This window comes from Phacochoerus africanus, chromosome 1, assembly GCF_016906955.1.
Source record: "Phacochoerus africanus isolate WHEZ1 chromosome 1, ROS_Pafr_v1, whole genome shotgun sequence".
Classification (NCBI taxonomy): Eukaryota; Metazoa; Chordata; class Mammalia; order Artiodactyla; family Suidae; genus Phacochoerus; species Phacochoerus africanus.
In genome coordinates, this window is record NC_062544.1 from 47,028,436 (window position 1) to 47,172,614 (window position 144,179).

Genomic DNA, 144,179 nt, shown 5'->3' on the forward strand with positions numbered 1-144,179 from the left:
TTGTTTATTGAGCTTTCCCATGAGTGAGACTTTGTAGAAGACATTGAGAAAGAAATTACAATATTTACACTTCTAGTCATTGCAATCTGGCTGGGAGATAAGAGCTATATATGTGTGTGTGTGTGTGTGTGTGTGTGTACACACACGTTTTTTTTGGCTGAGCCTGTGGCATGCAAAAGTCCTGGACCAGGGATGGAATCCGAGCCATGACACACACGTTCTTTTTTTTGGCTGAGCCTGTGGCATGCAAAAGTCCTGGACCAGGGATGGAATCCGAGCCATGACAGTGGCACAAGTCCTTAATGGATAGACCACAGGGAACTCCAAGAGTTATATATTTTTAAATATAAGAGAAAAAGCTGGAAAAATCAAAATGTTGAAAAACAGAAGTTTAAATTGTCTATTGCATGCCACATTATAGAAAAATGCCATAGGAAAACATGATATAGTCAGCAGAAAAAAGTATTTGATACCAATGCATTTTTAAAAAAATGTACAGTGTTATTGCAATTTTGTCTTATAAAAGCAACATGTGTGTATGAAGGGAATAGAAAAAATATCAAAAACACAAACACTAATTGCATAACAATAGCTATTCTGGAGTGGTGGAATTTGTGATTATAGTCTTCATGATTTCTATATCAAATATTTTTCAAAACATTTATGATAAAAGCACAAATATTTTAAGGAAATAATTGAAAGACATCATTAATAATAGAAAACAGTTGGAATTCCTTTGTGGCACAGTGGGTTAAGGATCTGGCATTGTCACTGCATGTTGCTGCTGTGGCATGGGGTTGATCCCTGGCCTGGGAACTTCCACATGCTGTGGACATGGCCAAAAAAAAAAAAAAAAAACCCCGAAAAACCCAAAGCAGTATGCATTTCAAGCACCAAACTGTCTATCCTTAAAAATAGTTCTGCAACACCAATTTCCTAGGGCTGTAGTGCTCCAGGGTATCCTCCTGGATAGAATACCCACACAATGTGTAACACAGTGCCCTGTGCATGACAGAGTATGTGCTTAAAAAGTAACTCTATAATAAAGTCATTATATCATTTAATTTTCACCTACCCCATTAGGTAGATACCCTCATTTTGGAGATGAGGAAACTGAGACTCAGAGCAATTTATAAATCACTGAACTAGTAAAAGACTGAATCATAATTCAAGTAGGTTAACTCAATCTTTATTCATACTAATAACTAGCAATTGCTGGCAAAATGTAAGCTCCCCCTGTAGGTTATAACGTAAGAGCAGGGACTTATATCTTGTCACTGTAGTAATAAGTAACTGGATAACTTTAACCTGGGGTTCACAGTCAATAAGGCAATAACTTGATATCTACAATCAAAATGGTAGCACTAAAAAATTTAAAGTAGTGTGAAAGAGTAAGATAAATGACGCTAAAAATCATTAAAACATGTTTTTACTGACACTCTATTTCAAGGCTATTGGCAAAGTACTTGTTTTCTAACTTAGAAAATTTAGGAGTTCCCATCTTGGTGCAGTGGTTAACGAATCCGACTAGGAACTGTGAGGTTGTGGGTTCAGTCCCTGCCCTTGCTCAGTGGGTTAACGATCCGGCGTTGCCGTGAGCTCTGGTGTAGGTCGCAGACGTGACTCTGGCATAGGCCAGTGGCTACAGCTCCGATTGGACCCCTAGCCTGGGAACCTCCATATGCCGCAGGAGCAGCCTAAGAAACGGCAAAAAAAAAAAAAAGAAAATTTATATCACATAATCCTTTAGCACAAGACAGACTATAAAAATCGGAGCTGTCTAGGTTATTCTTTCTTTTTGAATACATCATACTTACCCCAAAAGACAAAAACTATTAAAAAAACAACAAATAGTATCTCCTTTATGCTAATCTTATAGGAATAAATTATAAATTATACTAAATATGAACATAACAGTCACTGCATTGGCAGCTCCTAGAGTAATGAGAGATGGGGAAAAAAACCCAGCAAGTTAGGCATTGACTTATGATGTAAATAAGGACCAGATATTACAAAAGAAAATAACACTGACTTTTCATCCAGTGGGGTGGCCTATTAAAGTTCTACTAGAGTAACAACAGAAATAAAAAGTGTTGTATTTAATGTTAAAAACCAAAGATGGAATACTAAATCATTTTTTGAAGAAAATTTGCTCGAAGTGCCTTATTGTACAGGATATGATGTTTTTGGTTTTTTTTTTGTCTTTTGTTGTTGTTATTGTTGTTGTTGTTGCTATTTCTTGGGCCGCTCCTGCGGCATATGGAGGTTCCCAGGCTAGGGGTCGAATCGGAGCTGTAGCCACCGGCCTACACCAGAGCCACAGCAACGCTGGATCCGAGCCGCGTCTGCAACCTACACCACAGCTCACGGCAACGCCGGATCGTTAACCCACTGAGCAAGGGCAGGGACCGAACCCGCAACCTCATGGTTCCTAGTCGGATTCGTTAACCACTGCGCCACGACGGGAACTCCCAAGGATATGATGATTTTTACCTGAAATTTAAACTCACACTCACTGAAATATCTATGAAACTTTTTTTTTTTTTGCTTTTTAGGGCCGCACCTGTGGCATATGGAGGTTCCCAAGGCAAGGGGTCCAATCAGAGCTATAGCTGCCGGCCTACACCACAGCCACAGCAATGCCAGATCTTAGCCACGTCTGTGACTTACACCACAGTTCATGGCAACGCTGAATCCTTAACCCACTGAGCGAGGTCAGGGATCGAGCCTGGAACCTCATGGTTACTAGTTGGATTGTTTCTACTGTGCCACAATGGGAACTCTGCCTATAGAACGTCTTTTTTTTTTTTTTTTGGCCATGACCATGGCATGTGGAAATTCCCAGGCCAAGGATTGAACCCATACCACTACAGTAACCCAAGCTATAGCAGTGACTATGCGGGATCCTTAACCCACTACATCTATGGGACTTTTTAACAGCTATATTTTGTCATTTTGTATTTTATAGTTTATTTAAAATTTTTAAATAGTAGTAATTAAAATTTATAATTTCTCAGGCAAAGCTTAAGATGGCAAGATATGACTTGTAGTGTATAAGGATGTCTATAATTTCAAATAGATGAATTTTTTTGCTTTTTAGGGCCACATCTGCAGCATATGCAATTTCCCAGGCTAGGGGTTGAATGGGAGTTGCAGCTGCTGGCCTACACCACAGCCACAGCAATGCAGGATCTGAGCTGCATCTGTGACCTACACCGAAGTTCATGGCAATGCCGGATCCTTAACCCACTGAGTGGGGTCAGGAACTGAACACACATCCTCATGGATCCTAATTGGGTTTGTAACCCACTGAGCCACATCAGGAATATATATCTTATAGTGATATATATTTAATTATACAAATACGTCCATATAGTATGTTACATCCAAAGAACATATTAAAATAGATGTAAAGACCCAAGACTCCCTTCTTCCACAACCAATGGTAACCAGTAAAATCATGTTAGTAGTTTCTTATGTTTTTCCTGAAATATTCTAGGTGCATAACTGTTAGCTTCTGCTGCTCCACCTCATCTAGGTATGTTTTTTTTCACTTAGCACTGTATCTTTAACATCACTCTAAACAACTTATACAGATTATTTCTTGTTCTTTATAATAGCTATACAACATTCAACTTCATTCCCCTTTTAATAGACAGTTTCAACTTATTAGCTATTAGAAACAATTCTGCAATATCTTTGTACATTCACTGCTGTGCACATCCATAGGTTATTTGTCTAGAAGAGGATTTTTTAAATTAAATGGAATGTGCAGTTGACATTTTGAAAAGCGACTGCCAGCAGGTTCTCCAAAACATTATCATACAATATGGTATATCATACTCTGATGAGTTTTCTTTGTTGGCCTAGGTCAATGTGCTAATAGTGTTTTTATGAAATGTGACTGTGAGAGAATGTTTATTTAGTTTATGATTTTTTAAACACCAAAGAAGATGTTAGTGATCCAAAGAAATCACCTGCCATTAATCAATCCTATTTCTTTGTAACTAAAGTAATTAAAAGAGTATGGGCTTTGAAGAGAGACATGGGTTCGAGTGCCACCTTTGGCATTTAGGACTTAGGTGATTTTGAGAATGTTATTTAGTCCCTTTGAGCCTTGATTTATGTCTTTGCAAACTGGGGGAGTGATTATGAAGATTAATTTACAATGTTTATGGAGGTGCCTGACAAGAGTGTCCTTGATAACTCATAGTGTATGATCTAAATGATTAACACATAACAAAAGCATTTATCTACCTATATTTTCTAAAAATAACACTGAACACTAATCGTCTCTACCAAAGAACTGGTTTTATTTTCTCTGAGTCTTTTAATTCATAAGAATATAAAATCTTCACCTGAACCCTCACAATCATGAAGTGTGGATTTCTGGACAGAGTTTAGTGTGGAACACAATTCATTCAGGCTCAAAGAAGCTTAGAGAATATTTCTAATTAAAGAAGAGAATTTCAATAATAAGGAGATTGGGTTTTAGGTTTATCAGCTTGCAATGTAATCATGAATTTCATTCCCTACAATAAAAGGAAAATTTCTGAAACAGCATTTTAATAATGGTGGCTGGTAGTTTATCAACACTATTAACTTGAGAATGGCCATAAAAAGCAAGCGTAAAACTTCAATATTGCAGCAGATTTCAAGCATGCCTTTTAACAAGTTTTTTAAAGTGCTGAAATTTCCTAGAGGTATGATCACTTGAAAACTCCTCTCTATATAGGAAATTACATATCTAATTTGAGACTTCAAAAAACATTTAAAATAGACACCACAAAATTTATCTGTAGTTTAAAGGTCAAATTTATTAGGAGATTAAGAGATGTATTATACACAGACTATAAATACTGCACAGCTGACTTCATTCACAGTCAAGCACAGGGATATAGTCAGTGCCAACCTATTTTGTGGATACTCTTGTTCTTTTGTTCCAAGAAAAGTTTGCACCATAAGACTTGGACTTGGGTTTTGGAACCTTTCTCTCTTCAACATCAAAGCTCCATCCTAGAAAACAAAAACAAAAATAAACCCACAAGAACAGAATTAAAGAGGTTACTTGAAGAAGACAGCAAACAGAGGCTAACTTTTAGAAATTTAACATTCATTTATCAGGAGTACATGTCAACACATCTGAAATATAAATACTTATTTAGCAAAGTGTTCCCTTATAATCCTGTGTAACAACAGGTCCAAAGTATTGCCTGAAGATATTTTACCATATCTAAAAGGTGTTAGCCATGATTCAACTTCTCCTTGCTGAATATTACTTTTTTAAATATCAATGGTTATATATTATATAAACATTTCCATTCCTCTCTGTGGTTTAATGTGTGACTTCTTGAGTAACTGTAATGAGCGGCAATGAACAATATAACCCATCTCACTGTTTACTAAGAGTTGGTTTTTCAACATTTGTTTCTACTTAGAATCCCACTGTAGTATCTGATAGCAATGGAAATTCTAGGGCCTAACTAGAGGTCCACTGGATCAGAATCTCTGTTGGGGACCTGGGAATCTGCACTTAATTGATCCCTGGGGATTTTTATGCATAGAAATTTCAGTCTCACTGGTCTAAACTGTCTGTCATCTTCTGAATTTATATCTTCTCTCCAAAGCCCTTCTCAGTATTTATAATTTTGAAAACTAGATATATTTATATCTTCTGCATTAAGTACAGTTTTTCTAAGATATGGAGAATAACCAAATAAACATACTCCTCCCTGAAAATATAATTAAGTTGTCCTACTATTCCCTAGTCCAAGAAGCCCATCTATATATCTCGCTTCTCTTCATAAGATCCATTTTCCATCCCTGCAATTTTCATTCTTCTCTTCTAGAATTTTTTTTAAATAACTCATCTTGAAACAAGATTCATGGCCGAATCACGCAGACATATATTACGTAGTCTAATTAAATCAGTAAGCTCCTTGATCTTGTGAGTTGTCATGAATTCTAGTGCCTCTAGGTGAGTATAGTATTTGCTATTACAAAGTTTATGTTTCAACCTTATGTTTCAAGCCTCTTAATTAGTATTCAATTTTGCCATAAAAGTAAAGCCTATGAAACTCAAATCATCAAAGTATACTACTAGGGCTGTTTCAGTGTCCGAAAAATGGGAAATAATTAATAACTCCACTCCTAGAACTCCATCTTCAAAGAAAAGTCCATTCGCTATAAGGAAATGGATAAGCAAGAAAGCAAATGAAACAAATGGTTTAAAGACACAAATGAAGAACAATGTGGTGGCGCAGTGTGTTAAAGATCTGGTGGTGTCGCTGCTATGTTGTGGGGTGCTGCTGTGGAAGGGATTTTGATCCCTGGCCTGGAGACTTCTGCATGCTGCGAGTGTGGCCAAAAAAAAAAAAAAAAAAAGAATACAGGAGGAAAATGTTTTGAGTACTTTACTACCCATTAAAACAAACAAATAAAAATCACAAGGCAGCATCTTTAGTAGAAACTGAACTTATTATAAAACAAGTTTATTAACAAGTGGTTATTTGCATTTCAAAAAATTTACTAAAAAAGCATAAGAATAGTAACTACTTTAATAGGTAGTCACGAAGATAAACCAAGCTAATTCATGTATAGTGCTCAGAAAGCACCTGACATTAAGTTCTACGAGAAAGGTTTTTCTAAAATATTAGTATTATTAATATCAAACCTGAATTAGTATCATTTCCCATGTATAGCTGAGGAAACTGAGGCGCAGAATGGTTAGGTAACTAAATAGCACAGGGTCACTAAGCTAAGAAAGGGCAGAATCAGAATCAGGCAGCCTGATTCTGGAACCTGTGCTTTTAACTATTCTCTACTGTTCCTTGTGATTTTATAGTAAGCACTTGATAAATGTTGAGCTATTATTTCTCCCTTAAATTTGATTTGCAACTTCCTAGCAACTTATCTTCTATATGAAGTAAAGTATAAGTGTAAATAAAATTTATATCACATTGGAACCCATTAATTTTGATTTAATGATGCTCTGAATCTAGTTAGGTAAAATCTGGCTTAGTTATTAACTATAGAAAGAGGTTATGGTAGGCAGGTTAATACTCAAATGAACTAAGCATCACTTTAACATTATAAATTTCTCAAGCATTTCCTACATTAATTAGCAAATAATTCACTAAAGCAGGCATAACAAAATTTCCTAAGCATTTGTTATACATTTAATAAATATTATCAATTGCTTTCTCTGTGTCTGGGACTGTTTAGACATCAGAGGTAAAGCAGTGAACAAAAAATTCCCATGCTACTTCAAGTTAGTAAGGGAGGAGAGGTTAATAAGTAAATGCATGGTATATTAGGTGCTAATATAGTAAAACAAACAATTAAAAATATATTTTATACAATGAGTACTGAAGAGGAAACAGAGAGCAGACAGGGACACCTTCTGTCCCTGAGAAGCACACATTTGAGTGAAGATGTAAAGGAGGTCAGGGAGTCAGTACTGTGGATGTCTGGAAAGAGAGCTTGCAAGCAAAGACCTTCAATCAGAAGTGTGCCTGGTAGTCTATGTTCTAGGTCCTATGCTAGGTGCTTTAAATGTATTTTACTGACTTTTAATACTGAGGGCATAGGTTGCTTGGCTTATTAAATAGGTGTTATACATACCCCAATTTTGTATTTATTATGAGAAGAGTATAGAGAAGATAAACAAGCAGCCTAAAGCCACTTGGCTAATAAGCTGGCAAAGCCTCAATATAAAATGGCCTTTTTTTTTTTTTGTCTTTTTGTCTTTTCTGGGGCTGCTGCCGCGGTATATGGAGGTTCCCAGGCTAGGGGTCTAATCAGAGCTGTAGCCACCAGCCACAGCCACAGCAACGCGGGATCCCAGCCGCGTCTGCAAACTGCACCACAGCTCAAGGCAACGCCGGATCCTTAACCCACTGAGCAAGGCCAGGGATCGAACCCGAAACCTCATGGTTCCTAGTTGGATTCGTTAACCACTGCGCCATGACGGGAACTCCCCTAAAATGGCCTTTCTTTAAAAATACCCTTATAATTGCAATTTTAATCTACTTCATCCATCTCCTTTTAACCTGTGTAATTTTCTAACTTTTTTTGGTTTATTTTTGTGAGTTGAAAAGACTGTTTTAAGAATTCCTGGAAAATAAGTCTGTGTTCCCTGTGTGTTCCCTCTGCAGTTGTGAAGGAAATAATTTCTACTGTAGATTCTATATCTGGTTATGACTGTTTGCAAGTTACCCCAAGACCTCTTGATGTTTTTTTTTTCTTGCCAGATGATGGGTGAGGGTACCTAAATCCCCCCTCAACACACAACTCTCCACTCCAATAAAGACTTTACCAGAGGAACTGAAAAAATGAGAAAGCACTTGGAAATATTTAGGAACCGCTATTATATACAAGCACATACCTGATAGTCACTCTCTCATTTACACAGTTAATCTTTTAACCACCAGGGAGAAAAAGACTTCTTTTTTACTGTATCAGAAGCAGACATAGATCTATTATCTGTTCTGTTCATGAAGTCTCAAAATGATGTCAGGGTCACTGCAATGTGAGAAGACTGGGGTTCTGTACACATAAAAGAACAACTGGTTTGGGTTTTCTCCTGGTAACCAAGGAGTGAGCTGACTCTTGGGAATTGCAAGCCAGATTATAGTTGCTGTTGATGGTGATAACAACAATAAATAGAAGTATCATTATAGGGACTGGAATGTGGATGGGCAAAGCACTCCGTGAAAACAAACAAAAACACATGGAAGAAACCTGCATTTGCTAATAGTATCCATCTCTATATTATTACTCTACCACATCCACTGTGATTACAAGGATGTAGAGGGGGGGAAACATTCCCTTACATTTTTCTGTGGAAAACAACTCTGTTCCCAAAGCTGCAGAAGCAACTGTGTTTCTCTAAGGAAAAGAAAAGAAGGGTAAGAGGAAGGCTAAGGACAATTCACAAGACTAAAACTCAAATCAGAGTTTATAGAAATCTCCCTTTGGATTTTTTAGCAAACTTTTCTACTAAGTGGGGCTGATGTTATTTTGAAAATTTGCTCTTTTTGGGAACTCTGTTAAGAATCTGATCACATTTCCAAGCATTCTTCTCCAAAGTGTTTACCTTGCAGTGCCTTTATAAAGAGATTTACTGGTCCCACTAAAAACTTCATACCACAATCTTTCCCAAATTATTTTTTGTAATAGTGTGGCAATATAAAGGCTACTGGAGCAAGCTGTGAGCCTTAGCTAAAAGGACATAATAACTACAAGAATAACAGCACTTGAAAGGACATCAAACATTTGTACTTAATGGGTATGTTACAGGAATTGTACTCATCTTTTCTATTTGTTTGAAACTTGTTCTTAGAAAGAACATAATATAACTTGCAGGAAATAAAAGACATTTAAGAATGAAATCTTATTTGTAAAATGTTTAAATTTCCATAAGAATTTCTTTTTCAACCTTAAAAAAAAGCTTTTTTTTTTTTTTTTAAGGAAATAACTCAAACTTGAGTTTGTGAATGGGATTATGAAAGTGAAAATGCTTAGACTCTCTGAAAAATGCTTGTCTAAATCAAGGTGTAGTCTATGACAATGGTTTCATGTGTTGTTCTATTGGGACACTGAAAACCAGCCCTTGCTCTTCCCAGCTGTGCAACAGAAGAAGATCAAAGCAACTGAGTCCAAGGCAGCTGCCCTGGGGATGGGGTAAAGCTCCTAGGGCTGCCGTCACTTCCCACTGAGGAGAGCAGCCATATGGCATGGATTAACCACAAATCCAACCACCAGCACCTAAATGATGAGAAGCGGACTCCCTTTTCAGTTTCACACACTGGAATGCTTTCACAAAGATATTTTGAAGTTTAAGCCCTAGTATCAGAGAAATACCTCTGGCAAATGTGCCAATAAACTTAAAATGTAACCTGTAATATCCAGTGCTCAATGTCTTCTTCAGAAATATGCCCATTTATTTCGTTGATTTCTAGATGATGGTTAAGATATTCTACCTCTATGACATGAATGTTTGGTGTAATCTTTTCAAATGCTACCAAAACAAAAACAAACAAACAAAAAACAACAGTAAAGGATCTGAACAATACTAGACCCCAATAATTAACAATTCTAGGTACAAGAAAAAAGAAAATCCCATTCATTTTTATTTACAGAACCACTTTATCTGTGGTTCAGTAATGCAAAAATACAGAAAAACATTCAGTAATGTTTCTACTGCTTGTGAAATATGTTACCTCTTGTAATCTTGGTTCAAGTACTGTTAAAGGTCTTTCTCCACCAATAACTTAACTGAAAACTCTGACATTATTTGGAAGAGAACGTTTAATGATTTTTCCTACTGTCCATTTGTGTACAAAGCAAGAATTTGGCACAAACTAACATAACTGGTAATTACTGCTAACAGAGGCATGGGACCAGAATAGCAAAAGACTTTGGGAGGCCAAAGTGGGTTATGTTGGTATGTGGAAAGTTTCAAGATTCCTCACCAGGCTATGTATCCATATTACCCATTTTGTATTTACGAAAACAAAGCATAAACTTTAAAGAGGGAGGAGAAGTAGCTTTAAAGGAATTTCATTTTAAAAATACTTCTATTTGAAATTCCCACACATCTAATATTTTGGGCAAGAGGAAGAGAAGTACAGAATAATTTAAAAATACCTTAGGTTGTCTTTTAGAAAATACTATGGAGGAGAAATTTATTATGGATACATTGGCAAAGCAATTCTTTCCACGAAAATTATATAAAATGGATTAGTAACACCTTACACCTGCTACAGCTGCAATGCCTAGGAAGAAAAGGAATGTTTGATGTGACAGTTAATGCTCCCTTAAAATTTATCTGTTTAGGAGTTCCCGTCGTGGTGCAGTGGTTAACGAATCCGACTAGGAACCATGAGGTTGCGGGTTCGGTCCCTGCCCTTGCTCAGTGGGGTAACGATCCGGCGTTGCTGTGAGCTGTGGTGTAGGTTGCAGACACGGCTCGGATCCCGCGTTGCTGTGGCTCTGGCGTAGGCCGGTGGCTACAGCTCCGATTCAACCCCTAGCCTGGGAACCTCCACATGCCGCGGGAGCGGCCCAAGAAATAGCAACAACAACAACAAAAAAGACAAAAAAAAATTATCTGTTTAAATAATATAGTTGCTATACAGTATTAATATTTTGGAGCCATATTATTCAGAATTTGCCATGAAACAAACTGGTTTGTGTTCCAAAAAAGCACATTCGAAAACAAGATGCTTAATAGGTTCACCGACCAAAGCCAGGCAAACTTCTTCACCAGAAGTGGCGCACTTTATTTTAAGCCCAGGAGTGTCTTTTCTTGGCTTCTGAATAAAGGGAACATTGCTGATTTTATTTATCTAATTTTAATTTTGTTCTCTACTAATTTTGGGAATTGATTTTAAGGTCTAAATGATTCCTTTAAATGGATTAATGGTTTCAGAAATCCATTCTCTGTTGAATGACAAAAGACAGAAAATCTGGTTTGTTAGTCTTTTCTATTTGAGTACAAATGAAGAAGCTGTACTTGCTCAGAACAGCTTTTTAGTATGGGTCAGTACATATTATAATTATGTGTTTACTGCTAACCCATGGCTAAAATTTTAGAATTATAAGTTCTTTGTGTGACTGTGTGTCTATCTACCTATTAATTCAGAAAGGCCGTTATATCCCATTATGTGTATAGGTAATGTTTTTCTACTTCCAGATGGAATTAATGAATTAGAATATAAAAGACTTTCAGTTTCACACACTGAAAGTCTGATTGGCTTATAGAGAAAACATGTGCTCGTACAAGTGGCATATTCCTAAAATGAGGAAAGTGAACCTTAATATTTTGCTAATATTCTGAATGTTAGGTTCAAAAAATATTCTTATAGGAATTAACAAACATTTGAGAATTCAAGTACTGATAATATAGGTAAAAATTTGGCAAATGTCAAATTTAATAACTTTCATTTAATACAGACGGATGTTTTCTTTATCAGTGTTAAATATAACACAAGTTTAGATTTTTATTCTACTTGATTATGTTCTTTCTAAACTTATAGAAATTTTCTCATCAAATAAGCTAATGATATTAATTCTTCCAATCCAAGAGCATGGAATATCTTTTCATTTCTTTGAAACCTCTTTAATTCCCTTGATTGCTTTATAGTTCTCAGCATATAAGTCTTTCACCTCCTTGGTCAGGTTTGTTTCTAGGTATTTAATTTTGGGGAGTGTGGTTTTAAAAAGTATTGTATTTTTATATTCCATTTCTAATATTTCATTGTTTGTATACAGAACTGCAACTGATTTCTGAATGTTAATCTTGTATCCTGCTACTTTGCTGAATTTGTTGATCAGTTTGAGTAGTTTTTGTGCGGGGTCCTTAGAGTTTTCTATATATAGTATCATGTCATATGTGTGGAGTGACAATTTTACCTCTTCTCTTCCAATTTGGATACCTTTTATTTCTTTTGTCTGACTGTTGTAGCTAGGACTTCCAATATTACCTTGAATAAAAGAGGTGAAAGTGGACATCCTTGTCTTGTTCCAGATTTTAGTGGAAAGGCTTTCAGCTTTTCTCCAGTATTGCATTTGCTGTGGGCTTGTCATAAATGGCTTTAATTATGTTAAGGAATGTTCCCTCTATACCCACTTTGGTAAGAATTTTTATCATGAATGGATGTTGGATTTTATCAAATGCTTTTTCTCCATCTAGCAAGATGATCATGTGGTTTTTGACCATTCTTTTGTTAATGTGGTGTATGACGTTGAATGATTTGTGTATGTTGAACCTTTCTTGTGAACTCAGGATGAATCCCACTTGGTTGTGGTGTATGATCTTTTTTGTACTGTTGTCTAAAATTTTGTTGAGAATTTTGTGTCCTTATTTATCAAAGATATTGGCGTATTGCTTTTCAGTATTATCTTTGTCTGCTTTTGGTATTAGAGTGATGGTGGCTGCATAGAACATCTTTGGGAGAATGTACCTGTGAAGCCATCTGGTCCTGGACTTTTGTTTGCAGGGAGTGTTTTTATGACATTCAATTTCATTTCTAGTGACCAGTCAGTTCAGTTGATCTATTTCTTCTTGATTTAGTTTTGGTGGGTTATATGTATGTCTAGAAAGTTGTCCATTTCTTATAGATTGTCAAATTTGATAGCATATAATTGCTCATAGTATTCTCTCTTTTTTTGTGTGTGTGTGTATTTCTGCATTATCCATTGGGATTTCTCTTTTTTCATTTCTTATTTTGAGTTCTTTCTTCTTGGAGAGTCTGGCCAGAGGTTTGTTTACCCTTTCAAAGAACTAGCTCTTGGTTTTACTGATTTTTTTTCTCTGCTTTTTGAATCCCTATTTTACTGATTTCCTCGCCAATCTTTATGATTTCCTTCCTTGTGCTGACTAGCTTTGTTTCTTCTTTTTCTAATTCTTTTAGATGCTAGGTTAGGTTGTTGACTTGAGATTTTTTCTTCTGTTTTGAGGAAGGGCTAAAAACATCTAAGGATTGCTTTTGTGGCATCCCCATAGACTTTGAATGGCTATGTTTTCATAATCATTTCTCTCAAGGTATATTTTTAAATTCTTGTGATTTTCTTGTTGACCCATTGGTTTCTTAGTAGCTAGCATGTTGTTTAGTCTCCACGTAGTCAATTTTTTCTCATTTCTTTTCCTGTGGTTATTTCTAGTTTCATGCCATTGTGGTCAGAGAAGATACCTGAAATAATTTCTATACTCTTAAATTTGTTGAGGTGAGTTTTGTGCCCAAGTATGTGGTCAATCCTTGTAATGTTCCATGTGAACTTGAGGAGAATGTTTATTCTGTTTTTTTTTTTTTTTGGATGTAATGTCCTGAAAATATCTATTAAGTCTGACTGTTCTAGTGTGTCATTTAGGATCTCTGTTGCTTTACTGATTTTTCTCTCTAGAGGATCTGTCCATTAATGTGAGGAGGTGATACAATCTCCTATTGTTATTGTATTCCTCAATTTCTGCTTTTTTGTGTCTGTTAGGAATTGCTGTATTTATCTGGGTGCTCCTATATTAGGGGCATATATATTGATGACTGTAATATCCTCTTCCTAAATGGATCCTTTTATCATTAAATAGTGTTCTTTTTTGTCTTTTTTTATGGCCTTCGTTTTAAAGTCCATTTTGCCTAATATGACTATTGCAACTTCTGCGTTCCTGTCTTTTCCATTCACATGAACTATCTTTTTCCATTCCCTCACTTTAAATTTATATGTGCATTGCTGTGGCTGTGGCATAGGATGGCTACAGCTCTGATTAGACCCCTAGCCTGGGAACCTCTACATGCGATGGGAGCAGCCCTAAAAAAGGCGAAAAAAAAAAATTTTATATGTGTCCTTTGCCCTAAGATGAGTCTCTTATAGGCAGCATATTGTAGGCTCTTGTTTTCTATCCAGTCTGCCACTTTATGTCTTTTCCTTGGAGCATTCAGTCCACTGACACTTATGTTAATTATTGACAAATATCTACTTATTGTCATTTTCACCCTTGTTTTCCAGTTGATTCTGCTTCTCCCTTGTTCCTTTCTTTTTTTGGTTGGGTGATTTCCTTTTATTTTATGCTTTTTTAAAAATTTTATGCTCTTTTTAGTTTTGCTGAATGTATTGTTTGGTTTTGATTTGTGGCTGCCCTGTTTTTCAAGTACATTAATCCCTTGGTATATCTATTTACTTTAATCTAATGGTCATATAGGCTCAAACACAGTCTTAAAAAAAAAAAGTGTCAAGATTTTCTTACTTTCCTTCCCCACATTTTATGATTTTGATGTCCCTTTTTTACATTTTCATGCTTATCCTTTTGCTGTTCCCTGTGTTTATCATCACTTTTACAAATAGACTTTTTTTTTTTCCTTTTTGATCTGTATACTGGCTTATTTAAGTGATTACTTTCCAACCATGATTTCCTCTATCCTGTATCTTCTTACTTTCCCGTTTAGAGGAGACCTTTAAGTATTTCTTTTAGAATGAGTTTAGTATTCCTATATTCTTTTTGTTGGAGAAATTATTTCTCTTTCTATTTTAAATGATATCCTTGCTGGGTAGAGTATTCTAGGCTATAAATTTTTCCCTTTTAGAACTCTGAACATATCTTATGGCCTGTAGTATTTCCATAAGGAAATCAGCTGATAGCTGTATGGAGGTGCCCTTGTAATTAACACTTTGTTTTTCTGTTGCTGCCTTTAGAATCTGCTCCTTATCTTTAATTTTTGCTGTTTTTATTGTATCTTGGTGTGGGTCCATTTGGGTTGAACATGTTTGTGGCCCTCTCTGCTTCCTGTATCTTGACAGCTGTTTCCTTTAGATTTGGAAAGTTTTCAGACATAATTTCTTCAAATATATTCCAATCCCCTTTTCCTTTTCTTCTCCTTCTGGAATCCCTATTATGTGTAATTGGCCTTCTATATATTATCCCATTGATCTCTTACATTGCTTTCATGTACTTTCATCTGGTTTTCTGTCTCCTGTCCTGATTGGGTGATTTCCATTATTCTATCTTCCAAATCACTAATTCATTCCTCTGTATTATGCATTCTGCTCTTCAGTGCCTTTAATTCAGCTTGTGTCTCTGCAAATGAATCCTCTAGTTTTTCTTGGCTCCTCCTTATATTTTCTAGTTCCTTTCTAAAGTAATCTGCATTACTGTTCATAGCTGCTCTTAATTCCTATAGTATTTTCACTATCTCCTTTTTGAACTTAGTGTCTATTAGACTGCAGAGGCCTGTTTCATTGTTTGCTCCTTCAGGTGAATTCTCCTGTTCTTGTGAGAATGATTCCTGAACTTCATTTTGCCTTTAATTTTCTTATTCTGTGAGTTTAGGGGAAAAGAACTACTTTAGTCTTAGAGGGCTATTTATATGCAAGAGTACCCCTTGGTAGTTTGTGAGGGCTTTCTTTTTTTCTTTTCTTCTTTTGAGGCTGTTGTTGGTTTGGATGCTTGCTATTTCTTTCCTCAGTGTGTGCAGACTGTTATCCCCTTGATGGGGGGTGTGCTAGTGTATGGCTTGTACATGCTTCCACAGAGATGGAGGCAGTAGGCAAGGCAAGTAGCCAGTGCCTGCTTTCTGGGCTCTTGACAATGGTGAGGACCCATGGGGAGGTGGCATAGGCTGCTCCTGGTTGCAGGGCCCTGGGAAGTAGCAGTGACCCTCAGGAAGTGTAGGTGGTGATGACAGCATATGGCAATGGCAACAGCAATGTGTGGGAGTTCCCAGGGGAATGAAAACAACAATAGGTGGCGCCAGTCTACGGACTGCTAGGGGTAGCTGGTCATACCCACCTCTGGAGTCTGAGAGATGGCTGCAGCAGCTTACCCCCACCGCCTGTAGCCTGTGCAAGAGGCACCCTGCCACCCAAGAACAAACACATGTGGAAAGAAAGATATTCCTATGGCAGTCCTGCTCCTCCACCTCTCGCCTTCCATGGCAGTGGCACCTTGCTTCTCCTGTAGGCTCAGGCCTCCTCCGCTTCCCTTGGCTGTGGTGCTTCCTCCCTAAGCCCCTCACTGTCTCAATATAGGCAACCCCAGTCCTCTTCCTGGAAATGACCACCAGAGCCTTAGTCTTAGTCCTCAGCCCCCATCAGAGCATCTCAGGCTGTGGTGTCCAGAGGCAGTGGACTGATAGTTTGTGTGGTTCTCTCTGTCTGCTTTGCCCTCCTTGGTCCGGCTGCTGCACTTTTCTCCAAGGCTTTGAAGTCCCTCTGTCCTGGCTGATTCCCCCCCATTAGCTAGGTGAACTTCCAGGGTGCGGGTTCCTTTCCTCTTTTACAGCTCCCTCTCAGGAGTGCTGGTCCTGTCCTGATTCCTTTTCCCCTTTTCTTCTCTCTTTTTTTCTTCTGTTCTACCCAGTTATGTGGAGGGTTTTTTGCCCTTTGGGGAGGTTTAAGGTCTTCTGCCAGCGATCAATAGATATTCTGTGCAAATCATTCTACACGTAGTTGGTTTTTTTGATGTTCTGTGGGAGAAGGTGAGAGCCACATCTTACTCCTCTGCCATCTTGATCCTGCTCCTCTCAAATCTACTGAAAATACTTTATTTTTGCCTCCTTCGAGTCAAATCCTATGACTTTGAAGTGTCAATAGAAAGGAAAGGTACCTTAATGAGAAAAGCTAGCAATATGGGGAGATGGTGGACTCGTGTCCAGAGACAAACTCCAAAGATTCTGCTCAGCCATAACAATTTTCAAAGGGAAAAAGATGGGGCGGGGGGGGGGGGCGGATTTCAGTGAATCATCCAGGTGGGAGATTGGGTTCTGCATCATCTTCCATTGAGTGCACACTGGATGACTCTTTCTTCATACAGTATCTTGCCTGTGTGATTGCTAATGGGGCTGAGGGTTGTAGAGAGCTAGCCATTTTCCAACTGCTTAATTCTTCATTCCTATGTCTTTTTAGTTAAGAAAAAAATGAACAGGTTAAAGCATGGTGTGCATTCAAGAAAGCATTGGTTGGGAGTTAGTTTTAATGGCTTAGTGATCTTATGCCTAAATTAGATTCTTTTAAGGTTGGAGGGAAACAGAAATGGGAACATGGAGAAGGGGCATAAGAGCTGCTTTCACTCCTATCATATATCTCACTTTGCAAATTTATCAATAATGTTAGCTATATCCATTTGGAGTCTTATCATTTATGAATATATACATATTTTTTTTACTCTACTGCTTTCCTAAGAGTTCTTGCTAATACTACAGGCAAAGAGTTTTGTTTTCAACCAAAAAAGAGGCCATTTCAAGCTCTGTGAAAAAGGACTATGTTAGGTATTTTGGGGTATAAGCTTATTAATGGCAATACTTAAACAGTAATAAGACCATATCAGTGGATTGAGAGTTTCCAGAACACTAGCTGAGAAGCAGATACATTTATGGTCCAGTGAAACAAGAATTAGTTATATAGGACTAAAAAAATGGATGAGAGATAATTCTAGTTTTGGGGAGGGAATATTTCTGATATTTTTTGGCTGCTCCCAAGGCAGGCAGAAGTTCCCAGGCCAGAGATGGAATCTGTGCCACAGCAGTGACAACTCTGAATCCTTAACCCACTGAGCCACCAGGGAATTCCTGACGTTGTTTTAATACTCTACTTCCTAGATATATAAGGAATTTCTTTCACTTTCCTCATAAGGTATTTATCACTCATTACAATTTAATAGATTCAACTTTGTAAACTAAAATTTGTATTATTTGTAAATATCATCTTATACTTCCTACATGATTCCTACAGAACTCAAGAACTCTGATTGAATATTTTTATTTTCATGGTAATAGTTATACGTACATTTTCAATAACACTGTGTCCTTCTTTCTATTAGAACATAATTGGAAATAACAGTTATGCAACCAAGGCCTTACCTGTAATGACATATTTGATAATGGTGCTCATTTAATCAGGTATGACCATACATTTCTGAGGAATTAAGTTGACTTTATGGAGCCAATGCTTCCAAAGTCCTTACAGGAAAAGGCCTGGTATGAGGGCTTACAAAGTTCTGTAAGGTAGCAAGGAAGCTTAGAATATTTGGGGGACTTTGAGATGGAGAAACTTGCCCAATTTAATAGGTTCCACAGGAGAAATTTTGTTTTATTATCTTGGCCTCCAGGTCTCATGAGGTTTTGAAAAATCCAATTTGAGATTCTTTTGAAATTTTCAGCAAGTTAAACTTAAGAAAGCACATGCGGTAAAGAGAAGCAGAATAAGCCACCCTCAAATATGCCTCTTTGGCAATAAGAATTATCAAGTACTGATTATTCATAAGAAACAGTAAACAGGAAAAAAAATCTCTGAAAACAGAGAAGTTGCCCTTTTGTGAAGGACATTTACATTCATAAGGGAAATTTCCATTTGTAAGGGTGTCTCCTGCCCTGCAACAGGAGCAGAAGGGACGACTAAAACTCTAGAAACTTATCAATGGAGAAGGCTTGAACTTAAATCTGCATAACAACCATACCCTTGTTTATACTTTGCCCGATAACCTCCAGTAACTCACTCCTGGACCACAAAGTCATCTTTAACTGGCGAAGGTATTTAAGCACTAAGAATTAAAATGACAAGAGAGAGATGAATGGGAGAAAAATCAACAAAAGTTTAGTAACATAAATACATGGGAGAGACCCAGGAGAACAGAGTAATTCACCAAAATTGCCAAAGCCCTTACCTTAAATACAATCCTCAGTTAAAGACAAAAGAGAACTCTTGAGAGTAGGGAGAATCAATTCTAATGAGAATTACCAGGAAAAGAACAGTAAACAAGGGTAAGGTTGTGATACAGAGTTAAAACAAGGGCATCTCCATTAAGAGTTTCTAGATAAAGCCATTCACCTCTTTCAAGTACAGCCAGGGAGACAGCCTTACAGATGGAGATTTTCCTTAAAAAATATAAATGTGACTTACAAAAGGATAACTCCTGCTCTGTTTTCAGAGATTCACCCCAGTCTGTAGTTTCTTAGAAAATAGCCAGCTTAAAATAATATACCAAAGAGACATATTTTGAGGTGGCAAATTCTGCTTCCCTACAGAGTAAAATAAATTCTTTGACAAGCGTTTTATATATAAGTAGTAATTCTTACTTTTGTTTTGAAAGTTGTCTTTTAATAGATGATTGTGAGGTTGAAACCCTCCTTAGAATGTTGAAGTTAGGTGGATTCCAGACCTTGCTGTAGTATCCACTTCTGGGATAATTCTAAATTCTAAGTTGTTACTCTAATTATCTCTTTACTTTCCTGATTCCAAGGCCCAACCTGCTTCTTTCTCTGCTTCTAACTTCTACTACTTTAGAGGTAGGTTTTATTCCCCACTAGACCCACTACTGCAGTGTCACAGCTTATTCTCTGCCATCCTATTCCAGAAAGAAACCCTCCTTTTATTTTGAGAATTTCAAAGCATTTTAACAGCTAACACAAGGAGAAAAACACAGGGGGTAAAATGACATTCCAGAGGACTGTCACAAAGTTTCAAATCAGATCAAATGGGGGGGGGGATTTCTAGTTTCATTAGCATGTAAATGGTAGTAGATCTAGGCTTCTATGGAACTCTTCCACAGCTTCTGCCACTTCTCTCTGGGATGCAGCTTCCTTCTCCTCCCCCACCCTTTAACCCCAACAAGAAACAAGAAAAAAAGCCACAGGGGTGAGAAAGGTTGGTCTTTTCAGTACACAAAGAACTAAAATGAGGTTCATCTACATTTCAGAGGAAATTTAGATAACCATTCTTTGTAAAAAGAAAGTATCTCTGAAGAGTTCCTCTGGAACACAAGCTAAGCTCAAAAGGAGACCTTTAGAATGAGGGCTCTGAGGTTAAAGCCAAAAGATACAGGGGGATTTATATTTATTTTATACTTTATATACTTTATATTTTACTTTATATGTTCTGGGAAAGGGAGAAGTAACAGGTGGGGAGCAGAGGGGGAAAGAAGCCATGGGAGAGCATTCAGACTTCTATCCCACTCCCCAGTTCACAGAACCAGCCTTCCACAGGAAGCAAGGTATGGTGAGAAAAGGGAGACCTAGGGCAAAAAAGGAGAGTAGTTGCAGGAATTATCAACAGCAGGAAGAAGAAAAATTTTAGGCTCAGAAATGAGAGCATTCTTATGTAAAAAGATACCTACACAATACTTTATTTGATTAAGAAACTGAAATCAGGTGATGAATAGGGGCTTTGTGATATAATACAGGTCTCATTTAGCTATTTTGTTTCACTATTATATGTAATATAGAAGTTTACATTTACCTTTGTTTCATACTGGGTAAGAGTCGCTGAAGAACACAACTGCACTTCTTAACAAAATACGAACTTTTCAAAGTTAGGTAAGGCTTTCCTCTTTCTCCTATTGTCTAAAGAATGTAATTAATGAAATATTTGGAATATGTATATAATATGTAGTATAGCTTAAAGTATTCTATTGGAAGTATACTTTAAGCTATACTATATATCTATATTATATACATATAGAAAAATCATATAAACCATATCTATAACTACATAGAAAACATCATATAGACCATATCTATAACTTTATCTAGAAGCCACATTTTTTTAAAATTACCAAAAAACAGGTACAACTTCATTTATTTTCCTAGCGTAGTACATATCTGAAATATTATCATTTTAAAATGGAATCAATATAACAACTATTAGAGATATTAATGCTTTATTTATATGAACGTATTTCCCTAATAGTTAAGGATACTGAGATGCAGTGTCTGTTATGTCTTTTGCCTATTTTTAACTTGGTCCTTTATTTTCTTATTGTTGAGCTTTGACAGTTCTTAAGATTTTGTGAATTTGCCCTTTGTTAGAAATGTAATTTGCAAATATTTTCTCTCATCTGCAGCTTTTCTTTCTATTCTTTCTTTTTTGCTTTATAGGGCTGCACCCAGGGCATACAGATCCCGAGTTGCTGTGGAACTGGCATAGGCCGGTGGCTACAGCTCCAATTAGACCCCTAGCCTGGGAACCTCCATATGCCGTGGGTACAGCCCTAAAAGGACAAAAAGACAAAAAAAACCCAGAAAAGTGCTTAGCATAGTGAAGAGCTCATGACTTAGTTTTATGAGTATTAGCTGTTTGATGATATACCCATTACTTGAGTCTGAAATATAATTAGGAAGCATTAAAAATGTTTTCTAGGGAATTCCTGGTGGCCCAGCAATTAAGGACTCAGCATTCTCACTGCTGTGACTTGGGTTCAATCCCTGGCCAGGGAATTTCCACATGCTGTAGATGTGGCCAAAAAAAAAAAAAGGTTTTCTAGAAAGCGACTGAATCTGTAAATCTTATTCTTCATTTTACTGATTTTCTACAGTACAATCTAATGTGCCAAGGTAACTGATCATCATGAATTTAAAAAAAAAAAAACACATTTTAAAGTAAGGGAAATGAAAAAACTAAAATGAAAGGTAGGTTACTTATTTTCAGAATAGTCCCTTAGTGTACAAATTATCTATAAGGTAATATCTTGTAAGCTTTTTCAAATTATATTGTCTACTAACTTTGATAATGCTCCTCAATTTTCATGTGTGGGGAAGTAGAAATCAGATTGGAAAGGCACTTGATTTCAACAGTGGCAATGGTTACTTCACACCTGCAATTCGCATGGCAACTATGCTCATGCAGTCCTTGTGCCCACTCAGAGACTAGCCAGGGATTTAACAGTTTAAGTAGATTTCCTGTTATTAAACTCACATTACAGACATTTTCAAGGTGTCAGACATGAAAGATGTAGGCTGCAAAGATGAAAAACATTAAAAGAACTGTTTAAGCTATATTATAGTTTAATTTTAAAAAGAGCAATGTAAATGTTAAATCAAAATAATATTTTAGAGACTGATCACTTTGAGAACAATTTATGTAATTTAGAATTTGGAAATTACAAAGAAAGTATTAAGGAACTGTACTGATGACATCTCTTTTTTAAATTTTAAAAGTCTACTACTAACAAAATCAGATAAATTGATATACTACTAAAAACTTACTTAACTATGTTCTAAGCAACATACTTTTATTAACTCATTCAATCGTCACAACAATTCCCATTTCCTCCTGTACAAAGTCATACAAATTGTTAAGAGATCTGACAGGGAAATCAAACCCAGACAGTTTGGCTTCAGACTCTTAATCATAAGCTATATAATAGGAACTTGGGATGAAAAGCAAATATTTCAGGTAATAATAATCTTTACAGTGCTTTCACATTTTTATGTCAAATAGATAACACTAATAATCTTTTATGTGTATATATTTCCTTATAGCAATAGTATATTTAAATGCATTATTATCTCATTCAAATAGGTAAGTTATATTCAAATTCAATTTGACTAATTTGATGAACTAGAACAACAGAATGCTTTAGGTACAAATGCACAGTAGTCTACTTAAACCCAAGAGAGAAACAGCAGAAATGACAGATGGAGGGAGGTAAGGGAATAGTTACCAAGTATCTATTATGTATCAAGTACTGGACTAAGTACACCTTGAGATGAGCATGGTTATTTGAACAATGAAGAAACATTAAGTCTCTGATGAAATTAATCCAAACTCATGTAGCTTCAAGTTGCACAATAAGGATTAGAATTCAGACTAGTCTGCCTCCAAAGCCTCTTTTCACTGCTGTGTTGCATGACTTAACAGCAGAAAATGAGAAAAAAAAAAAAAGACATTCTGCATTTTTGTTGAGAGCAAGACCAACATAGGCCAATAGTTTTAGCTGACTACCTCAAAAGCTAATATACTCTTAGGCTGTATTAATATAACTGTAGAGGTGAGATTATGCTTGGTACTAGACCCAACATATCTATAAAAGTGGCAAAAGACATTTAGGCTCACTTGAAATTTTAGAGGAAATGTGACAATGATAACTATTTTCAAATAATTGAAAAGCTATTAGGTGCAGTAACAGACATGAGATTTTGGCTCAAAGTAAGAAAATAATAAACAGAGATGTGAAAACTGGAATAGGCTGCCTTATGAGATGCTTAATTAGAATAATTTAAAAACCAAATATTAGCGAGTTTGTAGAGGGATTCATAAACAAGGTAGGAATTAAACAAGTAGTTTTATTCTCTGCCTCCACTTCAAATTTAGAATAGTTCTATTTTTCTATGTTTGATTTGTATTTCTGTTTAGATTTGGGGGGGTTCTGATGTTAAAAAAAGATCTAAAAACCACTGGATTATATACATTGAAATATTTCATTCAGTCAAGGGATACTGAATCTGATTCAGGTTAAGAACATAAAATCCTATCTTGATTTCATTTGTAAAAGTAAAACAAAAACAAACCAAACTTACCATTTTTTTCTGCAAAGGCAACTGCATCTTCTTTAGTGCTGAAAGTTAGAACCAAGTTGGACAAGGGATCAGCCCTGCAAGAAACAATTTTTTTCCAGGATTTAACTGGCTGGAAGAAAAAAAATCAACTTAAAATAGACTGTTTGGAAAACAAACTGTCACTATAGTATCAAATAAATACACTACTGATGAAATTACTTATATTTTGAATATAACTTCTTTAAAATTTCCTTAAAACCGTTAACTGTTTAAATATGGTCTTCTGGTTAAATCTGGAAGATTTTCTAATATATAATTTCAAATTTAAAAATTTCTAATTGCAGGGAGTTCCCTTCATGGCTCAGTGGTTAACAAACCCTACTAGGAACCAAGAGGATGCAGATTTGATCCCTGGCCTCCCTCAATGGGTAAGCTGTGGTGTAGGCTGGGCTCAGATCCTGTGTTGCTGTGGCTGCAGTGTAGGTCAGCAGCTAAAGCTCCGATTTGACTGCTGGCCTGGGAACTTTCATATGCTGCAGGTGCAGCCCTAAAAAAACAAAAACAAAAAAAATTAAATAAAAATTTATAATTGCAAAGATATTCAGCAATCTTTAGTCACTAATAAAATAATTTATCCAACTTTTTAAAAAGAGTAGGACTGTTTTTCTGTCTTTTTAGGGGTGCACCCATGGCACATGGTGGTTTCCAGGCTAGGGGTTGATTGGAGCTGTAGCTACCCGCCTAACAGCACAGCCACAGCCACAGCCACGTGGGATCTGAGCCACATATGTAACCTAAGAGTAGAGTTTTTAAAAAGGATTCTCAAACTAACTTTATAAATTTACTATCAAAATTGGAGCTCAGCCAGGATGGTAGACTAGGAATATCCTGAGCTCACCTATTCTAGCAGACACACCGAAATTACAACTATTTACAGAGCAACTACTGAGAAAATCTGAAAACTAGAAGATCATTTCTGCTATAACTAAAGATATAAAGAAGGAACCACAACAAGACAGGTAGGAGGGAGGAGACCTGTGAAGAGGAGTATTACAAGTGTGGAGGTCCTCCCCAAGGAGCAATGGGTCTAAGCTCCCCATCAGGCTCCCAAACCTGGGGGTCCAGCACTGGGAAGACAAGCCCCTAGAACATTTGGCTTTGAAGACCAATAGGGCTTACTACCACAAGACCCAGAGGGCTGTGGGAAATAGAGACTACCTCTTAAAAAATTCACACAATCTCACTCACACTCTGGGACCCAGGGCAGAAGCAGTAATTTGAAGGGAATCTGAGTTAAACCCATCTACTGAGTTTTGAGAATCTCCTGAGAGACAAGTGAAGCCCACCCTGGGAAAGGAGAGCACTGGCAGCAGCCACTTTGGGGAGCTCGTTCTTCCACGAGGAGGGTGGTAGTGGTAAGTGGCATTTTGGAATCCTCCCTCTAGCTGGAACCCACTGGCATGTAGGCACTGCTCAGATGAAGCAATTAGCACCCATCAGCAGGCAGGCTGCCTGAAGACTTCCTGAGCCTACAGCCACCCAGACACAGCACTGTCCAGCAGAGGGCCCTGTAGCCAAATTCCTGGACGACTGCAGACCCTCAGCCTGCCAAACAGGACACAGTTCACCTACCAACAGGGTAACACCAGCCCTGGGACCCCATGGGCCCAGGTCTTACCAGCAAGCAGGTTAACACCAGCTCTTAGACACCTTGGGCCCATCAACCAGCTGTCCTACTTGCTTTTTCTTTTTTGACCACCCTATGGCATATGCAGTTTCTAGTCCAGGGATCAGATCCAAGCCACAATTGTGACCTATACAGCAGCTACAGCAATGCTGGATCTTTAACCCACTGTGCTGGGCTGGGGATCAAAATGCTGCAGAGACACTACCAATTCTGTGGCAGAAACTCCCCTCCTGCTATCTTGTACCACCCAAAAGTGGGCCAACACCAGCTAAAGGACACCAAAGAGCCTATAGCCAGAGGTCCTGGGACCCAGCTCTGCCTACCAGTGAGTTGGCACTAGTTCCAGAACCACCTCAGCCTTGGACCACCTGCTATGAGTCTGACACCAGCTTTGAGACCTCTGGGCCCTGTAGAGAGAGACCACAGGATTCAGCTTCACGCACCAGTGAGACATCTTAGACTACTAAGCCAGTTGACTTACCAGTCACCAGGGGGCCAGCACTAGTGTTGGGACACCACAGAACCCATAGCCAGCCACATCAGGAACCAACCCCACCTACCAGTAAGCTGACACTAGACCCCAGAACCCAGCTCTGCTAACCAGTGAGCCAGCACAGGCCTTGAGACACCCTAGGGTTCCACAGTCAACCACCTCCACACAAGGCAAGGCCTGGCAAACAAAAGGACTATTGGCCAGCCATACCTACCAGACTGCTCACAGTAGCCAGCCTGTCATAAAAGAAGGACCCATGAAGTCCAAATAAGAGGCACCCCTAGTGCATATAGCTTTGATGAGAAGTGAGGGAGTGTGCTGCTGATATGCATAGGGCATCTACAAAAGGCCAGGTCTTCAAGGTTAGGGAACATAAACAACCTACCAGATGCACTGAAATAAAAACAGCAAATCAGGCAAAATGAGGAAGAGAGATCATAATCCAAACAAAGAACAAGATAAAACCCAAGAACTAAGTAAACTGGAGATAAGCAATCTACCTGATAAAGAGTTCAAAATAATGATTGTGAAGATGATTAAACAAGAATGGGAGAAGTTGAACAAAGATTTAGAAAATATAAAGAAGAACCAAACAGAGCTGAAGATTACCATAACTGAAATAAAACACACAGGAATCAAAAGATGATGCAGAGAAATGGATCAGTGAGTTGGAAGAAAGACAAATGGAAATTGCTAAAGCTAAAAAGAAAAATAATAAAAAGCTTAAGAGACCTCTGGGACATCAAGCATACCAACATTTCCATTTTAGGGGTCTGAGAAGGAGGAGAGAGAAAATATTTGAAAACATAATAGATGAAAACTTCCCTAACCTGGGAATGGAAACAGACATCCAGGTCCAAGAAGCACAGAGAGTCCCAAATAAAATCACTCCAAAGAGGACCACACCAAGACACACTGCAATTAAAATGGCAAAAATTAAAGATAAAAGAGCTAATATTAAAAACAGAAAGGGAAACACAACAAGTTACTTACAAAGGAACTCCCATAATGCCATCAGCTGACTTCAGCACTAACAAACTTGGCAGGCCAGAGGGAATGGCATATGTATATATAAAAAAACAAAACTAAAAATACTCTATCTAGCAAGGCTTCATTAAGATTTGATGTACTGTAAATTAACTATACTTTAATAATAAAAAAAATTACACCCTCATTGTGAACAATTTAGAACCTCTATACCCACAAATAACAAATGTTATCAAGGATGTCAAGGGAAGGGAACCCTTGTGAACTGATGGTGAGATTCTGAATTGGTGCAGTCATTGTGGCTAACAGTATGGAGGTTCCTCAAAAACACTAAAAATACCTTACAACACAGCAATTCCACCACTGGACATGTATCCAGAAAAAATGAAAACACTAATTTGAAAAGAAACATGCACCCTAATGTCCATAGCAGAATTATTTACAATAGCCATGGTATGGAAACAATGTAAGTATCCATAAATAAATGAATGGATAGAGATGACATAAAATATACACACACACACACACACACAATGGAATACCACTTGGTCACAAAAAAGAATGAAATTTTGCTATTTGCAACAATATAGATGGACCCGGAAGGTATTACGCTTAGAGAAATAAATCAGACAGAGAAAGACAAATGCTGTATGTTATCATTTCTATGTGGAATACAAAAAATAAAACAAATGAATAAATAAAACAGAAACAGACTAAGAGATATAAAGAACAAACTGGTGGTTACCAGTAGGGAGAGGGAAGGGGCAAGATGTGATAAAGCATGAAGAGGCACAAACTACATACAACATAAATAAGCTATAAGAACATTTGTATGGCACAAGGAATATAGCCAGTATTTTATAATAACTTCAAATGGAGTATTGTCTATACAAATTTTGACTATGTTATATACCTGAAACTAATAAAATATTGTACATCAACTATATCTCAGTTTAAAAATTTCAGTATCAAGAAAACTGATAATCAGTACAACTGTCATTACTATCTTTACAGTCCCTCACTCCAAATAGATGGAAACAACATCTAATCTTCTATTTTTTTTTTTTTTTTTGCCATTTCTTGGGCCGCTCCCACGGCATATGGAGGTTCCCAGGCTAGGGGTCGAATCGGAGCTGTAGCCACCGGCCTACACCAGAGCCACAGCAACACGGGATCCGAGCTGCGTCTGCGACCTACACCACAGCTCACGGCAACGCCGGACCCTTAACCCACTGAGCAAGGGCAGGGACCGAACCCGCAACCTCTTGGTTCCTAGTCGGATTCGTTAACCACTGCGCCACGATGGGAACTCCAACATCTAATCTTCTTAATGAGCCTTCATCATTATGGAGAATAAATTTCAGAATTCATCATATTAACAACACTTATTTTCACCATTTGGTCACTTGAAAAATAAAGCTCTAAGATCTGATATCTAATTGAGTTGTTCAAACTAGGACAGTGGTGATGTTTATAAATCTGCATAGACTGTACAAAATAACCATGTAACTTCAAAATTGTCACTTTCATTAGTATGTTTATAAAAAGGTATAGCACTGTTTGCTACAAGTGTTTATTATAAATCTCTAAGGCAAATATAGCATTATGTGAAACATCATTTAGATATGTATAATAAGTAATACAGAAAAGTTTCAGGAAGTAATTTGAATAGTGTGAAGATATATACCCAGAAGAGAACATGAGAAGCAGCTCTCACTGAAGTAACTTCCACAAATTGCTGCTGCTGAAGTTCTGGTCAAACAAAATGGTTACTATTCTGGGACTCCCATAAGATCCCCATATGTCAGATCAATCTTCCTAAAGTCCAACTCCGAAACTCGCTGCCCAACTCAAAAACTTTGAAGAAAGGGAACTATAGCGGATTAGACTGAAGTTTATACAGTTTTTCTCCTAAAGGTACTCTCTAGTTCAGAATGCTATAAGCATCAAGAACTCAAGCAGAAAGGCATAGTCTTAGCCAGCACAAGAAGTCTGGAAATGTAGTTTAGGATTGTCAGAGAAGCTGGAAATTTAGAGGCAAAAACAGTGAAGGAGGAACCCACAGAGGCGAGAACTCTTGAATTGCATATGAATGGGTTCATATGGGCTTTACTACAATAGCTGAGAAGGCTGAGAGATTTCTGCAGAGGAGATTGAGTTTGGAGTTCCATAGAGTTAGAAGGAATTAGTAAACACCTTGTGCTATCCATCAAAATCTCAGGAAATCAGTGCTTTTTTCCACACTATGTTCCAGGACTAAGAGGGGTAAAACTGCAACAGACCTACTACAATAAATCATAAAATATATCCTCTACAACTTCAGCATTTTCTATCAGTAATTTAACTATCTGCTAGAACAAAATCCATCACATTGCCACTGTCATTAACTAGATAGAGAATTAATAGATTATTGATACTTCTTAACATAAATTGGTTTGATTAACTGATAACGTGTTTCAGGGATTAATTAGCATATTAATAAGAAGCATTGGAAGTTCCCCTCATGGAGCAGTGGTTAATGAATCCGACTAGGAACCATGAGGTTGAGGGTTCGATCCCTGGCCTTGCTCAGTGGGTTGGGGATCCGGCATTGCCGTGAGCTGTGGTGTAGGTTGCAGATGCGGCTCGGATCCCTCCTTGCTGTGGCTCTGGCGTAGGTTCGTGGCTGCAGCTTTGATTAGGCCCCTAGCCTGGGAAACTCCATATGCCTTGGGAGCGGCCCTAGAAAAGGCAAAAAGACCAAAAAAAAAAAAAAAAAAGAAGCAGCAGCAGCATACATTCACCAAAAGATATGTTCAAGAGACTCTTCATTTCAGTATTATGCATAATAACCTCAACTGAAAAATATCCAAATGCTGTCAATAAATTGTTCAATGGATAAACCCTATGTATAGATGAACACATTAAAATCTCATGCAATTTAAAAAAGTAATCACATTTCAACCACTGGGTACAGATAAAGTTATTCCTTATAAATTTCTTTAGACTCCATGACTATGTGATTTACAACACTCCATCTATTACATGAAACATAAAAACCTAAAGAATATTAGAACACCTAAAAAAACTCAAAAACCAAAAACTGTGCCTATATCATTTTGCCAAATAAAATATAATTCTATTTAAACTGAAACATGGCAGATATTTTTAATGAAAATCCTTCCAGGTACATTGCCAGGAAAGATGTTAAGTTTCATACTTTTCTAAAATGAGACATAGGAGTTCCCATCGTGGCGTAGTGGTTAACGAATCCGACTAGGAACCATGAGGTTTTGGGTTCGATCCCTGGCCTTGCTCAGTGGGTTAAGGGTCCGTGAGCTGTGGTGTAGGTTGCAGACACGGCTCGGATCCCGCGTTGCTGTGGCTCTGGTGTGGGCCGGTGGCTACAGCTCTGATTGGACCCCTAGCCTGGGAATCTCCATATGCCACGGGAGCGGCCCAAGAAATGGCAAAAAGACAAAAAAAAAAAAAGTAAATAAATAATAAATAAATAAATAAAAATAAAATGAGACATAATTTAAGCTGATAACTACCTTCAACTGGAGAACATATAATGTTCTGGGAATCTCAGTAACAAAGATAACTTTCTTGAATATCTAGTTATTTTCTCTAGAAGCAGCGCCTTTCATTCAACTAGAGGCAGTCCTGCTATTTAACATTTGGGCCTTTTCCGCAAGAGATTTAGGTTACTGACTTCATTAGTGCCACAGAATTTATGACTATTTTATTCCAATGGCTATAAATTTATTAATCACAAGATCTCAGGAACTTACAAGTTTCCCTTGAAATAGCCAATTTTTAATCTCATCTCCTCCTCTTATAAACAATAAAAAATACAAAGAAGTTTTATTTTAAAAATAAGTAGAAGTGTCACTAAATTATTAACACTATTCATATAGTATATTTTAATATAAATAACTTGGAGACCATGCTAAGAGAACGCACAATGTCGGCCATTCTTATCCAATAAACAGTATCCTGAAAAAGACTATTCTTATGGCTTATTGTGGTGGGCCACATTTATATGAATGTTGACATTATATAAAAGAATGTAATACATACATCTGTATCACTGAACATAGTAATATCTACACAAGTGGTCTCAAAAACTATTGTCATAAAGCATTCAGTACACGTGTCTAAAAAAATCAATATATTTAAAAAGGAAATTTTACATAGAAAAAGAGAGTTGAGGAGTTCCCATTGTGGCTCAGCAGGTTAAGAATCTGATGTAGTGTCTGTGAGGATGCAGGTTCAATCCCTCGTCTCGCTCAGTGGGTTAAGGACCAGCTCAGATCTGGTGTGGCTGTGGCTATGGCTGTGACCAGCAGCTGCAGCTTCAATTTGACCGCTAGATTGGGAAACCTCCATATGCCACAGGTATGCCCTAACAGGAAAAAAGGAAAAAAAAGAGTTGAAAAATAATATTCAAATTAAAGCAAAGTACTCACGTTGATGACCAACCCATCAGAGGATTTTCCCATCTTTCTCTGGTATCGAACTCCATCTTCCACTTCTTCGTGTTGTTTACTCCAGACTGCATGTTATTGCGAGCAGGAACAAAGATCCTGACTTTTCTAGTTTTGATATGCTCTTCTGGAACACCAGTTAAAGTGGTAATATCCTACAGAAAAAGAAAGCAAATGTGATTCTAACAGCCAACATACACGCTGATGTACTTTGGCGGCTTTCTTTGTTTTACAATTCTATTCACGTTTATTCATTAATTTATTTTAAAGCTTTCTGGCTTATTACTTGCTTATTTTACCATGTAAATTTCTATTTTGATATTTGGAAGATACATACTGGAGGAATGTGAGAGTACAGTGGGAAAAGGTTCACTGAAAAAATTTAGGTCTCTTTTGTTCAACAAAACATTAGTAATTTCTAAAGATTTTGCTGGTAGAAAAGCCTATATATAGTAGACTCTTATTTAATGGGCAGGTATAATTAGGAGCGAAAGAATGTAAAGGGATATCAAAAGTAAAGGAATATTTACAATGACTAAATTTTACATAGAAAAAAATGTATAACCAATGAATTCTGTGTCAAACTGCTTACGACAAGGCATTCCTTCAGAGCAAGGGCCTAAACCTTAATTAAATTTAGTTAGTTAGTATTTTGATTTGTCTCCCTTTGGTGAAACCTACTGAACAAAAAATATGACAAATCTATTCTGCAAAGGTAAGTCAAAAATTTGCACAATTTTTGAAAAAATGTTAGATGAAAACAATGGTAACTTTCTTGACACTCTTTTCCTGTAATTCTATCTAGTTAACAAATGCTCAGATGATGAGTGAGTACAATTGTGATGCCCCAGATTAGATATAGTTATCAAATTATAGTATCGATCAGGGCACAAAATAATTCAGAATTTGTCTCTGTTTAGTATTGGGTAAAATGCTTTATTTATTGGTTGGTTCTTATAAATGAAGTATTTTAAAATCATAGTTCACTTACTGAGATAAATTTTAAATAACTGGTTAAAAACAACAGGTTTAACATAGAAATGGTTATACTAAACCTAAGAATTGATAAAGTATTTAGTGCTGCAATATGTACTGGGAGAAAAAGCCAAGTGTATTTATGACTCAACTAGTCTCTCTACCATCAGATTAAAAAAACAATTCTTTAAAGTTATTTTACCTGGCAACCAACCCTCTATTTAACACAATCCCTCTCCACCTGTACCAATAATTAGGCGTGGCTACTTTGTCATAGCTTGTCCGTTTGGAGAAACTATTAAAATGATCCATATAAATATTTATACAAATATGTACTTCTAATACACATCTACATTTTTTTAAAAAGTGTCTGTGTATATGGTAAAATAAAAACGAAATGAGTACAGGAGTTCCCGTCCTGGCTCAGTGATTAAGGAATCCGACTAGGAACCATGAGGTTGCGGGTTCAATCGGTAACCTTGCTCAGTAGGTTGAGGATCCGGCGTTGCTGTGAGCTGTGGTGTAGGTCGAGGACGCGGCTTGGATCCTAGGTTGATGTGGTTGTGGTGTAGGCTGGTGGCTGCAGCTTGGATTGGACCGCTAGCCTGGGAACCTCCATATGCTGCAGGTGTGGCCCTAGGTAAGACTAAAAAAAGAAATAAAACTGCTGAAGCTTTTAAAAAACAAAACAAAACAAAAAACGAGTACAACTGGTATGTAATTTTTAAAGGAACGAATGTAGGTTTTAATTAGTGAACTCTAATTGCCAAGTTCAACTTCACAGAAAAGTAATTTCAGGTATTATTATATTTAATGACTTTCTAAAGCACATTCTCCTCCTCAAGAACTTAAATTAAAAAGAGCTCCTGGAAAGGCCTTAATGCTTATTCCTTCTTTGAATTTACTACTGTACTTGTAATCTGTCATATTAACTTATTTAATATTATATATCTTCATATCAGTGTATCCTATTTCTTCAGCTACATTTGAAGCGAGGTAAAAATGATATAAACATGTTAAAAAATTATGGGGTGAGGTATCCTTGCCAAATTCCATAGCACCCCCTCCATGCAGAGTTAAGGTCATATAAACTGGAGCTCTAAATTGGCTATTTTTTAAGACATAGAAAAGGCAATATATTAATCTCTTAATACCAGTTACCTTAGAAAGATGAGATCATAGGAAACCAACTTACATCTTCTTAACAAAAAGTGTACATATGCCAAACTAATTAAAAAAAAAACAGTAAGGCATTAATAAAATGGATAAAGAACATTTCTTGATTTGTACTATCAAAGTAGAACGGGATTGAATGATTTTTTTTGGATGGAAAACCTCTCTAAAATCAGTGGCTACAAAATGTTGCAAAGCTCCAAGCTATCAGTATTTACATGTCTTTTCAAATTGTGGCAATTATTTACTGATATTCCCCCAATACAGCTGGCATTCAAACAAATGAGTTTCTGAATTTTGAAGCCCAAGTTGTCCTGACATAAAATCTCCATCTTTGCCTACAGAAGACATGTAAGGTACTGTAGCTGAGTTGAACTGCTGCCAATTCAGAATAAAAAGGCTTGGCATCTCTCACATACTTGACACCTAAAGGGCACAGAAGCTCTACAATTCCTAGTCCCCGTAGGCACACTCTCAGTCTAGACAAACTGATTTCTCACACTTTTAAAATGCATCACAACACTCCATTGTTATCATTTCATCCACACAGCTTCAGCTAGTGACAGAAGAACATGTCCTTTAAGCGACACTTCAATGGGCTAAAGCTCCCATTCCAAGATTCCATTAAAACAATGTAATACTTGAAAAGAACTATGAGGCACTACGTTGAACTCTTTACTTGTGTCTTCACTGCTTTGCTTTCCCTCAAAGTTCTCACTGACCTACCTATGACTCAACTTTTGAAAAGAAATAAATAAACCATCTGCAAATGACTTAAACTATATTGAACTAATGATATTCTCTCTAGATGTCTAGTTTTCTATTGCAGTATGGATATCTGTTAATTTAAAAAATTTATAAAAGACAGAAATACTTCGAAGAGTCAGTGTTGCCTTTTAGAGATTTCTAATTTGATTGGTAAAAGATATAATTTATAAATAATAATTCATAAATTTTGATTACAAAAAGTTATAACTATATAAGATACAAGAAGCCTTCAAGTTGGTGCCTGAAGAAACCTCAAGATTCACCAGCTAATAATTATCTATAAATTCTAATTAAACAAGTAACCCTATAGATAACGTATACAGATCTACTAAATTTTAAAACTTTTTAAACAGCTGGGTCAAGCATGAAAACTATTTAATAAATACACAATCTTCTGTATAATATGCTCTTTTAAGAAATAGTGCCTAATTAGCTAATCATAGGTTAAAGAGCATTCAAGCAAAAATTTGCTACTGAAGAGAAGCATATCATAATTCCAAAGTTCTACTCTTTCAGTACCATCATTTCCACAATTTTAAATTCTAGAAGAGTTGATACTGATAGCTCACCTTCCATTTCACAAATCTAGTTAAATGGAAGAGGAATTTAAAAGTCATTAAGAAAGTATATGCTAGTATATGTAAATGAGCCTTATTCTTTCAAATACCAATTTCCATTATAAAATATTAGTTTTCCATACAAAAACTGTATGATTCGGTTATCAACTGTCCCCATTTATCTTGTGTGAATTCAACTTTTTTTTTTTAAACAAAGGAAGCAGGGAACAAGCAATGGGAAGTTGGTGTCAAAATGCAGAAAAACCTCCCAGCAAGCTTCTTGCAGCCACCCAGGATTTAGAGTCTTGCTGGCCGCTCTCTTTTCAATACCAGAATTTCACACATTTCAATGACTATTATGACTTCAAAGAATCAAATTTTCATCATTGTCCGTCATCTGCCGGTTGATTTGTATAAAGGAGTTCTTCTGCATGCACTCTAAACAAAAGCCTCCTTACTTTTGTGGCTATATATCAAGTTTAAAAGTTTTGTTTGTGACAGTTGTGTCTTTGGTAAATTAGGGTAACACTGAAGGAGTGCAGCTGCTCTGCAGGAACCTCCTTTTTGGCACCATTTCACTTAAATAAAAACTGAATAATTAGCTTCTGCCTTTATTAAACCACAAAAATGCCACTGGCCTTAGTAATTACTTCCGGTTGCCCCACCCACTTAACCTTAATAGCTTATACTTGTCATAAAGGGAAATAAATGAAAAAGGTTTTTACTACTCTGGATCAATTTTTGATAGATCTCGCAGTACACCCAGAAGAGCCAAAATTTTTACCAAGCTTTTTGATAACAGGTTCACTAAATTGCATGTTATTATGGATCAGGGTTGAAAAGTTTTAACAGAGTACATATTGGAACATTAAGTATGAATACTGCTTATAGAAACTTGTTCTACTTCAGGCTATTAGTTACCAATTCTTTATTTTAAATTTATTTTAGGGCTAAAAGCTATCTAAATTTGATGATTGTGTTTATATTCTACTTCAACCATGAAAGATGTTAAAAGGTAAACAATCTTAGATCTGTAATAAAAACTTCCTTTCAAGTACCTACAGATACTTAGCACAAGAAACTCATTAAATGGTCTCATAAATAATGAAGGACACTTTATAAAATAAATTTTACAATTTGAAAAATAATAGAGTGGCAGATAGCATAACCATATGTATTTACTTACCATAGAAGAACTTTAAACACTCAAAAAGTTAGTGGCCAAAGCCATTCAACATACAATGAAAATTGTAAAAATTCATTATTAGTGTGCTAGTGGAACCAGTTTTTGTATTTTAAAGCAGCACATTAATTTGGAAGTCCAATCAGGTAATGAAATGTGTTGAAATACAACATCCGTTAAATCTTGTATATTGGCCAAAAATTAAGTTTTAAATGGAACATTAAGACAGAAACAGATCAGGCAAATGATGCAGCTAATCATACAATGAGTAAAAAACTAAGAATCAGAAACACGTATCTCAAACTGTTTTCATTACTTCTAGATCTTTTTTGGTAGGACAGAGTAGAACAATGGCTAAAAAGCAAAGAGCTGAGTCAAGACTGGGTTAGAATTCCAACTTATAATGTTGGACAAATTAATAGACTTCTCCTAATTCACCATCTATAAAATAAATTAAATGAGGTAAAGTGAAAACTAAATAATAGGGAAGGATCAGGATGGCAGAGAAGTAAGATGTCGTGTTCATCTTCTCCCATAAACACATCAAATAAACATATCTACATGTAGAACAATTTGCACAGAACATCTACTGAACAATGGCAGAAGAACTTGAACCTCCAAAAAGGGCAAGAAACCCTCCACATAACTGGGTAGAACAGAAGAAAAAACTAAATAGTATATGTAAAGTGCTAGGGCAATAAAAAGAATGACCTATTTGTTCAAAATATTTTTCAGTGCCTGCTATGGGTTACACACTGGACACAATGTTCAACAGTATAGACATAATCTTTAGTCTCAGAAAAATTCATGTTTAACTTTTTATAAGGGTCAGAGTGAACAAGTAATGGGAGATTGTTGTCAAGATGCAAAAAGTTCCCATCTTCTTTGAAGAATATGAGTTAGTAACTAAAATACAACAAAAGGTTTTGTAATTAGAGTCCATAAATTGCTTCAACCCTGAAGGAGAAAAAACCTAACATTTTGTTTTATTTTTTTCTTTTTATGGCCACACCTGTGGCACATGGAAGTTCCCAAGCCAGGGTCGAATCTGAGATGCATCTACAACCCATGCTACAGCTTAGGTAATGCTGGATCCTTAACTCACTGAGTGAGGCCAAGGATAGAACATGCATCCTCAGAGACAGTCCTTAACGCACTGAGCCACAACAGGAACTCCTAGCATTTCTTTTTAAATAATGGAATATTCCTTTTTTTGTATGTGTCAAAAACTTGAGTGCAATACATGTTAAGTATATAACCATATATACTAAAAACCCTATTACATGCATGAAAGTGAAAGGTAAGGCATAATTTACCTTTGTTTCAACTGAAAGGGAAAGATCCTATTGTAACAAGTTGTCTTTGCCAAGAGAATATAAAAGCAAGACCTCATTTCGTTTTTTTCTTTTTGTCTTTTTAGGGCTGCACCCCCAGCATATGGAAGTTCCCGGGCCAGGGGTTAAATCAGAGCTGCAGATTCCAGAACAGCCCACAGCCACAGCAACAGGGGATCTGAGCTGCATCTGTCACCTATACCACAGCACACAGCAACTCCGTATACTTACCCCACTTAGTGAGGATCCTGCATCCTCATGGATACTAGTCAAGCTTGTTATTCCTGGGCCACCATGGGAACTCTAAGATTTGATTTCTGAATTTAAAAAGTCTATATGCATTTTTAAAGTCTCTGTACCCATAAGGAGAGGGGGATAACTAAATAATCATTACTGTAAAATACAAAGTTGGTTAAGATAAATCTTGAGGAACCCAAGCTCCACTATGCGGTATTGACAAGTTGCTTAAAACTCTCTGTCAGTTTCCTCCTTTTAAAAATGCACAGTAAAACTTAACTCATAGCACTGTTTGGAAGGATTAAGTCAGGATATGAAGTAAAATGTGATAAATGCCATGGGAGGTCAAATAAGAGATTGCTTTTAGTTTTAAAGGGGCAAAAGTATTAGGAAATACTTTTTCTGACTGAAGAGGGAGTCAGAAAGTGATTGTTTCTCATACAATTTTAAAAAGATACTGTTAAAACATTATAACAATATTGAAGAAAAAAGTAAAAAATATATCCATATGTTTGGGAGTTTCCATTGTGGCTCAGTGGTAATGAACCCAACTAGTATCCATGAGGATGTACGTTCACTTCCTGGCCTCACTCAGTTGGTAAAGGATCCACTGTTACCTTGAGCTGTGGTGTAGATTACAGACACGGCTCAAATCTGGCGTTGCTGTGGCTGTGGCAAAGTCCAGCAGCTGCAGCTCCAATTCAACCCCAGCCTGGGCCCTAAAACAAAACAAAACAAAAAATCCATATGCTTAAAACCCTAGTGGCTGCTTTTCTTATGTATATTACTTACCAATAATTATCTATATACATATCCAATTTATATAAGTTATTTTGCATTATTTTCAAGTATCACATCACTTTTTTTCCAATTACCCAGTTTTCATATTTCTTGTTTTAATAGCCTCAATAATCTATTAAGTTGATATGCCACAATTTCTTAGCCAATTCCTTATTATTGAAACATCAAGATTTATTATTTCTTTTAAAGTACAGATTACTGCAATGAAATTCTCAGCAGTTTAATTCTTTAATGTTAGTCACTGAGGATATCAACTAAGTCAAAGATTATAATAATTTCCATGGTTCCTGACATGTTATAAAATCACTTCCAAAAAGGTTAAGGAGTTCCCATCGTGGCGCAGTGGTTAACGAATCCAACTAGGAACCATGAGGTTGCCGGTTCGGTCCCTGCCCTTGCTCAGTGGGTTAACGATCCAGCATTGCCGTGAGCTGTGGTGTAGGTTGCAGATGCGCGTTGCTGTGGCTCTGGTGTAGGCCAGTGGCTACAGCTCCGATTCGACCCCTAGCCTGGGAACCTCCGTATGCCGCAGGAGCGGCCCAAAGAAATAGCAAAAAGACAAAAAAAAAAAAAGACAAAAAGGTGATAAAATTTCATATTGCCATGCATAACATAGGCCAATTCCCATTTATGCTTTGAAGGCACAGAGAAACAGGTATATAATTAATTGGATTATTTATTGTGTATTTTTGCATACAAAACTACAAAGGAGAAGATGAGTTTGATTTTTGACTTCTAAAAACTTTTTTTTAAGGCCGCACTCACAGCATATGGAGGTTCTCAGGCCAGAGGTCAAGTCAGAGCTGTAGCCGATGGCTTATGCCACAGCCACAGCAACACCAGATCAAAGCCAGCTCTGCAAACTACACCCCAGCTCACTGCAACACTGTATGTATCCTTAACCCAGTGAGCAAGGTCAGGGATTGAACCCACGTCCTCATGGATATTAGTTGGGTTCATTAACCACTGAGCCATCACCATGATTCCCAAAACATTTCTTTCTTTTTTTTTGCTTTTTAGCGCCAAACTCACGGCATAAGAAGGTTCCCAGGCTAGGGGTCCAATCGAAGCTGTAGCTGCCAGCCTACACCACAGCCACAGCAACACAGGATCTGAGCCACAACTGCAACCTACACCACAGCTCAATGCCAGATCCTTAACCCACTGAGGAAGGCCAGGGATCAAACTTGGGTCCTCATGGATGCTAGTCAGATTTGTTGACCACTGAGTCATGCCAGGAACTCCCCAAAACATTTTTTAAAATTACCAAAATTTCCTCAAAATTGATCCAAATTTACTTCATAGGGGCTGCTACCAAAAGAAACAGGCACAAAAATGTAACACTCACCTAAATATCTAATTAACTGATCAAAATATAACTCTGGAACATCATACAAATGTACCAAATCTCTTTGTAATAGTATAAATTACAAATGAATTTTTTTTTTGTTTTTTGCTTTTTAGGGCTGCATCCGCGGCATATGGAGGTTCCCAGACTAGGGGTCAAATCAGAGCTACAGCTCCTGGCCTGTGTGACGGCCACAGCAAGGCAGGATCCGGGGCTCATGTGTGACTTCACCAGAGCCCATGGCAATGCCAAGATCCTTAACCCACTGAGTGAGGCCAGGGATCAAACCCGCAACCTCATGGTTCCCAGTCAGATTCGTTTCTGCTGCACCACGACGGGAACTCCAAGATGGTGGATATTTTAATTCTTACTGAACATAGTTCTTTTTTTTAGCACATGATTTGACATAGGGCATAGCCAAATCAAATCTACTGAACAGCTATTTTAAGATAGAATGCTATAATTTTTTTTAAAATGATATACAAACACAAGTCAGGAAACACCTGAAAGAATATTTGTTTTTCTACCAGCTCTGAAATAACTGAAAGTTACCTCACTGAAGCATTCTGAAAATTATTAAGCTAGCAATTTTTTTTAAACTTATAAGAAGACAAGTATAACATATTAATAATGATCAACTTTTCAACACCTAAACTGGCCCTTTTTTTGCTTTTTAATCCAATGCTCCAAAATGTTTTGCATTATTTTTTTTTGTCTTTTGTCTTTTTGTTGTTGTTGTTGTTGCTATTTCTTGGGCCGCTCCTGCGGCATATGGAGGTTCCCAGGCTAGAGGTTGAATCGGAGCTGTAGCCACCGGCCTACGCCAGAGCCACAGCAACGCGGGATCCGAGCCGCGTCTGCAACCTACACCACAGCTCACGGCAACGCCGGATCGTTAACCCACTGAGCAAGGGCAGGGACTGAACCCGCAACCTCATGGTTCCTAGTCGGATTCGTTAACCACTGCGCCACAACGGGAACTCCTGTTTTGCATTATTAAATCACTAATTCATGTAGGTACATTAGGTCACGCAATAGCTTTCTTAGAAGCTAAATTAAAGAGGAAAAAAAGGATTTGGCCACAAAGCACTTGGAAATTATATAGCATATTACATTTTAAAAAGATCCAGGAGTTCCCATCCTGGTGCAGTGGAAATGAATCTGACTGGGAACCATGAGGTTGTGGGTTCGATCCCTGGGTTTGCTCAGTGGGTTAAGGACATGGCGTTGCCAGGAGCTGAGGTGTAGGACGAAGACACGGATGCGATCCTGCGTTGCTGTGGCTGTGGTGTAAGCCAGCAGGTATAGCTCCGATTGGACCCCTAGCCTGGGAACCTCCACATGCCTTGGGTGCGGCACTAAAGAGCAAAAAAATAAATAAATAAAAACAAAATGATCCAATCTGTCATTTCTTAAATAATCCTCCTCATACACTGGTAACAAATTAAAAGGCTGACATAAAGACAACATAAATTAAGAATTATGGGAACAAAAGCTACAGCAGCAAATAAATATGAAATAATTGTTGAATACATATCAGGGCAAAGGAACAGAAGGTAAATAAACATCCTAAAATCAAGGGGTGGATTAAGCAATAAATGAAATCAGTTAAATATATAAAGGAAGATGAAAATAACAGATTTAAAGCTGACTGCTTAACGTTTAATAAAGCAATATTCAAGAGGAAATGGTGTCAGTCAAACTAGATCTCAAGGAGACAGGTAAATAAGTGTAAAACAATCCCTCGTTAATTTAGCATAAGAATACAAGTTAAGCTATGCAAGAGAAGTTCCCCTTCTAATTTAGAAACTGATAGTCTTCACCAATATTTTCAGTTAAGTGAACAACAGAAGATCATTAAATAAGTACATACACACATGCACACATACACTGCCATACTTTAAACACTGTATTAGAACTCAAAAAAGCATAATTTACATTCTTTCAATAGTTTTGATACAGAGCCAGTATATCTGAGTGTTGGTCAAGTGATTAGATTACTTCCATAAACTACCAAGAAAATGCAAAATCTACAATTTATAGTTTTGGGTTTTTTTAAATGTTAAGTGAGAATGCAAAGACATTTGTGAAACAGAAGTCCTTATCTGTCTAGATTTCCTTTTAAATCACGTCTATTATAATTGTTTCACCTCCATCTAATTCAACAAAAACTGCATTAGAAATTCACCTTTATTATTTTTTCAAAGTATTCAACAGAACTGTCATAGAAAGAACTCATTGTCCCCCATATAGCAGCATTCAGACTGTAAAACCCAATTAAATTATGTAATTACAATGGCAAGTAAAACTGGCATAGAAAGGTGTGGAAACAAGCACAGCTGAGTCTTGGTAAACAGATGACTCATTACTGAGAGCTGAAGTCTGGCGGTATACTAAAATGAAAGCTACAGGGTGTTGGTAAAGGGTTTTATAGAAAGAACTGAGACCATAAATAAGTGAGAAAATTATTAAAGACTGGTTTAAAAATTAAAAGATTCAGAAGTTCCCACTGTGGCACAATGGATTGAGAACCACTGCAGAGGTGTGGGTTCAATCCCTGGCCCAGCACAGTAGGTTAAAAGATCTGGCATTGCCACAGCTGTGGCTAGGATTCAATCCCTGGCCCAGGAACTTCCATATGCCATGGATGCAGCCATAAAATAATAATTTTAGAAAAGATTAAAGATTCATTAAGGCCATTATTGTCAAAGACTGTCACAATGTAGTTCACAGACTTTCACTGTGACCCATGATAGAATAACAGGTACCAGACTACCACTACTGCTATAATGGCAAGCTATAAAACTGGAAAAGTTATTTTAAGCAACTTTTTTCAGATAGTAGACAAGTGAGTAACAGGAAACCTCATAATGGCAATGCTGAAAAAAGAAAGATTCATGATGTTCTACAAGTGCCCACCTTTATGCTTGGAGGCACATTTCAGACCAGCATGGAACCCAAGCAGAACACAGCAGTCTCGATGAGCAGAAAGGTAGGGATTCGAGTTCAGGGCTACTGAGGTGACTAACATTCTGAAGGCAGAGTTCTGAAGAGGAGCAATTGGGCAAGAAAAAGAAGTGAAAGGCATACAAACTGGAAAGGAAAAAGTTATCTGTTCACAGATTTATACGATTCTACAATCACAAAATCTATTGTAGCTAATGCTCAAGGTCAGCAAATTGACAGGATTGAAAAAAAAATCAACACACAACAAATACCAGGTAATTTCTATATACTAACAACGAACAATATGAAAGAGAAATTAAAAACAATTCCAGTTGAAAAGATATATGCACCCCTATGTTCACTGTGGCATTATTTACAATAGCCAAGATATAAAAACAACCTAAGTATCTACAGATAGATGAATGAATAAAGAAGATGCATATATAAATACAACGGAATATCACTTGGCCATAAAAGAGAATGAAATCTTGCCATCTCTAACAACATGGATGGACCTATAGAGTATTATACTAAATGAAATAAGTCAAACAGAGAAGAAAAAATATTGCTTTATTACAAATATTACTTTACTTATATGTAGAATCTGAAAAACAAAACAGAAATAGACTCATAGATACAGGAAATAAACTGTAGTTATCAGAAGGAAGAGTGATTGGAGGTGAGAAAAATAAGTGAAAAGGATTAAGAGGTACACAATTCCAGATATAAAATAAATAAGTCATAGGAATGTAACTTATACAATACAGAATATTGTCAAAAATACTGTTTGAGAACTGTAGAGTAACAGAAACTAACTAGATTTATCGCGGTTAAAAAATAAAGGGGGAAAGTGCCAAGACCATTTTAATGGGGAAAGCACCAACAAATGGCACTGGGTCAAGTGCACATCCAAATGCCAAGAATAAAACTGGATTCTTTACCTTATACCATATACAAAAGTTAGCTCAGGAGTTCCCGTCATGGCTCAGCGTAAACAAATCTGACTAGTATCCATGAGGACCCAGGTTCGATATGTGGCCTCGCTCAGTAGATTAAGGACCTGGCACTGCCGTGAGCTATGGTGTAGGTTGCAGATTTGGCTCAGGTCTGGTGTTGCTGTGGCTGTGGTGTAGGCCAGTAGCTACAGCTCCAATTCGACTCCTAGCCTGGAAACCTCTATGTGCCATGGGTACAGCCCTAAAAAGACCAAAAAAAGAGGTTAGCTTAAAATGGACCAAAGACCTAAATTTAAAAGCTTTAAACTGTAAAACTCTTAAGTTTTATGCAGCAAAGCACATATAACTAATAAAGGATTAATAGCCAGAATATATCAAGAACTCCTACAACTCAACAAAAATAACCCAAATAAAAAATGTGCGAAGTACTCGAATAGGTATTTCTCCAAAGAAGATATGCAGATGGCCAGTGAGCATGTGAGCACATGTTCAATATCACTAGTCATTAAGAAAATGCAAATCAAAACTACAATTAGATACCATTTCACACATTAGGATGGCTATTATCTAAAACATGGAAATTAAGTGTTGGTAAGGATGTGGAGAAATTGGTCCCCTATATGAAATTCTAGTAGGAATATGAAAATGGTACAGTCACTGTGGATAATAGTATGGTAATTCTTTAAAATGTTAAACACAGAATTACTACATAATCCAAACAACTCCACTTCCAGGTATATACCCCAAAAAACTGAAAGCAGTTAGTACTACAAACATTTGTACATCCAGGTGTATAGCAGCACTAGTAACAGGCAAAGATGGAAACAACCCAAATGTCCATCAGTGGATGCCATGGATAAATATGGTACAGCCATACAACATAACCTTAAAAAAATGACATTCTGACATATTGTACAACATGGGTGAACCTTGAAAACGTTATGCTAAATGAAATAAGCCAGTCACAAAAGGACAAATATTGTATAGTTCTGTCTATATCATATAATATTTGGCAAATTCCTAGAGACAGAAATTATAATAGAGATTAGCAGAAACTAGGGGAAGGAGGTAATAGGAAGATAAGTTTAATTGGTTCAGTTTCTGTCTGGGATCATGAAGATGCTCTGGAAGTGAATAGGGATGTACATTAAGCACATTCAACATTGTGAATGTGCTTAATGTACCCTAAAAGTGGTTAAAATGGTGGATTTTGTGCTATGTATATTTACAATTTTTTAAAAAAGAAAATGGAATGATACCTTTAAAGTGCTAAAATAAAACCTTCAATCTAGACTTCTACATCCAATGAAAAGGTTGTTAAGGACTAAAAGTCCATAACATTCAGCATCCCTCTGCTCCCTAAATTTACAATATATATTGAACACTTAACCCCACATATGATGGTATTTGGAGACAGGGCCTTTGGGAGGTAATGAGGATTAGATGGGTCAAGATGTGAGGTCCTCAAAATGGGATTAGAAACACTAAGGCACTTACTCTTTCTCTCTCTCTCTTCCCTGCCATGTAAGGATGCAGTGAGAAGGCAGCCATCTATAAGCCAGGGAGACAGTCTTAACCAGAAACCACAAAGTAGACAGCCGGTTATGGGATGGCCTCCTTAACCATTAGAAAATAAATTTCTGTGGTTTAATCCATTCAGTCTATGATTTTTTTTTTTTTTTGGTCTATTTCCTATTTCTTGGGCCGCTCCCTCGGCATATGGAGGTTCCCAGGCTAGGAATCGAATCGGAACTGTAGCCGCCAGCCTACGCCAGAGCCACAGCAACGCAGGATCCGAGCCACGTCTGCAACCTACACCACAGCTCAAGGCAACGCCGGATCGTTAACCCACTGAGCAAGGGCAGGGACCGAACCCGCAACCTCATGGTTCCTAGTCGGATTCGTTAACCACTGCGCCACGACGGGAACTCCTATGATATTTTGTTATTAGCCTGAACTAATACAAAGACTTTCAAAAGCAGATACAAAATCAAGGCATTTCCAGATAAACAAAAAATGAGTCTTTGTGTCAACAGATCTGTACTACGAGAAATGTTAAAATAAGGGTTCCTGTCGTGGCTCAGTGGTTAACAAACCCAACTAGTATCCATGAGGACTAGGGTTCAATCCCTGGCCTCACTCAGTGGGTTTCGGATCCAGTGTTGCCATGAGCTGTGGTGTATGTCACAGATGTGGCTGCGATCCAGTGTTGCTGTGGCTGTAGTGTAGGCCAGCAGCTGTAGCTCTGATTCTACCCCTAGCCTGGGAACTTCTATATGCCACAGTTGCGGCCATAAAAAGACCAAAAAAAAAAAAAAAAGAGGAGCTCCTGTCGTGGTGCAGCGAAAATGAATCCAACCAGGCACAATGAGGTTGTGGATTCAATCCCTGGCCTTGCTCAGTGGGTTAAGGATCCTGCGTTGCTATGAGCTGTGATGTAGGTCGAAGATGCTGCTCGGATCTGGCATTGCTATGGCTGTGGCATAGGCCAGCAGCTGTAATTTCGATTACACCCCTAGTCTGGGAACCTCCATATGCCATCGGTGCAGCCCTAAAAAGCAAAAAAAAAAATTAAGTCCTTTGGGCTGAAGGAAAGAGATACCTATGGAAATCAGTATCTACATGGAGGAATGAAAAATACCAAAAATAGTCATTTTTTAAATGGCCACACCCATGGCATAAGGAAGTTCCTGGGCAAGGGACTGATTCTGAGCCACAGCTGAAGCAATACCAGATTCCTTTAACCCAGTGGGTGGGCCAGGGATTGTACCCAGGCCTCCACACTGACCTGAGCCTCTGCATTCCAATTCTTAACTCACTGTGCCATAGCAGGAACTCCAAAAATGGTTAATTTTTGAGTAAATATAAAATATTTTTTCCAGTTTCTTAATTTCTTTAAAAGATAACTGATTGTTTTAAAAATAGTAATAATTTATATGAGGTTTATAAAATATGTGCAAGTGAAATCTATGAACATTAACACAAAGAAGTAAAGTGACAGATGAAAGCACTATTTTAACATTCTCACTTCTATATACTAACAATGAAAGATGAGAGAAATCAAGGAAACAATTCCATTTAACATTACATCAAAAAGAATAAAATACCTAGGAAAAAACCTATCTAAGGACTCCTATCTGTACTCCAAAAATTTTAAGGCACTGATGAAAGAAATTAAAGATGACACAAACAGATGGAAACACACACCCTGTTCTTGGACTGGGAGAATCAATACCATTAAAATGACCATACCACTCAAGGCAATCTACAGATTCCATGCAATACTGTTCACAGAAATAGAACAAAAAATTTTTTTAATTTGTATGGAAATACGAAAAGACCCTGAATAGTCAAAACAAACTTGAGAAAGAAAAATAGAGGGAGTTCCCATTGTGGCTCAGGAGTAACAAACCTAAAGGGTATCCTTGAGGATGTGGGTTTGATCCCTGGCCTTACTCAGTGGGTTAATGATCCAGAGATGATGTTAGTTGTGGTGTAGGTCACAGATGTGGCTCCGATCCTGTGTTGCTGTGGCTGTGGCATAGGCTGGCAGCTGCAGCTCAGACTCGACCCCCAGCCTGGGAACTTCCATATGCCACAAGTGCAGCCCTAAAAAATGAAAAAGGGGAAGGAAGGAAGAAAAAGATAAAAGACAGACAGAAAGAAAGATAGAAAGATGGAGCTGAAAGAATCATGCTTCCAGACATCAGACTATACTACAAAGCCACAGTCATCAAAATAGTATGGTACTGGCATAAAAACAGGCACAAAGATCAATGCAAAAGGATTGAAAGCCCAAAAATAAACCCATTCTCCTATAAACAGTCTATGATAAAGGAGGCAAGAATATATAGTGGAGGATATACAATCTCTTCAATTAAGTAGTGCTGGGAAAACTGGACAGCTACATGTAAAAGAATGAAATTACAACATTGCTTCACACCATATACAAAAATAAACTCAAAATGGATTAATACCAGCTACTATAAAACTCCTAGAAGAAAACATAAGCAGAACACTCTTTGACAGAAATTGCAGCAGTATCTTTTCAGATCCATCTCCTAGAGTAATGGAAATAAAAACAAATAAACAAATGAAACCTAATTAAATTTAAAAGCTTTTGCATAGCAAAGGAAACCATAAATAAAATGAAAAGACAACTTATGGAATGGGAGAAAACATTTGCAAATAATGCAACTAACAAAGGATTAATCTCCAAAATATACAAACAGCTCATATGGCTCAATATCAAAAAAAAAAAAAAAAAAAAAAAACCTCAATCAAAAAATGGGCAGAAAAATCTAAATAGACATTTCTCTAAGAAAACATACAGATGGACACTAGGCATATGAAAAGTGTTCAAAATTGCTTATTAGAGAAATGTAAATCAAAACTACAATAAAGTATCACTTCACACCAGTCAGAATGGAGAGGGTATGGAGAAAAAGGAGCCCTCCTACACTGTTAGTGGGAATGTAAACTGGTACAACCACTATGAAGAACAGTATGGAGGGTCTTGAAAAACTAAAAACAGAACTCCATGTGATCCTACATCCCACTCCTGAGCATATAACCAGAGAAAACTACAGTTCAAAAAGATACATGCACCCCAATATTCATAGTAGCACTATGTACAGTGACCAAGATATGGAAGCAACCTACATATCCATTGACATAGGTATGAATAAAAAAGATGTATTAAAAATTATAAACAATGGAATATTACCTAGCCATAAAAAAGAATCAAATGTCATTTTGCAGCAACATAGATGGACCTAGATATTATCATACTAAGTGAAGCCAGAGAAGGACAAATATCATATGATATCGTTTACATCCAGAATCTAATTTTTAAAAAGATATAAATTAACTAATATAAAAAACAGAAATAGGCCCACAGACATAGAAGACAAACTTATGGTTACCAAAGGGGAAGAAGGAAGATAAGAAAGGAGTTTGGGATTAACATATACACAAGAATATATATAAAACAGATAACCAACAAGGACCTACTGTATAGTATAGGGAACTATACACAATATTGTGTAATAACATATATGGGAAAAGAATCTGAAAAAAATAGATATATATGTATGCATAACTGTATGAATCATTTTGCTGTAGGAACTAAAACTAACATCGTATATGAACTACACCTCAATTTAAAAAAAAAAATACCAGCTATAATGGAAAAAAATAAAAATCATTGTATTAAAAAAAAAAAAAAAAGACTAGAAATGACCTGCATGACCATTGGCAAGGGTAAGGTTAAAATTATGGACTGTCAGGCAATGCGACACTAAGGAGCTATTGAAAACAATGTGGTTGGGGAGTTGCCATCATGACTCAGTTGGTAACAAACCCAACTAGTATCCATGAGGATGTGGGTTCGATCCCTGGATGTGCTCAGTGGGTTAAGGATCCAGTGTTGCCATGAGCTGTGATGTAGGTCACGGACATGACTCAGATCCCACCTTGCTGTGGCTGTGGTGTAGGCCAGCAGCTAAAGGTCTGATAGGACCGCTAGCCTAGGAACTTCCATATGCTGTGAGTGCTGTCCTAAAAAGAAAAAAGAAGAAAGAAAGAAAGGAGAGAGAGAGAGAGAGAGAGGGAGGGAGGGAGGGAGGAAACAATGGAGTCATGTAGTATGTACTGACATAGAAAAATCTCTGCCATATTGTTAATGAGTGAAGGGCAGAGTCTAAAGTATCCTCAGCCAGACAGAGAGACACCAACATCATATGCTATCACTTACATGTGGAATCTAAAAAAAAGGACACAATGAACTTCTCTGCAGAACAGATACTAACAGACTTTGAAAAACTTATGGTTTCCAAAGGAGGCATGTTGAGGGGTGGGGAGATGGGCTGGGGATTTGGGATGAAAATACTGTAAAATTGGATTGTGGTGATCGTTGTACAACTATAAATGTAATAAAATTCATTGAGTAATTAAAAAAAACAAATAAAAAATAAAATATCCTCCATGGGTAGAAAAAAAGATAATCATTTAAAGTTATATAAATAATTTACTATAAAGTTTATAAAATATGTGGAAGTGAAATCTATGTCAACATTAACACAAAGGACTTGAATGACAGATGGACGAATTATTTTAAGATTCTTATGTTACATGTAAAATGATACATTATTAGTTCATGGTAGACTACAAAGTTAGGAATGCATATTGTAATCCTTAAAGCAACCACCAAAAAAAAAAAAAGATACAGCTAAAACCTCAATAGAGAGGATAAAATCAGTTTCCAAAAATGTACTCAACCCAAAATGAATACGAAAAAGATAGAGATGAGAAAACAAGAAATCAAATGGAAATTACAAGGCAGAGACTGTCAGACTAGATAAAATAAAAGCAAGAGCCAAATATATGTGCGAGGGACAAACTTTTTTTTTTAATGACCATACCTGCAGTATATGAGAGTTCCCAGGCCAGAGACTGACTGAATCTGAGCCACAGCTGCAACCTATGCCATAGCTGCAGCAACGCTGGATCCTTTAAACTCACAGCCGGCACCAGGCAGGGGATTGGACACATGCCTCTGCAGCAACCCAAGCCGCTGCAGTTGGATGCTTAACCCACTGAGCAGCAATGGGAATTCCTCAAACTTTAAATACAAGCTCAACTAATAGGTTAAAAGTAAAAGGGTAGAATAAGAGACACCATGCAAAACTAAGAATAAGAAAATGGGAGAAGTTCCGTTGTCATCGAAGCACTAGGATAAAGAGGAATGTTATGTAAGGATAGAAACATCTATTCATCAAGAACACATAACAATCTTAAATGTTCATGTATCTAATAGTAGAGCTTCAAGATAATCAAAGAAAAAAGTGATCCAACTAACAGAAGAAACATAATTTGAGATGTTAATACTTCTCTCTCAGTAACTGATTGAAGACATAAACGGAAGTATTAGTAAGGATAAAGAAAAATTGAACACTATTAAATCAACCTAAAATTTAATTGAAATTTATAGATCACCAAACCACAAAACTAAAAAATGCATTCTTTCCAAGTGTAATGAAACATTAACCAAAATAGACCGTTTATTCCGAGCCATAAAAATAAAAAAATCGATAGAAATTTCAAAATTAAAACCATAAATAAGTCTGTTGTTGACCACAATAAAGTTAAATTTGAAATAAAAAATAATGTACTTCTTCTGAGGTGTCTGCGGCGGTCTGAGAGGTGGTCCAGGGAAGTAGGTACCTCCCACTGGGCCTCTGGCCATGCCGCTTCAGTCCTCCTGGCAGCAGGAAGCAGCTTTTCCACAGGACATCAATGCAAGCCTGAATTTAAAAAGAGAATTTCTCCCTCCTAAGTCATATCAGTTGTACAGAACTACTACTGTGGGAAACAGTCTTCAGGAAAGCCTCGATGAACTTACACAGTCTCAAGAGATTACCCCACAATCTGCCCTATAAGTTCTACTTCCGTTTGATAAGGCCATAAATTCAGCCTTGGCACAGAGAGTCAGGAACAGAGTCAACTTTAGAAGCTTTCTAAATATGTACAGATTCTGCAATAATGTGTGGACTTTTATATTGAATGATGTTGAATTCAGAGAGGTGACATTAAAGTGGACAAAGTGAAAATTGTAGCCTGTGATGCTAAAAATACTGGTTCCAATACTACGGAATGAATAGGAGAAAATGGCTTTTTAATGCCATTCTCTCTTATTGTCCATCACTTTTTGAAGAGAAGCACAGAAGAGACTCTTTAAAAAAATTTATTCTAGCATTGCAGAAATGACAATTGTGCTATACTATCATAGAAACCCAGTAGAAAGAATCTTGTAACTGCACCCTCTTACATGACCTTAATTCTACAGCATGAAGAAACAGAACTTTTTTTAATGACAAATCAAATGTTGTTGCCTTTCTAAGACAATTTGTAATTAATTCATTTTAAAACTCAAAAAAAAATGTAGTTCACCAAATATATGATGAAGATACGTACTGTAGATATATTAGTGGATGATCACCTTGCATTGTAATAAGAATATAGACTAACACATAAGGTATGTAGAATATTGGAGTTCCCGTAGTGGCACAGTGGAAACGAATCCAACTAGGAACCATGAGGTTGTGGGTTCGATCCCTGGCCTCGCTCAGCAAGTTAAGGATCTGGCGTTGCCATGAGCTGTGGTGTAAGTCACAGATGCAGCTCAGATCCCACGTTGCTGTGGCTTTGGCATAGGCTGGCAGCTACAGCTTAGACCCCTAGCCTGGGAACCTCCATATGCCGCGGGTGGGGCCCTAGAAAAGACAACAACATCAACAGCAAAAAGATACATAGAATACTTCTCAGATACATTTTCTCTCTCGCTTTTTTTTTTGGCTATGCCAGTGGCATGTGAAAGTACCTGGACCAGGGATCGAACCTATGCCATAGTAGAGACAACACCAGATACTTAAACTTAACCCCCTCAGATACATTCTTTCTGTAAAAAATCCTGTTACAGAAACACATTATAAAAAATAGTAATAGCAGTATAAGTACTAATTGCTATGCAGTGACCTAATATTTTACATATATTTATGAAATAAATATATCAACCTGCATACCCACAAATTGACAGTACAATGATAGCTAAGTTCATAATGTTGATCTTCAGGAGGTACTAAGCTTTAAAGTATTTTCTAATTCAATGCTATATCTTATAAGTACTATGTATTTATTGGTTTATTGTTTTCTAATTCTTACTACAGTATTTATCTAATGGAAATAACTTATTATACTCCAGGTGTCAGAATTTGAAAGGCATCAACAGAACTAGAAAATAAATACTAGAAAAAAATACAGGCCATGAAGAGCAATATCTTTAAAATTGTATACAATTAATTAGTAAAAACCTCTCAAAAAGGTTATTAATTATTTTTAGGTATCAAAAATATTTAAAATATTAATACTAAGTAAGAAACTTGATTTAGTAATCCTACTTCAAAGAATAAATGCTAAAAGAAACATGTTATCAAAATAAGACCTTAGGGAGTCCCCTTTGTGGCTTAGTGGAAACGAACCCAACTAGCATCCATGAGGATGTGGGTTCAATCCCTGGCCTCACTCAGTGGGTTAAGGATGCAGTGTTGCCACGAGCTGTGGCATAGGTCGCAGATGAAGCTCAGATTGCTGTGACTGTGGTGTAGACCAGCAGCTGCAGCTCTGATTCAACCCCTAGCCTGGGAACTTCCATATGCTGTGGGTGCAGCCCTTAAAAAAAAAGCCAAAAAAAAAAGAGAGAAAGAAATAGAGATGTTCATTCCAGCATTGCGTATGATTATGAAACATTGTAAACAATTTGCAGTATATCCAGAGATGTTATAGTACAGTACAGCCATAAAATGGAGATTATATATCCATTTACAATCATTCTTTGAATAATTTTAAAGACAAAATCATTCACAACATAATGCAAATAAAGTAAGAAAAACAGGACATCAAACTATAAAGCATAATTTGTGTTGTATGTAAGTATGTTTGTATGTTTAAATATTCATATTAAAGAAAAGGAAATTCACCAAGACCATGACATTCAAGGGTTTTTTGGTATTTTTGGGTTTTGTTTTTTTTTTTTGCTTTTTAGGGCTGCATCTACAGCATACGGAAGTTCCTAGGCTAGGGGTCGAACTGGAGCTACATCTGCTGGCCTACACCACAGCCAGAGCAGTGTGAAATCTGAGCCACATCTGTGACCTATACCACAGCTCATGGCAACACCGGATTCCCCGGCCCACTGAACAAGGCCAGGGATCGAACCTGCATCCTCATGGATACTAGTCAGATTCGTTTCCGCTGTGCCACTATAGGAACTCCTTAAAGGTGGTTTTAATTATATGTTAATATTTCCAAATTAATGTTTCTATAATGGACATGTTTGACTATTAAAATCAGTAAAAAAAAAAAAACAAAAAACTTAATTACATAAAGTTTAATGACTAAATATAATGTTTAATAATTTGAATAAGGTCTTCAAAAACTTCTTTGGAGTAATACAGTTTGAAATTCCCACCATTAAAAATAGGTTATAGGGAGCTCCTGTTGTGGCTCAGCAGGTTATGAACCCAACTAGTATACATAAGGATGCAGGTTCGATCCCTGGCCTTGCTTAGTGGGTTTAGGATCTGGCGTTGCCATGAGCTGTGGTGTAGGTTGCAGACCCAGTTGCTGTAGCTGTGGCCTAGGCTGGGAGTTGCAGCTCCAATTCAATACCTAGCCTGGGAATTTCCATATGCCATAGGCATGCAGCCCTAAAAAGAAAAAAAAAAAAGGGTTAAAAACGACTAAAGAAATTTCTCATTGTTATGATAATTATATAGCAATACAGCCACACAACTAATTGGCGAAAACTATGTAACAGATAGTAATGTCACAGAGGATTTAGTAAAATGCCTTACACAGGCTATTAGAAAAGCTTAAGTTACATAGCAAAATTATTAAATACGAACTCTACACATACTGACACAAACAAATGAACACACTTCATAAATATAAGACCACTGTAACTGAGACCAATATCTTGCTCCTAGAGCTCAGTATCTGAATAGCAAATTAACTTAGAACAGCAGTCTTCTCAATTCAGATTCCATTAAGGATAATAGTTATAATTCCAGTTTGCTTTTCTTTTCAGACTAACTATACCAAAATGGGGGGGGGGGACTTTTATTGAATGATGAAATAAACAAGATACTGTGTTCTCCTGTTGTTTAATACAGGTATTCTCAATTACCTTTCAAAATAACTCTAAAAAGTATTTTCATTTTATAAGATGAGGACACTCACAGAGGACATGCTCAAGGTCACATAGCTAATGCTACTTCTATAAATAAGCCCATGGTCTTTCCAGTATCCCAAATTTGTCATGGTTGAAATTTTCAAGTAATATAATGTACAAGTCATGGTATATCTTCTTTCAGTTAGTAAATGTCTTCAAACATCCTGCATATTCCCAAAGGTAGAAATAAGACAATGAGAGAAAAAAAGTAATTAGAGGGTAGTAACTCCTCTCTAGATCTGATGTAGCTTTCTCATCATTCTGGAAGAAGGAGATGAAGAAAGAAGCAAAGAAAGAAGAAAAAAGGCAAAAGAAATGCAAGTGTGGAATAAAGAAGAGAGAGTAAGAACAAGGGTATTGGAAGAGACACAGAAGAGTGGAAAAAAGAAAATGATGATAGCTAAAGAAATGGCCAGAGAGTCAAAACAAGAGAGAGACAGAGGTGGATGGTGCAGAGGAGAAAGAGCCAGCCACTGCAAGGAGGGACTGAAGGCATAGGAGGAAACACAAGCAGCCAGCTACACAATCAGCAAAAGAGGAACAGAGAGTCACAAAGACAAAGGTAAAAAAGCCATACAAACAGTGGGAAAGAGACATATTCTAAGAAGCAGCGAGAAATAGGGAGAAAGGAGAGGCAGAGAGAGAAGCAGAGTCAAAGTTAGGGTGAAGACAGACAACCATCAGCCCCAGCACATGAAGCCAAGCCGAAGAAAGGTGCGATTTATTTGGAGCTTTGTCAGCACCTATCTGGTGGACAGCAGCTTAGCCAGTTTCTTATCTTCCTTTATCCTGATGACAAATCCTCATTATTTTTCCCTTTATTGTGTGGCTGAAGAGGGGCAGTATAGGAGAGCCACGAAGAGCAGAAAATTAGAGGAAGATGAATTTACTATTCCAGGTCCCAATACAATATGACCTTTATGAAAGAGCAATCTAAAATTCAGAAGATTCTTTTTTTGTCTTTTCTAGGGCCACATCTGTGGCACATGGAGGTTCCCAGGCTAGGGGTCTAATCGGAGCTGTAGCCACCAGCCTATGCCACAGCCCCAGCAACGTGAGATCCAAGCCGCCCTCTGCGACCTACACCACAGCTCACAGCAATGCCGGATCCTTAACCCACTGAGTGAGGCCAGGGATCCAACTCACAACCTCATGGTTCCTGGTCAGATTTGTTAACCACTGAGCCACGACAGAAACTCCAGAAGATTCTTTAATAATCAATAAGTTGTTATACTATATGTAACAATCTAAAATGCAAAAACAAAAAACTGGGATCCTTTTTAAAAAACAGTTGTTAAAAATTCAACCACTTGTAGAAAACTTTTATAAAAACTATAAGCTTTTCATGAATATCAAAAAAAGGCATATGAGTAAATAAAAATGGCAACAAACAACTTCCTTTGAGCTTCTTTGAAGTAACTTTTAACCGTAACAGCTAAGTAATTCTCGAGCTTTTCTGATCCATAAATCAGATTAAGTCACTTTCCTACTTTAAACCCTATAATGATTTCCCATTAAAATGAAGATAATAAATTCGAACTTGTTACCAAGGACCTAAAAGCTTACCTGATTCAGCTCCTGCCTATGTCTCTAACTGCACTTTATACCACTTTCCTTTCTTATTATGCCACAGCTATCCTTCTCTTCTTTGACTACTACTGCAATCTAGTTTACCCTTTGGGTGTTAGCTTTTTCCTCTACCCTGTATGCTCTTACCTGGGATTCTCACATAGCTGGCTTCTTCTCATTGTTTAGATCTTAATTCATATTTCATATCTTCTCAAAGTGTCTTTCCTTGATTGCCCCATAAATAATTCCTATTCTACCCAAGCCCTAGCTACTCTCTTTCCCATCACCCTGCTTGATTTTTTTCTGTAACAGTCATTCATCTATGAAAGTATCTTAATGATTTAGAAATAAAGTTGGCATATGCCTACACATGAAAATATAAGCTCTAAAGACAAAGATGCTCTTCCTTATTTACTGCTACATCCCCAGGGCCTAGAATATGGTAAATAGCAGGTGCTTAAATAACTGAATGAACAAATGAAAAAGTACAGTAATATTTTATATTACATATAAGGGATGAGTAAAAAAGTCACTTGCAGGATCTTCACAAACAGCTACAGATTGTTGTAGCTGAAAACTTCTTGCTCAAGAGGAGTTTCAGTCTCTAAACACTCTAAGCACAGCCTTATCAGCTGTGTTTGAATGTTTAATACATTATAAAGCTTACTAAACCAGGACCTTTATTTTAATTTTTTGTATGTCAAATTTCTAACTACTGAATTAGACTTACTAATTTTTCACTAATATTTTTAACTGAAAGATTTTAATTATAACAATACATACTCAGTAGTCATTGTAATAGATGTCAATTAGTGCACTAATCACATCCTCAGTTCATGAATTTAAATTAGCATGCTCAGCCCAACATTTTGGTGTATTTGTGTCCTATTTAGAAAAAGCCAAGATCATTTTTTATAACTATTTTATTGAAAGCATCAACATTTTTTAAAAAAAGAGCCATATTAACTAACAGGCAATAAACTTAAAGCTGAAACAAGTATTAAACGTGAAACAGGAAACAAAAAGCCTATTCACACATTTCTTGAAAAGTATGCCTTATAAAGAGAGTTTTGTGATGCTTAGCATGCTACATACAGTAAAGCTTCCATATCACCAACAATGTTTTAAGCGTCCTCATCTTGAAAAACACGAATGATATATGTAAGCTTATAAGGAGCATCTTGAAGAGTAAAATCAGAGCACAGACTAAGTCATATAAGGTTAGAAAACTTGAGCACAGTAACAGATCTGAAGTTCACTAGTCTCAAATTCTGAGGTCTGCATTTTCCTGTCCTTTGCTCCAATTCTATTCCCAGATATAAAGAGAAAAAAATAATTGTCACCAAAATATGTTACTCCTATTTTCTTCATTTCCTCTCACCCCTGCCTTCAATAAGAATTTACTCCTATAAGATAATGGAATGAGGCTTTCAACAAGTTTAATGTGGGTACTAGAAATTAATTCTTGAAATTATCTGAAAAGCTAGCTAATTAAAAAAGCTGTAACTCTAAAACAAAATATCCTTTCCACTACCAAAGAAATAAACAACAAAATATCACGTACATTCAAATATAGTATAAGAGCATCATGTAGCTATATACTAATCTTAATGATTAGTTTATAATATTATATTCAGTTAAATAAAATTAGACAACTAATTTCCAAGGAGATAATACAGAGCTTATTTTGAATTCATTTAAAAAGAAAAAAAAAACCAATGTATTTTTCACATATAAATTGTATAACCTCTAAAATATGACCAAAAAATCTTAATATAAAATCCAAATAAAATATTATCAATTCTACTTTATATAAGAGCCAAAGCTTCTACATAGTAACATGCAAGAATTTTAAATTCTTGAAAGCAAGTGTCAAGTACTATACACAATTTCCATACACAGCAGGTAGTAAAGCAAGAAAAGAACTGACACAGTTAAAAGAGACATACAATGGAGAACTGTTATACAGCACTAGAATACTACAGATCTATGCATTAAAGATGTTGTGGCTATTAACAGTTTAAACCTTTACTGTATTTTGCTAATTGGTACATACAACTTTAAAGCTTTTGAAAGATAAAACATTTCAGTCAGTTCAATTCTCCTGCATTGTTCAAATCTTCCAAGTAGGAACAAAGAGGAAAATAAATCTGCTTTAATTGCTGAAGAATCACAAATAATAGAGATGGCTGAATACTGTAGAGGAAAGATCTTTTATTCCTTAACAATTTTAATGCAGAAAGATCATTCTCTATTTTAAGATTCCTACTGCATATTAAAACTATTACAACATTCGTTTCCTCAGTGTTTAGTTAAGAACAAGTTTTAAATAGCTTGATAGTATGTGAAAATAACTTATTTTAATTGGAAGTATATTTTAGAACAAAGTTCTATATTTAATCAATATAATTTTATTTAAAATAACTGTATATAATAATTGATCAGTGTTAAATATGAGTTAACTGATGTTATTTTAAAACTAAAGATATGTCATTAATAAGTGCAGAAATATTTATATTTTAAATGATCAATTAAGTCTATTTAATATAATTCAGAAATTTAAAAGCATTAACATAAAACAAGCTCATTAACATTTACTCATTAACATAAAACAAGCTATTTTAATATTTGTTCTTATGTTTAGGTATATATGTCATGTAATAGAAATATTACGTGCAATTTAATAATCTTCTAAATATATATATAAGTAATCACTCACATGATTAATGCCATTATTACATAATAAATTTACTAGTAACCTGTCTCAAAAGTGTAGAAACAATATTTACCTCTAGCTATACTAAGTCTTAACATTTTCATTACTTGAATTTTTTTTATTTTTCAAAATCAATCAGTCCCCCTACCCATACACAAACCAATACTTGGAAAAAAAGGCCAATTAAAGAATGCCCAGTTCACTATAAAATTTACACTTCCAAAGTCACTAATCATTACTTCTTCCTTAAAATTTTAAGCAATAGTTTTGCTACAATCTTAAAGGCTATTCACCAAACTTTCTCAGTATTTGTGGGGTAGTGCAAAACTAACATACGGCAGTACATTATTAAAAACTATTGCTTGTTTTTAAAACCTAAAACTATACTATAAACAAATATTTATATTTAGTCAACACTTCTCTTTTTAATAGTCTCATCTAAATATAAGAATATAAATAAGGATCTGTAGAGTAAAAAACATGGAGAAACATTATTCCATATTTAAAGTCTTAAAGAAAAAAACTCTCATGCTAAACTGCCACCATAGAAGGTTCTCAAAGGCTGCTATTCTTTGATGTAAAATGAAATACTACTTAGTGAATAAAACATAAAAAACTCCTGTCTACCCTTCAAAGAGACATATCCTTTGACCCAGTGCTCCAGACTAAAGCCTTGAAATTTTTGCACAAGAATGCTGCATGAGGAAAGTCCAGACAAAACAGACACTTGAGATGCTAGAAGGCTGTATAACCCCAATTGCAGACACTACTCCTTCCAATAATCTAGCAGAGATAGCCCTGCCATACACCAAAAGAAAGTAATCTCACCAAAAGAAAACTGACCCCTTTAAAAAAAAAAAAAAAGCAAGCAGTCAAAGCAAATTAAGCCTTTAACTTAGGTTTATCTTTTAGTGCAGGCCACCTCTTAATGGCTGATTTTTAATTAAAGTCTGCAGACCTATAAAAAGTTTTCATCTATAAATGTTTAGTATTTTAGTAGGCAAAAATAATATAAAAAGCATGCTTGTACTGCAAATATAATTTTGAAAGACTAGAAAAAATCATTTTTATAAATTTTGAGCAAGTTCAAGCAATGAAAAAAATTAAAACCTATTTTAATGACAAAAAAATTTCTATTAAATAACTTGCCTTCAAACAATCTAAAACAACATTATTACCCTGTTGGCTGAATGTGTTAATAACATGTGGTTCATCAAATCGCAATTGTTTATTGCAAATATCATCAAGTAACAAAGCTTTAACTGCTATGTTATTGCTATTTTGAAGAAACTGTCAAACAGTAAAACCAAACAAAGTGGCAACATTCAAAACACGGACTCCATTAATTTTACATGCACACCTAATTTTTAAATAAAGCCGTTAATACAGACTACTTAAAAAAGTTCAAAATATTAGGATTTTATATTAATAGTGTGTATTATAATGTAGCTTTTCAAAAATAGCTTAGGAATCATAGCCATCCTTCCCCACCCCACAGATATGAGATACAGATTGATAAAGTTTCCTTTCTCATATGCATTTATGTTGAGGATGCATTCTATTTTTGTATTAAAATATTAACTATAGCAGTTGATAGTTAATATAAGCTAATTGTGAAAAATGGGATTATAAAAATGCTAAATAAAGATGATTACAAAGTAAATCAAAAATATACCTGTGTAGGTCTTATTTATGCTTTGGTTATTTTGTGGGGGAGCATCTACTCAAAACTTTAAAGAGGACTGAAATTTTAACTTCTCTCTTTTGTATAGAACATGTGAATATAAAAAGACAATGTGTTCATTGGACTTGGGTATTCATCAAATGTACTGAAAGGAGATTGGGGTGGGGTGGCATAAAGAAAAAAAAAAAAAGTTACTCTCTTAATAAAGCACAAAGGCAAAGACATTCTTCACTCAACCTCGATGGTACGGCAACTCCTGCAACAAAAAAACAAGAGCCTAGCAAACAACCATTTGTAAGCTTTTATTATCCATAGGAAGTATCACATATTTGGAAATAATACTGGTGCGACCCACAAGTTTTTTAAAAAAAACATTGTGCTTCTACAGAATTCAAAGATTATTTTAAGATGCTGTCATATACTCTTGATAGTTAACATTTTATTAGTTGCAAGAGTAAATAAAAAGGATAGTTAGTTTATATACAACAAACAAAAGAGAATAAGAATGAGTGATTAAAAATTTACCATATGCTCTGATAAAAAAATTCATTATTAGCAGTAATCCAGGAAACACTACAAATTTATTCTTTGAAGATTTGTTCTCTAATAATGTCAACATTTTATATAATTCTAAAATGAGAGAATTCTTTACACTAGAAAATGCCAACTGGATTTCCCCCCTTCTACATTCTATACCTAAAAAATATATATATACACATAAGTTTTCAATATATAACTGATGCCCAGAGTAAAACATTTTTTCTTTGTATGGTACTGACATCCATGAAACACTAAAAAATTCCTTTAATTTTTTATGTTCTATATATTAAATTCTGCCTGTCAGATGTAATTAAAAAAAAAAGGAAATTAAGCTTCACTTGGTGATATCCCTTTGAGTTATTCTAATAACAGTTAAGAAATAATAAGCAGTACATAAGATGGAAGAAGTGAAATATAACTTGAGAAAAAGGATCTGAGGTTCTAGCTCTCCACGAAACCCATATAAGGAAGAAGTATGAGAACCTAAAATTTAAGATACCTTAACTAGACAGGAAGACTAAAAGGAACAGAGGTAATCCCCACCATACCCTGCACCACAAATCTGGGAGTATCATGAGAAATTCTGGCAACAACATTCTAAATGGAATTCCAACTGGAAGGTAATCAGGATGATAAATTAACTGAAACTCATATGAAAAGAATCAAAGCCCTGGAAATGTTTAAGTCAGAAAAGGGTAGATTTAGGAGAATGATTCTCAAACATTTTGATGTCAGGACTTCTTTACATTCTTAAATATTACTGGAACCCCAATGAGATTTTGTTTATATGAGATAACACCAATAGATATTTATCATATAAGAAATTAAAATGAAGAAAAAATTATATATAAACTTAGTTTAAAATAATAAACTGATTATATACTAAACATAAATAACATTATAAAAATATATTTTCAAAAACTAAAAAAGTGAGAAGAGTAGCACTTTTGAAAATCTCTAATGTCTAGCTTAATGGAAGATAGCTGAATTCTAACATCTCTTCTTACATTCTGTTGTCTTGGTTGCATTATTTGAAGATAGTGCATCCTCACAAAGATATGTAATTAGAAAAGGGAGCATTATTTTAATAGGCTTAATATTTTCATTCTCACATTAAATCCATTGTTTGCTCTTGCACTTTAATTGAAAGTTTTACTCATGCATGATTTCATAACATTGTATGTTAGTTATATGGAAAATACTGGTTCACAGAAGTGTGAAGATCTTTCAAATGTTAACATATTTCATTACACAATATTTTAAAAGTCAGTATCTTAAAAGTCACATTCATTAATACCACTACCATTCCCACTGGAAAAGTCTTTAAGCACCAGGAAGGTGTCAAGTTCAATCAGATCAGTGGCAGAATCAAGGTCTACAAAAATTCTCATTTTCACTTGAAAGCTTCAAGTTTATCCTAGGCAACACTTCCTGGAAGTGACAGGTTTGCTTTTGAAAAAAATGTTCCATGAAAAAAAGGACTACGTTCAGTTCGCAACAGCAATTCAACCATACAAGTGCTTCTCCTTGACGCAACTGTACTTTGGTATGCAGAAGAGATTTATGCATACTTCTGTTTCACTACATGGAATATAAAAAAATGTGTGAGCAGAACTGAGATTTTTAAAAATTAATATTTTTTACCGCTTAATCAAGGATGTTAAGTGAAAGTGGCTTAAAAAAAAAACCCCTCAAATGCCAGGAAGTGAAGAATACAATTGCAGCACAGTTAGTACCACTGCCTTGATTTACACTAAGGTACTAACAGTTTTGCCACAACTGCTTTTCTAACATCAGTGCCAACGTCAACACAGTGAAAAGGGCAAATAAAGTCTTTGTATAAGTATGAAAATAGTTTGACTTTGTGGACCTCCTACAAGGGTCTTGCTCCCTCACCCCAATACCACTACTCTTTGAGAATCACTGATTTAGGACCAAAGGGCTGTTTTCAAATATACAAAAGGCTATCACATAGAAAATGGCACGCCCTAATATTACTAGGGCAAATCTTGAGCCAATGTATGTTATTTATAAAGAAGTAGATTAGTACTAAATTAAAAAACTTCTCCCTTTTAAAAAATTGAGTAATCATTTACCAATAAAATCCATTCTTTATAGTCTAGAGTTCTGTGTTTTAACAAATGAAAAACAAAAAATACAGACTCTGACCAAAAAAAATAAATAAACACCACCATCAAGATAGAGAAGAGTTACTTCAGCCCCCAAAATTTCCTAATGCCTGTATAGTTAATGCCTCCTCCCATATCCAATCCTGAAAACCACTAATCAGTTTTTTGACCCTACAGTTTTGCCTAAAGTTTTAAATAAATGGAATCATACAATATGTATGATAGCCTTTGAGTTTGGCTTCTTACTAGCATAATGCACTTGAGGTTCATCCATGTCTGTGCCTAACTGGTGAACAGAAATCCAGTGTTATAGATATACTGAAGGACAGTTAGGTTACTTCCAGTTATTGGAATTATGAGTAAAGCCATAAAAACATTTGCATGTAGGATTTTGTGTAAACATAAGATTTCATTTCACCCTGGTAAATATTTAGAAGTGAGACTACTGGATTATATAGTAAGCATGTTTAACTTGTACGAAACTCCCACATGGTTTTCCAAAATAGCTATACCATTCTGCATTCTTTTCTTTTTTTTTTCTCTTTTTGTCTTTTTTGTTGTTTGTTGTTGTTGCTATTTCTTGGGCCGCTCCTGCGGCATATGGAGGTTCCCAGGCTAGGGGTCGAATCGGAGCTGTGGCCGCCAGCCTACGCCAGAGCCACAGCAACGCAGGATCCGAGCCGCGTCTGCAACCTACACCACAGCTCACGGCAACGCCGGATCGTTACCCCACTGAGCAAGGGCAGGGACCGAACCCACAACCTCATGGTTCCTAGTCAGATTTGTTAACCACTGTGCCACGACGGGAACTCCCATTTTGCATTCTTATGAGAGTTCCAGTAGCTCTGCATCCTTGCTAACATTTGGTATAGTCAATTTTTTAAAGCCATTCAAATAAATGTACAGCGGTATCTCATTGTAGTTTTAATATGTAAATTAATAATCATTAATAATGTTAAGCATCTTCTCATGTGTTTACTTCCCATTTGAGTATTTTCTGAATGAAGTGTCTGCTTATTCTTATTAACAAATAAAACAAACTTGACTAGTATCCATGAGGACACAGGTTTGATCCCTGGCCTAGCTCAGGGAGTTAAGTATCCAGCATTGCCGTGAGCTGTGGTGTATGTAGGTCGCAGGTGCAGTTCAGTTCTGGTGTAGTTGTGGCTGTGGTGTAGGCTGGCAGCTACAGCTCCAATTTGACTCCTGGCCTGGGAACCTCCATATGCCAGAGGTGGGGCCCTTAAAAAAAAGAAAGAAAGAAAAGAGAGTAAACTTCATAACACTGGAACAAGAGGGTAGTCATTGGAAAAGTAAAATAATAGCACCTTCATTAAATAATGAACACACGGCATGTGTAAATCCTCCTCCTATCATACTTTTTTTTTTTTGTCTTTTTGCTATTTCTTGGGCCACTCTCGCGGCATATGGAGGTTCCCAGGCTAGGGGTCGAATCGGAGCTGTAGCCACCGGCCTACGCCAGAGCCACAGCAACGCTGGATCCGAGCCGCGTCTGCAACCTACACCACAGCTCACGGCAACGCCGGATCGTTAACCCACTGAGCAAGGGCAGGGACCGAACCCGCAACCTCATGGTTCCTAGTCGGATTCGTTAACCACTGCGCCACGATGGGAACTCCCTCCTATCATACATTTACTTCCTCATTTCTTTTACACTTGACTAAATAAGTAACATTTGATTAATATTTGATGCATAAGTAGATGGTAACTGGACGAAGAGACAGGGAACAGTAAAAAATTGGCAGGTACAGTTAAATGGAATCTGAATGCCCTCAACAAGAAAGAACAGCCAAGTTCCAGGCTTGGTGTGGCTGGAGCACAGAATATAACATACAAAGGTACAAGACAAACTTAGAAAGGCAGGAGGGAAATCAGGCAGGACCTCAAAGGCCACAAGAGGGTTTAATATCTACTCTTAGGTGAGTAAGAAACACTTAAAGGATTTTACACAAGAGGATGACACAACCAGCTTCCAAAAGAGACTATTCTGGTCATGCTGTGGAAAGTGAATTAGAAGAGGATTAAAATATCTTTTAGGATCAATTAAGAAATTACGAAAGCAATTTAGGTGAAAGATGATGGTAGCCTAGACAAGGATGATGCCAAGGTCAGTAGATACATCTAAGAGATAATTTAAAGATAAAACCAACCAGTTTTAAGCATAACCAGGCAATTTGGAAATTGTCTGTTTACTTATCTATTTATTTGTTTATATTACTAATGGTACAAATAGAAATTTAAGTGTGACCTATTACACTTACAGATTCAAAATTAAGTGACAAAAGACTGTACAATTTGAATGCAAGAAGTTAGTAAACACTCATATTTTTGATAATTGTAAACCAGATATAAAATGAAAGGCACATCAATACACATTTTTACTAGAAGTCTTAAAAATTTTACAAGATTTGTATTTACACTATAAGCATAAATAGCAAGTTACATCTAAAGTAACACCATACACTGAAAGATTTTATAAGTGACAATTACCAAAATTCTATCTGCTGCTGATTAACGGAACATTATTCATTTGTTGCCTGCTGTAATCTCTCATACATAATGCATAAACAGGATGTCTACATGTGTATATACACATATATACACACAGTAACAATTAACTGGTTCCAGGAGAACCCAATATACTTAATTTTAGATAGTAATGATAACTGTCTTAAAATTTAAATAGTACTGTAACTGAGAAAAAAAATCATTACAAAAATAAAAATGTTCTGATTTCTAACTTATAAAACCACAAAAAATGGAAGCCTCTTGTAATTTTAATTTCTTGATGGTATATGACAATATTTGTGTAAAATGCTTGCCACAGATTATCTTTTTGTGGATTATTTTTTCTTAAAATTTATATACAATCTAGAAAATCAAATCAAATAACTTTACCAGAAGAATCCAGAACATCATACCGAAAAATCTATTGTGCAAAAATAATCTTGGGGGTTCCCATCATGGCCCAGCGGTAACAAACCTGACCAGTACACAGATTTGATTCCTGACCTCATTGAGTTGGTTAAGGATTCAGCGTTGCTGTTGAGTTGTGGTGTACACGTTGCAGATGCAGCTCAGATCTAGCATTGCTGTGGCTGTGGTGTTGGCCAGCAGCTGTAGCTATGATTAGATCCCTACCCAGGGAATTTCCATATGCCACAGTGCAGCTCTTAAAAAAATAAAATAAAAAAAGACAAAAAAAATTGTAATAATAACCCTGAAGGCAAAATCCTACCAGCATATAGTAGAAAATTCTTACCAATTTTTCATCAACCGCTATGAGTTGTGTGTCTTGAGTTTGGTCCTGCGCCAGTCTCCATGTGGAAGTGCTCAACAACCTGCAGTGCAAGACTTTAAGTTAAAAAATGATCCATACAATGAGAAAAGAAAAGCAGACAAATCTTACATAAAGCAGCTACTTTAACAATATCGGTCTTACAAAACAAAAAAGAACAGAAAGAAAGAAGAAGAGGGCACAAAAATCCTTTTTCTCCCCAATTAGTTCTGTCTGCTGAGTTTTTGGCAGACTCACTTGACAGTTGACAACAGGCTGTATTTTATGTCAGTCTATAAGTTCTCTGTCATAGAAAGACTGCCAGTGACAAGAACTGTACTGCTCTCTGTGAATGTACAGTGGCTAGTTTGTCATTACAAGGAAAAAAATGCAAAGCTATGTCAATTCTTCTGGAACGCTGATTCCTTAACGATGGCATCAGAAAGAAAAAAAAACTGAATCATGTTCTTAATGGACTCAAGTAAAAGTTGTAGAATTTAATTACATAATGTTAACAAAAAATATTTCTTAACTCTAACTTCAAAACCAAAGTAGTTAAATAGAAAAATGATTTGTATGATCATTTTAACTAATGTGATTGTTTTAGTCCTATATCCCATTCACAGAACTGAAGAAAGTCTGATTGTTAAAACAGAAACATTAAGTCAGGAATAAAATGGATACAGAATCCTAGGTCTTTGTATCATTACAGTCCCACCTTCACCCCAAAGAAACTACCTAAAGCTCAGACTTTGTATTTCATATACACATTGTAGCTTACACTAATGAATGTCAGAGCAATTAATTGTTGTACCAATTTACCATTTTAGAGTTTTCCAAAATATTAAGCTATCCTACGTAGATTTCTCCTTTGAAAGTAAGCTAATATATACAATTGACTCAAGTTTCCAAACCAAATGAATATATAGTATTCAATTCTCTTAAGGAAATATAATCAGCATCATAATTTTGGTACAACATAATGACCAACAATTGTGCAAAACTTTATGCCAAACGTTCAGCTTTCAATAGTTACAATGTTCAGAAATATATCCACACAAAATTCATCTACATGAAAATTATTTTATTTTTGCTTTTTAGGGCCACACTTGCGGCATATGGAAGTTCCCAGGCTAGGGGGTTGAATCAGAGCTGCAGCTGCCCTGCCTACGCCATAGCCATAGCAACATGGGATCTGAGCTGCGTCTGCAACCTACACCACAGCTCACGGCAACCCCGGATCCTTAACCCACTGCGCAAGGCCAGGGACTGAACCTGTATCTTCATAGATACTAGTCAGGTTCATTACTGCTAAGCCACAACGGGAACTCCAACATGGAAATTATTTTAAATGATTTATACAAACAGTTAAAATAATTGAAAGCAGGCACTCAAAGAGATATTTGTACACCAATGTCCATAACAGTATTATTAGCAATAACCAAAAACAAAAATTGTCAAGATAGTAATAATCACACTTTATTGAATCATGTATCATAATATTAGGAAGTACATGTGGGAACGACTAACATGTAATGATTAGTAAGTAAATGGTTATTTTACTTTGCTATTTAGCACGCATTTTTCAGAAACTTAGAAATTCTATTTGCCTCATGAGCTTGCCTTTCATCTAACCATTTGTTTGGTTAATTGACCCATTTACACTTCCAGGTTTCTTAAGTTTCAAGCTTAATTCTGAGCCCAAAGAATAAACTATGAGGGGTGTGACTCTTATTATCATTATTAGAGCATACAAACGATCTAGTCTATTTAGCTTTTTTGTATAAGTGTCCTGGAAATGGACACTAAGAGATCTTATTTCTAACTCTGGTTTTACTACTTACTATTGTGTCTATGAGCAAATCACTTAGCTTCTTTGCATTTCAATTTCATTTTTGTAAAATAAGGACTTCTTGCACTAATTTTTTCTAGTTGATGCATCTAATTCTAATAAATGGAACTGATTATAGTTGTAGTTTGTTTTAATAATCCCCTATGAAAATATTAGGTAAGAACTACTCAACTTACAATCTGTTTTTCTTTAAAAATTTAAGGAGTGTCAACTTTCAAAAGCATATATATACACATTTGTTTATCCATTCATCTGATGATAAACATTTTGGTTGCTTCTGCTAGATACATTCACACACAGGTTTTTGTGAGGACCTAAGTTTGCAACTCTTTGGGTAAATACCTAGAAATACAATTGCTGGATTAAATGGATTAAATGTAATAATACATATATTTCTTCTTTGGTGAGATGTATGTTCAGATCACTTGCCTGTTTTAAAATTGAATTTTGGAGTTCGTGTTGTGGCACAGTGGCTTAAGAATCTGACTGAAGTGGCTCATGTCACTGTGAAAGTGCAGGTTCAATCCCCAGGTTAAAGGATCCAGCGTGGCCACAGCTGCAGCTCAGATTCAATTCCTAGCCCAGGAACTGCCAGATGCCACAGGTGTAGCCATAAAAAGAAAAAATAAATAAATAAATAAAATTGAATTTTGTCTCCTTATTGTTGAATTTTGAGTTCTTTGTATATTGCAGATAAAAGTTATTTATCAGACATATGTTTCATAAATATTTTCTCCCACTCTGTGCTTGTCTTTTCATTCTTTATGGGTCTTTCACAGAGCAGAAGCTTTTAATTTTAATGAAGTATATAACTCATCTGTTTCATGGATTATGCTTTTGGTCTTGTATCTAAAATCTATCTCAGCACCAGACCACGGTCACAGAGACTTTTATGTTATATTCCAGAAGTTTGATAGCTTTGCTTCTTACATTTAGATCTGTGATCCCTTTTAATATTTCTGAAAGATGTAAGGTCAGTGTGCAGATTCATTTTATTTATTTTCTTGCATGTGGCTATGTTCTAGCTCCACTTATTAAAAAGAGTCTCTTTTTTCCAATGAGTTGCCTTTGCTCCTTCCTCAAAGATCAGTTATTTATATTTGAGCAGTCTATTTCTGTGCTATCAATCCTATCCATTGATCTGTTTGTTCTTTTGCCAAATCCCCACTGTCTTGACTACTAGAGCTGTGTACTAAATCTTGAAGTCAGTTACCATCAGTCCTCTGATTTGTTATTTTTCTTTACTATTATAAACAATGAACATTTTGGGTCTTTCACCTTCCAACACAAAAGCAGTTTAATATCTACAAAGTAGCTTGCTGGAGTTCTGATTGTGACTGTGCTAAGTCTGCAGCTCAAGCTGGAAATAATGATATCCTAACAATATTGAGTCTTCCTAACCATGTAGCTTTATTAAGATCTTCTTTGTTTCTGTCGTCAGAGTATTGTGGTTTTCTTCATCGACATCTTGAAAATATTGTTTTTAATACTTCAAAACATAGTCTTCCAAAAGTCTTAATGGTGAGGAGATAAAAGGAAGCCATTTGCACTGGAAAACAGTATCTGAGTAAGAACCACATTATTGACTCCGAGTACTAACACTATTCTCCCTTTGAAGCAAATTAACTTTATCAACTAAGAATAGTAAAATTCCCATATCATTATGGCAGTTTGAAAACATGATTCCCAATTTCTCTGACACGCCTCCATTAAGGACTGGAGGTCTATGTTCCCTATTCCTAGAATCTAAGCCCTGTGACTCCTTGATCAATGTAATGTAATACAGAAGTGAGGCTAAATGTGTTTCCAGGCTCAGGCCTTAAAAAACTAGCAGTTTCTTTTTGTTGTTGTTGTTGTTGTTGCTATTTCTTGGGCCTCTCCCGTGGCATATGGAGGTTCCCAGGCTAGGGGTCGAATCGGAGCTGTAGTCACTGGCCTATGCCAGAGCCACAGCAATGCAGGATCCGAGCCGCGTCTGCAACCTACACCACAGCTCACGGCAACGCCGGATCGTGAACCCACTGAGCAAGGGCAGGGACCGAACCCGCAACCTCATGGTTCCTAGTCGGATTCGTTAACCACTGCACCATGACAGGAACTCCTCTTTTTTTTTTTTTTTTTTTTTAGCAGTTTCTATTTCCTGTTTCTTCGAACATTGTTTCTGGGGATATTCATGCATGGAACCCAGCCACCATGTTATGAGGAAGTCCTACCTGCCACACAAAGACCTATGTAAAGAGATTTCAATAGCCAACACAACTTTGTTAGCCATGTGAGTAAGTTATTAGACAGGAATCCTCTACCCCAGGTAGAGCCATACCAACAGATACCATATGGAGCAGAGAAATGCTTCCCTGCCAAACCCTGGCCAAGTTCCATATTTATTTTATAAATAAAACAAATGATCATTGTTGTTTTCAGCAACTGAGTATTAGGAAAGTTTCTGTTCAACTATAGATAACAAAGATGTCACTAAAAATAACTGAATATAGTTTTATAAACATTAAAATTGAACAGTAACTTCCAGGGACCAGAAATGACCTGCTAGACTTCTAGACAAAGTACAATTTCTAATCCTATAGAAACTATTTAAAGAATCAAATAATCCTCAATCTTCTGATTAAAACCAACTATGTTGTCATGTGACTACAAAACCCAAATTCACATTAAATCAAAGTTGTTCAGTTAAATACGGAAACATAAAAAAAAAAACCCTAGAGTTCTAACAGAAATAATAATGTATCCATATACTTTATGCCACAATAATTATCTCAGACCTAAAATATGTGGACATTTGTTAATCACCTTCTAGTTGGTGATCTTAAAGCCTTTCAAGATTTTGAATCAATAGAGAAAATTTAAACTGTTTTCACCATACTATACTCACTAGACAGAAGCAAGAAAGAACTAATTGTTAACAGGGAAAAAAAAAAGGTGAGAGGTCAAGAGACCACTTTAATATTCTGGGAAAATACATGGAGTAAAAGGAAAGGCAAAGATCCTATAAATGCTTTGGTTAAATTCAGTGAGAATAACAGTGAAGACAGTTTATAGCCTATTCACAAATATATTATTTAATTCTAATTCAGATTTATTGCAATAATTTCTAATCTTTATCTGTAATACTGAATATTATCTTAAAATGTTCAACTGGTTAGGTCAGAAAAAAATTAAAATATCCTGCTCATAGATATCTTTCCCACTCTTCTGAACCAGGTAGAACTTGTAGCAGGAACTAACAGCAGTTGTGCTCCTGGACACAACTCAAGCCAAAGCCTTAAACTAATCCTTTGAGAGTCATCCAACAGACTAAGGAAAGACTTTTGCAAGAGGGATGAGGGTAATTATCCTCACATACCAGATTTGGAACGAAACTGAAGAGTAATAAGAAGGAGAATGTGGGCAAGGTTTCAGATGGTGATAACAAAGAAATTGGAGGGCATGATGGAAAATGTAAAGTAAAGGAGAAAGAAATATGCCCAAGTTTGTAATAACAGGATAGCAAAATAAATAAATATGAGGTTAAAATAGTAGGAATAATAAATATAGATGTCACGGTGATTATAGTAATTATATTGCAAAACACAACAAATATATAAAGTTCATATTTAGAAAGGTCATATTACTGAACTTTACTGGCCACTACAAGAATAACTCTATAGCTTTGGAATGCCTCAAAGGAAGGAACTGAGTTGCTGTACTTTGACATGACTTGTAAATAACTGGAAGCTAATTTGCCATAAAGATGTCAGTTATTAATCTACAAATTAAGTATAATAATTCTCTTAGAACTTTTATAAAATTAGATGATTCTCATCAGGAAGAAAAAAATTGACAAAAATAACCAAGAAATTGTGAAAAACAACTACAGGTATATCTCAGAGATGTTACAGGTTCAGTTTCAGACCACTGCAATAAAGACATTTTTTTGTTTCCCAGAGCATATAACAGTTGTATTTATACTCTAGTCTATTAAGTATGCAATAGCATTGTATCTTTTTTAAAAAGTACATACCTTAATTTTAACTTTATTGCTAAAAAAATGCTAATAATCACCTGAGCCTTCAACAAATCATATCTTTTTGTAATAGTAAATAAAAGGCTTACTGATCATTGTAAAAATGTAATAATAATGAGAGAATTTGAAATATTTTGAGAATAACCAAATTTGAAACAAAGACACAGAGTGAGCAAATGCTACTGAAATGTAGTATCTGCAAAGCACAATAAGTGAAGAACAATAAAATGAGGTATGCCTGGAGTTCCCAATGTGGCACAGTGGAAACAAATCTGACTAGTATCCACAAGGATGTGGGTTGAATCTCTCAGTGGGTTGGGGAATCCAGCGTTGCCATGAGCTGTGGTGTAGGTCAGAGATGCAGCTTGGATCCCGCATTGCTGTGGCTGTGGCTAGGTCAGCAGTTACAACTCCAATTTGACCTCCTGTAGCCTGGAAACTTCTATACACTGCAGGTGTGACCCTAAAAAACAAAAAAAAAAAAAAGAAGAAAAGAAAAGAATAAAATGAGGTATGTTTGTATAAGGCAGAACCTGTCTTGCCAAATAATATGCTATAGTAATTAAAATATCATGGTATTAGTGCAAGCGCAGACACATAGATCAAATAGTTCTGGTCACAGTACAAAAACAAATTATGTAGATCTGTAAATTTATTACACAATAAAAGCGCAATTTCAAATCAGTAGTGAAAAGCTACAATATTCAATAAATGATACAATTGGCCATCCCTTCATGGAAGAAAAATGTACAAATCCTCTTAAAAAATAGTTATATACTGACATATTCCAGATGGATTAACACATACACACACATTGTGTTGTGTGCATAAGTTACTGGGATAAAACATAAAAGATTTTTAATTAAGATGCGATATCCACAAACTGAAAGAAAAATAACTTCTGAACAATGGAAAAAGGACTGCAACTAAATTACAATAAAGGAAATATCAGAGATAATAAGATATAATACACAGACTAATATCTAGAATAAATAAAGAATTCTTAGGAATCAAGATAAAAATCACCCCCAAAAAACAAAGGAGTAAAGCATAAGATTTGAACATAGAAGAATTAATACCAACTACACTGTTAATCACTTTTAACTGAAAATAGTCTAAATACACCAACTGGAGAAGAAAATGTGTCAGAATAAATGAATAAAAAACCCAAGATTCAACTATATGTTTCTTGAAAGACACCCATTTCAAATAAAGACAGAGACAGATTAAAAGTAAAGAGATGGAGAAAGATATACCATGTTAACAGCAATCAAATCCTACTGCAGTAGGAGTTCCTATCATGATGCAGTGGAAATGAATCTGACTAGGAACCACAAGGTTGCAGGTTCAATCCCTGGCCTCGCTCAGTGAGTTAAGGATCTGGCATTGCCATGAGCTGTGGTGTAGGCCACAGATGCAGCTCAGATCTGGTGTTACTGTTGCCATGGCTGTGGCGTAGGCCGGCAGCTGTAGCTCTGATTGGACCCTTAGCCTGGTAACCTCCATATGCCACAAGTAAGGCCCTAAATGGCAAAAAAAAAAAAAAAAAAAAAAATCTTACTGCAGTAGCTATATTAATCTCAAAGCATATTTCGGAATAAGGAAAATTATCAGGAATAAAGAGGGGTAATATGTCATAATAAAGGGGTCAGTTCTCTAAGAAAAACATTAATAATCCTGAAGGTATATATGCCAAACAAGAGCATGTCAAAACATATGAGACAAAGACTGAGAGAACTGCAAGAAGAAATAAAGAAATCCACCTGTATAGTTGGAGATGTCAATACTCTTTTAATAGTAATTGACAGAGCAACTATGCAGAATGTAAGGACATAGATGAACTGAACAGTCCCATCAATCAACTGAATTTAAATGAGATTTATGGAATGCTTCATCCAGTAACAGCAGAATATACATTCTCAACTTCACATGGAACCTTCACCAAGATAGATCACATTCTGGGCCATAAAAAATACCTTAACAATTTTTTAAAAATATAAATCACGCTATGTATGCTCTAGTTTCATTCCAACAATGGAATGAAACTAGAAATCAGTACCAGAAAATTGTAAAATCTCTATCTATAACTGACCTTTGAACCACATGGGTTTGAATTGTGTGGGTCCATTTAAACACAGATTTTTTTCAATAAATACATATATGTATTTTAAATGTATTTTCTTTATGATTTCCCTAAAAACATTTTTTTCTCTACCTTACTTTATTGTAAAAATATAGTCTATAACACATACAATATATAAAATATCTGTTAACTGACAATTTCTGTTATCAGTAAGGCTTCCAGTCAATAGCTGGCAATTTGTAATTGTTTAGGGGGAGTCAAAGTTACACATAAATTTTCAAATAAGCACTCCTAACCCCCTAACAAGGGGTGGGGGGGTTCATGTTTATGAACATCATCATAAAGGGGTCAATTCTCTAAGAAAAATATTAATAATCCTGACAAGAGCATGTCAAAATATATGAGACACTCTTAACCTCCTAACAAGGCGGGGGGGGGGGGAGTTCAAGGTTCAATCATATTTGAAGATTAAACACACTTCTAAATAACTTAGAGATCAAAGAGGAATTCTCAAGAGAAAATTTAAAATATTTTGAACTAAATGAAAATAAAAACACATCCTTTCAAATTTTGTGGGATACAGCAAATGCAGCTTTTAAAAATTTATAGCATTGAATGCATATATTTGGGAAAAAAAAAAAAAGCTAATTCAATAATCTAAGTTTCCACCATAGGGAATTACAAGCAAGCAAAGAAAAGCAAAGAAAAATTAATAAAGCAAGCAAAGAAAAATTAATAAAAATTACAGCAAACAAAAAAAAATCAGTAAAATTATAAATAGGAAATTAATAAAGAAATCAACAAAACGAGAAACTTTTCTTTGAAAAAAATCAGTAGAACTGATAAATCTCTAGCCAGGGTAGCCAAGAAAAAAGAGAGAAGATACATGTAGTAGGAGCTGAAGGGAAGGCAACATGTAGCATCGGTTCCGTAACAATGTAACATAACCTGAATCCATGGGCAGAGGAGTATCTACAACTGTCCACTCAGAAATTACAGAATGTATGTTACATAAAGGGGACAAAGGGACCAAAGTGTAAAAGAAAAAAATAACAGAGGATATATAAGACAGTGCCCTGCTGCATTAGGGGCTCAGCCTTTGGATATGAATCCACTGAGCCAGTGTTGGCACAAATAAACGCTGCTTCCTGGCAAAAAGGCCTCAGTGTCCTGTCTCCTTGTAGGTAAGTCCTACAACACACAAATTGTCAATCTCAAAAACAAAAGAGCTATCATAACTATTGATTCTATGGACATTAAAAAGACAATAAAGATAATAAAGAAATATTATAAGCAACTCTATGCGTACAAATAAGATAACGTAGATGAAATGGAGAAATGATATTAATGCTCTACAACCTCTTCCAAAAAGTAGAAGCAAGAGAATATGTCCTAACTTATTCTATGAGTCTAGCATTACCTTACTGCCAAAACCAGGTTAAGGACATTTAAAAAAAGAAAAACTACAGACCAATATCTCTTATGAACATAGATGCAAAAATCCTCAACAAAATATTAGCAAATCAAATCCAACAATGTTTTAAAAACTTAATACACCAAATAGGATTTATTCTAGGTATGCAAGGCTGATTCAGTAACCAGAAAATCAACTAATATAACCCAGCACATCAACAAGATTTATAAAAAAAAAAAAAAAATCACACTGGAGTTCCCATTGTGGTGCAGTGGAAACGAATCACACTAGTATCCATAAGGATGCAGGTTTGATCCCTGGCCTTGCTCAGTGGGGCGGGGATCCAGCATTGCCATGAGCTGTGGTGTAGGTCGTAGACACAGCAAGGATCCCACATTGCTGTGGCTGTGGCAAAGGCTGGCAGCGATCCAACCCCTAGCCTGGGAACTTCCATTTGCTGCAGGTGCAGCCCTAAAAAGCAAATAAATGAATAAATGAAAAATCACATGATGATACTGTCACATAAAAGGTAACTGAAAAAATTGGACACCCATTCATCCTAAAAACTCTCAGAAAACCAGGAATAGAAAGTAACTTCTACAATTAGATAAAAAACATATACATAAAATTTACAACTAACACATTCAATGATGGGTAACTAAACACCTCCCCAAGACTGGGAAAAAAGGCAAGAATATCCCCCCTTGATATCAGCTCTATGCAACACTGTACTGGAAGTTCTAGCTAATTAGACAAGAAAATTAAAAGTATGTATATTCAGAAGGAGGATATAAAACTGTCCTAGTGTGCAGAGGACATCATTGTCCATAAAGAAAAATCCCAAAGAATGGACAAGAAATCATCTGGAACTAAAAAGTAACTATAACAGCAATTGGCAGGATACAATGTTAATGTATGTCAATTGCTTTTCTATGTAACCAGCAAAAAAAAAAAAAAAAACAAAAAAACAAAAAAACCTGGGATTTAATATAAAAAAAATACTATCATTTACATTAGCACCAAAAAATAACCAATATCAGAGTTCCTGTCATGGCTCGGTGGTTAACGAATTCAACTAAGAACCATGAGGTTGCAGGTTCGATCCCTGGCCTTCCTCAGTGGGTTAAGGATCCGGCGTTGCCATGAGCTGTGGTGTAGGTCGCAGATGCTGCTCAGATCCAGCGTTGCTGTGGCTGTGGCGTAGGCCTGCGGCTACAGCTCTGATTCAACCCCTACCCTGGGAACTTTCATATGCTGCGGCAGCTGCCCAAGAAATGGCAAAAAATAAAAATAAAAAAATTACCAATATTTAGGGGTAAGTCTAATGAAACATCTTTATGAAGCATACTAGAAAACTCTGGTGAAAGAATCACAAAACATCTAATAAACAATGTGCTCTTCCACATTCATGGATAGGAAGACTCAATATTGATGTCAGTCCTCCCCAAGTTGATCTAATGACCATCATGTCCGAATCAAGATATCAAAAGTTATTTTGTGAATATCAGCAAGCTGATTCTAAATTAATACAGAAGGACAAAAATGACCTAAAATAGTATGCTACTATAAAAGAGTAACAGTCAGTGGACTACCCTGACTTTAGACTCCCAACACATATCAGTAATCAAAACAATGTAGTACTGGTGAAAGAACAGACAAATAGATCAAGGAAACAAAACTGATAGTCTAGAAAGAGACTACTCAAATATAGTCAATTGATCTTTGGGAAGAAGCAAAGGCAACCCAATGGAAAAAAGATAGCTTTTTCAGTAATTGTAACTAGAACATATCCACATACAAAAAAATGAATCAACACACTGACCTTCAGAAAACTTAACTGAAAGGGGATCACAGATCTAAATGTAAGAAGCAAAGCTATCAAACTTCTGGAACATAACATAAAAGTCTATGTGACCTTGGTCTGGTGTTGAGTTTTTAAATACAACACCAAAAGCAGAATCCATGAAAGAAAAAAAAAAAAAAGATGTTACACTTCATTAAAATCTTCTGCTCTGTGAAAGACCCATAATAAAATGAAAAGACAAGAACAGAGTGGGAGAAAATATATACAGAACATATCTCTGATAAATAACTTTTATCTGCAAAATACGAAGAACTCTTAAAATTCCAACAATAAGAAAACAACCCAATTAAAAAGTGGACAAAAGATCTGAACATATGACTCACTAAAGAGGATATGTAGATGGAAAATAAGCATATGAAAGGTGCCTCAACATCATATGTCACTAGTGGATTGAAAATTAAGACAACAAAGAGATGCCACTACACACTTATCAGAATGGCTAAAGTCCAAAAAACGGGCAAACCAAATGCTGACAAGCATGTGGAGCAAGAAGTCTCATTTGCACTGTTAGGAATGCAAAACTGTACAGCCACTTTAGAAGACAGTCTGGCAGATTTATACAAAGCTAAACAAAGTCTCAGCATACAATCTAGCAACTGTGCAACTAGGGTTTACTTAGTTGAACTGAAATCATATGCCCACAAAAAAATCTGCACAGGAATGTTTATCACAGCTTTATTCATATTTGCCACAAAGTGGAAGCTACCAAGATCCCTCAATAGGTAAATTGATAAATGTGGTAGAGCCCCATAAATGGAATGTAATTTAGTGGGAAAAAAAGAAATAGCCTAGAGAAAATATTTGCAAATTACTTGTGACAAGGTATTAATATGCAGAATATATGGAAAACTACTTACACTTAACAGCAAAACTACAAACAACCCAATTCAAAAATGAACAAAGGATTTGAAGAGTCATGTCTCTAAAGGAGATACACAAATGGCTGATAAGCCCATGAAAAGATCTTCAACATCACTAATTATTAGGGAAATGCAAATCGAAACCAAAGGGGTAACATATCATACTCATTAGGATGGCAAAGAGAGGAGGAAGGAAGGAAGGAAGAGAAGAAGAGGATCAAGTGTTGGCAAGGATATGGAGAAACTGGAACTGCCGGTTAGAATGTAAAGTAGTGTAGGTGTTAGGGAAAACAGTATGACAATTTCTCAAAAAATTAAAAACAGAAATACCATATGATCCAGCAATTTGACCTCTGGCTACATATCCAAAATAATTGAAAAAAGGGACTCAACTAGTTATTTGTTATCCAAATGTTTATAGCAGCATTATTCACAATAGCCAAAAGGCAGAAAAAAAATCAAGTGTTCACTGGTGGATGAATGGATTTAAAATAACGTAGTATACATGTACAATGAAATTTTATTCAGCCTTGAAAAGCAAGAAAATTCTGATATATGCTATAACAGGGATGAACCTTGAAGAAATGCCAAGTGAAATAAGCCAGTCAGAGAAGGACAGTGCCTGATTCCACTCATACAAAGTACCCAGAGTAGTCAAATTCACAGACAGAAAGTAGAATGGTATGTGCTAGAAGCTAGAGGGAGAGGGTAATGGAGAGTTATTGTTTAACGGGTAGAATTTCTGATTTGGAAAATGAAAAAGTTCTGGATCTACATGGTGGTAATAGTTTCACAACAACATGAATGTACTTAATGTCACTGAACTACACTTTAAAATAGTTCAAATGATAAATTTTGTGTTACTTATACTTAACAATTGAAAAAGAATATTCCTTATGAAAAACTGCTGAACACTGGTTTACACCACCAATAAAGAGAAATATACACATAAAAATTTGTCAAAGCTAAAGACATAGCTTTGCCTAGAGAAAGACCTCTTCATGTATTCATGCAGAAGTACTCTATATACATTAATCACTTATGTCCTCACAAATTTTTAGAACTTCAAAAAGTTGTTGAACTTCAGTGATTATTCATATGCAATGCCTCATGTACTTTGTTTTCCATAATTATACACTTAAAAAAACTCTATTGTATGTCTGTGAAATACAAAATAAGTAATGCTTTGTTACCGTACTAGATATCAATTACTACCTTTGTGATTTTTGAGACCACTGCATTTGCACGTGTTCTGCATAAAATAGTTGATAATTGTGAATTGTTTCATGAATAGACTTATGCTACAAATAAGCAAATAACAAATATTTTAAAATATATTTAGGAAAATTTAATGGGCAAAATACAAGGGAAATGCAAGGCCGGATAAACTAGATGACTCCTCTAATAAAATAGTAACTACTGAACATATCAGTTATTTACCTAGTTTACCTTTTAGCATCAAGATCCTTAATTCTATCACAATAGTATTACTTCAGAGGTACTGAGCATCCTTTGGGGGGGGGAAAGATTCCATGAATCAACCATGCATAATTCTCTATGATCCTCATAAGGCTTGTGTGGTAGTCATTATGGCAGTGCACCAATATTCAAGTTCTCCTTCCAAGAATACAGGGACAGTACACTTCACTGACATCTCTGCAAGTTAGTGTGGACGTGTGACTTACTTTATTAGCTAATGGAGTCAAAGAGACAGTATCAAGCAGAAGCTTTAAAAATTGGCACATAACTGGAGATCCCTGGTGGCCTAGTGGTTAAGAATTTGGCATTGTCACTACTGTAACTCAGGTTCCATCCCTGGCCTGGGAACTTTATATGTAGTGGGTGCAGCACAAAAACAAAAAACAAATCAGTGCATAATTACCTATCACTTCTCCTCCGTCAGGATAGTGGTTAGTCCGGGTCCCCAAGTGAGGACAAATGAAGTAGCATTCCTAGCTGTCCCACAAGGGACATGCAGCAAAAACAAGAAATGAATCTTTGTCATTTTAAGCCACAGAAATTTGGGAGTTTAGTATCCTGATTGATAACAGCTTGATAAATTCTCTATTCATGTAATTTTCTAAGGAATATCATATGAAAACTTAAGTTATATGTCTGTTTTACATTGCTTGTTTGATGGAGAGTTGACTATTTCAAGATGTCAGTTTTTTAAAAGTATATGTTTGGTTTCTAAGGTCAATATGATTTTTTTTTTTATGCCTCCAAAGCTTTAGAAGGGGTCAAAAGGCAATTATATGATTTGCTTCACACCAGCTTTAATGCTACTGTTTCATTGTGGACAGCTCACCTAATTATTTTTAAAAAGCTATATATTTTATCTTCATTTATCTTGATTTTGAGGTATTCCAACTTGTTGCTTATTTGCTTAAGCTTATTAATCTTTTCTTTTAAAAGTCTAACTGCCACAAAACCAGTAGGACTATAGTTGAATCATAAATATATTCAAAATAAAATAAACTCGATCACAGAAAATATGCTTAAATTATAAGACAAGATAGTTGAACAGAACAGTATTTATCATCGAGTAATGTTACATCAAAGAGAAAGCAAATTGTAGGTACTGTTTACTCTTCAATTCAAAGATGAAGTGTTTGTCCATCAGGAAATCTAGCACTCTTGGACACACTATTTCTTAAAGGCTGACGATGACATGATTAGGAATAATTACAAATATATTTATAAGAAAAAAATCACTAACACTTCATATTTTTTTAACTTCATGAAACAATTTAGAAAATGGTCACACAGAGATTTCAGAGTAATCAGACCCATGTTAAAATTCCAGATCTGCCACTTAAGAGCAATATGATCTTGAACAAATTACTTCACCACTCTGCACTTCGATTTCTTCATCTGCAATAAGGATAATAATACCTCACAGAATGACTGTCAGAATTAAATAACATGTTAAGCAATTGACACAGTAACAAATAAGTAACAAATAAGACCAGTTCATCTAGAGACAAGAAAGGAAAGAGACTGCTACAAAGGATTAACAAACACATCTTGCCCATATTTTCTCTAGGAAATATAAACAGCTAATCTATTTTTCTGTCTTATTAACCGCAAAATACTACCAAATCCATTGCTCTACTTCTGTCCTTATTCCCTCTTACCTGGACTAATACAATAGTTACTTAATTGGCCACCCAGCCTCTAGTCTTATCTTCCTTAAAGGTATCTTCCATATAATCAATTATATCCTATCATGCCACCCCTTTGCTTGAGATCCTTCATTGACTGGTAGTACTTTACTCTTAAAAAACAAAGTATTTAGAGATGGAATACTATGATACTTATAATTTACTTTTGACTAGCTTAGGTAATAAAGAATATATGTGTATATGCACTTTGCTTATATACATATATATGCATAATATATGTATTTTGCTTATCTATATACATATAATAATACATAAATGCAAAATGACCAAAAAAAAATATTTACAATGTTAAATTTAAGTAGTGTGTTTATGGATTCTTTATACTCTCTCTTTCATGTGTGAAGATTTTAGTGAAAATTTGTAAAAGTGAAAACATGACAAATATAATGAGCATGCTTCATCTGTGGAAAAATGAAAAGGAATAAGAATGCCCTTGCCTGAATATAAATAGACAGACTCTGAGAATAAGAAACTAATAAAAATGATTTCTTGAGGGAAGGAAGAGACCAGTGGTAAATAAGGAGATGAGGGACAGGGTTGAAAGAGAGACACCTATTACAATTTACATTATATACACAGAACTCTCTGACTGCATTATCAATTCAAAATATCACACTGAGGTTTTCCCTGGTGGCTCAGCAGCAGGTTAAGGATCCAGCATTGTAACTGCTATGGCTCTGGTTACTCTGTGGCACAGGTCTGACCCTGACCCAGGAAACTTGTGCATGTCACAGGCACAGCCAAAAAAAAAAAAAAAAAAACCTAAATATTACACTGAAAAGTAATGATCATATTTTTACTTAAGGCATATGGTTACTGTGAAGATTAAATATGACAACATATATAAAGCCTTAGTAAGTGCTCGGCACTGGTCGAGTATCAGTCAGCTAGTCTAGCTTTTGAAGTAAGAAAAAAATCTTCAGCATTAATACCACTTAATATATACAAGTTAATTTTAATCGACACCTTAGGAAACGTTAGTGACATGCTCCAGAAATGGTTACTTACAAGCACTGAATTTCAAAATTCAATTATCAAAATTTACACCAAAGATATTTCCTGATTGGCATAAATCAAGGTTGAAAATTTCTCCTTGATGAAGTGAGTGGTACTTGAAATACATAATTATCTAGAAAAACAGCATGTGTACCACTGAGCAAGGTTTACCTATTTAGCTAGTTCAGCAATCTGGACTTTTAGAACAATACTCAAGATGCAGACTTCATTTGGCTCTAGGATTTCCCACTGTTTCCTGGCTTGACCAGTACTGCCATCAGACTACTGGTACTGTTTATCTTTACTGAACCAAGATTCTCATCATAAGGCCTATGAACCATCTCCTCATGGAGGACCCTACTACCTAACCTGCCTACAAGGCAGACTACTCCTATCTTAAGAAGTTATTGTCCAGCTTTGCTCAACCAAGGAATAACCTCATAGAGATACTGAGAAGATTAAATGAGATATAAATGATAAACTCGACAGTTCCTGATATATTCCAAGAAAAGTTACTCATAATGAATACTATTATTTTTGGACTAAAGTTTTAAAATTAACAGTTAATGACATTTAGAAGTTTTAAGCTCCCATGCACACACCAACTATGTATGAGAAAAATCTGCACACTGGCAGAAAAGATTTTCCACAGCAAACAACATAAAGAAGGAACCACAACAAGATGAGTAAGAGGGGCAGAGATGTAATACAGTCAAGACCTATACTCATGGATAGGCAACCCACAAATGGCAGGACAATTACAAATGCAGAAGTTCTCCCCAAGGAGCAAAGGGTCCAAGCCTCACACCAGGCTCCCCAGCCCAGGAAGAGGAGCCCCCAGAGAGCTGTCTGTGAAGGCCAGGGGCACTTGCATACAGAAGAGCCAGAGGGCTATAGGAAATAGAGATTCTACTCACAAGTGGCACACACAAAATCTTACACACTCTGAGTCCCAGTGCAGAAGCAGTAATTTGAAAGGAACTTGGCTCAGACCCACTTATCCATTTTAGAGAGCTTCCCAGAGAGGGAGTAGGCAACTCAGACTTCCCCTGGGTACACACATGCTGGCAGCAGCCATTTGGGGGAGCTCATTCTACCACAAGGACACTGGTGTTGTCAAGAAACATTCTGGAATCTTCCCTCTAGCCTATTAGTGCTGATGGCCAGCTGCCCTAAGCCCCTAACCCTGTCCATCAGCAAGCACCAGCCCAGAAAGCCTCCAGTCAGTTGTACAGCCCAGCTGTTCTACCACTTGGCCCAACCCAAGTCACCTGCACTCTAGTGGTCACCACACAAAGCAGGGCCTGGCAACCAACCAGGATGGGCACCAACCTGCCTATCAGTGTACTCACAGTAGTCAGTTCCACAATAGAAAGTCCATTCAGTCTACGGAGAGGGCAGTCTTAGAGCGTATAGGTCTTGGGGCCAGAGTGGAGTGTGCTGCTGGGCCCTATACGATATATCCTGTAAGGCTAGTTCTCCAAAAATCAAGAAATGTAACTGACCAATCTACACACAGAAGTAAAAATAGTTCCCACTGTGGTGCAGTGAGTGAACAATCTGGTTTGTCTCTGTGGTGATGCTGGTTTGATCCCTGGCTCAGCACAGTAGGTTAAGTATCCGGCCTTGCCACAGCTGTGGCATGTGCCGCAGATACAGCTCGGATTCAACCCCTGGCCTGAGAATTTGCATATGCTGCAGGTGCGGCCAAAAAAGGAGAAAAAAAAGAAACAAACATAGAGATGTAGGCAAAACGAGGAGACAGAAGAGTATGTTCCAAATGAAGGTCCAGGAACAAAACCCCAGAAGGGAACTAAGTGAGGTAGATGTAAGCAATCTACCTTATAAAGAGTTCAAAATAATGATCAAAAAGATGATCAACAGGGAATTCCCATCATGGTACAGCAGAAATGTATCTGACTAGGCACCATGAGGTTGTGGGTTCGATCCTTGCCCTCACTTAGTGGGTTAAGGATCCGGTGTTGCTGTGAGCTGTGGTATAGGTTGCAGACGCGGCTGAGATCTGGTGTTGCTGTGGCTCTGGTGTAGGCCAGCAGCAATAGCTCTGATTCGACCCCTAGCCTGGGAACCTCCATGTGCTGCAGGTACAGCTATAAAAAGACAAAAGAGGAGTTCCCGTCGTGATGCAGTGGTTAACAAATCCGACTAGGAACCATGAGGTTGTGGGTTCGGTCCCTGCCCTTGCTCAGTGGGTTAACGATCCGGCGTTGCCGTGAGCTGTGGTGTAGGTTGCAGATGCGGCTCGGATCCAGCGTTGCTGTGGCTCTGGCGTAGGCTGGTGGCTACAGCTCCGATTCAACCCCTAGCCTGGGAACCTCCATATGCCGAGGGAGCGGCCCAAGAAATAGCAAAAAAATAAAAAAATAAAAAATAAAATAAAAAGACAAAAGACAAAAAAAAAGATGATCAACAAACTTGGGAGAACCAAAGAACACAGTGAGAAGTTTAACAAAGAGTAAGAAAATATAAAGAAGAAATAAACAGAGCCAAAAAATATAATAACTAAATTAAAAACCACATTATGGAGTTCCCATCGTGGCTCAGCGGTTAACGAACCCAACTAGGATACATGAGGATGCAGATTCAATCTCTGGCCTCGTTCAGTGGGTTAAGAATTCAGCATCACTGTGAGCTGTGGTGTAGGTCACAGATGCAGCCTGTATCTAGTGTTGCTATGGCTGTGGCTTAGGCTGGCAGCTGTAGCTCTGATTCAACTCCTAGCCTAGAAACCTCCATATGCTGTGGGTGTGGCCCTAAAAAGACCAAAAAAAAAAAAAAAGTACAAAGCATGGAACTAGAAGAGTAGTAGAATTAACACAAGCAGACCAGAAAAGAGAATATTAAAAAATGAAGAAAAAAATTTTAAAAAATAAATTCAATAAACAAACAAACAAAAAAGGACCTCCTGTCATGGCGCAGTGATTAGCGAATCCAACTAGGAACCATGAGATTGTGGGTTCGATCCCTGGCCTTGTTCAGTGGGTTGAGGATCTGGCTTGCTGTGAACTATGGTGTAGGTTGTAGACGCAGCTCGGATCCCGTGTTGCTGTGGCTCTGGTGTAGCCCACGTCTACAGCTCCAATTAGGCCCCTAGCCTGGGAACCTCCACATGCTGTGGGTGTGGCCCTCGAAAAGGCAAAAAGATCAAAAAAAAAAAAAAAATGAAGATAGTTCAGGAGACTTCAGGGATAATATTGGGCATACTAATACTCACCTTATAGGGGTCCCATAGCAAGGAGAGAAAGGAGGTGAGAATTTATTTGAAACAAAATGAAAGGGAAAAAATTCCCTAACCTGAGAGAGGAAACAGACAACTGGTCCAGGGAACACAAAAAGTCCCAAACAAGAAGAAACCAAAAAGATCCACACCAAGACACAGTATCATTAAATGGCAAAAACTAAAGAATCTTAGAAGCATCAAGAGAAAACCAACCAGTTACATCTAACAGAATTCTCATAAGACTATGAGCTGACTTTTCAGCAGTAAATTTGCAGGCTGGAAGGGAGCAGTGCAATACATTCAGTGATGACGTTTTATAGACAAGGAAAAACTAAAGCATCCAGCACCACCCAAGTGGCTTCACAAGCAATGTTAAAGGATGGAAAAAGGTATTCCATGACAATTAAAATGATAAAAAAAAAAAAGCCGGCATAACAATACTTGTATCAGACAAAACAGACTTTAAAACAAAGCCTGTAACAAGAGACAAAGAAGGACACATGGTATAATGATCAAGGAATCAACCAACAAGAAGATAAAACAGTTATAAATACATATGCACCTAAGACAGGTACATGTAAATACATAAAGCAAATAACGAACATAAAGAAACTGACAGTAGTGCAATAATAGTAGGGGATTTTAACACCCCCCCTTAACATCAGTACACAGATCATCCAGGCAGAAAATCAATAAAGAAACATTGGCCTTAAGCATCTCATGAGACCAGATGGACTTAATAAGTATATACAGAACACTCTATTCAAAAGCAGCACAATACGCATTCTTTTGAAGTGCATGTAGATCATTCAGGATAGATCACATACTGGACCATAAAACAAGTCTCAGTAAGCTTAAGAACACTGAAATCATATAAAGCATCTTTTCTGACCACAATGTTATGAGATTAGAAATCAACTATAAAAAAACACAAACTGGGAATTCCCATCGTGGCACAGTGGTTAACGAACCCGACTAGGAACCATGAGGTTGCGGGTTCGGTCCCTGCCCTTGCTCAGTGGGTTAACGATCCGGCGTTGCCGTGAGCTGTGGTGTAGGTTGCAGACACGGCTCGGATCCCGCGCGTTGCTGTGGCTCTGGCGTAGGCTGGTGGCTACAGCTCCGATTCAACCCCTAGCCTGGGAACCTCCATATGCCGCGGGAGCGGCCCAAGAAATAGCAACAACAACAACAAAAAAGACAAAAGACAAAAAAAACACACACAAACTGCTAAATAATATGCTATAGAACAACCAAAGGGTTATGGAAGAAATCAAAGAGGAAATCCAAAAAGACAAACGAAAGAGGAACACAATGCAATTCTAAGAGGGAGGTTTATAGTGACACAAACCAACCTCAAGAAATGAGAAAAATTCCAACAGTCTAACTTTACACCTAAAGAACTTAGAAAAAAAAAACAAAACTCAAAATTAGCAGAAAAAAGAAAAACTTCAGAACAAAGATCAACGAAAACTTAAGAGCTGGTTCTTTAAAAAGATAAACAAAATTGATGAACCTGTAGCAAGACTCATCAAGAGAAAAGAAAGAGCCCAAATAAAGAAAATCAGAAATGAAAGAGAAGTTACAACTGAAACCACAGATATAAAAAAGAATCATAAGATATTACTACAAACAATACTCCAAAAAAATGAATAACCTAGAAGAAATACATTCCTAGAAACGTATAATCTCTGAAGACTGAATGAGAAAGAAATATAAAATATAAACAGACCAAATAATAGTAATGGAATTCAATCAGTAAAAACAAAAACCTTCCAACAAACAAGTCCATGACTAGACAGCTTAAGAGAAAAATTCTGCCAGATATTTAAAGCAAAGTTAACACCTGTCCTCATAGTATGTCAAAAATTGAAGAGAGAGGAATACATCAAAACTCATTCTATGAGGCAAACATCACCCTGATACCAAAACCAACCAAGACAGCACACAAAAAAAGGAAGCTACAAGCCAAAATTACTCATGAAATAGATGAAAAAAATCCTCAACAAAATATAAGCAAACAGGATTCAACAATACATTAAAAGGATCATACACCATAATCAAATGGAATTTATCCCAGGGACACAAGAATGGTTGAGTATCCACAAATCTATCAGTGTGACACACCATATTGACAGAGTGAAAAAGAAAAAGCATTTGACAAGATTCAACATCCATTTATGATAAAAATTCTAAACAAAGTATGTATAGCAGGAACATACCTCACATAATAAGAGCCATATATGACAAACCTACAGCCAACATCATACTCCATGGTGAAAATCTGAAAGCATTTCCTCTAAGATTAGGAACAAGACAAGAATGCCCACTCTTGACACTTTTATTCAACATAGCATTGGATGTCCTAACCACATCAATCAAAGAAAAGGAAGTTAAAGGGAATCCAAAATGGAAAGGAAAAATAAAACTGTCAATGTTAGCATATGACATGGTACTATAAATAGAAAATCCTAAAAATGCCATCAAAAGGTATTAGAACTAAAAAGTGAATTGGTAAAGCTGCAGGATACAAAATTAACACATAGTAATGTTTCTAAACACTAAAAACAAACTATCAGAGAAATTTAAAAAACAATCCCATTCACAATCACACCAAATAATAAAATACCTAGGAATAAATCTAACCAAGGAGGTAAAAGACCTTCTTCAGAAAACTGTAAGACACTGATGAAAGAAACTAAAAATGACACGAATGAAAAGATACACTGTGCTCATGGACTGGAAAAATTAATATTGTTAAACTGACCAGGCATTCCTATGGTACAGCAGGTTAGGGATCTGGCATTGTCACTGCGGAAGATGGGGTTGCTGCTGTGGTGGGGGTATGACCCCTGGCTCAGAAACTTCCACATGCCACAGGCAGGCACAGCACCCGTCCCCCCCCCCCCAAAAAAAATCATACTATTCAAGGCCATCTACATATTCAATGCAATCTCTATCAAAATACCAATGGTTTTTTTTTTTTTTTAACAGAACTACAGAACTAGAATAATTCTAATATTTGAATGGAAACACAAAAGACCAAAACAATCTTGAGACAGAACAAAGCTAGAGGTATCATGCTTCCTCATTTCAAACTGTATTACAGAGCTACGTAACCAAAACAGTCTGGTACTGGGATAAAAACCGATCAATGGAATAGAACAGAGAGCCCAGAAAATATCCCACATTTTTATGGTCAATCATTCTACTAAAAAAGGAGGCAAGAATATATAACAGTGGAAAGACAGCCTCTTCAATAAATTGTGTTGGACTACTTTCTCACAGTATATACAAAAAAATAAGCTCAAAATGGATTAAAGGCTTACATTAAGACCGACACCATAAAAATTCTAGAAGAAAACACAGGCAGTATGCTGTTTGACATAGGTTTTAGCAGTACTTTTTTGGATACGTCTTCTCAGGCAATGGAAGCAAAAGCAAAAATAAACAAATGGGACTACATCAGACTAAAAAAGCTAAGGATTCTATCAATAAAAACTGAGAAGACAGCCTATTGAATGGGAGAAGATATTTGCTAACAATGTATCTGATGAGTCGTTAATATCCAAAATATACAAAGAACTCATGAAATGAAACATCAAACAAACCAACCAATTAAAAAACGGGCAGACGGCCTGAATAGATGATTTTCCAAAGATACAAAGGTGGCCCAAAGACAAATGAAAGGATGCTCAATATCACTAATTATCAGGAAAAAGCAAACCAAAACCACAATGAGATATCATCTCACAGAATGTCAAAGTTTCTGTTATCAAAAAGATAACAAATAACAAGGGTTGGAGAGGATGCTGAGAAAAGTGAACCTTTGCACACTGTTAGTGGGAATGTAAACTGGTATCATCACTATGGAAAACAGTAAAGAGGTTCCCCTCAAATTAGTATAGAACCAAATGATCCAGCAATTCTACTTCTGGTTATTTCTCTGAAGAAAACAAAAACACTAATTTGAAAAGATATACACACTCCTATGTTCATTGTAACATTATTTACAATAGCCAAGATATGAAAACAAATTAAGTATCCATCCATAGATGAATGGATAAAAATGTGATAAAAATATATGATGGAATATTAGCCATAAATAAGCATTAAATACTGCCATTTATGACAATACAGATGAATCTAGTAGGTATTATGCTTAGTGAAATAAGTCACACAGAGAAGGACAAATACTGTATGATTTCACTTATATGTATATTCTAAAAAACAAAACAAATGAACCTAACAAAACAGAAACAGATTCACAGATAACAGAGAACAAAATTGTAGTTCCCAAAAGGGAGGGGAGGTAGAGGATGAGTCAAATAGGTAAAGGAGATTTAAGAGTTACAAACTTCCAGTTATAAAATAAATGTCATAGGGATGTAATATACAGTTTAGGGAGTATACTCAGTAAATACTGTAATAACTTTCTATGGTGATAGATAATAACTAAACTTACTAATCATTCTGTAATATATAAAAATACCAAATCACTATGTTGTATATCTGAAACTAATACAATATTAAGTTGATTATGCCCTAATAAAAAAAATTCTTAATTTAACAAAATCCAAAACTATAGACGATTAGATCTGAACAGGGTAATGAGAACTCTCAATGACTTCCTTAAATTCTTAGTTAAATGCCTAAATCTATGACTTTTAAATAAGAAGTATTTTCAGGAGTTCCCGTCCGTGGTGCAGTGGAAACTAATCTGACTAGGAACCATGAGGTTACAGGTTCGAGGCCTGGCCACGCTCAGTGATTAAGGATCCATCATTGCCATGAGTTGTGGTATAGGGTGCAGACACGGCTCAGATTCTGCGTTGCTGTGGCATAGGCTGGCAGCTATGGGGCCAATAAGATCTCCAGCCTAAGAACCTCCATATGCTGCAAGTGCAGCCCTAAAAAAAGCCAAAAAAAAAAAAGTATTTTCAGAATTGTATATACAATATGATTTCAATCACAAAACTAAAATAGTAAGAAAATGAGACATGAAAGCTGTATTTTTTTCACTGACTTTTCATAATGATATTCTGTCTTTAAAAAATATTCCCCTGAAGATTTTTTTAAATTGAAGTAAACAGTGTATTAGTTTCAGGTGTACAACATAACGATTTGATATTTACATATATTGTGAAATGATCTGCAGAGGTATGTCTACTTAACATCCATCCTTAAGTAAATCTCAATAGTTACCAATTCTTTTTCTTGTGAGAAGAACTTTTAAGTTTTACTCTCAGCAACTTTCAAATATTTTGGAGGAGTTCTATTGTGGTTCAGCAGTAATGTACCTGACTAGTATCCATGAGGATACAGGTTCAGTCCCTGGCCTATTTCATCGGGTTAAGGATCCAACATTGCCATGAGCTGTGGTGTAGGTCACAGATGCAGCCTGAATCTGGAATTGTTGTGGCTGTGATGTAGGCCAGCAGCTATAGTTCCAATTCAGCCCCTAGCCTGGGAACTTCCACATGCCACGGGTGCAGCCCTAAAAAAAAAACACCAAAAAAATTTTTTTGGTTTTGCTGACAAATATCCAGGCAATAATATTCTGTGAAGAGATTGAAAAATCATATGAGAATTAATACTTACCAACTACAAAAGACTGTGTTCAAAAAGCCTGGCTGAATTGTTGATGCATATATCTAAGAATGCATACCAAGATTCTAATTACTATTCTCAATTCATCGAACATCTACTGAAACATTTACTATGTCTTATGCAAAATACTAGACCCAGTAGCTGGCTTTAAAGCTTTTACTGGGGGGAAGGTAAACATGTGAACAGTAATGTCAACGTCATACTTTGAATGCTACTGACAATTCCTATGATAAAGGTATATCAAGGTGTTTTTCTATGGAGGAAAAACTGTACACTGGGAAGTGGGAGGTGCAGTGGGATAGAGCAAAACTGTCAGAAAAAAACTTCCTTAATAATGCTGCTTGTGCTGTCCAAATATTTTTGTTTTCATTGAGCATCCAAAGCTACAGGATTGAGAATGGAATAACAAAATGTATAGCATATTACTTTAATCATTCACATATTTAGTGCCTATTATGTGTGGTACAGTCTTGGCATGTACGTTCACAGTTTATTTTTAAGTTAGGTAGAGTCCCACAAAACCAGTTGTTTAAATTTTGGTTGAAAAATCATGAATTCTTTGTTTTCCTTCAAATGCTTATTTTTCCCACCAATGCTTGTTATTTTGTCTCCTCCCAAATCCCTTCCAGTAAATCAAATGAAATGATAAAATTTAACAGTATCTACAGCATTAGGATCCTTGAAATCCTAATATATTCCATTGTTTTTACCTGCTTTCTTTTTCTAAAATAAATAGAACTGAACAAATTTAAATAAGTAAAATGTGGTTTGTTCAATGTGGACTATAACAGCAGAAAGTAATTCTCAATCTCAAGTCAGGATTTATTCTGAAAACTGAGCATGCTGCCATTCCAAAATCTATACTATAATAGCTACAGAGCTATTTATTATAATCAACAATTATTTTAAATTGCAATATACTTCCATCTTTTCCATTATGTCTTTGAAAACTTGAGTCATAGTGAAGACTCAGTTAACACAAAAACAATCTTTCTGATAGAATTCCATTTATACATTTTAGTAAATACTGCCTTAAAATCTGCAACAAAGATGACACAAAAAAAGAAAATTACAGGCCAGTATCACTGACGAATATAGATGCAAAAATCCTCAACAAAATATGTAAACCAAATCTAATACAAAGGATCAAACACCATGATCAAGTGGGATTCATCCCAAGGATGCAGGATTTTTCAATATCTACAACTCAATCAACGTGATACACCATATTAACTAATTGGATTATAAAAACCATATGATCGTCTCAAAAGATGCAGAAAAGTTTTTTGATAAAACTCAAAATCCATTTACTGTATAAAAAAAACTCTACAAGGAGTTCCCTTGTGGCTCAGAGGGTTAAGGATCCAGCATTGTCACTGCTGTAGCTCTGGTTACAGCTGTGGGTTGGATTCAGTTCCTGGCCTGGGAACTTCCATGTGCCAAGTATGGCCAAAAAACAAACAAAAACAGAAAATAGGGATAGAGAGAACATACCTCAACATAATAAAGGCCATATATGACAAACCCACGGCTTAACATCATACTCAACAATGAAAAACTGAAACCATTTCCTCTAAAATCAGGAACAAGATTATTCACTTTTACCACTTTTATTCAACAGTCTTAAAAGTCCTAATCACTACAATCAAGAAGAAAAACAAAAAAGAATTGTAATTGAAAAGGAAGACGTAAAACTGTCACTCTTTGTACTATGTATAAACTACAATATACTATAGTAGTAAACACATACATACACACACACTACAATTTACTATAGTAGAAAATCCTAAAGATGCCACTAGGAAACTACTAGAACTCATCAGTGAATTAGGTAAAGTTGCAGGATACAAAATTAATATACAGAAATCTGCTGCATTTCTATACACTAATAACTATCAGAAAGAGAAATTAAGGGAACAATTCTATTTACCACTGCATCAAATAAAATACCTAGGAATAAACCTACCTAAGGAGGCAAAAGACCTGTAGTCAGAAAACTATGACACACTAATGAAAAAAACTGAAGACAACACAAACAGATGGAAAAATATACCATGTTCTTGGATTAGAAGAATCAATATTGTTAAAATGATCATACCATCCAAGACAATCTACAGATTCCATGCAATAGCTATCAAATTACTCATGGCACAGTTCACAGAACTAAAACAAAATTTTTATAATTTGTATGAAAACACAAAAGACTCCAAAGAGCCAAAGAAATCTTTGTTTTTTAAAAAAAAAAAAAACTTTCAATTTAATTTTTTTCCATTTCATTTCTGGCCTCAGTGTGCAACAGCCTGATGTGAGATCTCTGTTCCCAGACCAAGGATTGAACAAGGGCAGTGAAAGTGCTGAGTCCTAACCACTAGACTACCAGAGTACTCTCCCCAAAACAATCTTAAAAGAGAAAAATGGAGTTGGAGGAATCATGCTCCCTGGCTTCAGACTACACTACGAAGTTAGTCATCATAGCAATACGGTACTGGCACAAAAACACACACAGATCAATGGAAAGGAATAGAAAGACCAGAAAGGAACCCATTCACTTATAAGCAATTAATCTATGACAAAGGAGGCAAGAATATAAAACGGAGGGAGTTCCTCTTGTGGCTCGCCAGGTTAAGAAACTGACATAGTGGCCGAGAGGATGCACATTTGATCCTTGACCTCACTCAGCGGATTCAGGATCTGGCATTGCCACAAGCTGCAGTATAGGTCGCAGATGCGCCTCAGATCTGGAGTTGCTGTGGTTGTGGAGAAGGCCAACAGCTGCAACTCTGATTTGACCCATATCTCAGGAACTTCCATAAGCTCCAGGTGAAGCCTTAAAAAGAAAAAATATACATATATGCAAAGGAGAAACGACAGTCTCTTCAATAAGTAGTGCTGGGAAAACTGGACAGTTAAATGTAAAAGAGTGAAATTAGAACATTCCTTCATACTATATACAAAAATAAACCAAAATGGATTAAAGACCTAAATATAAGACCAAATACTATAAGACTCCTAGAGGAAAACATAGGCAGAACACTCTGGCATAAACTGCAGTACTATCTTTTTGGCTCTGCCTCTTAGAGTAATGTAAACAAAAGCAAAAATAAACAAATTAAACCTAATTAAACTTACAATCTTTTGCATAGCAAAGGAAACATAAATAAAACAAAAAGACAACCTATAGAATGGGGAAAAATATTTGCAAATGATGTGACCAACAAGGGATTAAACTCCAAAATATACAAAAAGCTCATACTGTTCAATACCAAAAAGAGGAATAACCCAATCAAAAAATGGGCAGAAGACCTAAACAGATATTTCTCCAAAGAAGATATACAGGTGGGCAACAGGCACATGAAAAGATGTTCAACACTGCTAATTATTCAGAGAAATGTAAATCAAAACTACAATGAAGTATCACTTCACACCAGTCAGAATGACCATTGTCAAAAAGTCTACAAATAATAAATGCTGGAGGGTACAGAGAAAAGAGAACCCACCTACACTGTTGGTGAAAATGTAAAACAGTGCACCACTATGGAGAACGGTATGAAAGTTCCTCAAAAAGCTAAAAATAGAGATGCCATAAAAACCTGCAATCCCACTCCTGGGCATATACCCTGAAAAGATACATGCACCCCAATGTTCAAAGCTGCACTATTTACAATAGACAAGATATGAAAGCTACTTAAGTGTCCATCAATAGAGGAATGGATAAAGATGTGGTACATATATATATAATGGAATATTACTCAGCCATAAAAAACAAATGAAATAATGCCATTTGCAGCAACATGGATGAACATAGAGATTATCATACTAAATAAGTCTGACAAAAATAAATATCCTATGATATCACTTAAATGTGGAATCTTAAAAAATATGATACAAAAAGCTTATTTACAAAATAGAAATAGGAGTTCCCGTCATGGCTTAGCAGAAACAAATCTGACTAGCATCCATGAGGACACACATTCGATCCCTGGCCTTGCTCAGTGGATTAAGGGTCTGGTGTTGCCATGAGCTATGGTGTAGGTCGCAGATGCAGCTCAGATCTGGTGTTGCTGTGGCTAAAGCTCTGATTCGAACCCTAGCCTGGGAACTTTCATATGCCACGGGGGATGCCTTTTTTTTTGTTGTTGTTGTTATTGTTGTTGTTGTTGTTGTTGTTATTGTTGTTGTTGCTATTTCTTGGGCCGCTCCCGCGGCATGTGGAGGTTCCCAGGCTAGGGGTTGAATCAGAGCTGTAGCCACCGGCCTATGCCAGAGCCACAGCAACGCAGGATCCAAGCCGTGTCTGCAACCTACACCACAGCTCATGGTGGTGTAGGTTAACCCACTGAGCAAGGGCAGGGACCGAACCCGCAACCTCATGGTTCCTAGTCGGATTCGTTAACCACTGCGCCACCACGGGAACTCCGGGATGCCCTTTTAAGACAAAAAAAAAAAAAAAAAAAAAAAAAAAAAACTAGTGGCAAATATAGACAAGAAAATAGGACTGGTATTTAAACTAAGCTTGTGAATTCAAATAATGCTCCTTAGAGAAAGTGATGGTTCAAGTGCCACCTGAAGGATACTTTGGACTAAGGCAAAATGTGGTGAGGTGGGGTGGGGACCAAAAGGACAGAGACAAGCAACATTGTAGGCAATCTGTACCTTAATCCCATAGAAGAGAGTGAGAGTGCAAGCAGTCAAGGATTGTATGTAGTTCAGAATCACTAAAATATAATTTGCCAATGGCTGGATATTGGGGCAGAAGGGAACTAACGAGAAGATGAATGCCAAGGAATGTACAGAAAGTATGAACATGGAATAGGAAGCGCTCTGCAGCATGCTGAGAAGTTTGGACTTTATCCTACAGGAAACAGGGAGAACAATGACATGGAGACAAGTTAGGAAGCAGAATGATAGTATCTACAGCTGCAGTGAGGAATGAGTTAGGAAAATGAATGCTAGAAATGAATGATACTGACAGGAGGCCTAAGAGAGAGAGGAGACAAGATACATCAGTTTCTGGCTCAGATAACTGCCTAGGTGTGGTGACAGTAGGGAAGGAAAACTAAATTGTTTTCAGATATGCTGTGGAAAACCCAAGTGGTTAATTCTAAGGGTCTAGAATTCAAGAAAAAGATACAGAGTCATACTTGACACAGAGAATAGATTCTAAAGTCAGCGTGCGAGGCAAAGACCGCAAACAGTAAAAATTATCTTTCGAAATCCTTTAGAAAGCCCTCTTACCCCACAGCAGAGACCCATACACCACCTCTTAATAAGCCAGTCCTCTAACATTGGAACAAATTGCTGTTTCTTTGGTTGAGCACTAAATGATCACTAAGTAGAATAATGAAAGATCCAACTTCCCAATATTCTATGATAATCTATGTGGGAAAAGAATCTAAAAGAGAATGGATGTGTATATATATATGTAACTGAATCACTTTGTTGTACAGAAATTATCACAACCTTGTAAATCAACTAATTTCAATAAAACTTTTAAAAATGAAGAAAAAAAATGTTCAACTTGAATCTTTAAATGTTTTTAAAACATTTTCTACTCTTTCTCAATTTGCCATGTATACAGGCTGACTTTCTTGAGTGAAAATGCAATACAACGAACTATACATTTATGCTTTTGTCTAAATAGATGCTGACTGAGTTACAGTAGATAATGAGGCACTGGAAGAGTGTATTAGTTACCTATTGCTGATAGAGAAAATTACCACAAAGCTGGTGAATTAAGAAACAACACAAATTTATTCTCTTTAGGTTCTGGAAGTCAGAAGTCCAAAATGAGTCTCACAGGGCTAATATCAATGTGTCAGCAAGGCTGGTTCCTTCTGGAAGAGCGAAGGGAGAATCTTTTCCTTGTCATTTCCAGTTTTTACAGGCTGCTGGTGTTCCTTACCATGTGGTCACATCACTCTAGTCTCTGCTTCCATGGTGATACTTCCTTCTCCCCTGACTCCTCCTATGTCCTTCCTATGAGAACAACCGTGACTACATCAGGCAGGCCTAACAAGATAATAAATTGAGGATCTTGAGATAGGAAATAATCTGCAAAGTCGCTTTTGCCATCCAAGGTAACATTTACATGTTCTGGGGATTAGGACATTGACATTTTAGGGCAAATGGGTATAATTCAGCCTATCATAGAGAATAGGCAAAGAATAAAAGTATTGGTAATTCTCCAATTTCTTTTTTTTTTTTGTCTTTTGTCTTTTGAGGGCTGTACCCATGGTATATGGCCTAGGAAGGTTAACAGGCTAGGAATTGAATCCGAGCTGTAGCTGCTGGCCTACACCACAACCACAGCAACACTAGATCCGAGTCGCATCTGCAACCTACACCACAGCTCACAGCAATGCCGGATCCTTAACCCACTAAGCACGGCCTGGAATCAAACTCGCATCCTATGGATAGTGTCAGGTTCGTTAACCACTGAGCCACGATAGGAACTCCTTTGGTTCTTAAATGGTAAGTTTTCACATGAATCCATTTTGTCATTATACTTCCTAATACATATGTGTTACATATATTCATATGCACATAAAATATTATATAATGTAAAACACTTTTAGAAGAGTAAAGATCTATAAATCAAACTCTGAGAAATATTAGCAGTTCAAAGAATTAGGCAAAGAAGGTGAGCATTCAAAGGGAACTGAGAAGGAAAGCCAAAATAGAAGTGAAAGGAATAATCTTTCAAGAACGAGAAAGTCATCCTTTTGGATTGCAAAAGTCATGTAAGATAAAGACTGAGAAGAGTCTATTCATTTAACAGCAGGTTCACTATTGACTTTGATGAAAACTATTTCAGCAGAATGATAGATACCAAAAATAGACTGCACTGAGCTGAGGAGTACATGGGAGGTCACAATCTGGAAACAGCCAGGTGCAGATAAATCTTTTATATACTCATGAATAAAATATTGTAAATAAATATACATATCCCAGATACTCTGATAATCCAGGAAGAGGAACTATAATCTAGGTAAGATTTATGAAAGGAGAAAAACAAAGGTGGGGAAGGAGGAAAGGAATAACAACTAAAAGAAGCCACAAAACAAATAATAATGACATTAATGATGATAACAATTTTGTTGTAACAATTTCTTAGGCCTTGGCATAACCGGGCACTGCCCAAGAATATACATACCTTTTTTTTTTTTTTTTGGTCTTTTTTGGCCACACCTGCATATGGAAGTTCCCAGGCTAGGGGTCAAACTGGAGCTGTAGCTGTGGCCTACACCACAGCCACAGCAACACCAGATCCGAACCATGGCTGCAACCTACACCACAGCTCACGGCAACGTTGGATCCTTAACCCACCAAGCGAGGCCAGGGATTGAACCTACGTCCTCATGGATACTAGTCAGGTTCATTACCGCTGAGCCACGACGTGAACTCCTATATACTATATGAAACAGAGATTATTACATCCAATTTACAGAACAGAAAAGAGGCAGAAAGTAGACAGAGCTAGGAAGTGTCGGAGCTGGGACTCAAATGTACGTAGGTAGAGCTAATTCTAAAACATGTGCTCCTAGGAGTTCCTTTGGGGCTCAGCAGTAACGAGCCCGACTTGTACCCCTGAGGGTGTCCATTTGATCCCTGGCCTCACTCAGTGGGTTAAGGAGCCGGCATTGCCATGAGCTGTGGTGTAGGTCGCAGAAGCGGCTCAAATCTGGCATTGCTGTGGCGTATGCCGGCAGCTACAGCTCTGATTCCTAGCCTGAGAGCTTCCCTATGCCAAGGGTTTGGCCCTAAAAAGACAAAAAAATAAAAAATAAAATATAAAACATGTGCTCCTAACTACTATATTAGACTGATGTGATGGATCCAATAGAGTAATTCAAGAATGAAAAAGCTAAGAACATAGCCCGGTAGCATGGCTAATATCAGGAGTTAACAGAAAATCTCTGGAAAGCATTTTTTCCCAAATCTAGAGTCAAGGACACTTAGTAAAGAGATTTCTAAGCAGGTTGGCCATATCAACAGTTTGAACTAAAAGCTAAAAGATTAAATTTGGGACCAAAATAAAAACTGGAACCCTAAAGAGGGGCCACTTACAAGCAGTAACTAAGATGTACTTAAACCATTAACTTCATCAGCAGCAAAATACCAATGTTTTAACCCTCAACTAAAGGAAAAGGAAACTGAAATTCTTAACTATCACTAAAATCATTTACGCGGTATCAGTGAGGGAAAATATATGCTCACCCAGAGAATAAGATTACCTACGTTACTGGCCACTAAATTTATGTTACAGTCTCCAATTCAAAGAAAACTTTGTAGGTTTATCTTTGTTGGATGGGATGTTATAAACAATCACTGGTCAACTGGTATATAATACATGAGTATGTGCAGCATATGGAAGTTTCCAGGCTAAGTGTCAAATCAGAACTGCAGCTGCCAGCCTACACCACAGCCACAGCAATGCAGGATCCAAACCTCATCTGCAACCTACACCACAGCTCATAGCAGCCCCTTACCCCACTGAGGAAGGCCAGGGATCAAATGGATACTAGTCGGGTCATTACCACTAAGCTAAGCCACAACGGGAACTCCCATCATGAATTCTTTAAACATGGAATTGTATAAAGTTCCTGCTGTGGTGCAGTAGGTAAAAGATCCATTGCTGCTGCAGCTGTGGCACAGGTTATGGCTGTGGCTTGGATTCAGTCCCTGGCCTAGGAACTTCCATATGCTGAGGATGCAGCCAAAAAATAAACAAAACAAGGAATTATATAGAAGAAACCACCTCTTCCCCAGAGAACTTCTATTATTATTATTACTTACAGTTAAGAGAGTTGTAAGACCTCTGTTTCCTGATCCTTCAGAATATTGGTGAATAAGGCAAATTCTAATAAATGAGTTATTTACAACCCTTGTAATAAATATAATTATCAATAGACCATCTAAAATGGCATTCACCTTCATGAAATGAAGTTACATAAAGCAATTACCTCAGTACCTAAGAGCTCAATAAATTATAGCTATTAGAATTCTTATTATTAGAACCCTGCCCCCCGACCCCCCACTCCCAAAAAAAGTAATAGAGACTCTTGATTGTAAGGAAGCCTTTAACTGATACCTTCGGTGCTCATGTAACATTTCCTTAGTACATTTTTCATTTCAGCAACAGCTATAGGAGCTCAGATTTCAGGTCATCCTCTAGCATCCTACCTAGAGTGAACCCATGGCCACTCAGAGTCTTCAGGAGCACCAGAATAGCTCAAGGTACAGAAGAGCTAACACCTTCAACCAAAGAGGCATAGGAACCAGGGGATAAAAGTTCAAGCCTTCCAGCTTTCAAATGGATAACAATGACAGGCATTCTGTATGCTTCTCAGGAGCTTCCAGTGAAACTGAACCTCGGTACTGCTCACTACAGTAATCTTTAACACCACCCTTTTTCCTTCGTTCCCTGTCTCACTCCAGACCTCCTCACTGCTAGTTCCTAAGTCAACTCTCAAATAAACCACCACCTATACCCTTATCTTTATCTCAGACTCTACTTTAGGAAATGCCAATCTAAGACAAAGTCCATCCATAAGACCCTGAGAAATGATCATCTAGCCTCTGCTCAAACACATTTACCCTGACACATTCATCCTCAAAGCAGATGTGCCAAGGGCATATATCCTAGTAAAGTGCAGAAATGCAGCCTTTGAAACTAGAAAAGTACAAATATTTATTGAATATGAGCACACTAAGTGTACAAACTTTAGCAAGCAAAGTCCCAAAGTTCACCAAGAAAAACCCAAGAGGTTCATCTATACAAGATATATAAACATTACATGTTCCCTAAAGATACTGCAATATAAAATATTCCTGGAGTTCCTGTTGTGGCGCAGCAGAAACGAATCTGACTAGGAACAATGAGGTTGTGGGTTCAATCCCTGGCCTCACTCAGCAGGTTAAAGATCCGGCATTGCCATGAGCTGTGGTATAGGTCGCAGACACGGCTCAGATCCAGCATGGCTGTGGCTCTGGCGTAGGCCAGAAGCTATAGCTCTGATTCGACCCCTAGCCTGGGAATCTCCATATACCACAGATGTGGCCTTAAAAAGCAAAAAATAAAATAAAAAATAAAAATAAATAAATAAAAATAAAATATTCCTGGTTGTTAATTTTGTTCAAGGGTCCCAGCTTTCGTAACAACTGACTACCACAGTTCCTAAGACCTATATGCAGATGATAGAGCAGGATAAGTATAAGTAATATTATAGTAAACCCTTAGACTGTTTTATATGACTCAATTGAGCATTCCCCTAAGATTTTTAAAACTTGGTACCAAAGAAAGGGATCTTCAGTCCCTTGTTTATGATAAAGGTAAGAGATATAAGCCTGAAAAAACTTCCATAAGCTATGATATCTGCCATATAAGGGGGAAAAAAAAAATCTGAAGTAGTAGCTGCCACTGAATGACAGAAACAAGTTAGAGACAGCCCAGTAGCTTTCCAGTCTGATCCTTCAGACCAGTTAGCAGTACCCTTGCCCTTTCTGTTGCTTGGTAATATAAAATAATTCCCTCTTCTTGTCCAATCTAGTCATTTTGAGTTTCTAGGTTTCTGTTACTTGTAACTGAGAAAGGTACAACAGGAGAGCTAGTATAAATGAAATGCTGTATAACATCTAATGCTCTCTATGGAAGGACTACAAAGCCTGAGGTCCATGAATCTCCTAGAAATGTAACTCTGATTTTATATGCTTGAGTGTACATATCTCTAAAAAGAAGTCACCAAAACTTCCATCAGTTAACCCAACATAAATCTCTGACTCCCACACCCTCTCAAATATATTAAGATTTATTGGTTGGTTGTCTAAAGCAGTGATTCAGATGAGATCAGGTGCGATCAGGGTGGCATGGCCATACACTAAACCAGTGATTCAGTGTCTTTTTCTGCCCACTTACATGAGCAACAAACATCCATCTTTTACTAAATGCCATAATTTTCAACCAAGGGCACATGTATTTTCTTTGAAATCCTTTCTCTGGCCCATTTCTAAGATTCTGGAATGTTAACTCCTCCCTTCTTCCCATCACATTTGAGAATTAATGGTTTAGAATTTGTATGAAGAACTTTTTTGGGTCATCTTTAGTTTTTTACAAATCTATTTAGAAATGCTAAAATTCAAGAAATACTAGAATTAGACATTAGAATTAATTCATCCTAGAATGGCTGGAACTGGTAAGATTCAGTAAGCACACTCTACCCTGTCTCTCCCACTGAATGCAACCATAAACTCTGGACAAGATGCATGGAAAGGCTATTTGAACACTGAAAAGTAAATAGCAAGATCAAGGAGGATCACCAAAATTCAAAGATCACTCAACCTGAGACAAGTTTACCATATTTTTTCCCTCTAATATCCCCTGCTTCATATTAACGCAGCTGGAAGCCTAGAAGTCAGCACTTCTGGAGGAGAAGCATTCTGTCCCAAAAAGCTAGAAAAGGAACAGAAATAACTAAGTGTGAAAATCACCCTGTTTTTCCTTTCTCATGCACCATGCACCAAACTGTACAAAATCCTATGGTTTCCAAATGGAAACCTGCAAGAGCCAAGACTTTAAGGGCTGGAAACCTTCTTTTCCATCCACTGAAGTTATGTTCTTAAGAAGATAGTACCAACATCTATTACTTTTTTGGGTTTTTTTCTCTCTGTTCTCCCATTCCTTTGCTTCTGATGTGAGTGCAATTGTAGGACTGCACACTACAAAGCATGGTAATAAGAGCCATAAGTTCCTAGATGGAAACTAAATGGGAAACCCCAGGAAGCTGGGTCTTCAGAACATAATGGAGTTAAACTAGAAATCAGTAACAGAAAGATGAGAGGGAAAAAATCTTAAATTCTTGGAAATTAAAACATCTCTAAATAATCCATGCATCAAAAAGGAAGTCTTGAGGGAAATAAGAAAATATTTTGAATCAAAGGAAAATACAACATATCAAAATCTGTGGGATAAAACTAACACAACTCAAAAGTAAACAGAAGATGGAGAGATGTTTCCCAGATCACTTTGAGTCCAGTACTACACCAATACCAAATCTAAACAAAAACAGAACAAAAAAAGAAAACCATAACCAATATCTTTCATAAACATAGATGTAAAAGTCCTCAACAAAATAGTACCAAATCAAACACAGCAATATGAAAAAAAAGACTTAAACAACTCCACCAAGTAGGGTTTATCCTGAGAAATTAAGGCTGCTTCAGTATTTGAAAAGTCAATATAATTTACCATGTTGACAGTCTAAAGAAGAAAAACCATAAGAATATATAAATGGACACGGAAAAGGCACTAGAAAAAATATAACAGCCATTCATGACAAAAACTATCGGCAATCTGGGAGTAGAAGGAAACTTCTTCAACCTGATAAAAGGCATTTCTATCTTTAAAAATCTTTAGCTAACATTATACTTAATGATGAAAAACTGAAAGCTTTCTCTTAAGATCAGTAAATGGCAAGAATGTCTACTGTCATCACCCTTATTATAACAGCCTTCTGGAAACGAAAAAGAAACAAAAGGTGTAGACTGGACAGAAAAAATAAATTGTCCGTATTCACAGACTGCATGATTACCCACTTAAAAAAATCCCCAAGAATCTACAAAAATACATATAAAACCAACAAGTGAATTTAGCAAGGTTAGGGACACAAAGTCAACACACAGAAATCAATCCTATTTCTAAATTTAGCAATGTACAATTAGAAACTGAAAATGTGAAAACAGTGCTATTTACCATGGCTCCCCAAAACTGAGATACACAGGCATAAATCTAACAAAACATATATGATCTGCACATTCAAAACTATGATACATTGATGAAAGAAATCAATAAATAAAAAGACACATCATATATGTGGATCAGAAGACTCAAGAGAGTAAAAATGATAACTCTCCTCAAATTAATCTAAACACTTAAAGCAGTACCAGTGGAAATCCAACCTGGGAAGTTCCACTGTGGCACAGCAGATTAAGAACCCAGCGTTGTCGCTGCTGTCATGTGGGCCTGATCCCTGGCTAGGATATTCCACATGCCATAGTCATGGCCAAAAATAAATAAATAAATAAATAAAAACATCTAAGTGAATTTTTTTCTTAATTTTCATTCTTTGGCTTTCTAGGGCCCCATCCTTGGCTCATGGAAGTTCCCAGGCTAGGGGTTGAATCTGAGCTGCAGCTGCCAGCCACAGTAATGCCAAATTTGAGCCACAGCTCACGTCAACAGCAACACCAGATCCTTAATCCAGGGAGCAAGGCCAGGGATCAAACCTACGTCCTCATGGATAGTCAGATTCACTTCCACTGTACCACAACAGGAACTTCTTCTAAGTGATTTTTAAAAAAAGAAAAAAAAATTCCAGGCTGAATTTTTCAGAGATATAAATAAACTGATTCTAAAATTTAGAAGGAACTAGAACAGCTAAAAAAATTTTTTTTGAAAAAAAAAAAAAAGAAATTGGAAGAACTACAACTACTCAATTACAACACATTAACTATAAAGCTACAGTATCAAGACTGTGCAGTATTGGCAAAGGGATTTAGGTCAGTGGAAATCATTCAGACAAAAAAATTCAATGAGGAGCTCCTGCGTGGCACAATGGCATTGGTGGTGTCTTGGGAGCCAATGAGATGCGGGTTCAATCCCCAGCTCAGTGGTTTAGGGATCTAGCATTGCCCCAGCTGAGGGTCAGGTTGAGACTGTGGCTCTGACCCTGGCCAGGGAACTCTATACGCCACAGGGCGGCTAAAAATGACCAAATTTAAAACAAAAAACAAAAAACAATTCAACGGTACAAAGAGAGTCTTTAAATAAATTATGTTGGAACAAATGTACATTCAAATGCAAAAAAAATTAACCTCAACTTAAATCTCATATTTTATATAAAAATTCACTCCAAATGAATCAGAGATATGAATAAAAAATATTTGAAAACTTCAAGAAAAAAATACAAAAAAAAACTTCATTCCTTGGGGTTAGGTATGGGATTCTTAAATATGACAACAGAAAGTACAATCCATAAGAGAAAAAAGCTAGCAAACTTTATCAACATTAAGAACTCTTGATCTTTGGAAGGAAAAAAAAAAAGGAAAATAAAATAAAATATGAATAGAAACCTTAAAAAAAAAAAACTTACTCTCTGAAAGATACTGTTGAAAGAATAAAAAGAAAAGCTATGGATAGGGAGAAAATACATTTGCAAATTACATTTCTAGCAATAGGACTTCAATTAACAATATATTACGAACTCTCAAAGCTCAACAATAAGAAAATAAAGGACCCAGAGCTCCCTTCATGGCTCAGCAGTGAACACACCCAACTAGAATCCATGAGGATGCAGGTTTGATCCCTGGCCTCGTTCAGTGGGTTAAGGATCCAAAGCTGTCCTGAGCTTCAGTGTGGGTCGCAGACATGGATTGGAGGCTTGGATGGCCCACTGCCGTGGCTGTAGCTCTGATGAGAGCCCCTAGCCTAGGAACTTTCATATGCCATCGATGCGGCCCTAAAAAAAAAAGAACCCAATTAAAAATAGGCAAAAGACATAACAGACATTGCACCTCAATATCATTAGCTATTGGGGAAATACATATTAAAACTACAATGAGTTACCCATGATGGAAATGCAAATCAAAACCATCATAAACCACTTCACACTCACTAGGATGGTTGTAATAAAGATGGCAATAAAAGTGTTAACAAGATTTGCAAAGACACTAGAAACCTCATTCACTGCTGGTGGAAGTGCAAAATTGTGCAGCCACTTGGAAAAAGTCAGGGAGTTATTCAGACAGCTAAACATAGAGTTATCATATTATCCCACAGTTCAACTCCTCTGTATATACCTAAAAGAATGAAAACCAGTGTCACACAAAAACTTGTGCACAAATGTTTATAGAACACTATTCATAATAGCTAAAAGAGGGAAATAGCACCAATGTCTATCACCTTATGGATAAAGAGATATGTCCATTCAACAGAACATTATTCATCAATAAAAAAGAATAAAGTACTGATACATGCTACAACTTGGATAAACTTGAAAACATTAAAAGAAGCCAGTCACAAAAGATCACATATGATTCCCTTTGTATGAAATATCCAGAGTAAGCTAATCTGAAAGACAAAAAGTACATTAACGGTTGCCTAGGGCTGGGGAAAGGGAGAAACAGGAAGTGATGGCTAACAGGCACAGAATTTCTTTTTGGAGTGATGAATATGTTCCAAAATCCACTGTGAATGGTTGCACAACTCTGAATATACTAAAAACCATCAACTCTTAAATTTTACGTGAGTGAATTATATTGCAATTATATCTCAATAAAGTCATCAAAAACACAGTGAATTATTATATATACATCAATTAAAATGGCTAAATTTAAAAATATTGATAATACCAACGTTAATAAGGATACAGAGCAACTAAAATTTCTGTATCTTGCTGGTAGAAAAGCAAAATGGTACAACTACTCTGGAATATCTTATAAAGTTAAACATATATTACCTACGGCCTAAGAATCTCCCTCCTAGGTATCTACTCTAGAGAAATGAAAACATGTTCACATAAAATCTTGTACCTGTTTATAGTGACTCTATTTACAAATGTCAAAAACTGGAAATAATTCAAAAGGCCTTCAAGGCATAAACGGATAAATAAACTATGGGATATCCAAATAATGGAATACTAGTTAGCAATAAAAGGAATAAATTATTGATTCACACACTTGGAAGAATCTCAAAGGTATTATGCTGAGTGAAAGAAACCAATCTCCACAAGGTTGTATATCATGTGGTTCCCCTTACACATTAAGTCTCAAAACTACAAAACTACTGAGATGAAGAAAAAAAAAACTGTTGCCAGAGAGGTAGAGACTGAGTCTTTTGGGGTGATAAAGACTTTTTGGGAGTTCCCATCGTGGCTCAGCAGTTTAATGAACCCGACCAGTATCCATGAGGACAAGGGTTCTATCCCTGGCCTTGCTCAGTGGGTTAAGGACCCAGCACTGCCATGAGCTGTGGTGTAGGTCGAAGACGTGGCTAGGATCTGGTGTTGCTGTGGCTGTGGTGTAGGTCGGCAGCTACAGCTCCAATTCAACCCCTATCCTGGGAACATCCATATGCTGTGGGTGTAGCCCTAAAAAGACAAAAGACAAAAATAAAAGACTTTTGGTATTTTGTACCCTGATTATTGTGGTGGTTACACAAATCTATACATGTATTAAAATTCTAAAAAATGTGCACCAAAAGGAAAATGGTGGATTTTTCTTTATAATTTAAAAAATTTAAAAATGTTAAGTCCAGTCTAGAGTCAACTCTTCTTTAATTCAATTTCAATTCACTAAATTATCGCTTTTAATAATCTCACTTAGTTAAAAATACAGTATAGGAGTTCCTGCTGTGGCACAACAGGATCAGCAACATCTCTGCAGTGCCAGAACGCAAGTTCAATCCCCATGCTGGCAAAGCAAGTTAAAGGATCCAGAGTAGGTCCAACCTGTAGCTAAGGGTGCAACTGCAGCTTGGATCTGATCTCTGACCCAGGAACTCCATATGCCATGGGGTAACCAAAAGAGAAAAAATTTTTAAAAATTTTTTAAATAAAATAAAATTACAGTATATAGTTCAAGAAAGATACTAGCAACATGAAATACATCCTAAGGAGTACCTAGAGGTAGTAAAGCATTAGGAAATCAGACCCATTAATTAAGAGTACACAAACTAGGCATACTAAGCCTAAAGCAGAGACTCAGAGGGAGAATGACTGATGAAAAACACCTTCAATTACCTGAAGGGGTGACATGCGTATGGGGGTTAGAATTTTTCCATATAGTATTAAAGGGAAACTTCATTTACCAGTGAATCTAAAAGCATAAAGCATTTTCTAGGGTTACCAGAAATTCAACATATATTCCCCAACTGCTAGATAATCAAAAGTAGGAAGTTCCGGAGACTCTTGCATTAAACAAAGAGTCATACAGGATGATCTAAGAGTTTTCTTTCACCTCAAACATTATATGAATCTATGAAGTATAACTTATACAGTTAACCTACCAAAGTGAAGATACTGACAATCTAAAAAGGTGTCCCTTCTTACCAAATAGCATTTTATTGAACAAAAGCAAATATTAGAAGCACTCTAGGTTCCAAATTTTTAAAAAAGACTAATAAACACCTCAACAAAAGCTGTATTAAGACCTATTTTACAGCTCTTTTATTTCTCCAAATCTCTTTGGACTAAGGCTATTAAAATTAAATTCAAATTACTAATGCCTAATTAAATCTAATTTCATTAAACTTAAAAGTTATAAAAATAAATTTCATGCAAACTTCTGTAAGTACATTGAAGAAATTTCTTGAAAATGAAGTTACTCTTTCCACACAAAGGATGGTAGTCCTCAAAAGAGCCAAAACATCTGTATTCACTTTAAAGCTCATCAAGACAGACTGACATTTTTAGGAGAAGCATATGGCTTGCTCAACAGTCATCTAGAACAGGATCTTTTGTCTAGTAACCCCTATTCAAGGACCATTTACTTATGTATGGAGTGGCTGAATAAAGAAAAGAACATATTTTTGAGTCCTAGAAAACACAAAGAAATAAGCTCTTCATCTAGCTTTGTCAAGGATACAGCAAAACATGTTACAAAAGCAACCAGATCTTTACTCTCAGAGACAGTGCTCTTAACATCTGAAACAATCCTAAGAAATCACTGAAACAAATGAACTCTAGAAAAGCTTTCTTAGAGAACTAAATCCCGCCAAAGACCACCTCCCTAAAAAAAGGCATTTCCATTTTAAAGGATAAAACACTTTCTTCTTAAAACTTTGAAGGGCAGAGTTCAACAGCTGTGCTATATTAAACCTGAGCCCTTCCAAAAGGAAGAACAAGAGTCTCTGGAGAGTGAGTAACATGGCCTGCTTTCTCCAACATTATCAAAATGCCTGCTTTGCCTCAAAGGAACGTTTCTCCAGGAAAAAAAAAAAAAAGCCTCTACATAGTAGATGGGTGAAAAACATAAAACTTAGACTAGGAAAATATACAAAATAGAAGCATTTTTGCTTGTTTCTGGAAATCTCTTCCACCCAAGGAAAAACGCATTTTGAAGTCCTTCAAGATACAGCATGGAAACTATTAAACAAAAACAGAAATAGTAGTTTCCAGCCCTAGCTTCCCTTCAGAATCACCACTGCGCTTGGTTGCAACCTAAACTTACTGAACCAGTATAGACTAGGACCAAGGCATCTGAATTATTTATGCACACAACAGGTAATTTTGATGCACAGCAAGGGTTTAAAAACTACTGAACTGGAGCATAATCCCATAAAGGAAAAATTAAACCTAGCGAGTAAAGGTAAGTAAGGAAAGGCCACATTTGAACAACTAACTAGTTCTAAAGAATCTAAGGCTGTATTCACCTATTAAAATATTCAGTATCAGGAGTTCCCATCATGGCTCAGTGAAAACGAATCTGACTAGCATCCATGAGGACGCAGATTCGATCCCTGGCCTTGCTCAGTGGAGTAAGGATCTGGCATTGCCGTGAGCTGTGTTGTAGGTCACATAGGTCAGCAGCTATAGCTGTGATTCAGCCCCTAGCCTGGGAACCTCCATATGCCACAAGTGTGGCCCTAAAAAAAAAAAAAAAACCCGTAACAAACAGAAAAAGAATTTGAAGCAAAAATTCTGACTTGTTCTCAAGCCATTACTTAAAGGACAAAAGACTCAGAACAATTTGCCAAAATATCCAAATATTTAGATGAAAGTAGTTATGAAGGAGTTCCCTTCATGGCTCAGTGGTTAACAAAACCGACTAGGATCCACAAGGATTTGGGTTCAATCCCTGGCCTCATTAAATGCGTTAAAAATCTGGTGTTGTCATGAGATGTGGAGTAGGTTGCAGACGTGGCTCGGACCCCGCTTTGCTATAAGCTGTGGTATAGGCTAGCAGTTGCAGTTCTGATCCAACCCCTAGCCTGGGAACCGCCATATAACTGGGGTTCAGCCTAAAAAGCAAAAAAAAAAAGATGGTAAGAAAGTCAAGTCACCAATAGAAAGTCTCTCATTGAAAATAATTACAAAATTAAGGGGAGAATTTCCCACTATGGCACAATAGGATCTGTGGCATCTCTGGAGCACTGGGATGCAGGTTTGATCCCTGACCTGGCATGGTGGGTAAAGGATGCAGCATTGCCACAGCTGCAGCATAGGTCACAACTGCATCTATTCCCTGGCCCCAGAACTCCATATGCCACAGGGCAGCCAAAAAAGAAAAGCGGGGAAAAAATTAAGGGGGAAAAAAATCCTTAACCACAAAAAAAAAAAAGAAAGAAAGAAAGAAAGAAAGAAAGAAACCTAACTAATTCCTCAACTGGAGACTCTCACCATATAAAACGAACAGTACAGTAAAAGCAAAGAGCATCAGATAGTCTTTTAAATAAAGAATACACCTTGCTAAAAAGAAGAGAAATCAGAGAAGACACTGAGGTTTTAATTTACTATTATCAGACATAATATTTCTCTGCAAAAGCCAACATATTCCTTTAAATTGCTAAATCAGACTGTTTCCTAGCAATGTAAACTTAAAAATCTGTTCCTAATCATAAAAATGGGAATAAAAACACCTGAGTTTATAGGATTACTGTAAGAAAAGGGATAACAAAGGAAAATCTTTGGCACAGTGGCTAATACACAGTAAGAAATACATGTGAGCTGCTACTATTGTGTTCAGAATAAACATCATAAAAATGATTCTCCAAGTTGAGTCATGGCGCAGTAGTTAACGAATCCGACTAGGAACATGAGGTTGTGGGTTTGATCCCTGGCCTTGCTCAGTGGGTTGGGGATCTGGTGTTGCTGTGAGCTGTGGTATAGGTTGCAGATGCGGCTCGGATCCTGCCTTGCTGTGGCTCTGGTGTAGGCTGGTGGCTACAGCTCCGATTAGACCCCTAACCTGGGAATCTCCATATGCCACGGGAGCGGCCCAAGAAATAGCAAAAAGACAAAAAAAGATTTTCAACATTCACTAAAGGACATATAAGCTTTTTCATTTGAAATGGTCTTACTCTATATTAACCCCACACCCAGAGACCTCTTCTAACATGTATATACACTAACCAAGTTGTCCCATCTTTCTTCATTAAGTCCCATGTATAATTAACTTTTAAAAACTTCATGTAAAGTATCTTGCAGACACCAAGTCTAATGATCACATTCAGTTACTATTATTCCAAAAGAACTCTCATGTTCCATAAGCACCCTTTCTCAAATAAATTCATTTCCACTTCTCTTTTTTTTTTTGTCTTTTTGCTATTTCTTTGGGCTGCTCCCGTGGCACATGGAGGTTCCCAGGCTAGGGGTCGAATCGGAGCTGTAGCCACTGGCCTACGCCAGAGCCACAGCAACGCGGGATCCGAGCTGCGTCTGCAACCTACACCACAACTCACTGCAACGCTGGATCGTTAACCCACTGAGCAAGGGCAGGGACCGAACCCGCAACCTCATGGTTCCTAGTCGGATTCGTTCACCACTGAGCCACGACGGGAACTCCCTACTTCTCTTTTTAATCTGAAATCAGGACACTTGTCAAAGAAATGCACGACTAAAAAAATATATACATATATGTATATACATACATATAAATCTATAAGACAACTTCAATCCAGAAGTTAACAGAGTTTTAGGTGAATATCCTCAACTCAGACCCCTGCAAATAATTAGAAAAGAATATGTGTTGTAGATATTCTATATTCACATTTATGTAGGTTAGTGCCTACTTGGGTTTCACTAATAAGGCTATTACTTGATATAGGGCTTATGGCTTCCTGCTTTTCCTCACAATGACACATCTCTAAATATGTATTTACTCATCTATATGATAAGCATTTACCTGTTATGTGTGAGCCATTACACTGGGTGCTATGAAGTATATAAAAATAAGTTTAAAATGTTTAACCCTCCAAAATCCTGTGACCTCATTACTGATATATCAGTGCATGTGCCAAAACCTGCTCATGTGTGTGCGTGGGTGTGTGTGTGTATAAAAGGGTCAGTATAGGTTGTTATGCTTGGTGGCCAACAATCCTAACGTCTTTGTGGCTTATAACAAGGTTTATTTCTTAGTCACTTTATATTTTATATAACCTACAAGAAGCAACTTCCACTGGAATTCCAGCTGTGGAACAGTGGGTTAAGAATCCAACTATAGAAACTCCAGTCACTGAGGAGGCACAGGTTCAATCCCCAGCACAGCTCAGTGGCTTAAAAGAATCTTGTGGGGCCACAGCTGTGGCTTAGGTTGCAGCAGCAGCTCAGATTCAATCCCTGGCCCAGGAACTTCCATAAGATGCAAGTACAACCATAAAGTTAATTCTTTTTTTTTTTTTTGTCTTTTTGCCTTTTTTAGGGCCACTCCCACAGAATATGGAGGTTCCCAGGCGAGGGGTCTAATTGGAGCTGTAGCTGCAGGCCTACGCCACAGCCACAGCAACGCCAGATCCGAGCCACATCTGCGACCTATACCACAGCTCACGGCAACAGCGGATCCTTAACCCACCAAGCAAGGCCAGGAATCGAACCAGCAACCTCGTGGTTCCTAGTCGGATTGGTTAACCACTGAGCCACGACGGGAACTCCAAAATTAAAAATTTTTAAAAAGAGAATCAGCTTTGCTTTGCTCCCTACTATCTTCATTCCAGGATCTAGTCTGAAAGACCCTACCCAGAACATCAGAGTAAAAAAAAAAGACATGGCAAAACATGGGACAGTCTTAGAGCTTCGGCTCAGACAGGGCATATGATTTCTGGTTAACATTTCATTGGTCATAACAAATCACTTGCCCAGTGGGGTGGTGTGTGTCAACAGGGAATGGAAATTAATAGTGTAAATAATACCACCATCTACAACAATATTCATCACCAAGATTAAAGAAAAGAAAACTATTCAGGCTAATCAAACAAACAATAAATTTAGCATTTATTTTGGTAAGGTTTACCAAGAAGCAGACACTATTCTAATATTTACTAGTGTTAAAAGTATTTAAATCTTAGGGTAACAGATGCAGACTGTTGCCTTTGGAATGGATGGGCAATGAGATCCTGCTGTACAGCACTGGGAACTATGTCTATTCACTTCTGATAAATCTATACATGTATGTGTAACTGGGTCAACATTCTGTACAGTAGAAAATTGACAGAACACTGTAAACCAGCTATAATGAAAAAATAAATTTAAAAAATTTTTTTAATTTTTTTAAGTACTTAAATCTTCTAACAGAAATTCAATAAAGATGTCTGCTACTGAAGAAAACAGATCAACTAATTATGGGTATTTCAATGAGGAAAATAAGCAAAACAATGAAGTCTATTAGAAAACACATTAGAAACATTCCAAGCGCACAGAACTTGGCCTTGATAAGTTCCAGACAGCAAAAAGTAGCTGCCCTTCAGAGAGGAATTTGTTTATCCAGCTTATCTGAAGTAGAAGGCAACCTACTGGTTTTTAATGTCCTAAATGTTTCTCACATTTGGGCTGAGATAGTTTCTTAGCAAACTATCTCTTGTCAAACTTAAGGACACATTTCTTGTCAAACTTAGGACCTCGTACTCACTGAAGGTTCCTGCACACTCTTAATTCCATACTGGCTTATCTAACACTGAAAAAGGAAAGAGAGCAACAGAATACAGCAAAAGACCAGAGCACAAAATAGGCCTCACATAAAGATCCCATACACTTAGTCCCCACCAGCATTAATCAACACCCTCGGAAGACCCTAAGTAGCTATGTTGGAGGTAAACACAAGACTCAGTCCAAAAGAGAAATGATGAAACAGGGCTAGGTGAGATAAGTATGTATGACGAGGTTAGAGAAAACAAAAACACAAACACTACCAAATGTCCTAGTCCTAGGTATTGCTATTTTATCTGGTACCTTTTTTTTTTTTTTTTTTGGCCATGCCCATGGCATGCACAAGTTCCAAGGTCAGGGATCAAATCTGACTCACAGCAATGAAAACTTGGAGTCCTTAATCACCAGGCCACCAGGGAACTCCCTTATCTGGCTTTGAGATTAATATCCTAAATAGTTAAACTTACCCTGGACAATCCCTTAGGAAAGTCAGGGAAAGTACAGATAAACCTAGGCCATATATCTGCGGTTTTACCCCTCCTCTCCTGCAGTCCAGGGAAACAGATTCGCTCTAGAGCAGGAGCTCAGTAACTAGATCAGCTGAATAAACTACACTGTTTAAATACTTTTTTCTCTCTCTTATGTGTACATGTAGTTGAGTTCTGTGGTTTGCTCTTTTGTTTTTTACTGCTTTACTCCAGTTAAATCCATCTAAGTTAATGTAGCATTTAGCTGCTTCTTCCCTTCTGCTGATAGTTTCTTTTCTTCAATATTTATATTTGTTCACCCCTCCCTTCCTTACCAAGGGCCTTACTGATTCTATTTCCCCTCATTTCACTCAAGTGATCTGAAATGTCACATCATTTGCAAATATTTTCTAAACAATACAATAAAATGAATTTTCGACGTAGATTTCCTCACTAATTGGTTCTCTATCCAAGCTCTACCTTTTCAGATCCTCATTACTCTCAAATCATAATTTGAAGAGAGTGTTTAAAGGAGTTCCCACTGTGGTGCAGTGGGTTAAGGATCTGGCATTATCACAGCTGTGATGGAGACCGCAGCTGCAGCTCAGATTTGATCCCCAGCGCAGGAACTTCCATATGCCTCAGGTGCAATCCCAAAAATAATAATAAAGAGAGTGCTTAAGGATAAAAAGCAAGCAATATGTAAAAGAGAAGTGCCATAAATTTCCCTCAAAGTGAAATGAACATAAGTTCTTTGGGTAAAAAAGTGGTATACAAAGCAAATAAATGTGTCATTTGATTTGTGTTTACAATTTGTTTTCCTTGGCTTTTAAGTTTTTAAAAGTGTGAATAAGTTAAAATTTTATTTTCAAATCTCTTCTAACACATTTGCAAGCAAACTCTTTAAATGTGGATAAGTAGAACTAATTACCACCAAAGTTTCCAAAATCTAGTATCTTAATTTCAGCCACTATTAATTGCTAACAAAACAGCTGTGACTTACACAGTCATGTTTTAAATAGTCATGCACCAGTGGACCCTTCAAATGTGTTCTCAGTTCTAGGGTTACTGTGAATCTGTTGTTACTTGGAAATGCAAAATTAATCACTACAGAATCTAGAACAAGAACTAACCTGGGTCACATCTATTCTAGACCTACGTCAATCAGTAGAGTAACTCACCTTACAGAAATACCTTCATTTACCTTTCCCCAATCTTAGCATTCTTTTCAATGACCCTATAGTGTGTATATCTCTATTACTGCCTTCAAGACTTTATTCGTAAACCACTGATCCCACCCAGGACATCATTTTTCCCACCCATCTTCCACTATTTAAAACCCTAATAAAGGAGTTCCCGTCGTGGCGGAGTGGTTAACGAATCCGACTAGGAACCATGAGGTTGCGGGTTCGGTCCCTGCCCTTGCTCAGTGGGTTAACGATCCGGCGTTGCCCTGAGCTGTGGTGTAGTTTGCAGACGCGGCTCGGATCCCGAGTTGCTGTGGCTCTGGCTAGGCTGGTGGCTACAGCTCCGATTGGACCCCTAGCCTGGGAATCTCCATATGCCGCGGGAGCGGCCCAAGAAATAGCAAAAAAAAAGACCAAAAAAAAAAAAAAACCCCTAATAAAACTTACCATAACACTAAACTAACTAGCATTTCACTGGACCCTCTTTGCAACATTTAACCACTCCCATCCCTCCCTTCACAGCTGTCCACGCAGTCCATCGCTGTTCTAAGCACATATGCGGAAAAGGTGCACTATAAACCTTGGTTTATATTTATACTTTTAAGCTGTAAAAGCAGCAATGAAAAAATAATTCTTCGCAAATAAAAATGCTAGAATATGTTTGTGTACGTGCGCGCAAGGGCGCGCACGCTGCTGTGTAGGTACTATAATAAAGGCAGAAAAGTTAGGAAAATAAGGAAATAAAGGATTAAGTAATGCAGTTGAAAAAGAAATCACCTTCAAAATGCTTCAAGGCAAATAAATGAGCAACAATCTCTGAATTACGATGGGGCCTTTAAAAATTCTGAATGGGAAACCTCTCAGCCTTTTAAAAATTACCTTCCAATAATAGCAGCGATAGTTTTACTAACATTGAATTCCAACCAAGTTTTCTTCCCAAGTAGCCTGATAAATAAAGCAATCTTTAGTTCAGACACCTAATCAATACCACTTAAAGGCGTGTAAGGGAGGGTGATTTAACCCTCCCGAAAAAACTGAAGTGATGGGCAAACAGGTGAAAAATGGAGGCGTGAGGAAAGTGGGAAAAAAATGAGTGAGACTCCGCCCCTTCTCTGGTGGCTAGGGCTCAGCTTGCAGCTCCGGAGACAACTCCATCCCCACAGCAGCAATCCAAAAGTTTCCCAGAAAGCAGAGGTCCTCCTCCCCCTACTCTCCGCAGTTACACCCTCACTCGCCATGTCAAGCGCCCCTTGATCGAAGCTTGTCCCAAATCCAAACGCGCTCTACCAGAGAAAGGGTCAGCAGAGGACGTTTTCCCGAGGCCTTCTCCAGGACCCAGCCAGCAGAGACCTCCGCAAAACTGGAGAGACCCGAGAAGCTGGAAGAAGTTTCACAATCCTGTTACCTGGTCGGAACCTTGGAAACAGAAACGGCACCTACAGCCGCTGCCCTTCTCCCCCACAACGCTTGCTTCAGCGCCACTGACATTGACACCGCCGCCATCTTGCTGCAGGCAAACACCAGGACGGATCACCGCAAGGGACAAACTTCCTTCGTTTTCAAGTCGGTGAAACCGTAATGCAACCAAGTGGGTTTTTTGGGGTTTATTTTATTCCTGCTTGGTGTTTCGCTAAATACTGGAGTTTGGAAAAGAGGTGAAAGATCTGGTTAAAAGCGATTAGAAGGCAAATGGGAGGAAGAAAAATGAAGAAGTGCATTAAGTGTAAATATCACCTCTATAAAGTAAAATCCTTGTTGTTAGGGCTGGTTATGTACTGGATAATTTAGAGACCAAAAGAATACGCTTGAAAATTTAAACACCTGCAACTCATAATTTTTTCAAAGGACTCAGAATATTTAGGGCCGAGCCTTCTGGAAGAGCCAGAGGGTTTACTGGGTTCTTGAGAACCTAAAATAGTACTTTTCCAAAGTGTTGCCAGGTTAAGTTTGCAAGCCCCCAGGAAAGGGCTGTATTCAGTTTGATGCTCAGTAGTTGATAGTTGTAATGATCATATTTTCCAAATGAAAAATCTGGCACACGACCTGGCAAAGAATTTTTTTTTTTTTGACGTGTCAGTATATATATATAAAAAAAAACATGGAAATATTATCACTCATTTCCCAGTAAATCCTAAATGTATGATCAAAATCCACAGACACCATACATTAAAAAAAAATTATCTTCTGAGGTTAGTGGTGGAAACATGTTTGTATTGTGAGCTACTGTTAAGAACAATGATTAACTGTGGATTGTAAAACAAAAAGCAGGTGAGTTTGTGGGAGTTGAGACTTTTTTTTCTTTTCACACTGCACCTGCGGCCTATGGAAGTTCCCAGGATAGAGGTGGAATCAGAACTGCAGCTGAGGCCTATGCCAAGCCTCCACAACCTCAGATCCTTAACCCACTAAGCAAAGTCAGGGATAGAACCTGCAGCCACACAGAGACAATTTTGGGTCCTTAACCTGCTGAGCCACAAGGAGAACTCTGAGGCTTTTTTTAAGAACTAGAACATTGGTACTGTTAAAATTAAGCAAATGAAAACATAACCTTTATTGAAAGAATAGGATTAACAGGAGGATGGGGAATGACTTGGTTCTGCATTATGGCCAATTAAAAAAAAAAAAAACTCAATACATAAGGAAAAAGGGGAAAGAAAGAAATTAAGCACCATAGCATCTAAGACCAAAGAGAAAGAAAGCAAAGCCATGTCCAGGGAAAGAGGAAATGCACAGAAAAATGAGGGATGAAAGGGCTTAGAAGGAATTTTCTTTTAATATTTTATTTTGAAATAGATTTCATAGGAAGTTGCAAAAAACAGTACAGAGAGCTAGTGTGTACTCTTCACCCAGTTCCCTGCATTGATCACATCTTATGTAACTGGTGTACGGTAACTAAGCCAGGAAACTGATGTTGATATAAACTGTTTGTATGGTCCTACGTCTTTCTATCACATGTGTCAATTCATGAAACCACCCAATCAATTATACAGAGCTATTACATCACCACAGAGATTTTTCCCTGATGCTACTCTTTTGAAGTACCCACCTCCCAACCAACCCCAGCCATCACTACTGTTTCCATTTTTATAATTTTGTGTTTCAAGAATGTTATGTAAATGGACTCAGACAAAAAATATATGACTTTTTGAGATTGGCTTCTTTCACTCAGCATAATGCCCTTGAGATCCATCCAAGTTATTGCCTTTAACAGTAGTTCATTTCTTTTAATTTTTTTATTTTATTTTATTTTATTATTATTATTTTTTTTTTTGTAAACAAGGGGCCACACCTGCGGCATATGGAAGTTCCCAGGCTAGGGGTCGAGCCACCTCCACTGTAAAATCAACACCGAGTAGTTATGCTGTGAGCCACATGGGAAGTCCATTCCCTTTTATTTTTGGCCAGTATTCCATAGTGTATTAGTCCATATTCTCCAGAAAAAAAAAAAAACAACTAATAGGACATGTATCTGGATGTACCATGGTTTGATGAACCATTCAGCTATTGCAGAACATGATGCTTATTTCCTATTTGAGGTTATTACAAATGAAACTGCTGTGAACAGTCATGTACAGGTCTTTGTGTGGAAATGAATTTTCATTTCTCTGTGATAAATGCGCAAAAGTACAATGTGTGTTCAGTTTTTCAGGAAAACTGCTAAACTGTTTTCCAGAAAAGCTGCACCATTTTACATTCCCACCAGAAATGGATACAATTCAGTGTCTTCATATCTCCACCAGCATTTGGTATTGTCACTATTTTTAATTTCAGTTCAGCTAACATAAATAATAGGTACGTAGTGATATTTCATCATGGTCTTTTTTATTTATTTATTTTTGGCCAAACCTACAGGATATGTAAGTTCCCAGGCCAGGGATTAAATCTGAGCCACAGCCACCACCTACTCCACAGCTGCGGAAATGCCAGGTACTTAACCGAATGTGCCACAGCAGGAACTCCTCATCATGGTCTTAATTTGTATTTCTCTAATGGCTAATTGTGTTGAATATCATTTCATGTGCTTATTTGCCATTATGAATATTCTATTCAGTTAAATGTCTTTTGCCTATTTTCTAATTGTATTATTTTGCTTTTTACTGTCATATTTTGAGAGGTCTTTATATACTCCACATATGAGTCTTTCACCAAATATTTTCTCCTCTCTGTAGCTGACCTTATCATTCCTCTTAACAAAGTGTGTTGGTCAGTAAATGTTCTTAATTTTAGTGAAGTCCAGTTTAATCATTTTTAAACTTACGGATTATGCTCTCTTTTGCTTCCATGTTTTATTTATTTTTGTTGCACTATAATTAACATGTAACATTAGTTTTGGGTGTATAACATAGTAATTTGTTATTTTTGTACATTATGAAATGATTATCACAGTAATGCAAAGTATTAGAATATTATTGACTATATTCCCTATGTATACATTATATCTTTGTGACCTATTTACCTTATAGCTGGAAGTTTGTACCTCTTAACCCCCTTCACCTATTCCCCCATCTATTCCCCCATCCCTTCCACTCTAGCAACTACCAGTCTGTTCTCTCTTCGAGTCTATTTCTGTTTTGTTTCGTTTGTCCGATTATTTTGTGCTTTAGATTCCATATGTAGGTGAAATCATACAGTATTTGTTTTTCTATATCTTATCTCACTTAGCACAATACCATCCAAGTCCAGCCATGTTGTTGCAAATGGCAAGATTTCATTATTATTTATTGCTGAGTAGTATTCCATTGTATAAGCCCACCACATCTGTTTTATCCATCCGTCTATGGATGGACACTTAGGTTGCTTTCATGTATTGCCTATTGTAAATCTTGCTGCAGTGAACATAGGAGTTCATTAACATTTTGGGGAGTTCCCATCCTGGCTCAATGGAAATGAATCTGACTAGTTACCATGAGGACTCAGGGATCGATCCCTGGCCTCGCTCAGTGGATTAAGGATCCAGCGTTTTCATGAGCTGTGGTATAGGTCGAAGATGTGGCTCAGACTTGGCATTGCTGTGGCCTAGGCCAGCGGCTATAGCACCAATTGGACCCCTAGCATGGGAAACTCCATATGCCGCAGGTGCGGCCTTAAAAAAAAAGACCAAAAAAAATTAGTATTTTGGTTTTCTTTGGATAAATACCCAGAAGTTGAATTGCTGGATTGTAATGGTACTTCTATTTTTCAGTTTCTTGAGGAACCTCCATACTGTTTTCTTTCGTGGCTTTTTTTTTTTTTTTTTTTTCCCAGCTGCACCCACGGCATGAGCCAAGGATTGAACTTGTGCTGCAGTAGTGGCAATGCCAGACCTTAACCTGCAGCACCACAAGGGATCTTCCCATCATGGCTTTCTAGTTTTCATTCCCACCAACAGTACATAAAGTTGGCCACACCAACATATTGTTTCTTGGTTTTTTTTGTATGGATTGAGCTTTTAGAGTCTGGTCTAAGTATATCTCACCAACCCTAAGTCCTAAAGATTTTCTCCTATATTTTCTTCTAAAGGTTTTTTAGCTTTACCTTTTGTAATTAAGTCTATGAACTACTCTGAGTTTTTGAATTAAGTTTTTAATTAATAAGGCATATGTGTAGGTCAAAGTTGTTTTTTACTTGTGGATATCCAATTACTCCAACACTATATGTTGAGAAGACTTTTCTTTCATTGAATCACTTTTGCACCTTTGTCAAAAAATCAGTTGGTCGTACTTGTGTGTGGCTATTTCTAGGTTCTCTATTTTAGAGGAAATTTTAAGACCAAGTGTGGCTATGATTTTGGATTAACTTTTTATAAATATTTTTTCTTTTTTAAAGAGTACCTGAGATTTCTCCAATGTTCATAAGAGCAGCTTACTATAGCCCTGCTTCTAGTCATATTGACCAAACCCAATCTCCCCACCTACCACTTACTCTGGTCCCTTCCTTCTATGAATTTGCATTTCCCAGCAAAACCTCCACTCTGTTTTTTTTGTTTTTTGCCTATCTAAACTGCCCATGATCCAAAATGAGCATTGACAAAAATACACTCCTATGGAGTCTCTGGTTCTCCTGAATTTTTGCTGTATTCTCTCATTCACGCATACCTGAGGTCCTTCGTAAAATCGCATACAGGATATAAGCCTAAGAATGGAATAGAAAAACTCGCTGTGTGCTCTTTTTTTTTTTTTTTTTTAACAATTTCTCCTAAACTATAGATTCTACCACTAAGCTTAATAGAATGTCTAGGTCCAAATCCCTTTTATTTATTCAATAGGCGTATTAAAATATGAATTGAATTGACTTTAATTTTGCTTGTATTTTATGCATGGTGACCAGAATTCTCCTCCTGAGTTGCTCATCATTACTAAACAAAAAAGCATTCTAAAACACTTGTTTTACTAGCCTTATCTGACTCTTTGGTAGTTTGGCATAGCTTTTATTTATTTATTTATTTATTTATTTATTTATTTATTTATTTATTTAGTCTTTTGTCTCTTTAGGACCTCACCAGCTGCATACTGAGGTTCCCAGGCTAAGGGTCAAATCGGAGCTGAAGCTACCAGCCAATGCCACAGCCACAGCCACAGCACACGGGATCTGAGCCACATCTATGTCCTACACCACAGCTCACGGTAATGCCAGATCCTTAACCCACTGAGCAAGGCCAGAGATCAAATCCGCAACCTCATGGTTCCTAGTCGGATTCGTTTCTGCTGAGCCATGGAACTCCTGGCATAGCTTTTAATTCACCTAATGTCTTTTACTTAATTTCCCAAATGATATTCTGGGGAAAACACTAATTTTGGAAGACTTTAATAGATTCTCCTAAAAACTGACTCCATGCTATCAATATTCCAGAGTTGGATATTCATAATATCTTTGGAGTCACTTTTTTCCTCCAACTTTATGAAGATATAATTGACATATAGCATCATGTAAGTTCAAAGTGAACATTGTAATGATTTGATATACACATATAATGCAAAAGTTACCACAATAGTGCATACATCCATCACCTCATATAGTTACCTTTGTGTGTGTATGTGTGCATGCTGAGAATTTTTAAGTTACTCTCTTAGAAAAAAAAAATCTTTACTGTCTTTTAAGTATATAATATAATATTCTTAATAATGGTCACCATGCTATACATTACATCCCCAAAACTTAAACATCTTATGTTTAGAAGTTTAGTTTGTACCCTTTGACTACCTTCATCCATTCCCACCCCACAACACCACCCCACTCTCACTATCCCCACCTTGCTCCAAGTACCCACCTATATACTCTGTTTCTGAGTTCAATTTTTTAGATTCTACATATAAGTGACGTCATCTATCTTACTTTGTCTGATTTTTTCACTTTGCCTAATGCCCTCAATATTCATCCATGTTGTCATGAATGGCAATAAATTGAATTTTTTCCATCTGTTTATAGCCAAATAATATTCCATTTGTGTGTGCATGTATATCATAGCCTTTATAAATTCTGCAACAAACATGAGAGTGCAGTTACGTCTCAAAAGATAGTTATTTCATTTCTTTCAGATACATGCCCAGAGGTGGAATTGCCGGATCATATGATAATCTTGAATTTATTCTTAATTCTTCTCTTTCTTTTACCTTTCATTCAATCTTTAAAATGTATCCAGAATTTGACTATTTTCCCTGCCTCTACAATTCCTACTCTAATCCAGGCCACCATCACCTCTTTCATTTTTTTTTTTTGCCTTTTCTAGGGGCATTCCCGAGGCATATGGAGGTTCCCAGACTAGGGGTCAAATCAGAGCTGTAGCCACTGGCCTGTGCTAGAGCCACAGCAATGCAGGATCTGAGCCGCGTCTGGAACCTACACCACAGCTCACGGCAACACTGGATCCTTAACCCACTGAGCAAGGCCAGGGATCGAACCCGTAACTTCATGGTTCCTAGTCAGATTCGTTAACCACTGCGCCACCACAGAAACTCCACTTCCATGTATTCTTGTAATAGGCTTCTAATTGCTTCCACATAGCAGTCAAAGCTATTGAAACAAAAGTCAGGAGTTCCCTTGTGGCACAATGGGTTAAGGATCTGGCATTGCCACTGCAGAGGCTCAGGTTGCTGCTATGGCATCAGTTCAACCCTTAGTCCAGAAACGTCCACATGGGGCATGTGGGGCATGGCCAATACAAACCCAAAAGAAACAGAAAAAGAAAGGATGTAGACCTGAAAATGGGACACAATTAATGTGCAGTGTGCTTTTTTTTTTTTTTTTTTTAAACAAATTCACCCAAACTATAAGTTCTACTACTGGGCTTAATGATGTCTAGGGCCAAATACCATTTTATTATTTCAAATAAGAGTATTAAAATGTGAATTGATTTTACTTTTTGCTTGAATTTCAAGCATGGTGGCCAAAAGAAACATTTAGTTTCATCTTTCTGATGGCATGTGAAATTTACAGTGGATCTGCCTTTGTCTGGTTTTAATTTCTTCCCATTGCACATGGGTCTTCAATAAAGCATCCAGAAGAAAACAAATTAAAACCAGACATTTCTATCTGAAGTTTCACATGCAATCACTATAGACATGAAAAAAAATCCACTATCATTTATTGGCTATTTTAAATCACATCTTATTTCTCATTGTTAATTTAATTGAAAACCTTGAAATAACACTTTATCATATAAAATTATTATGACATCTGGTAGGGTTGCTGAGGCTTTGGCAGCAAATGAAATTTCTACTTATAGCAAAGAAATACTACTTGAAATTATTTTTGGAAATCAAAGGATACAAACAATTAAAATTCCTAAAAACTTAAGGAATTTTCCCATATAAATTTGATCACCTGTCCCATCACAATCTGGAGTGCCAATCCTAAATTTTCAACTGCTTATAGGTCATTATCAAAATGAATGTGCAAAAAACCAAACTAATTATATTCCTTCCCTATCTCTTACCCAGGGGAAATCTGTCCCACCATCCAATACTCTCAGTACTCTGTCTTGGCAAAATACTACCATTTTTCCTCCAATATAAGATGTCATCAACTGTAAAATGCATCATTATTTTCTGTACTATTAAACCCCCTCCCCCAAATACAGCAATTAAACCGTGACACAATACCAACTGTATTATATATCCTAATTGCAGAAGATTAGGATATATAATAGCATAGAAATATAGTAATTGCCTAACCCAATGTATGTCCTACTCTTTGTCCTGAGTAATAGAAGCCATTATTTATTGGGTCTGGAATAAAAACTTTATTTTTCAGACTCATTATTGCTAGGAATAACCACTTAACAAGTTCTGATCAAAGAAATGTGATAAATAAATATCATGTGACAACTTCTAGGAAACTTCCTTTAAACATAGATAGTAGTTGCACCTCCTTGCCCTGCCCCCACTTTTTCTTTATTTCTTCTATTATCCTGACACCTAGATACAAATTTGAAGACTCAGACTATGAAGACAAGAGCCCTGTGATGAACAAATAATGAGGTGGATAGAGCCTGGATACTCCAACCATCCTTAGATTCCACAGAACCGCTGATCCATTGATCCAACCATCGCTTCCCTGTTCTTCACTCTGTTGTTGATGGCTCTCCTCCCTTATCCAGATTAAATTTCAAGGCCAATTTTTATGATCATTTTCTGGCTTACACTCACAACTCCCATGCCCGTATCTCTTGCTTGTACCCAGCAAAACTCCCTATGTTAAATCCATTCCTCTTGCTATCCTGCACCTGCACGTGTACAGCTGCAAAAAGCTGTGGGAAAGTACCAAATTTTCACTGATTTGTCTAATTTTACCACCAACCTCAAGTTGACCCTTGAGGGTCATACTGGCCAATCATATTAAACTTTACTATGTTCTATACTAATATATTCTTTATTTTTTTTCAGGGTCACACCCATGGCATATGGAGTTTCCCAGGCTATGGGTCCAATCGGAGCTGCAACTGCCAGCCTACACCACAGCCACAGCAACACTGGATCCTTGCTGTATCTGCAAACTACACCACAGCTCATGGCAACACCAGATGCTTAACCACTGAGCAAGGCCAGGGATTGAACCTCTATCCTCATGGCTCCCTGTTGGATTCATTACTACTGAGCCATGACAGGAACTCCAGTCCCATGGCTTTTAAGTGTCACCTATTTACCAGTAGTCCCAAACTATTATCTCCAGCTTAGTCTTTTAACATGAATTAAAGATTAGTATTTCTACTTGTTTATTTGATTTTCTCACTTGAGTATTTAATACATATCACCAACTTAAAATGTCCAAAACTGAATTATTTTTTAATGGTTTTTATTTTTTACATTATAGTTGATTTACAGATTCTGTCAATTTCTACTGTACATCAAGGTGACCCAGTCATACATCTATCTATCTAAATATCTATCTTCTTTTTCTCACATTATTCTCCTTCATGTTCCATCACAAGTGATTAGATAGAGTTCCCTATGCTATACAGAAGGATCTCATTGCTTATCCATCAAATGCAATAGTTTGCATCTATTAACCCTAGACTCCCAGTCCATCCCACTCCCCCCTGCCTTGGCAACCACAAGTTTGTTCTCCAAGTCCATGAGTTTCTTTTCCATGGAAGGGTTCATTTGTACCATATATTAGATTCCAGATATAAGTGATATCATATGCTATTTGTCTTTCTCTTTCTGACTGACTTCACTTTATATGAGAGTCTCTAGTTCCACTCATGTTGCTGCAAATGGCATAAGTTTGTTCTTTTTCATGGCTGAGTAGTATTTCATTATGTATATATACTACATCTTAATCCATTCATCTGCCGAAGGACATATGGTTATTTCCATGTCTTAGCTATTGTGAATAGCACTGCAATGAACATACAGGTGCATGTACCTTTTTCAAGAAAAGTTTTGTCTGGATATATGCCCAGGATTGGGATTGCCCTGTCATATGGTAGTTCTATATTTAGTTCAAAACTGAATTCTTGATCTCCCCCAAATCTACTTAATGACAGCCTTCCCCATCTTAACTAATGGCAACTTTATCTTTTCAGTTGTTCAAGCTAACTTTTTGGGAGTTGGAGTTCCCATAATGGCTTAGTGGAAACAAATCTGACTAGCATCCATGAGGACCCACATTTAATCTCTGGCATCCCTCAGTGGGTTAAGGATTCAGTGTTGCCATGAGCTGTAATGTAGGTCTCAGACCCCGCATTGCTGTGGTTGTGTAGACCAGCAGCTGTAGCTCCGATTTGAACCCTAGCCTGAGAACCTCCATATGCCATGGATGTGGCCCTAAAAAGACAAATAATAATAATAAGAATAATCTTTGGAGTTAGCCTTAACTACCTTCTCACCCTTTTGGGACACCAGTTCTGAAACATCTTGGAATATTTCTGAAAAATGATTCCTTACTTCAGGGTGAGCGCAAAGTCCCTCTACAGGAGATTCAACAACAATCAGAGACCTAGAGACAGTTACCAGAAACAGCATTAATAATCTTCAAGCATCGACACTGGAAGAGGTTGAGAAGAACTTGGGAAAAAAAATTAAATTTGTGTAGCTATTAGAGAAGAACATGCAGGTAACTTCTCACAGCCCTGCCTGAAGACTTCTTGTATAACCCTAGTTAAACATTGATAACATTATTGGATACTGACAGCATTATTGGAGTCTTCCCTCACTCCTCTCTTTCTCATTCCAATAAATTTCTTTGACTCTACTTTCAAAATATAACCATACTCTGCCCACTTCTCACTGCCTCTCTTGATAGCTCACAGTTTCACACTATCATCATCTCTTGCCTAGAATGTTGCTAGGCTTCAAGCATGATCTCCTTCTTTTGTCATTGCCCCTTACAGTATATTCTCAACACAGCTGCCACAATGGCTCTTTTAAAAATCTAAGGTAATTCATGTCACCCCCTTGATCAAAACCTTCCATCGAAGATGATCTGGCTCCATTGCCTCTCTTAACCTCATCTGCTATTATTCTCCCTTTCACTCTGCTGTTTTCACACCATAGGGCCTTTGCCGTTGATTGTTCCTTCTGCCTGGGACACACTTCCCCCCACATATCAACATGACTTACTCCCTCCTCTCTTAAGTCTTTGATCAAATGTCACCTTTCAAGAAAGCTTTCCTTGACATACATATCAATCAATGTCCTGCCAGGAAAACAGAAACCTCTATTTCAAACAGAGGAAATTTAATTCAGGGAATTGTTTACACAGGTGATAGAATTGCTGAGGAGCCAAACAAGGGAGATCATGAGGCAACTCAGATATCAGAATCAGCAGGAGCTCCTGTCAACCCTAAGGCTAAGCACCACAGGGAGTAAGTGGTGTGGTCAGAGTTCCAAAGCTGGGGTGATCCATGGGCTCTGAAAGCATAGCACAGAGGCTAGCAGGAGCTGAGACCAGGGAGAAAGAGAGATGATCCAACAGGAGCTGGAACAGAATGATGGGGAAAATGCCAGAGATCACTGCCCAAGTGGGAGAGGGGAGGTAGATAAATACCCAACTTGCTCTCCAGTCTGCCAATGCCTCCCATTAACTGAACCCACCCAGAAGTCGGGAGAACCTGGGAGATGTTTTTCCTTATGAAATGGCAGAGCAGGAAGGAATCTAAGAGCAGCTGGGAAGTTCAGCATATCACCCAATCTAAAACTGTAAAACCCCAAGCCCCACATCCACCACATACTACTCATCCCCCTTACCCTGCTCTACCTTTTGTCTATTGATCTCTAGTTGTAAGCAACCAAAACATATTGTGACTTTAGAAAAGCAAATTGTTGAAAAAGTATTGAATAGCACATAGAATCACAGGAAGTTTGAGGAACTGAGCTCAAATTAAAAGAGGCATTAGTAGAGTTCCTTCTGTGGCACAGTGGGTTAAGAATCCTACCGGAGGGGCTCCGATTGCTGCTGAGGCATGAGTTGAATCAGTGCAGTGGGTTAAAGATGAGGGCGTTGCCATGGCTGTGGCATAGGTCAGCAGCTATGGCTCGGATTCAATCAACTTCTATATGTCACAGGTGCAGCCATTTGAAAAAGCGGTGCTAGCACAGGAAGGTAGGAAGAAATCAGGACCAAAGCCAAAGCAGCCACAGAAACTAGCCCAGTGAAGACTCCAGTATGGGCATGTTAAATACAGATGAACAGCTGCCTGTGTATCACCGGAGACTAGATCCCACTGTTGGAACCATGGCCACTGCTATCCGTGAAAACCTAGGTATCACTGCCATTTCTACTGCCACCTGTCTCACAATGGATTCTCCACTGCCCTGAGCCCTTCCTATCCAGAATCCAGGGCAAATGTGTCTGAGTGTCTGAGTCTGAGTCACATGCTTATATCCTAGCTGCACAGGAGGTTGGGAAAGGGTATGTGTTATTTTCAGATTTTTTTTTAATTTTTTTTTAAAGCATTTCTTTTTTTCTTTTTTTCTTTTTTTTTTTGCTATTTCTTTGGGCCGCTCCCTCGGCATATGGAGGTTCCCAGGCTAGGGGTCGAATCGGAGCTGTAGCCGCCGGCCTACGCCAGAGCCACAGCAACGCGCGATCCAAGCCGGATCTGCAACCTACACCACAGCTCACTGCAATGCCGGATCGTTAACCCACTGAGCAAGGGCAGGGACCGAACCCGCAACCTCATGGTTCCCAGTCGGATTCGTTAACCACTGCGCCACGATGGGAACTCCCAGGTTTTTTTTGTTGTTTGTTTGTTTTTTTCACTGTATCCATGGCATGTGGAAGTTCCTGGGCCAGGCTTGAACCCATGCCACAGCAGCAACCTGAGCTGCTTCTGTGACAACACTGGATCATTAACTCACCGTGTCACAAGGAAACTCGGATTTCTTGGTGAAAGGCAGTCTCAACTTCTCATCAGTATTCAGAAGGTGGTAATTTCCCAACATAAAAAGAAGATTTATATGCTGGGTAGCCAAAAAATTACAAACATTCACTGTATCTTTGTATGTTTTCAAAACACTGAGACTTTGCTCTTTTGGATACCATTTACACTATCTTAACCTTTTAGAAAAGTCTAATGCTACCTTCAAGACCCAGTTTAACACTTTTTTCATTTGATGTCCCTTCTTCCCCCCACTACCCCACCCCCTGCAAAAGGTATCCATCAATTTTTGTGCCACCACTGTACCTTGTATAAATTTCTCTATGGCACTAAAAACTAAACCTTTCAAGTTTTTAGTAAAAACTAAAAAGTAATCTAACATACCTACTATGTGCTGGAAAACGTGCTAAGTGTTTTATGTGTTTCATTTAGTCTTTAATCAGCCCTATGAGGTACTAATGCTTTGTGTTGCATGTGAAAATATTGTACTTAATGGAGGACAAAGTGAACTGCACAACCTAGATCCTGCTAGAAAGTGACAGAAACAAGATATGAAGCCTAGTCTATCATGTTCCAGAATCTAAATTTTTATCCATATAAGAGATACAGTGCTTTTACAAAGTATGTGTGGGTGTACTCGTGTACACATAGAACCAAGAGTGGCAAAATGTTGATAATTGTTAAAGATGGCTAATGAGTCCATGGGAATTTATTATACCATTCTCATATTTAAAAAAATTAAAAGCTATACATATATGTCCTATTCATTCTTTTTCTGGAGTATTGTAAATCGAATCTTGGACATCACATCATATATTTTACTTAGTAATAAACTCAGAAGTTTATGGGGTTCACACTAAGATTCCACCATTAAAAAATGATTCAGGAGTTCCCGTCATGGCGCAGTGGTTAACAAATCCGACTAGGAACCATGAGGTTGCGGGTTCGGTCCCTGCCCTTGCTCAGTGGGTTAATTATCCGGCGTTGCCGTGAGCTGTGGTGTAGGTTGCAGACGCGGCTCGGATCCTGAGTTGCTGTGGCTCTGGAATAGGCTGGCAGCTACAGCTCCAATTCGACCCCTAGCCTGGGAACCTCCATATGCCGAGGGAGCGGCCCAAGAAATAGCAAAAAGACAAAAAAAAAAAAAAAAGATTCAGTCATGGGCATTCCCTTGTGGCACAGCAGGGTAAGGATCCGGTGTTGTCACAGCAGTGGCTTGTGTCACTGCTGTGGCGCCAGTTCCATTCCTGGCCTGGGAACTTCCACATGCTACACTCGTGGTCAAAAAAAAAAAAAAAAGAAAAGAAAAAAAAAAGACAAAAATTCAGTCAGGTTTGAGGTTTCCCTCATGGCTCATTGGAAATGGATCAACCGATATCCATGAGGACGTGGGTTCGATCCCTGGCCTCGATCAGTGGGTTAAGGGTCCACTAAAGGAATTCCCGCTGTGGTGCAGCAGGTTAAGGATCCAGCATTGTCTCTGTAGGTGGCAGACATGGCTCTGATCCAGCATTGCTGTGGCTGTGATGTAGGCTGGCAGAAGCAGTTCTGATTTCACCCCTAGCCTGGGAATTTTCTTATGCCGCACACACACACATATATCTATATGGTCAAATTATCAGGATAGAAAAGGACAGATAATTGCAATAAGCACACCTGTTCAGGAAGAGAAAGAATTAGGAGTTCCCATCGTGGCGCAGTGGTTAACGAATCCGACTAGGAACCATGAGGTTGCATGTTCGATCCCTGGCCTTGCTCAGTGGGTTAATGATCCGGTGTTGCCGTGAGCTGTGGTGTAGGTTGCAGATGCGACTCATATCCTGCGTTGCTGTGGCTCTGGCATAGGCTGGTGGCTACAGCTCCGATTAGACCCCTAGCCTGGGAACCTCCATATGACGTGGGAGTGTGGGAGCGGCCCAAGAAATGGCAAAAAGACAAAAAAAAAAAAGAATTAGAGATACACAGCCATCAATACTCTTCACAACTTTGAAATTTTGTTGAGCAGGCATTATGAAAGACCTTACCTTAATCACCCTAAATCTTTTCTCTGGTAGGAAGCCCCTCGTCCATTGTTCTCTCTAGACCCTGCCCTCTGAGGGTCACTTCCTTATCTAACATTCTCCAAGATACATCTGAAGTGTGCCTTTCCAGGGAACGGCTCAGGTTTTACTGCTTGTTCCCAATGTGCAAGTTTGGGCTTTTAATTGTGTTTGATAGTTCAAGTCCTTCAAAAATCATAGTAGATTTCTGATTGGTGTGCTTTTCAGTCAGCTGTGTCAGTAACTGCACCTAAAGGTCTTTCTTAGACATAACTCACGCCTCATTTTTTGCCTCCTTGGCTCTTAGAATAAATAGTGTTGCTGTTAAATGCAGCTACTGAGTGATTCAAGCTGATTCCTTGTGGAGCAGAGATAAGACAATCTTCTGAGCTCTTTCACAATTGCACAATCATGAGTAGATAAATGGTTGTGTTTTAATCTACTAAATTTGGGACTGTTACTTAGCAATAGGTCACTGCCTAATCAACGCATTCTGTTTTTTCTCTTAACTAACCAGCTACCTTCAAGGCACCTGGACTTTGGTTAGGAAGACTACATCTAATCTGACTTTTGCTAGACTGAGTCATATTAATATATTAATATTTAGGCAGAAACAAAAGTTATAAACCATGACTATCCTGGGCAAACTACAACACACAATTGCTGAAAACTTTTTTGCTCAAAACTTTTTTTTTTTCCAGTCTTTGTTCCTATTCCACAGGGTTTAGAAGGAGTTGACTTTTCCAATCCTTTGAGGAACTAAATTTCTGGACTCTTTTTATGCCCTTTCATCTCTGGAAACTGTGATTCTCTTCCAAGGACCTTGGTTTCTTGTGATAGCTTGCTGAAAGCAGTTAACCTTACTTTTTCTAGTCACTTCCACTAGTGCTGCAGGTTCAGGGTTATACCGCCTTCCTTTAAGCTATCACTGGAGATCATTTTATCATACGCTTTGTTTCTAGGTGTTATGATTCTTTCTCTTTCTAGCCTCAAATATTGGTTTCTTCACTGCTTGATGCTCCGCCCCTAACCCAATGTCACAAATGTAAAGTTGTTATTTTCAGCTATAGTCCATTTCTTTTTTTCTTTTTTTTTTTTTGTCTTTTTGCCATTTCTTTGGGCCGCTTCCTCGGCATATGGAGGTTCCCAGGCTAGGGGTCAAATCGGAGCTGTAGCCACTGGCCTACGCCAGAGCCACAGCAACATGGGATCCGAGCCGCGTCTGCGACCTACACCACAGCTCACGGCAACACCGGATCGTTAACCCACTGAGCAAGGGCAGGGACCGAACCCGCAACCCCATGGTTCCTAGTCGGATTCATTAACCACTGCGCCATGATGGGAACTCCTAGTCCATTTCTAACATGCAATGTGCAATGGCTTTAAAAATAGTAAAAGTTTATTTCTCACTTACATAAAGTTCAATTAAAAAAATTTTTTTTGGTCTCACCTGCAGCATGCAGAATTTCCCAGGCCAGGGATTGGACCCAAGCCACAGTCATGACCCAAGCCACTGTAGTGACAACTCCAGGTGCTTAACCTCCTAGGCCACCAGGAAACTCCAATAAAAGTATTCTTGACTGGTGGAGAGTTTTCCTCTAAGCAATGTTTCTGGACTGGAGGCTAGTTCTATCTTGCGGATCTGCCTTCTTCATCATAAGTTTTCAAAGATACTGTTCTCTGAGTCAGATTGGCAGTTGAAGAAAGGGCATGAAAGATCATATATAGTAGAGTTTTATGGGTCAGGCCTGGCACTGAAGCACAACTTATTAGTTAAATACACGCTACAGCTGAAACACAGTCAAATAATTACACCTAACTGCAAGGGAGGCAAGGATGTGTGGCGTAACTGCACACCCCAGGGGAAAAAAGCAAGTTTCCTGAAAGACCAGAAAGTCTCCGGGACCAGGTCACAGAATGATAAGATATTTGTAGTTTTCAGTTTTTCACCTTTCAGGAATAAAGGCAAATTTGTAGATAACACATAGGTCAGTAATCTAAAAAATCTTGTGTATTGGACTTGGGTAGGTATTTTCTCTCTGCATTTGAATATGGCTACAGCTGATATTCTCGCACTACCCCTCTAACCAAGTAACATGCACTACATAGATTCATTCCTGCAATGCCCAGAAACTGACCAGTTTTTTTATCCAGTCTCCTCTGCTCAGCTCTTCCTTCAGAACTATTGAAAGATGAATCTGCTGTACCATCTTTCAAATCTTCTTTGGAGTTAAATAAGGTACTTCAATAAGCCTCCTTATTGGTTTGCAGGCTAATGTAGAATAAGACACAAGTAACTAGTCAGTATAGAATCAGAAATCATCTAGTCCACTTTCTTTACATTTCAAAGAATTGTTTTGTGTTTTTTTTCTACTGTATTATCTATGGGTGCTGGTCGTTGATAAGCATGAAAAGATTATTTTCAAAAAATGCAGAAGAAATATTGGTGCTGGGTAATAAAGTGTTGACTATACAAAATAAAATCCATAAGCATGTTTATAGTCAATGAAGTTTTGAAAAATCACTTTCAAAATCTCTCACCATTATTGGTAGAATGTTTAAAAGTGGAGATGATAAAAGCTATCAACAGTTTTTCCAAACAGATTAGACTTGTCTTTTTAAACTTAAAATCTAATCATGAGAGAATCTAGCTAAATCATTTGCTGAGCTTTCTCTTTTTCTCATTGCTTGAGATTTTCACTAGGACTGGACCTTCATTCAGGCATTAAAGAATTGGGCAAGAGGAGTCAATAGATTATATTATGAAAAGGAATATTAATTTCTGGAAGACATCAAGATTCCAAAGCTTGTCTTGAAATCATCAGTTGGTCACGTGGCCCAATTGCAACAATCGAGGAAAGCAGGATGGAGCTATCCCATGCCACTAAAAGGCTTAGCATACTAATGGCCCTTTGACACTACCAGCCATTCAGAAATCGGACTTTGTCATGCTGAAGAATAGACCACTCACCCCCAACAGGAAGCATTGGGGAGGCAAACGTGACAGTAATTCCCTGTCAGATAAAACTGAGGTTTTGTTTTGGATTCCATCATATGTGAAAAGAATTACCCAGTCATAAATTTAAAATACTCTTTCTTTACCTGTTAGTCACCCCATATTAAAGTATCTGTGACAGGTTAAAGTTAACAATTTTAAGAATCTAGGTGTTTTTGAACAGGTTGTGGAAATTGGGATATGGCCACCTGCTATATTTTGATAATCTAAGTATTTGTAAAGATTATGCATACAGCTATCAAAGAGAAAAACTTGCCAAGATTCAAATATTTTGTCTTTTCTTAGCTAGACAAAGACAGAGAGTAGTGTGAGAAAATAAAGCAAAGTAGGGAATAATCTTCTTTAGAGTTATTTTTCTCTTTATTTACATACCTTTAAATGACCTCGTATTAACATGCAACAAAACACTAGAAACAATTCAGTGGTAAGCCAACATAAAACCCCAGTAATGGTCCTTGAAAACTTGGGGAGGTGGGGAACTCACACATTAACACATCAAAACTAATTTGAAGAGGATTTAATTGACCCATGGGCTGTCAAAAGAAGACTTCAGCTTGTAAATTAGAAGTGGTTGTCTGCTCATTACCTTTTTTTCTTTTGAAAATATGGTGAAGAGATATAATCTTAGTGTTTTATCTGTTTATATTTATTATTTCTCACCTTAACTACATGTTCAGTACCTTATTTTACCCACATCTTTTGTTTGAATCATTTTTTCAAAGGGGGAAATATTTATTTCAGGGAGATTATCTCTTGTTCCATGAAAGAGGAAAAAACAGGTTCAAATCAGGGAGACTTCATCAAAGAGAGTTGTAATCCCTATTGTGTCTGTGTATTCTTCCCATCAGTTTAGAGAATGTGATAAATATCTCTTTGAAACAAGCATTGGCATTTACTTTTTCTGGCTCTAATAATTTAAATATGGAGCAAAAATAAGATATTCAGATACAGTAATTTACGACATCTACTTTCTTTTTAATGTAAAAACTACTTGTCCTTTTTAAAATGCCCCCTTTTGTTAGAAGCAGATAAATTTTTTCTATAATTTTCATTTTATAAAACTATGTTTTGAGAAGAGGAGAAAAATAAGATCATTCTTTGTGACCCAACACGTTTCACTGAACCCAAGAAATGAATCATTTCAAAAGAAAAAGAAGCCTTTTAAAGTTTCATTTAACACTGAAAACTTCCCCCAGACGTTGTCAGCTGTAGCAACATTGTCTTGCAAAAAAGACATTATTTCAGAGTTTTGAATAGCAACCGGTTTACAACAACATAGAATTTATTTTTCTTGATTGGTCAGTTACCAAAAATTCAAAAAAGATTAATTGTTAAATTGTAATTGCATTGTTCTGATCCTCTTGCCAAATTTCCACATGGTTTTAATTTCATTTCCTCTGTCGGTATCTTTATTACTCCATACCTCCCTCTTACCGAGATTCACTGGTTAATTATATTTTTCTTCTGCAAACAAGAAGAGTGATAAATAAATTTAGAATTATTAAATGCTTGTTAAAACCTTTTTTTTTTGCTTAATTTCAAGGATTGTCAGAACAGTTTTCTTAAGACAGAAAAAAACTGCATCTTTTAAAGGATAACATTATTATACGGGGATAGATACGTATTATAAATTTTTTGTTGTCCTGGAAGAGAAGGAAAAAAACACTTTATTTTAAAATTAAATTTGATATTGTGAGTGATGGAGCTTACTCATTTTCCAAAAAGTATCTGTAAATATTGCATATTTTACAAGATGTATGCAGTAAAGGTTTAATATTGTCAGTATACTAATAAGACTATTACACAAACAAAGTCTTTTGAAATAAAAAAAAAAAACCTTTATTTCAGCTTTATCCGATTTTTTGATATGCTGGAATGAGAACTTAGTAAATACGTCTTACTTTACCTAAGCAGTCCATAGTTTACTTTTTAAAATGTTATTTTAGTTTTTAGGACTTGAACGTTAAAGAAAATTGGTAAAAGAAACACCACTTTTTAAAGTAACAGTACGACTCAATGCGATCTATGACATTCTCATCACGTGTTTTCTTTCCCTGTTCTGCGATTTCCATCAAGTGCTGAGACACCCTGGGCAAAGTTGGAGCCTTATTTCAACAAGAGCAGCTGGTCTGTCGGTGATACTGCTTTTACACATCGTCTGCTTTGGAGACTTTCTTCTCTACTGCGACGAGCTACCCCACCCCCTCAGCCCAGGAGGCACTAAAATCTGCAAGAAAAATGCCACCAAGCTTTTTGCAGGAGCATCATTTTTACTCTAGGACAAATAAATTTAAACTTCATTCTGCATTAAAATCACAGTTTTATTATGGATACAATGCAAAATACTCATAATTTTTTTTGGATCAAACATACGACTTGAAAGAAATTTCAAGATTATGAAGGCCTTCCAGATTCTTCGCTCAGTGGTTGGGGTAGAGAAGTGTGAAAAGCACTGAATTAACACACAAAAATGTGTGATCTTGCTCTTTTCTTTTTCTAATTTTATGGTAGTGCATATATGCACCATTATCTTCAATGAGTTTTCCTCATCAAAATTCTACTATATCTGAAAACCCCAAGGCTCTGAAGTCAGGGCTTTTGAACTAGAGAAGACCTGTAACAGCAGAATGAGTTCTATTGAAATCCGAATTGAGTGATGAATGGTACTTCAATGATAGTGTATCACTGAGTCACACGTAGGGAAGTAATAATGGATTTGTTTGTTTGTTTTTTACCTTTAAAAAAAAGTGAAAATATGTTCCCACTTCTAAATATATTTGCTTATTTGGGGAAAAAACATAGAAAAAGAAAAGAAGGAACTAAAATTCACCTCCGATCTTAAAACCCTGAGATTAACCCTGTTCATTTAACAAAATATTTATCCGATCCTCACTGTACAAGAGACCTCTTTCTACACACACTTACATAAACACAATTTTACGTAAATAGGGACATACCATATACACTGTTCTATTAGTTGCTTTTTTATAATTAAAAATATGTGTCAGAGACAACAAGTCACCATTTTTAATTGTTGTCTAGTATTTCTCTATGCAGTGCTAGACCAGTTACTTGATCATTGTTGCTGTAGCCTTTTACATTTTCTTATCCCTGCACCAATCTCTTGAGACTGAAGCTTTCCTAAGTTTATTCTACAAATGAATATTTCTGTCATTTAATGATTTTTCAGTTAAAGAATGGAAAAGGCAGTCCTCGTACATATTGATGAGTTTATACATCCATATATGTATGTATGCTTGACATATACATGTATCTTTTTTGCCATATTTATTTTTGTCTCACTCTGCATTTAAAATTATTTCCTCCATAGGTTATGATAAGAAAACCCACATATCTTTACCAATTCCATCAAATAATAGGTTAATTGCAAATCAAGCCTATGTAAGTTCCCTGCTTATAACATAGTCATTTCCTTTGAAAGATGTCTTTGAGGACTGTAGCCACTGGCCTGAGAATGAATACACCTAACTGGATCTTAATTCTCAATATAGTCACACAACTTCAGCAAATCTTTCTTGGTTATTCTTGTCCTTTTCTTTGTGCTTCATCTTCTCATGGAGTTAGTCACCCAAACTGAATTTCCTCTGGGGAAACTGTATGCACATTTTCTGCATAATCTCTTGAGGTTAAAAGCTTTGAGGATCTTTGTACATAATGGAAGAGGAAAGTTCTTTGACTACAATTGTCTTAATCCTTAAGATGTTTTGTGTGTCCTGAATGGGGAAGCCATCATTTCTCCTAAGGCTTCCTGAGACAGGATCTGCAAGATATTTGCTTCTCAGTGATTTTATTGAGTAAAGCACTGAATAGATGAAGTTAATCATTACTAAATAATCACATGCTAAGTAAGTTCTCTGTAACTATATGTTAAGATTACTTGGTGCCCTGAGGTTGCATCTAACAGTATGTGATAACTTTTCATAATGAAAAAAGGCATTCGTCTTATTGAACAAAGTAATTTCTTCAGCTGATGATGCAAGTTGAACACATTACTTTTGGCTGGATTTGGCACGTTAAAAAAATTTTTTTTATTGTAGGAAGAATTTTTTCATGATATTTTTCACATAATAGCCTTTTGCTTAATCATTTTTTTGTTACCAATATCTTGATCTTTAATTGGGATTCATACAAGAGACTGTTATTTTAAAAAATCACAACATAATTTTGTGTTGCATGTAGCTAGATTTAACCTAGGATCAAAGAACAGTCTCTCCTTTGTTTCTTTAATTGTTCCCAAAAGAAAGTGCTTAGACTAACATCTCTCCTCCAGTTACTTAACCAGCAGAACTTTGTCAAATAGAATTGATATATTTAAGAACATGGAAGCCCAATGGAGATATAGGATTTCTCTTTCTAGAATACTTTTAAAATTTTATTTTATTTTATTTTATTTTATTTTATTTTATTTTTGTCTTTTTGTCTTTTTAGGGCTGCACCGAGGCATATGGAGGTTCCCAGGCTAGGGGTCCAATAGGAGCTTTAGCTGCCGGCCTACACCATAGCCACAGCAACACCAGATCCAAGCCATGTCTGGACCCACACCACAGCTCATGGCAATGCTGGCTCCTTAACCCACTGAGTAAGGCCATGGATTGAACCTGAAACCTCACAGTTCCTAGTCAGATTTGTTTCCACTGTGCCACGACCAGGGCTCCAATACTTTCTTTAAAAAAGAGATCTTTACATTTCCTTAGAACAACTGTTTGCCTTTAGGTGATAAAATGAACAAGGTGTCTTCTTGGGTCCCATTTAGCCTCATAACAGGGTGATCTGAGCAGGCCATACCAGCTTCACTTATCTGTCACTTATCTTTAATTTTCTCCAAAGATAAAATGAACCCTGGCTTATTTGGGTCTACAGTCACAAATCTCAGAAGTTTGATTTCCAGAATCCATTTTTTATTGTTTTATTTTGGCTCCTTCGGAAGATCCAGGTAAGGAGTTCCCGTCGTGGCGCAGTGGTTAACGAATCCGACTAGGAGCCATGAGGTTGCGGGTTTGGTCCCTGCCCTTGCTCAGTGGGTTAACGATCCAGCGTTGCCGTGAGCTGTGGTGTAGGTTGCAGACGCGGCTCGGATCCCGCATTGCTTTGGCTCTGGCGTAGGCCATTGGCTACACCTCTGATTCAACCCTTAGCCTGGGAAGCTCCATATGCTGTGGGAGTGGCCCAAGAAATGGCAAAAAGACAAAAAAAAAAAAAGAGAGAGAGAAAAATATTTAAGCTTTTAAATATTTTGGAAAGTAAGTCTTCTATGGCTATTTATTCATTCCTTCATTGTGAATCAAACCCCAACTTACATTTCAGATGATTAAACTTGAAAGTAGACTTAAATGATTATTAAAGTAATGCATGCTCATTATAAGATACTTAAAAAATCATAGACAAGTTTTTTTTTTTTTTTGCTTTTTGCTTTTTCCCACAGCATATGTTAGTTCCCAGGCCAGGAGTCGAATAGGAGCTGTAGCTGCTGGCCTATGCCACAGCCACAGCAACTCGGGATCCGATCCACCTCTGTGTCCTACGCCACAGCTAAAGGCAATGCCAGATCCTTAACACACTGAGTGAGGCCAGGGATCAAACCGGTGTCCTCATGGATACTAGTCAGGCTCATTACCACTGAGCTGTGACCTTCTGCAACATTGTTTTGAACAGAATGAATTGTAGCAATTATACCCTGGCCTGCTGTGGCTGTGTGTATGTATCCTGTTTTTTGTCTCTTCTGCCTGCATTGAATGTCCCTTCTATTTAAAACTTTGCTATCCAGCCCAATATTCAGAGTCTGAGTATTATCTTACTTGGCAAAAGATGTGATTAGGTTAAAGATTTTGAGAGGAGGATTTATCTTGGATTATCCAGGGAGGTCTTAAACGCAATCACATGTATTTTTAAAAGACAAAGTTAGGCGACATTTTGAGGCAGACACACAGAGAAGAAGACAGTATGAAAACAGAGGCAGGGATGGGAATCATGGGGACATAAGCAAAGGGATGCCATGCCTCAGTCCCCAGAAGAGGGAACAGGGAGGAAACAGATTTTCCCTGAAGTCTCCATAAGGAATGTCACCCTGCCAATACTTTCATTTGAGATTTTGGGGTTCCAGAACTGTGAGAGAATAAACTGCTCCTTTTTTAAGCCACCAAGTTGTGGCAACTGGTTATAACATGTGCAGGAAGTGAATACGACAGGTTAAAATTATATTTCATTATTATTATTATTATTATTATTATTATTATTATTATTATTATTGTCTCTTTGCCTTTTCTAGGGCTGTTCTCGTGGCATATGGAGGTTCCCAGGCTAGGGGTCGAATCAGAGCTGTAGCCGCAGGCCTATGCCACAGCCACAGCAACGCCAGATCCGAGCCAAGTCTGTGACCTACACCACAGCTCAGGGCAATGCCGGATTCTTTTTTTTTTTGTCTTTTTTTGTCTTTTTTTGTCTTTTGCTATTTCTTGGGCTGCTCCCACGGCATATGGAGGTTCCCAGGCTAGGGGTCGAATCGGAGCTGTAGCCACTGGCCTACGCCAGAGCCACAGCAACATGGGATCTGAGCCGTGTCTGCAACCTACACCACAGCTCACGGCAACGCCGGATCATTAACCCACTGAGCAGGGGCAGGGACTGAACCCGCAACCTCATGGTTCCTAGTCGGATTCGTTAACCACTGCGCCACGATGGGAACTCCAAAAAATTATATTTCATTATTGCCGCAACCTGCATTTCCCTCACCAGACACATGATTATTTAAAATTTTATTTAGTTAATAGTAAGGTTGGATGAAGCTAGAGCATAAAGCAGAAAGGAAAGAAACCAGTTTGGAGGTTGTAAAACCATTTTAGAAGAGAAAAATACCCTAGCTTGAGATAAGATAGTGGAGTGAGAATGAAGAGAGCAGACTGAAGAGATGGTTAAAGTTAAAAAAAAGACAAAACTTAGGAGTTCCTATTGTGGCTTATTGGATTAAGGAGCCAGTGTTGTCTCTGTGAGGATGCAGGTTTTATCCCTGGCCTCACTTGGTGGGTTAAGGATCCGGCCTTCCTCCAAACTTTGTCATGGGTCACAGCTGTGTCTCAGATCCAGTGTTGCTGCGGCTGTGGCATAGGCTGGCAGCTGCAGCTTGGATTTGACCTCTAGCCTGGGAACTTCCATATGCTGCAGGGGTGACCCTTAAAAAAAAAAAAAAAGTAAGACTTAGTCATTGCCTAAGATAGCAGAAGGAAGTGAGAATACTGAACAATCTGGTAGATGACTGACATAGAAAATGCTGGAGGGGAAGAAGCAGGTTTGAAGGAAAAGTAAAAAATTCAGTTAGGATGATCCAAGGTCTCTGTGAGGCATGCAAGTGAATATGTCTCGTGGGCTGTTGGCTACACAGGCCTGGAGCTTAGGACAGAGATAGTGGCTAGAGCCATGAATTTGTAAGTTACCAGCATTTCGAAGCTATTGACACGTGTGAGGTGTTTCTAGATAGAGTATTCAGGGTACAAAATGAACAAGGCCTGGGACCAAACCTGAGGAACAACACAAGCGGATGGTCAGAGAAAGAGAGTCTTTCAAATGCGACTGAAAAGTAGCCAAGAGAGTAACAGGGAAGAATCAGAGCATGTTTTTTAAGGACAGGATGATCAATTGCATTGAACTGACCGAGTGCAGCTTCTAGCATATCCCAAATTTTCCTTGCCTTTCAGAAGGAAGCCAGGCTCTTCCTGGACAGCTCACAGCCAGTGATGGAGCATAACAAGAACACCAAGTGGGTAAGGACATTTCTGCCCACCACAGGGCTCCCTGAAAGAGCAATTTTTGCCCCAGGACTTCTTGTTGGATTGATCTGAAGGCCTTCCGTGCTTAAACCCCACTTCCTCCTCAGTTCACATTTCACAGGTGATATTCCCAAATAAACCTCTTGCACTGTCCACTTCTGACCCAGTGGTCTTGTGAGAAAAGTTTCCATAGAGTTATAGGAATTAGAGGACATTGAGAGGAGTAAATATCCAGTAAAGTTAGAGAGTCTTAATGGTGAAGAGGAGGAATGGACGTAGCAACTGGGGTGGGACTAGAGCCAAGGAAAACTTCACTTGAAGAATAAACAGGGATGAAAGATTTCAATCGGATAACTTGGAGTGGTACAAAGGATGATCATTGCCAAAGATCCCTGAGAAAAGTGAAAGGATGGAATCCTGACCTTAATAGCCACAGGAATTAACTGAGACAAACAGAGAAATCGCTCTTCCATCATGAGGAGAGGGAAGGCAGAAAGGATGTGCATGTAAGTTTGCAGATGTAGTAGCAGGTGAGGCCATCTGCTGCAAGGGAGGGAATTGGGGATAGAATGTGTGTTCAAGGACCCTAGAGATGGTTTGATGTAGCTGTAATGTAGGATGCCTAATGGTGAAACATTAGGAGCATTCCAGTTTAAGCCTAGATTAGACAGAAGTATTCAATATTACCACTTGTATCATTAAGGTTCCCAGCCAGAGACAGATGATACTCAAGTTGGGGTCCTGAGCGAAGAGGGTAATAAAGGGGCTAATTGATAAAATTTGGGCAGCATATAAGGGATATTGGAAGATCTAGTGCAACACCCCAGGAATGGTGATGCAGGGCACTCTTTATAGGGATGGAGTAGGATAGTTACAAAGGTAGTTAAAGAAGTCCCAATGGGGGCCATAGATATAGAGCGAAACCTGGGGTACTTTGGGAGACCACTGTAAGTTAATAATTGCTCATGAAAGCCATCAGAATGATGCAGTCTTGCCTAACAATAAAACCACAAATAAAGGCATGAGATATGCCTCAGGTCCTTAAGTGAAAGATAAAATGAGGCCTGCATTCAAGTTCAGCAAGATAATGATCCTTAGGACCAAGGAAAGGAATTTAAAGGAAAGATGACATTCCAAAGTAGGAGACCCTCATTATTTGGAAACCTGAGATGATTCAACATATTTTAGCATATGCAACCACCTTTCTGCTGAATTGAATAAGTGCCATGGGGTTTTAGTTTGACCTCATAGGGTCAAATACTCCCTTACAGGACACAAAGGAGGACCTAATGATGTAAGCCTGACATCTACTTAAAGGAAGAGGAAGAGGCTGTCTCTTTCCACTCCCACTCTCCTTGGATTATAAAAATGTAGCCTGCTAAATCTTCAGGGCAGTGCTTCTTTGCCTGCTCACTTGTATCTCTCACAAGAGTCCTATCTTAATAAATCTATTTCTTGCCTATCGTATTGTCTCTCTCTGAATTCCTTCTGTGCTGAGCCACAGAGAACCTGAACCTGAGTAAGTTCAGACTCCAGGTGATTCCAAATTAAAAAACTGTGGGTCCGAGTCCCAGTCTGGCTTCTGGCTGGGTTCGAGTCCTAAGTGTTATCAGTTTCACTGTCACCACTTCTAGAACTGAAGTGGGAAAAAGAGGAAACAGTTATTGGAACTCAAGAGACTTCCAATAAGCTGAGTGGAGAGGCTGGCTTTTAGGAACAGGGACGTTTGAAAG

The 144,179-nt window shown here is 37.1% G+C and overlaps 1 protein-coding gene and 1 pseudogene across 1 annotated transcript; one reads left to right on the forward strand and one right to left on the reverse strand.

Annotated features, from left to right (window-relative positions):
* Positions 1-4,791: 4,791 nt before the first annotated feature.
* NDUFS4 (NADH:ubiquinone oxidoreductase subunit S4) lies at positions 4,792-117,357 on the reverse strand. Its single transcript, XM_047762420.1, has 5 exons — positions 117,218-117,357; positions 66,390-66,468; positions 31,384-31,556; positions 23,787-23,860; positions 4,792-5,016 (listed from the first exon to the last, which is right to left on the reverse strand). Exons 1-5 carry the CDS (start codon positions 117,313-117,315, stop codon positions 4,913-4,915), a joined length of 528 nt encoding a protein of 175 aa, XP_047618376.1. The 5' UTR covers positions 117,316-117,357; the 3' UTR covers positions 4,792-4,912.
* Positions 50,924-51,523, forward strand: LOC125137774 (transcription initiation factor IIA subunit 2-like; annotated as a pseudogene).
* Positions 117,358-144,179: the final 26,822 nt, after the last annotated feature.

Coding starts and splice junctions, on each gene's coding strand:
- NDUFS4 (XM_047762420.1), bottom strand. CDS start 117,315: ATGGCGGCGGTGTCAATGTCAGTGGCGCTGAAGCAAGCGTTGTGGGGG. Junction 66,469..117,217: donor GTTTCCAAGGTTCCGACCAG/GTAACAGGATTG, acceptor CTTGCACTGCAG/GTTGTTGAGCACTTCCACAT. Junction 31,557..66,389: donor TAGCGGTTGATGAAAAATTG/GTAAGAATTTTC, acceptor CTTTTTCTGTAG/GATATTACCACTTTAACTGG.